Source organism: Bos indicus x Bos taurus, chromosome 4, assembly GCF_003369695.1.
Source record: "Bos indicus x Bos taurus breed Angus x Brahman F1 hybrid chromosome 4, Bos_hybrid_MaternalHap_v2.0, whole genome shotgun sequence".
Lineage (NCBI taxonomy): Eukaryota > Metazoa > Chordata > Mammalia > Artiodactyla > Bovidae > Bos > Bos indicus x Bos taurus.
The window spans coordinates 6461196-6602925 of record NC_040079.1 but is presented as its reverse complement, the minus strand read 5'-3'; the positions used below and the strand labels follow the sequence as shown (position 1 = coordinate 6602925).

The 141730-nt window shown below is 44.0% G+C and overlaps 7 protein-coding genes and 1 non-coding gene across 25 annotated transcripts; 6 read left to right on the top strand and 2 right to left on the bottom strand.

Moving 5' to 3' along the window:
- The first annotated feature begins 1994 nt into the window (after positions 1 to 1994).
- LOC113891017 (GTPase IMAP family member 7-like) lies at positions 1995 to 12792 on the top strand. 10 transcript variants are annotated; one of them, XM_027538627.1, is made up of 5 exons: positions 2006 to 2094; positions 4732 to 5011; positions 5740 to 6168; positions 6370 to 6547; positions 11065 to 12792. In XM_027538627.1, the coding sequence occupies exon 5, from the start codon at positions 11294 to 11296 to the stop codon at positions 12185 to 12187; it is 894 nt and encodes a 297-aa protein (XP_027394428.1). In that variant the 5' UTR covers positions 2006 to 2094; positions 4732 to 5011; positions 5740 to 6168; positions 6370 to 6547; positions 11065 to 11293; the 3' UTR covers positions 12188 to 12792. The 10 variants fall into 10 exon arrangements, with proteins under 10 accessions (XP_027394427.1, XP_027394430.1, XP_027394432.1 ...); XM_027538636.1 differs by lacking the exon at positions 6370 to 6547 and having other exon boundaries at positions 11280 to 12792; XM_027538632.1 differs by lacking the exon at positions 6370 to 6547.
- Positions 12793 to 34891: 22099 nt separating this feature from the next.
- LOC113891022 (GTPase IMAP family member 2-like) lies at positions 34892 to 36040 on the top strand. Its single transcript, XM_027538642.1, has one exon. The coding sequence runs from the start codon at positions 35178 to 35180 to the stop codon at positions 35934 to 35936; it is 759 nt and encodes a 252-aa protein (XP_027394443.1). The 5' UTR covers positions 34892 to 35177; the 3' UTR covers positions 35937 to 36040.
- Positions 36041 to 37997: 1957 nt separating this feature from the next.
- LOC113891010 (GTPase IMAP family member 1-like) lies at positions 37998 to 43085 on the top strand. 2 transcript variants are annotated; one of them, XM_027538617.1, is made up of 3 exons: positions 37998 to 38693; positions 41091 to 41139; positions 42084 to 43085. In XM_027538617.1, exons 2-3 carry the CDS (start codon positions 41097 to 41099, stop codon positions 42935 to 42937), a joined length of 897 nt encoding a protein of 298 aa, XP_027394418.1. In that variant the 5' UTR covers positions 37998 to 38693; positions 41091 to 41096; the 3' UTR covers positions 42938 to 43085. The 2 variants fall into 2 exon arrangements, with proteins under 2 accessions (XP_027394418.1, XP_027394417.1); XM_027538616.1 differs by lacking the exon at positions 37998 to 38693 and adding an exon at positions 38703 to 39926.
- Positions 43086 to 53714: 10629 nt separating this feature from the next.
- LOC113891015 (GTPase IMAP family member 5-like) lies at positions 53715 to 63973 on the top strand. Its single transcript, XM_027538622.1, has 3 exons — positions 53715 to 53913; positions 59194 to 59242; positions 63076 to 63973. Exons 2-3 carry the CDS (start codon positions 59200 to 59202, stop codon positions 63957 to 63959), a joined length of 927 nt encoding a protein of 308 aa, XP_027394423.1. The 5' UTR covers positions 53715 to 53913; positions 59194 to 59199; the 3' UTR covers positions 63960 to 63973.
- A 10763-nt stretch (positions 63974 to 74736) lies between these two features.
- On the bottom strand, positions 74737 to 82148 carry LOC113891007 (GTPase IMAP family member 5-like). Of its 2 annotated transcripts, XM_027538614.1 has the most exons (4): positions 81841 to 82148; positions 79194 to 79277; positions 77026 to 77074; positions 74737 to 75743 (listed from the first exon to the last, which is right to left on the bottom strand). In XM_027538614.1, exons 2-4 carry the CDS (start codon positions 79227 to 79229, stop codon positions 74863 to 74865), a joined length of 966 nt encoding a protein of 321 aa, XP_027394415.1. In that variant the 5' UTR covers positions 79230 to 79277; positions 81841 to 82148; the 3' UTR covers positions 74737 to 74862. The 2 variants fall into 2 exon arrangements, with proteins under 2 accessions (XP_027394415.1, XP_027394416.1); XM_027538615.1 differs by lacking the exon at positions 79194 to 79277 and having other exon boundaries at positions 81841 to 82147.
- Positions 82149 to 111907: 29759 nt separating this feature from the next.
- Positions 111908 to 111979, top strand: TRNAC-ACA. Its single transcript has one exon. It is a non-coding gene; the product is annotated as a tRNA-Cys (tRNA).
- Positions 111980 to 125994: 14015 nt separating this feature from the next.
- On the bottom strand, positions 125995 to 134334 carry TMEM176B (transmembrane protein 176B). Of its 6 annotated transcripts, none has more exons than XM_027538606.1 (8): positions 134310 to 134334; positions 133017 to 133083; positions 131374 to 131605; positions 129023 to 129133; positions 128340 to 128396; positions 127881 to 128102; positions 126873 to 126992; positions 125995 to 126354 (listed from the first exon to the last, which is right to left on the bottom strand). In XM_027538606.1, the coding sequence occupies exons 3-8, from the start codon at positions 131563 to 131565 to the stop codon at positions 126262 to 126264; spliced, it is 795 nt and encodes a 264-aa protein (XP_027394407.1). In that variant the 5' UTR covers positions 131566 to 131605; positions 133017 to 133083; positions 134310 to 134334; the 3' UTR covers positions 125995 to 126261. The 6 variants fall into 6 exon arrangements, with proteins under 6 accessions (XP_027394407.1, XP_027394406.1, XP_027394409.1 ...); XM_027538605.1 differs by having other exon boundaries at positions 125995 to 126357; positions 134310 to 134333; XM_027538608.1 differs by lacking the exon at positions 134310 to 134334 and adding an exon at positions 133934 to 134060 and having other exon boundaries at positions 125995 to 126357.
- Positions 134335 to 134421: 87 nt separating this feature from the next.
- On the top strand, positions 134422 to 138906 carry TMEM176A (transmembrane protein 176A). 2 transcript variants are annotated; one of them, XM_027538613.1, is made up of 7 exons: positions 134422 to 134507; positions 135278 to 135488; positions 135955 to 136065; positions 137175 to 137231; positions 137407 to 137616; positions 138166 to 138276; positions 138631 to 138906. In XM_027538613.1, exons 2-7 carry the CDS (start codon positions 135294 to 135296, stop codon positions 138670 to 138672), a joined length of 726 nt encoding a protein of 241 aa, XP_027394414.1. In that variant the 5' UTR covers positions 134422 to 134507; positions 135278 to 135293; the 3' UTR covers positions 138673 to 138906. The 2 variants fall into 2 exon arrangements, with proteins under 2 accessions (XP_027394414.1, XP_027394413.1); XM_027538612.1 differs by having other exon boundaries at positions 134428 to 134512.
- Positions 138907 to 141730: the final 2824 nt, after the last annotated feature.

Sequence of the window (141730 nt, the reverse complement as noted above, 5' to 3'; positions counted from 1 at the left end):
TGCTCAACTCGGGGAGGAAGATCACACCGTGTGCTTGGACGGGTGTCACTGGCTGAGTTCACCAGGAGCAAATTCTGAGATTAAAATGCTGCAGGCGTGAACTTTCTTTAGGAGAGCTCTTGGGATGGAAACCTGTGCGACCCTGAAGGACGTAGCATGGAGCGGAAGGAGACGCTGGGCTGTGATGAGTCACAACGAGGCCGCAGCCACATCACCTGGCACTGGAGCTCGGAGGGCGGGGGGGCAGACTTGTCCCAAACTGGGGTGCTTGTGCCTCTGCAGGGACCAGTCCTAAAATGTGAGTGCCCTGGGAGTAGGGGGGGACCATCTCGGAAGAGAGGAATCTCTTCAGCTGAGAATAACCCTGAGGGAATGCCATAAGGCTGTGGGAGGGCGTCACCCCGGCCCATAAGAAAAAGACCCAGATTGTCCCACAGTCAGTCTCCCCCATCAGGGAGCTTCCACAAGCCTCCTATCCTCATCCATGAGAGGACAGACAGAATGAAAAGCACAATCACAGAAAACTAACCAAACTCATCACATGAATCACAGCCTTGTCTAACTCAATGAAACTATGAGCCACACCATGCAGGGCCACCCATGAAGGACTGGTCATGGTGGAGAGTTGTAACAAAACATGGTCCACTGGAGAAGAGAATGGCAAACCACTTCAGTATTCTTGCCTTGAGAATCCCATGAACAGTATGAAAAGGCAAAGAGCGACTGAATTGAACACTCCTGTCAGCAGGGAGACTGGGGGCTTCAGTCCTGAAACTGTGGTGGAGGTGGATCTCAGTGGCAGATCATAGCAGATACTATACTGAGCAAAATTTAGGCCATTTCACCATCTCCAAAAATGCAAATACCAGAGAGGGTGTGGAACAAAGGAACCCCTTCTACACTGTTGGTGGGAATGTAAATTGGTACAGCCACAATGGGAAACACTATGGAGGTTCTTTAAAAAACTAGAAATGGGGTTGCCATATAATCCTGTAATCCCACTCCTGGACATATAACTGGAAAAGACAAAAACCCAAATTTGAAAACATTCATGCATCCAGTGTTTGTTGCAGCACTAGCTACAATAGCAAAGACGTGTAAGCAACCTAAATGTTCATTATATACATGGACTGCTGGCCATAGAAAAGAATAACATAACGTCATTTGCAGGAACGTGGATGGAGCTAGAGGTTATCATAGTAAGTGAAGTAAGTCATAGAAAGAAAAATATTTTATAATATCACTTACATGTGGACTCTAAAATACAAATGAACTTATTTGCAAAACAGAAATAGACTCACAGACATAGAAAACAGAGTTACCAGAGGGGATGGTGGGGAGGGATAAATTAGGGGTTTGAGATTAGCAGATACAAACTACTGTATATAAAATAGATAAACAAGGACCTACTGTATTGCACAGGGAACTGTATACAATAGCTCAACCTATAATGGTTATTATATATAATCTTAGCCTATATATAACCATATATATATAAAGTGAAAGTGTTCGTGACTCAGTCGTGTCTGACTCTTTGCAACTCCATGGACTGTAGCCCACCAGTCTCTGCTGTTCATAGGATTTTCCAGGCAAAAATACTGGAGTGGGTTGCCATGCCTTACTCCAGGGGATCTTCCTGATCCAGGGATCAAACCTGGGTATCCTGCATTGCAGGCAGACTCTTTACTGTCTGAGCCACCAGGGAAGCCCTATATATATCGATTTATTGTACACCTGAAACAAAACATTATAAAGCAAGTTTAGTTGTCTTTTTGAAAATCAGGCGAACTTCAATGGGTTTTCTGAAGCCAACACTATAATCCAAAGCAATGATTCAGATTTTGGAATCTTGGTAGTTCCGCAGGTACATGGACGGAAAGGTCCCTGCATGGCAACACCGAAGCACCAATCCCATTACCAGGAAATGCTTTCTCTTTCTATTTGACTACATCTTCATCACCCCACCCAACCTCAGCTTCCTGTGGTCAGAGACTGCAGAGGGAATGAACACACTTTTCTTCAAATGAAAGCAAAAACCAGTTTGGGTAGCTTTCCTGGAGAGGAGCTGAGATCTCACCAGTTCTGCAAGAGAAGGTGAGACTGGCCAAGATGAGGGCAATGGAGATTGTGAGAGGGCTATGGGAGGGGGCTACAGGAGGGGGCAGAGGGAAGAGAAATAGATGGGGGCCCACATGGGAGTGGAATAGGAGGGGAAGCTGAGGGGTTTATTCATATGATGTCCACACATCTCATATTTAACCAGACAGGTGTTTGTTTTTTTGTTTTTTTGCTTACAAAAGTTTTAGTTGTTCTCAAAAGTCTTTATGATATAATGTTAGGTATAAGTATCATGATATAAAATCATTAATATGTTAGCGTTGGAAAACAAGACATACAAAAAGAAGGAAAGATGTTTATATGAAATAGCCTCTAATTTGGGAGTAGAACTATATATAATTTTTATTTATTCTCTTTGCAAACTGCTCTCTATTTCACTGAGTTTTCAAAAATGTGCCCATAGTTTAGTGATGAACATTTATCACAAAATGCACACAAAAGGTTAGTGTTTTTAGAACATTTAACACTTAAAACTTTTTTTTTTCCTGCATGATGTACACAAATTTCTGACTCTGGAGCAAGAGTACACAAACTACCCTCCATAGGCCATATACGGCCTGCCACCTCTTTGTAAATAAAGTTACAGTGTAACAGAGCAACCTAATCCATTTACTAGTTTACTGTGATCTGGGGCCACTTTTGTGTTCCAACTAGAGTTGACTGGCTGTAACTACAAAGTCTAAAATATTGTATTTACTGCTGGTCCTCTTCAAATTTGCCAACCCCTGTAGAAGAGTAATAAATGCAATCCTAATAAATGAATTTATACCGTGATGTCATTTTCTTTCTCTTGAAAATATGTCCAATTTCACATGTGTATTCCGGGAGCAAATGCAACTCAAAGGCAACAGGACAAGATAGAGGTCATCCTTAGTTTGTAACATGCATGCCTTCATATTCAGACCCTGACCTTGGTCCTTGATAAACTGATGATTTATTTATTCCAGAAAGATCTTTCAAGACTAAAAACTTATGCAAAATACCTAGTAGTTTCCTTTTAGACATTAGACAGTTTAAAAACTGCAAACATTTTTAAATCTCCTTTCTCCAACCTCCTGCTATTTGTTAAGTATTATTATTATGTATTATGTATTATTTTTACATTTTCCAGGAATCTTAACATTCTGTTATGAAACCACTGTTTCTACTGTGTTGCTTGTAAAAAATTGTGATGCCAACTCAACCCCCCTATTATTTACTTTTTTCCTTGAGTAACTTAAGAATTCCTTCTTTGTGCTTGGAATGTGGTATGTCACATCAAATGAGAATTCAGTGTTAAATATCCTACATCAAGTTTCCAGGGAATGAAATGTAGTCTTCTTTTTCCTAAAGAGTTAGATTTTTGAGGGGGTTATTTCTCCCATTTCAAGGAAACTACTGGATTATGCTTCCTGGGTTTTATTTATTGATTTTTAACTTCAGCAACATCAATCCTTTTAAAGTAGGATTTGTTGTTGCTCCTACTCACATTTTAGTTGTTCTCTAACTGTTGAACCTTCTGGTATTTCAGATTTTCATTTGCTGTGTTTCTTACTAAGGCTTTCCTATTAATAAGACATTTACTTTTGAGTTATATCTTTTCTGATCTCTTTGCTTCTAAGTCATTTATGGGTCCTAAAATGATTACACTTTTGATCTTCACTTTGTTTCTTTGAGTCTGCATTTTCTTCTCATTCTTCATTCTAACATCTCCTCATAGGAACTTTGTTTTTGAGTTTGTATTCTAATTATAGTGTTTCATAGTTTAAAGCACATAAGGGAATATTCTTTACATTGGGTTATGTTCTCCTGTGATTTGATTCCATTTTTATGTATCATATTCATTTATGTGTAGAGAAATAGTGTGCAAACATTTTTGTTTAACTTCTTCCTTTCTCATTTTTTGATGTTTGCCCAGCTGATGCACTGGGGTTTTTTTTATTTATTTTGATAACTTTCTGTTTTCTAATTATATAGTGTTGTGATCTGTTCCCCCTCTCAGTCCTATGGTCCTATAGTCATTGCTATAACTACCACATTATTCATAGTTTTAATTTTTTAAACTTTATTTTATTATGGTAAGAACACTTAAGATGAGCTCTAACCATAAAACAGTCTGGAGGAGTCTCAAAAAATTAAAAATAGAGTTATTAAATGATCCTGCAATTTCACTTCTGGGCATTGATTCAAAGAATTGAAATCAGAATCTTGAAGAAACACTAGCATTTCCACATTTATTAGAGCACTATTCCCAACATTCAAGAAGTGGAAACAGCCTGAATATCCATCAACAGATGAGTGGATTAAAAAATGCATACAGTGGAATATTATTCGACCTTAAAAAAGGAAAATCATGCCATATGAGACAATACAAATGAAATGTGAGAACAGTATGCTAACTGAAATGAGCCAGTCACAGAAAGACAGATACTGTGTGATTCCATTTATGTACAAAATAGTCAAAGTCATAGAATCGGTGAGTGGAAAGTGGCTGCCAGAGGCTGGAACATAGGTAATGTATTGTGCACTTACTCTTTCGTCAGGTGGGGCTGAGCTTGTCTTCATAGTGTACTTTTTAGCCAGTGTATGTTGCAATAATGTTACCTGGAAACCTGTTGTTTTCCTTCAATACAGGTTAGTGACCCCAAGGCAGACTTTCAGAACTGGAAAGCCATTTGGACAGCATTCCATTAAACCTACTCTAATTCTCTTTATTCACTGAAAAAAGAACCAAATACCAGAGAACTGGTGACTCTGCAAGGCTCAAAGAGGTTGACAAGAGAAGATGAGAACCTTGCCCACTGACTTATCATCTAGATTCCCACAACACTTCACTAGAAGGTGGCTGCAAATATTTTAGGATGCATAGAAATAGAAAGATTATTTTCTAAAAAATATAACCACAATATCAAAGGTAGTATACATTTTTAATTTTATCAAATATCCTTTCATTAGATTTCATGGATTATCTCATAATTTATTTATAGTTTACTTTGTTTGCAGCAGGATGCAAAAAAAAAAAAAAAGTCCAATAAAATGATCCAAGGTCATTTTATGCATTTCCTGCCTCAGATTTTAAATCAGTCATTTCTCCAAGAGATCCTGGTTTATTTGAGCAGAAATTGATCCTGAAGACTATAATCTGGGCTGGTCTAATTAGCTCATCCAAGGCATTCTTCTTTTCTGTTACACTATTTTTGATTGCAAACATTTATTTTTGGTTCTTAAGGTTTCATGTCTGTGCTTACATGGCCCATCTATTCTTACATTAGAGCCCTAGAATATTCATCTTAGTAGTTTTGAATTCCTGGTCTAATCATTCCAAGATCCCTGGGTGGACAAATAAATCTTGCCTGCCCTTTCAATAAGTAATGAATATTGCCCACTATCAAGTCATCAGCGTTGCAGCCCCAGACAGTGTGCCCTGAGGGGAATTCAGATTGGAGAAAAACAGGATACTGGCCCTAAACAGCTAAGATGCATATCCAAGGAATGGTTTCAATGAGCCCAGACTCTTGCATCTTCCCATATGTAGAAAAGCACTATAATCATTAATTTGAGTGTCTGGCTTTTTGTGATTAGAAGTAATCTTTTGATGCTTGACCTTACATTTTGTTTTCTTTTGTTTTGTTTTCAATGAAGGTTCCTATATATCCTGTCTCCTCCACTACCTCTTTGGAACAGTTCCTCAGAGCCAACTGAGAGAGTGTCTCCCAAGCTATAGTCTTCAGTACTTCCTCAAATACAACATCATTCTCAACCTTTAGGTTGTGCATTTTAGTTCGGTTGACACCTGCCGTGTCTAGTACTGGTGCTTGCTCTGTATTTTCAAATTATGTTTTTTTCTCTTTAGTATGTCTGGTAATCTTTCTCATCAGCTGGACACATCCTGGGTAAACAGAACTGCTGCTGTAAAGAAGCCTTTAGTACTGCAGTGCTGGGGTAGGGGAGGGAACATAGTCTATTGTCTATGAGCACATCTCAGTTCTAATGAGCCTTTGCCTCTGGACTGTGAGCCTCACAAGTGTTTTTCTTCCCCACCATGGGTTCGAGCGTTTGAGTGGACTGGAGGTGGGTATTTCCCTTTTCCTATGTGAACGGCTTAGAACTGACTGTACTAGTATATTTTTCTTTCTCTAAGTGAGTTAGGCTCTGATAAAACCCAAGCAGGTCAGGCTCTGGTTAACTGCTTTCCTCTGAGGGCAGGCCTTGTTGAAAAGAACAAGATGCTTTGCCCTGTTTCAAAATGATTTCTTTTCCCCTCCCCTGCAGGAAGCACTAGGGGATTTTTTTGGATATTTACTATCAGAACCTAGTGGGGCTCCCAGAAGTAAAACTCACAAAAGTGTGGGGTCGCTCTACGACAGGACCCTCTTGGAACTTTAACTCCATGCTGACCATCGAGCAACTGGTCAATCCCAGTTTTGCTGCCCCAGCACTGGTGCCCACGGTGAGTCTCTGCTCTCCTGAGCCATGGCTCCCTGTATTTCCCTGTCTGTTCTCCAGTCTTGGGGGCAGCACCTTGCCCAGTCTCCTCAAAGCAACCTCTGAAGTATTCGAGAAAAGTTGATTTTTCAGTTCATTCAACTTTCACTTATTCTTAGGATGGAGTAGTGACTTCCAAGCTTCTGACATGTAACCAGAAACTGAAAGTCCAATTTATCAATTGGATTCCATATTGTATCTGTATTTTGGGCTCAGTTTAGAAATGTTTTCCTCACTCTCATGTTTTGAAAAAATGTGTTTGCTTTCTTCCAATAGAATATAGTTTTTAACAAATACTTGATGAATTTGGGATACTTCTTGCATTGGTATGAGGAATGAATCCAATTTTATGCTTTTTCAAATGGTTAATCAGTTATTTCAGTACTTCTTATTACAATGTCCATCTTCTCTCCACTGATATGAAATGTTGCCTTTATTATATACTGAATTTCCCTATGCAAATGAACATTTGTAGAGATTTTCTGTTGTTCTGCACCACCCACCTACACTGGCCTATTTGTGCACCAATACCCTAAGAGGCTCAATGATGTTATTTACTATCTGGCCTCTCCTTTTTTCTTTTTCTAATTCTCATTCCTATAGTCACTTTCTCTTCTATTTGCATTGATGGATATCACAGAAACCATTGAAAAGTGAGGTGGGATGATTATAGTTTTAGTGAGAAAGTATTTCTTCATTAAGTAAGTTGCTGGCTTTCAGGATGAGTAGAGAAACAGATAAGAAAGTATGTGTCAATTCATATTTTATGAAATGTTTTTACTATGAAAGGCTATACTAATATAGTAATTTTCCTCTTATCAAACCTCCCCCCTCATGCTAGTGTCCCAGAGTAAATCCCACATAGTTATGATATAACATTTTTAAAATGTAGTCAGATTCTGAGGATGTCCCTGGTGGTTCACCCTCCCAATGTACGGACCCCAGATTCATTTTGGTGAGGGAAATACATCTCACATATCACAATTAAGAGTTCAACTGCAATAACTAAAGATCCTACATGCTACATTTAAAAAATATGTCACAATGAAGATTGAAGATCCATGTGCTGGTGTGGCCAAATAGGTAAATAAATATTTAAAATAATTTTTTAAAATGTCAGATGCTGTTTTCATTAATACTTGATTAGGATTTTGTATTGATATTCATACATGAGATTCACCTGTAGCTTTCTGTTTGATAAAATCTTTGTCAACTTTGTGGCTCAAAGTTACATTTACTTCTTAGAATTTTAAGGTTTACCTTATTTTCCTATATTCTGGAGTAATGTAAGTAAAATTGGGATTCTCAGAAATAAAGTCCCCATGATTCTTGAGGGTTTCATGGAATTATCCTGTGAAACCATGTGAGAGCTGATGCTATCTTCCGAGGAGCTTTTCCACTACTTTCTCTATTCTTCCTTCCATGAATCCCGTTCTACTTCAGTGTTATATCTCTGTTGCATTTTTCAGTTGCTAAGTTGTGTCCAACTGCAGCCTTCCAGTCTTCCTTGTCCTTCACTATCTCCCAGAGTTTGTTCAAACTCATGTCCACTGAGCTGGTGATGCCTCCAACCATCTCATCCTCTGTCACCACCTTCTTGCCCTCAATCTTTCCCAGCATCATGGTCTTTTCCAATGAGTTGGCACTTCACATCAGGATGTCCAAAGTACTAGAGCTTCAGCTTCAGCATCAGTGGTCAAAGTATTGGAGCTTCAGCTTCAGTATTAGTCCTTCCAGTGAATATTCAGAGTTGATTTCTTTTAGGATTGACTGGTTAGATATCCGTGCTGGCCAAGGGACTCTCAAGAGTCTTCTCCATCACCACAGTTCGAAAGCGTCAATTCTTCAGTGCTCAGCCTTATTTATGGTCCAACTCTCACATCCATACATGACTACTGAAAAAACCATAGCTTTGACTATATAGACTTTTGTCGGCAAGGTGATGTCTCTGCTTTTTAATATGCTGTCTAGGTGTGTCATAGCTTTTCTTTCAAGGAGCAAGTGTCTTTTAATTTTGTGGCTTCAGTCAATATCCACAGTGATTTTGGAGCCCACCAAAATAAAATCTGGCACTGTTTCCACTTTTTCCCCATCTATTTGCCATGAAGTGGTGGGACTTCGATGCCATGATCTTTGTTTTTAGAATACTGAGTTTTAAACCAGTTTTTCCACTCTCCTCTTTCACCCTCATCAAGAGGCTCTTTAGTTTATCTTTACTTTCTGCCACTAAAGTGGCATCATCTGCATATCTGAGATTGTTGATGTTTCTCTCAGCAATCTTGATTCCAGCTTGTGATTCATTCACCCCAGCATTTCACATAATGTACTCTACACAGAAGTCAAATAAATAGAGTGGCAATATACAGCCTTGAGATACTCATTTCCCAGTTTTGAACCAGTCCATTTTTCCATGTCTGATCCTAATTGTTGCCTCTTGACCAGTTAAAACCAGAGACATGTAAAGTGGCCTTGTATTCCTATCTCTTTAAGAGTTTTCCAGTTTGTTGTGATCCACATTCAAAGGCTTTACTCTAGTCAATGGAGCAGCAGTAGATGTTTTTCTGGAATTCTCTTGCTTTTTCTATGATCCAGCATTGTTGGCAATTTGATCCCTGGTTTCTCTGCCTTTTCTAAATCCAGCTTGTATATCTGGAAGTTCTTGTTTCATGTACTGTTGAAGTCTAGCTTGAAGGATTTTGAGCATTATCTTGCTAACATGTGAAATGAGCACAATCGTACAGTAGTTTGAACATTCTTTGGTGTTGCCTTTCTTTGGGACTGGGATGAAAACTTTTTCCACTCCTGTGGCTACTGCTGAGTTTCCAAAATTTGCTGGCATATTGAGAGCAGGACTTTAACAGCATCATCTTTTAGAATTTTAAATAGCTCAGCTGAAATCCCATCACCTCCACTAGTTTTGTTCACAGTAATTCTTCCTAAGGCCCACTTGAGTTCACACTCCAGGATGTCTGGCTCTAGGTGACTGACCCCATGTGATTATCTGGGTCATTAAGACCTTTTTTGTATAGTTCTTTTGTGTATTCTTGTCACCTTTTCTTAATCTCTTCTGTTCTGTTAAATCCTTGCCATTTCTTCCCTTTATTTTTCCCTTCTTTGCATGAAAAATTCCCTTGTGAGTCATTCAGTCATGTCCAACTCTTTGCAACCCCAGGACTGTAGTCCACTGTAGCCCACCAGGCTCCTCTGCTTATAGAATTCTCCAGGCAAGAATACTGGAGTGGGTAGCCATTTCCTTTTCCAGAGAATCTTCCTGACTCAGGGATCAAATCCTGGTCTCCTGAATTGCAGGCAGGTTCTTTACTGTTTGAGCCACCAGGATAGCCCAGTTATCTTGAAGATACCTCTAGTCTTTCCCATTCTATTGTTTTCCTCTATTTCTTTGCATTGTTCACTTAAGAAGGCTTTCTTCTCGCTCCTTGTTATTCTCTGGAACTCTGCATTCAGTTGGGTATATATTTCCCTTTCTCCTTTGCCTTTTGGCTCTCTACTTTTCTTATCTATTTGTAAGGCCTCCTCAGACAACCACTTTGCCTTCTTACATTTCTTTTTCCTGGGGATGGTTTTGGTTACACCTCATGTACAGTGTTACAAATGTCTGTCATAGTTCTTCAGGCACTCTGTGTAAGAAATCTAATCCCTTTAATCTATTCATCACCTCCACTGTATACTCATAAGGGATTTAATTTATGTCAAACCTGAATGGTCTAGTGGTTTTCCCTACTTTTTTCAATTTAAGCCTGAATTTTGCAATAAGGAGCTCATGATCTGAGCCACAGAGAGCTTCAGGTCTTATTTTTCCTGACTGTATAGAGCTTCTCCATCTTCAGCTGTAAAGAATATAATCAATCTGATTTCAGTATTGACCATCTGGTGGGGGTCAATATTGATAAGCTCTATTTGCCCACAATAGATGTATGTAATTTAAAATTTCAACATTAGCAGATCTGTTTTCTCAGTCACTGCAGGATTATTGTCTCAACTATGTAGCCCAATGACCATCAAACCCACTTCAAACATTTTATGTTATGATAAATCATACGGCACCCATTATTGCTTCTAAATATTAGAGTACTTTTACAATAAGAACATCAAATTTATCTTCCTTCATGCAACTTGAAAAATAAGACTAGGTTAGTTCTATGTGGCACGTGCAAATTTCAGGACAGGTTTCACACGTCTCACCATGTGGTTGTTTTCCTTCCATATTGAGAGTCTCCATGTGGGACTATTGTGCTGTCTCCTCCATCCATGTTTTCTTTCTGTTTGAGTCTAGATTATTAGTGCTTTTCAATGGGCACTCTTTCATAGGATAGGATGCTAACTACTGCCCCCAGGATTCCTCAAATTCAATTTTTAAATCTGGAATTTTTCGAAAACAAAATGTATATATTATTTTGTTAAATGGAAAAAAAATTACAGTTAAAAAAATTTTTTAACATGCAAATGCTACTTTCATTACAGCAACACAAGAGAGGCATTTAGTGGGAATTCAAATAATAAATAGAAGATATCAAAGAACGAATCCTCCGTGAAAATACTTCACCTGGCTTAGAAGACTTGGAATGATTTATATATTCAGTAGAGTAAGAAATCAGGGTTGAGAGTGGTTTCAAATTAATCTAAACACTTTTTTTCTTTTCTTTGTAAACTATAACTGACTTGCCTACACTCCACAGCCTCTGATGTGGACATGGCTGTCACTCAGGACATTAGTCTGAGGATCTTGCTGGTCGGGAAGATCGGAAATGGGAAAAGTGCGACTGCAAACACCATCCTCGGGGGAAAAGTATTCGAGTCTAAGATTGCTGCGGAAGCTGTTACCAAAACTTGTCAGAAAGCATCCCGGAAATGGAAGGGGAGAGAGCTTCTTGTTGTTGACACCCCAGGGCTCTTTGACACCAAGGACAGCCTGAACACCACCTGCAGGGAAATCAGCCAATGTGTCCTCGCCTCCTCTCCCGGGCCTCACGCCATCATCTTGGTCCTGAGGTTGCGCCGTTACACACAGGAAGAGCAGCAAACCGTGGCGTTGGTCAAGAATCTGTTTGGGGAAGCAGCCATGAAGTATATGATCATCTTATTCACTCACAAGGACGAGCTGGAGGACCAGAGCCTGAGCGACTTTTTGAAGAATCAAGATGTAAACCTACGAAGCCTCGTCAAGGAGTGTGGAGAGCGCTGTTGTGCCATCAGTAACAGCGGAAACACAGAGCAGGCTGAGAAGGAAGCTCAGGTGCAGGAGCTGGTGGAGCTGATAGACAAGATGGTGCAGAACAACCAAGGGACTTACTTTTCTGACCCCATTTACAAAGACACATTGGAAAGGCTGAGAAAGCTGGAGGAAGTCTTGAGTAAAAGATATATTGATCAATTAGAAATGGAAATCCAAAAAGTGGAAAAGGAGTGTGCTCAAGCATGCGAGAAGATTATGCAGGAAAAAGAGGGGGAAATTGAATTACTAAAGATGGAATATGAAAAAAAACTAAGAAACATTAGGAAGGAGGCTCAAGACAATGTATTTAGCCATGTATTTGATGACATTATGAAGGTGCTCTCAAGAATATTTCCTTTTTTCAGGAAGTAACTATTTTTTCACAGTTTACTATGGTTAGCAAAGCATCTCTCCAGCTCACTCCCTATTGCTGTCCATGCCTGCCTCCCCTCCAACAAATACCAACTACAAAATTGATTAGTTTGAGCTCTGGTTCATTGGACATGGTTCAAAGACTCAAATGAAAGGAATTACAAGGCTGAAATGCATCTTGCATTGAGCATTAGCACTACCTGTGAAACACATTACACAGGCCCCTTGTGAATATTGAGTAAATATCAGCAAAGCTTCCAGTCCCCCCAGCAGCATTTTCTCTGGTTTGTGAGAGATGAGATAATAAATTTTTGTTGTTTTAAGCCACTAAACTTTGGGGTAATTTGTTACACAGCAGTAGATAACTAGTACAAGGTGTAATGTATGTTTATGCATATATACAAAATATTTCTTTAAATATTGGCCACTCTGCTTGCCACTGGGGAAAGGAATTTCAGATTCTGGGAATCAGGGGTGGGAGGAAACCTATTTTGTACTGTAGATCCTTTAATCTATTTCAGTATAGTTTTTATCCAACAAATGAACAAAGAGACAATAACATTTGTAATAGCCTCAAATAAACAATAATTCCAAAGGCCCATTTCAAAAACAGTTGTCTTATTTGTCTCTGCTTTCCTTTTCTAGGTGTTGGCTTAAAGTTCTTCTGCCTATAAATTTAGATCGCTCTGTGCCAGAATGTTCCATTTCCCCCTGCAGATCCACTCTCTTCCCTTTTATGTCCTTTGGCCCTGCCAGGGACCACATCCTGGGGTGCAATGTTCTCTGACTGTCTCTCAGACACCACCAGTGAGGAGGCCAACAGAGGATCCATGCGAGCCCGAGAATTAGATGAGGATGTTTGTCTCCTGGATCCCTCTCTGCCCAGTCCTATCTGACCAGCTGTCACCTCCAACCAAAGGTCCAGCCACAGGCATTGGGGACTCTCAGATCTGACCAGTAAAATACGCCTGTGTAGGAGTCCTGTCCTGCCACACCTGTGGTGTGTCTGCAGCAACACTCCTGTTTCCAGGGATCACAGCTTGACCTGAGAATGAATTTTAATTTTCAAAAATGCCCAATCTGGTGATTAAGGTAAATGGTAAAGCTGTAAGTGGTCGCCATAAAATAAAAAGACTAATCCTCTTTTAATATCCCTAACTCCAAAGTCAATGTTTCTGGAACAGTTTCAAATGTGTTGTGGGAAGTGGAAAGAGGATTAGAACACAGGCTATAGCTCAAAGGGGACAAGTTTGAAGGATGGTAATAATTTGACAAAAACAAAAGAAAGCTTTGTTTTAAAAAAGTAATTCTTGCAAATGCATGCATAATCTCTAGTATGTTTCTTAACACATTGGTCTTGTTTACCACTAGTTTGTCTAGATTTCTAGAAAAATTTAAAAGAATCAGATATTTAAAGGATACAATTTGGCAAATATCAAGAAAGTATTTCTTCCCAGGCAATTAATAATGCCATTGCTTTCTTTGCTACCTGAAATTCTATAGCTTGTTTATTTATCTTTTTGATTTATCATCTATTCATTTATATTTGCAAATTTATTGCCATAAAAATTTATGGCAGAGAATTCTCTAAAAAAATGTTTTAATCTCCTTGAATATATAGTTGCAATCCTTTTTATAATGCTTAGTATTTTTATTATGTTCACTGTCTTTTTTATTTCAATCAGTATTAGCAGAACTTTGTCAGTCATTCCAAAGAATTAAGTTTAGTTTTCAAATTTTGATATGCTTATTTGTGCTGTCTTATATTTCATTAATTGCTGTTCCTTTATTATATATCCTTTCTCTGAGCTCATTGGTTTTACTCTGCTCTTCTTTTTTATTGCTTTCTTATATTTGAGTATACATATTGAAGATTATGAATTATCATCTAAATACTGCTGTTGTTGTTCCGTCACCAGCTCACGTCCAACTCTTCAAGACCCATGGATAGCAGCACCTCAGCTTCCCTGTCGCTCACCATCACTCAGAGTTTGCCCAAGTTCACATCCGTGGTGTCAGGGATGCCGTCCAACCATCTCATCCTCTGTTGCCCTCTTCTGCTTCTGCCTCAGTCTTTCCTAGCATCAGGGTCTTTTCCAATGAGTTGGCTCTTCACACCAGGTGGACAAAGTATTGAGCTTCAGCTTCAGCATCAGTCCTTCCAACGAGTATTCATAATTGATTTCCTTTGGGATTGACTGGTTTGATTTTCTTGCTTTACAAAAGACACTCGAGAGTCTTCTCCAACACCACAGTTCGAATGTATCAATTATTCGGCACTCTGCCTTCTTTATGGTCCAACTCTCACAGCTGTATGTGACTACTGGAAAGACCATAGCCTTAACTATACAGATCCTTGTCAGCAAAGAGATAGCTTTGCTTTTTAACACACTGTAGCTTAGTCCAAAAGTTTTATTTAGTTGTTATTCAGTTCTCCATGTAGTTTCGTTCATTAAGGGAATTACAAACTGCTCTGATTTCTAATAAAACATGAATTCCCTCTACTCCATTTTCACTTATATCTTTGAAATTTCAGTGAGAAGTGTATCAGTGAGCAGAAGATATAAAGGTAGTTTAAGGACATACACAGGGGATGAAGGGGGGGCAGGCACAGAATGGGGTGGGAGCCCTGGTTTATCCACACATGGCACTGACTTGAACTGCACACCTGTTCTAACTGGGTGGTCTTCCTTCAGCCTTCCCTACAGGGCCAGGACAGGATGATGTGCAGAGAAGCAGAAAAGGGGGGTGGGGTGGGATTCAAGTCTGAGATTCTCAGAACCCCTAGTAGCAGGGCCCTACTCCCTAAAGGACTATCAGCTGCCTTTTCACCTCGCAGGTCCCTGTAACACAGGCCGGCTTCCTCCTGCTCTTTTCCCCTAGCCCCTGACTTCTGTTTCATGCATTTTGGGTCCCACACAAATCACTGTTTTATTTTACCCTCTATGTCCTGTGCTGAGACTCTCCCCCTGACCAGGCTGAGATCTCCTCTTATAAACACCACTGCCCAGAGCTGAACACATAGAAGGTGTGCAGTGAATACTGGTGTGAAGGAATGAGATAAAATGGAACAAAATGGAAAGAGGAGGAAAGGGTGGGATGGACAGAGTCTGTCCAGTCCATGAGCAGAGGCGGGACTTTCCACCGACTCTTGCAGGGAGCCCCTTGCTCATGAGGACTCTGGGGTTGACACCATGCCCTCCATGTACCTTATGAGATATAAACTTGCTGACAAAGAGTAGTCATGGGCAAAAAAAAACCGTGAGAAATATGGGTCTTGAGCATGGATCCTGTTCTCTGGGCTGCCCCCACTGCACCCAAACCCCATCCCATCCCTCCTTACAGTCTAATAAGGACCCCTTCCCTGACAGACATCCCCCAGGCCTCCTCTCCTCTCACCCCTTCAGGTCCCCAGGGCTTCTTGAGCTGAGGTTTGAGTGATGCATTAAGGTCCCTTCTTGTCCTCAGCATCCAGGTTTTTCTGACCAAAGCCTCAGGACCTCCTGACCAGGCTCCCTCTGTCTTCCAGAGCCAGATCATCTAGAAGGGCTACACGAGGTGTGCCAAGAAGACACCAACAGTGGTTTCCACACCTTCTCTCTTTAGGAACCAAGACACCAAAAGGGAGCTTGTGAGCTCTGGTTTTCCAGGGATGAAGACTGGGAGATGAGGCATTGCCCTCCAGAATAGAATCTCACACAGGAGGATGAGAAGATAAGCCAGATGTTCTAGAGAGTTCTCCCATGGAGCTTTCTGGTCACAGGCCAAGATATGGGAGTTCTCATCGTAGAGCCATACAATGCATTTTACAGTGTCCTGTTCCATGGTCAATGGTATTCTGTTTCTTAAATTTCATCAAACTTGGATTACTTTCTCTGGACTTAGGGATCCACAAAGCACCGTGTTGCAGAAGATGATCATAATGGCAATGACTATTATCATCTTTATCACTTTCTTACTTATCCTTCTCCATGAAGCAGTTTATATTTTTGAAAATGGTCTTATTTTCATTATTTTAAGTTTACTTCTACAATCCCTGTGATATGGTCCAATTAGATATTAGAATTCCTGCTAACATATTAGGAACATGAATTCAAATGATGTATTAAGGTAACACAGTTAGTTATGGAGATGACATCTAATCCAGGCTTCTATTTTCCATATATTCTCCTTCAATCAGTCAGTTCAGTCGCTCATGACCGATTCTTTACTACTCCATGGACTGCAGCACACCAGGCTTCCCTGTCCATCACCAACTCCTGGAGCTTGATCAAACTCATGTCCATCGAGTCGGTGATGCCATCCCACCATCTCATCCTCTGTCTCCCCTTCTCCTGCCTTCAATCTTTCGCAGCATCAGGGTCTTTTCTAAGGAGTCAGTTCTTCACATCAGGTGGCCAAAGTATTGGAGTTTCAGCTTAAACATCAGTCCTTCCAATGTATATTTAGCACTGATTTCCTTTAGGTTGGACTGGTTTGATCTCCTTACATTCCAAGGGACTCTCAAGAGTCTTCTCCAACACCACAGTTCAAAAGCATCAATTCGTCAGACCTCAGCTTTCTTTACAGTCCAACTCTCACATCCATACATTACCACTGGAAAAACCATAGACGAGACGGACCTTTGTTGGCAAAGTAATATCTCTGCTTTTGAATATGCTATCTAGGTTGGTCATAACTTTCCTTCCAAGGAGTAAGCGTCTTCTAATTTCATGGCTGCAGTCACCATCTGCAGTGATTTTGGAGCCCAGAAAAATAAAGTCTGACACTGTTTCCACTGTTTCCCCATCTATTTGCCATGAAGTGATGGGACCAGATGCCATGATCTTAGTTTTCTGAATGTTGAGCTTTAAGCCAATCTTTTCACTCTCCACTTTCACTTTCATTAAGAGGCTTTTTAGTTCCTCTTCATTTTCTGCCATAAGGGTGGTATCATCTGCATATCTGAGGTTATTGATATTTCTCCCGGCAATCTTGATTCCAGCTTGTGCTTCTTCCAGCCCAGCATTTCTCATGATGTACTCTGCATATAAGTTGAATAAGCAGGGTGACAATACACAGCCTTGACATACTCCTTTTCCTATTTGCAACCAGTCTGTTGTTCCATGTCTAGTTCTAACTGTTGCTTCCTGACCTGCATGCAGGTTTCTCAAGAGGCAGGTCAGGTGGTCTGGTATCCCCATCTCTTGAAGAATTTTCCACAGTTTATTGTGATCCACACAGTCAAAGGCTTTGGCATAGTCAATAAAACAGAAATAGATGTTTTCCTAGAACTCTCTTGCTTTTTCCATGATCCAGCGGATGTTGGCAATTTGATCTCTGGTTCCTCTGCCTTTTCTAAAACCAGCTTGAACATCTGGAAGTTCACGGTTCACGTATTGCTGAAGTCTGGCTTGGAGAATTTTAAGCATTATTTTACTAGCGTGTGAGATGAGTGCAATTGTGTGGTAGTTTGAGCATTCTTTGGCACTGCCTTTCTTTGGGATTGGAATGAAAACTGACCTTTTCCAGTCCTGTGGCCACTGCTGAGTTTTCCAAATTCGCTGGCATATTGAATGCAGCACTTACACAGCATCATCTTTCAGGATTTGGAATAGCTCAACTGGAATTCCATCACCTCCACTAGCTTTGTTCATAGTGATGCTTTCTAAGGCCCACTTGACTTCATATTCCAGGATGTCTGGCTCTAGGTGAGTGATCACACCATTGTGATTATCTTGGTCATGAAGATCTTTTTTGTACTCTTTATTTTAAGGTCTATTTTGTCTGATATGAGGATTGCTACTCCAACTTCTTTTGTTTCCCATTTGCATGGAATATATTTTTCCATCCTCTCAGTCTATATGTGTCTTTAGGTCTGAAGTGGGTTTCTTGTAGACAGCGTATATATGAGTCTTGTTTTTGTATCCATTCAGCCAGTCAGTCTTTTGGTTGGAGCATTTAATCCATTTACGTTTAAAGTAATTATAGATAAATATGTTCCTATTTCCATTTTCTTAATTGTTTGGGATTGATTTTGTATATCTTTTTCTTCTTTTGTATTTATTGACTATATAAGTCCCTTTAACATTTGTTGTCAAGTTGGTTTGGTGGTACTGAATTCTCTTAACTTTTGTTTGTCTGAAAAACTTTTATTTCTCCATCAATTTTGAGATCCTTTCTGGGTACAGTAATCTTGGTTGTAGATTTTTTTTCCCCTTTCAGTACTTTAAATATATCCTGCCATTCCCTTCTGGCCTGCAGAGTTTCTGCTGAAAGATCAGCTGTTAAACATATGGGGTTTCCCTTGTATATTACTTGTTGTTTTTCCCTTGCTACTTTTAATATTCTTTATTTGTGCTTAGTATTTGTTAGTTTGGTTAGTGTATGTCTTGGCATGCTTCTTCTTGGGTTTATCCTGTATGGGACTCTTTGCACCTCTTGAACTTGATTGACTATTTCCTTTTCCATCTTGGGGAAATTTTCAATTATAATCTCTTCAAAAATTTCTCATACCCTTTCTTTTTCTCTTCTTCTGGGACCCCTATAATTTGAATGTTTGTTCTCCCACTCCAAAGGCTCAGGGCTTGAATTCAAACACAGGAATGTCAACTATGGCAATGATGTTGCTTTTTTTCTTTTAAATAATTTGTGTCAGTATCTCCTCTCTCCTTGGTGCAGGTTCCACAGCTATGACTGGGGAGTTTGGACAGCTTCTACCCTCCTTGTATTCTTTTTCTTGTGGGGTACTGGGGAGGGACACTGGACTGCAACCATCTCCAATTATCCCCTCAAATGGGTGTCACAGTCACTGAAAGAACTTCCTTCTCCTCCCTAACCCAGACTTTATTAACAGTAGTCCAAATCTAATAGGACATAGTACTTCCAACTCTCTGAGTTGACCAAGCAACACATAGAAACACAAAGCCAATTCCAAGGACTAGATCTTGGATGGTATTGACAATTTGGAGTATACAGTGGAAATTTGCACCCTATAGCCCCACTTTACTATTAGAGATCCTGTTTTCTGTTCTTCCAGTGATTTTTGCCCAGTTTTGTCCATATTCTCAGTATTTGCCCATTTTTGCAGTGTTATTTCATGAACAAACACATACCAAGGGAACAGTTATATTCCAAACTACCAGTAAGTAATAATTACCCAGAAACTTGGCTGACAGATTCCATCACTAACTCCTGACATGAACAGTTGATGGTATACATTTACTAAACTGTGCCCCAGAGAAGGCAATGGCACCCCACTCCAGTACTCTTGCCTGGAAAATCCCATGGATGGAGGAGCCTGGTGGGCTGCAGTCCATGGGGTCGCTGAGGGTCGGACACGACTGAGCGACTTCACTTTCACTTTTCACTTTCATGCATTGGAGAAGGAAATGGCAACCCACTCCAGTGTTCTTTCCTGGAGAATCCCAGTGACGGGGGAGCCTGGTGGGCTGCTGTCTGTGTGGTCACACAGAGTCAGACACGACTGAAGTGACTTAGCAGCAGCAGCAAACTGTGCCCACCTGTTCTACATGTTTGCCCACAGGCTAAGCTCAGGTCCTTCTAGTGACAACTTTGGCTCAGGCTAATAGGCAGAATGAAGGCAGAAGAACTCATTCCAACTAAGTGGCCATCTGCTTGCCCACAAGAGTCTAAAATGTCCATTGTTGTGCCTGCTCTGAATGAAGCCCTGGTGGTATTTGAAGACTCAGAAGAAAACAATCCTGTTTCACCATTGGGCTACCACCAACCTGAGGGAGTCTCCAGATAGTTATACCACCTGCAAGTAGTAGCAGATTTGTTTTTTTCTTTTCCAATTGTTGTGACTCATTTTTCCTGTCTTATTGCATTGGCTAAGACTTCCAATGTAGTAATGGATAAAGGAAGTGGTAGAGGACATCCTCGCCTTGTTGCTAACTTTAAAGGGAAAACTACAGGTGTTTCAGCATTTAATTATAAATAAATATGGACTTTGATTTCTTTCTTGTTTTCTGCTTTCTGCCTTACAGATTACTTAACTTATTTAACTCTCCTTTATGCTGTAAATTATAGATTATAATTTTATTCTTTTAAAATCTACTCTTAAATTTTAAATATATAAATTATTGAGAATTGAAGTTAATCAGTAGCTCTATGCTGCTCCTAATCAGTGACAGTCTTAGTCACTTTGAGATCTTGGGTTTCAGTCTTTTTTTGTTGTTTTTGTTTCTCTTCGCCTTATTTCTTTACTTATTCTTCTTTTTTAAAGTATAGTTTTGAAGTCTAGTTGATTTATAATATTTTTAGTTTCATGTCTACAGCAAAGTGATTTAAATACATACATAATTTTTTCAGATTCTCTTACATTATAGGTTATTACAAGATATTGAATATAGTTTCCTGTGCTATACAATAAACCCTTGTTATCTGTTTTACCTAGAGTGGTTTGCATCTGTTACCTCCATACTCCTAATATAGCACATTCCCTACATTTCCTCTGTGGTAATCATAAGTTTGTTTTCTATGTCTGTGGGTCTGTTTCTGTTTTGCATATAGATTCATTTGTATTATTTTTGAGATTCCACATATAAGTGATGTCCTATAATTTTATCTTTCTCTGTCTGACTTACTTCACTTAGTATCATAATTTCTAGCTTTATCCATGTTGTTGCAAATGGCAATACTACATTCATTTCTATGGCTGAGTAATATTTCTGCTGCCACAAAATTAAAAGAAATTTGCTCCTTGGAAAACAAGTATGTCAAACATAGACAGTATTTTAAAAACCAGAGACACCACTTTGCCAACAAAGGTCCATGTAGTCAAAGCTATGGTTTTTCTAGTCATCATGTATGGCTGTGAGAAGTCGGATCATAAATAAGACTGAGCACCAAAGAACTGACACTTTCAAACTGTGGTGCTGGAGAAGACTCTTGACATCCCTTGGACAACAAGGAGATCAAACCAGTCAATCCTAAAGGAAATCAACCCTAATATTCATTGGAAGGACTGATGCTGAAGCTGAAGCTCCAATACTTTGGCCACCTGTTGAGAAGAGCTGACTCGTTGGAAAAGACCCTGATGCTGGGAAAAACTGAGGGCAAGAAGAGAAGGGGGTGACAGAGATGAGATAGTTGGATGGCATCACTGCCTCAGTGGACATGAGTTTAAACAAATAGTGATGGACAGAGAAGCCTCTGCTGCAGTTCATGCAGTCACAGAGTTGGACATGACTTAGCAACTGAACAGTAACAACAAATATTTCACCGAGAATATTTATATTCTATTTAAACCAATTGTCTGTTGATGTGCTTTTAGATTGTTTCAGTGCCTTGACTATTGTAAATAGTGCTGCTATGAACACTGTGGTGTGTGTATTTTTTCAAATTAGTTTTCATCTTTTCTGCATACCTGCCCAGAAGTGAGGTTGCAGGATCAAAAGGTAGCTAATTGTTCCACATGTAGATGTATTTTTAATGTGTTTGTTGCAGGAGGGAGGTGAGCTCCATGTCCTCTTACTCCACCATCTTGATCCCTCTCCTTAGGTGTCATTCTTGATTTGGGGTGGGGCGGGGGGGGGAACAGCTCAGTGAGATCTCTGTGGTGAGATCAGTTGTCCTCTCCGTGGTAAGATCTCTCCTCTCCCCCCAGCTTTCCCACTCTCTCTCATTCTAAGTACCATCTCACATAAAGAGTAAAAGGCACATGGCCCAATACTTTAACTCTCTCCTGTGAAGTGGCCATAACATTTTGTGATAGGGAAGGAAAATGGTGGAGGAGTTGAGGTAGAAAACAGCTGTGGCAAAGACAGGAGGTAATGTAGCTGCACACAGATAGAGTGACAAGTCTGGTTCCTACCATGTGAGACAGTTCTGGGAAATGGCCTAACCTCACTTGTACACACAGACTTCCTGGGGACATGCTGAGATGCACAAACAAACCCCTCAGCATACTGTTAAAGTCAAAAACAAATATAGACCAGCCTTAGAAATTCCCTGGCAGACAAAACCAGTGTTGTCATACAAAGTTTAATTTATCTTATCTTGAAAGACTAACTTGGACTGGGTCATTTCTTGCTTATGTCTCTGGAACTCACAAGCAAACCTTAAACTGTGCCCCAAAACTGATATGAGGCAATCACTCACCAATTCCCCATCATTTAAGAAAATCCTAATATTGTTACCATCACTTTGAAAAATAGTCATTGCTTTGTCACTATCCTAAGCTGTCTTGTAACAACGTACCCCTGAGCCCCTTGCATGTTCTCCTTTGAGTGCTCCCAGCTTTCAAATTGTCTTTTTGGTATGGGCAAAATAAACCTCTACAATGACTGTTTCAGCGATTCATTGGTTTTACTTCTGTAGTTTCTGAACTTTCGACAGTATCCATAGTAGTAAAGAGGTACAAACTTCGGTGAGTGATAGAGAATCTGCATCAAGCAAAGATAGTAATTTGCAGAGGGGAGAACTGCAGACAGTAGAAGACATTGTCCAGACCTAGTGTGGAACCTTACTGGTGGCACATCACTAGGCTGTTGATTCTTCCATGCCTGTCCAGGATCTCCTGGATGGAGTCTGCTCCCACCACCGACATTAAGGAATTGGTAAGAATTCAGGGGCTATTAAAGTGAATAGTGTGCTTTTTGGGGAAGTGAGAAACTTGGGGCTACCTGGAAGGGGGCACATACACCCTTGCCTCCTTGTTTGAAAAAGTGAAAGTGTTAGTTGTTCGGTCTTAGCCAACTCTCACGACCCCATGGACTGTGGTCCAACAGGCTCCTCTGTCCATGGAATTCTCCAGGCAAGAATACTGGATTGGGGTGCCATTCCCTTCTCTCAGGGATCTTCCTGACCCAGGGATCAAACCCAGGGATCTCCTGCATCGCAGGCAGATTCTTTACCATCTGATCTATCAGGGAGGCTTGCACCAAAAGGTGGGTATAAATGACTTAATTTACCCTTGAATGTCTCCAACTAAACATTTCTGAGATGAATCTAGGAATCAAAACCCCAGGACCCAGAAGGCTGGCTTTTATTGCAATTGCCCTGGTAGGACTCTTTATTGTAAGTTTCCCAGATTTGTCACTGTCCCTCCCCTGGACTGGTCACCATCTAGGATCTCTCATCAGGGAGCACTGATCCTCTGAGCCAGCCCTGCAAAAAGAAAAGTGCATTCTGACCAGCTTTCTTCGGACTTATTGGGTTTGTGAGGAAGAGATCATGCTCTTGGGTGAGCTGGACTCTCATGCTCACTGGGTATGCTAAGAAATATTGGGGAACTTAAATGTCACCATAGGAAGAGACCTCAGACCATTGGCCACAACCTTCATTTTAACCATAAACAAATGCTGCTCAGAAACTTTATGAGCCTTGCCCATAAAATACAGTGGCAGCCTGATGCCCACAACTTTCATCTTTTGATCTCAACACATATTTTTTTCACTCTATTTGTGTGTTAACAAGAGGCACAAGTGCTGAGACGACAGTGGGAAAGTCCAATGCTGAGGGAGCTCACAGGAGCAAACCAGCAACTCTGAGCTGACGCAAAAGTCTTAAAGTCACCCACAGGCATAGTGAATACTGAAGGACACTCAGAGAGGGAAGATCTAATGTATTAATAGGAAGAGGCAGAGATGATTTTAGGGGAAGACTGGGGGAAAGCCCCTATATATTTTAATGCAGCAGAACAAGGGCTTTTTGAGTTAATACAGCCCCCTTTGGTAACCACAATACAGTTTTTTCTAGGTAGGAATTCAAGTTCCTGCCATTGTGTCAATGTGTCTCACTGCCAGTAGGCCATGCTTCTAAGAAAGGGGATTTTGCAACCATCTCTGACCACCCTAGCCTAACAGTCAGCCTGCTCCCTGAAATGTCCTTCGTCTCTTAAAAAAGAAAATCTTTGCCAGTATCCAGATTAAATTAACCTTTGAAAAACATTCTTCCATAAGGATGCTAATTGCTAAGTCGCTTCAGTCGTGTCCGACTCTGTGTGACCCCATGGACGGCAGCCCACCAGGCTCCCCCGTCCCTGGGATTCTCCAGGCAAGAACACTGGAGTGGGTTGCCATTCCCTTCTCCAATGCATGAAAGTGAAAAGTGAAAGTGTAGTCATTCAGTCATGTCCGACTCTTAGCCACCCCATGGACTGCAGCCCACCAGGCTCCTCCATCCATGGGATTTTCCAGGCAAGAGTACTGGAGTGGGGTGCCATTGCCTCAGAAAGAATAAGACCTGAAAGCAGGACAGGCTGGGAACAGGCTGGGGGCTGAGCACCAGAGTTTGTGTGGTGTGTTGTGTGTATGTGTGTGTGTGTATGTGTGTGTGTGTACTTTGGTTGGAGCAGTCTCTGAGGAGCAGCTTGGGCAGAGTCTGGAGCAGCCTTTCCAGAAAATCTAGTGCCTCTGTACTCTTTGTGACCCTCAGACTCATCAGTTCTCAAATCTGCCAGGACCCCAAACCAGGACTGAAGGGAAGGGTGTTCTCATGAGGTTGGATATCTCAGACTCCCTGGTGTGGTGGGATCAAGAACTGGGGTCAAAAGTTAAAAAGACGTGTGTGAACCTAAAAGTCCATCGACAGACGAATGGATAAAGAAGATGGGGCACATACATACACTGGAATACTACTCACCCATAAACAAGAATGAAATCTTGCCATTTGCAGCAACATGGATGAACCTAGAGATTATCAAACTAAGTGAAGTAAGTCAGACAAAGACACATGATATCACTTATATGTCAAATCTAAAAAAAAAAAACAAGTGAGCTCATTTATAAAACAGAAATGGATTCACAGACATTGAAAACAAACATGGTTATCAAAGGGGAAAGAGGGGAAAGATAAACTGGGAGTTTGGGATAAACAGATATACACTGCTATATATAGAATAGATAACTAACAAGGGCCTACTTGTAGTTTTTTGTGCTACAACAAAAATCTTGTAGCACAGGAAACTATATTCCATATCTTGTGATAATCTATAATGGAAAAGAATCTGAAAAAGAATACGTATGTATGTATAACTGAATCACTTTGCTGTTCATCTGAAACTAAGCATGTACATGCTCAGTCACTCAGTCCTGTCCAACTCTTTGCAACCCCATGGACTGTAGCCTGCCAGGCTTCTCTGTTCGTGGGATTCTGCCATCAAGAATACTGGAGTGGGGTGCCATTCCTCCTCCAGGGGATGTTCCTGACCCAAGGATCGATTGAACCCGTGTCTTCTGCAAGAGATTCATCAGCAGGCAGATTCACTGAGCCACCTGAGAAGCCCCACAAAACTAAGACAACATTGTAAATCGACTATACTTCAGTTTTGTTTGTTTAAAAAAGACCTTGTGCAAGAAAGATAGGAGAGGAAGTGGAAGAGATACCTAGACTGATACTGGGTAACACAAGATTGGTGGAGTCAGAAAAAAAGGGAGAAGAGAAAGAAAAATAGGAATTTCAGTGGATAGATGGTAACTTACTCTTGTCTTAGTTTCTCTTCTTTAATCTCCTCTTACCAAATCAAGATTATGCAACTCAGCTTTATCCTGTGTCTGTTGCTCAAGAGACCACCATTGTAGATCTCAGGTCATACTTCTTGGCCTGGAATTGACAGATTTACCTCAGGCTGCAAACTTTTCTTCATGGCCCCATCTCCTTACATTTTGCTACACATGGTAGCCCTGGGGACACAGCAATAGGCCTGGGGTCCTCCAAGTCCCCTTCCTGGCTCTAACCCCACACTTATTCTCTGAGTTGTTCAAGTTATTCACTTTTCTGAACCTTGTTTTTACTTATGTAGCTATGGATATAATAATCTGTACTTCCCAGTGTGGCTGTAAGTATTAAGTAAGAAGAAGATATAAAACATAGTGTTTCAGTTCAGTTCAGTTCAGTTCAGTTGCTCAGTCATGTCTGACTCTTTGCAACCCCATGAATCGCAGCACGCCAGGCCTCCCTGTCCGTCACCAACTCCCAGAGTTCACCCAAACTCGTGTGCACAGTGTTTAGTCCAAAGTAATTAAATGGTAGTGGTGTCTGTTTCATAGTTCACTTGTGCTCTTCTTCCCACCCATATGCTTCTACCTCCAAACCATCATTCATGCCACTTCCTCCCACCTGTCTGCTTATCCCCAAAGCACTCCATGTATCCCATCCTCCCATCCTTTAGAGAAAATCTCCTCCATGACCTCCTACGTGACAACTTTAGATCACTGATCAGCCCTCCTCCCATCAATCAGACACTGCCTCCTGGACGCCACTATTCCACCACTGTCAGTTCTTGTCTCCTATCGATATATGAAGACATGTGTAGAAAGGAAGTCATATAGGTTTCTTCTTTTTTCCCTGACCTTATCTTCTGACACACGACAAGCATATCAGAGACATCTGAATCTACCTATAGTTTATCTAAATGGCCACTTACTCTGACCATCTCCCAAGTCATGCAAAATGCTACTATCAACTACTTTGCAGACTTACTGCATAATAGACCAGGGCTTCTCAAAATGTGGGCCATGGACCTGCAGCATCAGCTTGAACTGGAGACTTGTTAGAAATGCAAAGTCTTGAGCTCCATCCCAAACTTACTGAACCAGAATCTCTGGGATTAGAGTGTAGTCATCTGTGTTTTTACAAACCCTCCAAGTGTGTCTGATGCAAGGTAAAAATCTGAGCACCACGGGGCTAAGGCATTTTCTGTAAAAGGTCTTTCACTTCAGATTAAATCAGCTACCAGGAGATCTTAAAGGGGATAGACAAAGCACATGTGAAATGTAAAGGCTTTGGGTGAGAAAGTCAGACCTGGACCCTCTCATCTAGAATGAACCTCAAAGAAAGAAAATGTAGGAGTGCTTTGGACAACCAGGAAATGTCCCAGGAAATCTCCATGTACGGAGAAACCAGAAACTAAAAGTGTCTCAAAGACACAACTCCTACTTCTGTTTACAGTTGGTTCCGGGCACACGATGGTAACCCAGCTTCAATGCAAATGATGCCAATGACCTAGGGCAGTCATCCTCAAAGTGAGGCCCTGGGACCAGCAGTACTCATATCACCTGGGAATTTGTTAGAACTCCCACATTTCAGGCTTCACCAAATCCTGCTCATTCAGAAACTAGGAATGTTGCCTAGCCCTCTGTGTTTTCACAAGTTCTTCAGGCACTCTGGTGCAAGTTAAGGCTTCGAAATCACAGTGGTAGGCACTGGGGCAACGTGTTTTCCATACATTTTTCCACTTAATTCTGATAATTCTGTCAATAGTTGAAGTTTTTTATCATTTGAAGATGAAACAAATTAAGGTCAGATTTGCCTTAAGGTCACGTAGCAGGTCAGCGACCAAACAGGGATGAAAATGGCCCATTTCCAAAACCCCACTGAGTATACGGAGGATATGTTTTGGCCATCCGTGGTCACTGATGGGCCCTGGGGAACTAAAACCGACAGAAGGTAGGGGTGGGCAGGTGAGGACAGCAAGTTAGAACTAGAGCAAATAGAGCCATCCCTACAGTTTCAATGGAGTTAAATACAGTTGAATGGAGTTGAATACAGTTTCAATGGAGTTGAATGCTTCAATATAGTTTCAATATTCAAACCCAGGATCTGGCAGCAAGTTAGATCTGAGATATTCACCTCTTTTAAAATACCCTGTACATCTGAGAGTAAAGGGCCATAGGCTACAATAGCCGAAACTTTCAGACTATATAATGGTGTTTAGAGGACTTGAAGCTTTAACTCTTTGCTTGAACTCCTTCAATCTGTATTCGGCCCCATTTGAATTCCGTCTCAGTCTCTCTCCCTGTACGCTGTTTTCTTTGCCTAAGCACCTCCTGGAAGAGCTTTACTTGAAAGAGAGGAGAGGCAGGTGGTGTTTGGTAGAGGGGGTTTCAGCCCCTTTGGATCACACCTGATAAATCGGTTTTCCTCTCAGAGGAAGGAGCTTGCCTCAGGAAGAGCTCTGGGTCTCGTGGTTTCCTTTTGCAGACAGAATCACAAACAGTTATTTTTCTCTCTTGGTTCAAAAGAAATGCCCCCAAACCAAGCTCTTCTCAAGACATAGATGAACTTAGAACAAGAGGTGAAACACGAAAGCGTTTTATGCAGGAAGTGGTTGGAAAAAACTGAAGTGTTGACAGGGTCCTGAGCATGGGGAAGGGTATCAGGAAATAGTCGCGGTAGAGGGCTCACCTCAGAAGTCACACCCACTGTACTTCTCCATCTCACCTGAACCACATAGAGGTCTGTTTCCACGCCCTGAAGGAGTGGAGTGGGTGGGGAAGCAGAGGAAGTGAAAGAGAATATCGAGGAGGACCCCAGGAAAGATCCCCAAATACAGATCATATAAAGAAGGACAAGGGACAGGACTTTCCTATCCATTCTTCACACAACTCATATTCAGGGCCAGGACACTACAGCCCCAAGTCAGTCCCAGAGGGAGTTTCCATTGTTTTGCAAGAAAACATTTAGGACCAAAACTTGACAAATCCCTGCCTTGATCTCCAGCCTCATTTCTACATAATCTGACTTTCTGCCTCTGGGTTCTAGCCATCCTTGGCTTCCTTTAAATACCTGAGGACTCCATGTGGTCACTTGCCTTGGAATGTGGTGTTACTTATTCCTGGAAATACCTCCAATCCCCACCTCCCTCACTTTTCAAGTTCAGCTCAAGCAATGTTGGGCTTCCATAACAGCTCAGTTGGTAAAGAATCCGCCTGCAATGCAGGAGATCTGGTTCAATTCCTCATCTGGGAAAATCTGCTGGAGAAGGGATAAGCTACCCACTCCAGTATTCTTGCCTGGAAAATTCCACAGACTGGTATAGTCCATGGGGTCACAAAGAGTCAGATGCAACTGACTGACTTTCACTTTCAAGCAATATTACTTTTTCTCAGAAGTCTTTCCCAACAACCCCTCTCCAATCAGTTAAATTCATCTGTTATACATTCCTGATGCACACTGACATTTTCCTTAAAAACATTCAGTATGCTATATAATCTTCATTCAATGTCAAACTTGCCTAAGAAAAGAAGAGATGATGGAGAAAGGTGGTGATGGTAAAAAAATCTTATTTTCTTAAAAGACAGAACCAGGATTCTTCTGCAGTGCAAGTATCTATTCAAGGAAAACACCATAGTTGATAGTTCAGAAGGAAAAGGAGACCCCAAAACCAGGGTAATCAAAGGAAAAGAATCTCTTTGTTTTAGAAAAGAATAAAATCACTCACAAAGGAATGCAGAACCTCAAAATTGGCTATTATCAAATAGAATCCAGCAATAACTTAGATGATAAAGATTTGTCCTAGGTGTGCAAAGAAGTTTCAATATGAGGAAATATTTTCATATAATTTAATGTATTATGAAGCTATGGAGCAACATAATTCAATCATGGCCTTAGCTGTTGGAAAGTAATTTGGTAAAAATTTAGCATCTAATAATTGGCCAACAAAGGTCCTAATAATTGCCAACAAAGGCCTGTCTAGTCAAAGCTCTGGTTTTTCCAGTAGTCCTATATGGATGTGAGCTGCTGCTGCTGCTAAATTGCTTCAGTCATGTCCGACCCTGTGCGAATCCATAGACGGCAGCCCACCAGGCTCCCCCGTCCCTGGGATTCTCCAGGCAAGAATGCTGGAGTGGGTTTCCATTTCCTTCTCCAATGCATGAAGGTGAAAAGTGAAAGCAAAGTTGCTCAGTCGTGTTCGACTCTTCAGGACCCCATGGACTGCAGCCTACCAGGCTCCTCCGTCCATGGGATTTTCCAGGCAAGAGTACTGGAGTAGGTTGCTATTGCCTTCTCCAATGGATGTGAGAGTTGGACTATAAAGAAAGCTGAGCACCCAAGAATTGATGCTTTTGAACTGTGGTGTTGGAGAAGACTTTTGAGAGTCCCTTGGACTGCAAGGAGATCCAACCAGTCCATCCTAAAGGAAATCAGTCCTGAATATTCATTGGAAGGACTGATGCTGAAGCTGATGCTCCAAAGCTTTGGCCACCTGATGAGAAGAACTGACTCATTGGAAAAGACCCTGATGCTGGGAAAGATTGAGTGCAGGAGAAGAAGGGGACAATAGAGGATAAGATGGTTTGATGGCATCACCAACTCAATGGACATGAGCTTAAGTAAGCTCCGGGAGGTGGTGATGGACAGGAAAGCCTGGCGTGCTGCAGTCCATGGGGTTGCAAAGACTCGGTCATGACTGAGAGACTGAACTAAATAATTGGTTACATTTTTACAATAATAATTTCCATCTCAACCTCAAAGCTTGTACTTTATTTAACTGGAAGCATTGAGCTATTGCCACAAAAGTCAGAAACAAGTTAAGGAGGCCTACTATATGGTGATTATTGAACATTCTTCTAGATTTTGTTGTTGTTGTTCAGTCACTAAGTTGTGTCTGACTATTTGCCACCCCATGAACTGCAGCACACCAGACTTCCCTGTCCTTCACCATCTCCCTGAGTTTGCTCAAAGTCATGTCCATTGAGTCAGTGATGCCATTCAACCACCTCATCCTCTGTCATCTCTGTGGATCACAACAAACTGTGGGTTCTTCTAGATACTAGCTACAATAAACTAACAGTGAATGAAATCAGATTTTTTTTTAATCCAAGAAGAGGAGGTAAAAATGATCATTTTGACTGCATAAAGAACTTCTCCAAATCAATATCAAAAGAATTAACAAAATTTAACCATGAGCAACAAATATATTCTGAGCTTCTCATGTGGCTCAGTCATAAAGAATTCACGTGCCAATGCAGGAGATGTAGGAGATGAGGGTGTGATCCCTGGGTCAGGAAGAACCCCTGGAGGAGGAAATGGCAACCCACTCCAGTATCCTTGCCTGGAAAATCCCATGGACAGAGAAGCCTGGTGGGCTACAGTCCATGGAGTCACAAAGAGCCGGACATGACTGAGCTACCAAGCATGCACAGCACAAAAAACAAATATATGAGAAGATATTAATTAAAAAGACATAGTTCTTTAACAGTGGAAAAATAATTTGACCACATGCATATTGAGTGATACATGTTACCAACACATGAATTTGCCACATCCTGACCAACACTTCTCTCCTGTCTTTGTAATAATAGCCATCCTAACGGGTGTGAGATGCAATCTCATGATGGTTTTGATTTACATTCCCCTGATAAAGTACCTGTTGGCCATTTGTATGTCTTCTTTGAAACAATATCTATTCAGGTCCTTTGCCCATTTTTAATTGAGTTATTTGTCAGGGTACTTACATTATCCAATACCTTTCTTTCATAAACCAAAAACATTTGAGGTATTCAAAACAGCAATATTTTAAGCTTTTTTATCCTATGGAAAGTTTTTATAGAGGTGCTTTACTGAATTTTACATACAATTTAGAAAATCAGTGGGCTTTGAATTCGATGTTGCATTATATTTGCTTTCATATAAAACAATTGGAAATAGGTCCCTGTTAGCGTTTTGACACAGAATGTTTTGTTTTTAGGAAGAGATTACTGTTATTAAGTAGAAGACTACAAAGTAAAGGATGTGGAAGAATTCAAAACAGTGATAATAGTGTGTGACAAAGACAGTGGTGTCCCCCTGGGTCCCAGGGATGCACTGTGTTTTCCAGCCTCTCATATGATGAGGTCCAGGCCTGGGAATCGTTTCTCATCAACAGTTGGTAGGGAAAGCGAAGTGCATCACTACTGATCTAGGATATTTAAAGGCTGTCTAAGAAGTCCCACATTTCCTCTGTCCTTACTGTGCTGAATATCACAGAAATAAAGATAAAAACATTTGAGTGATTTCAAATTTAATGCTTTGGGTCGTTCCCCCTGACTGTAGACACTCAGATCATTACTGTAGACATTGCCTAGATCATTGTAGACACTGCCCGGGTCACTGGTCCCCCAGGGAGGCTGCCCTGAACTGCATAGCTGAGCAAAGGGAAAGCAAAGAAACCATGAATGAGTCGTTTCCAAATGCATTCAGACAGACATCTCCCTCTTTCAGTTCGCCTTTCTGTACTCTCCCCCTGCACAGTGCCCTGTCTTGTGCCCCCACACCCATATTTTCTCCCCCTGCAGTGGCATTTGCCTTTAGAACAGTCACCGCTAAGTGTGGATAAGGTTATTCCTCCTGGGAGGCCTTGGAGGGTTGCATTCAGGCAAACTTGTAAATGTAGGGACACAGACTCAGGATGGGGGAAGGAATCAAATCTACCAGCATCATCAGCCTCCCCTTTATTCCAGCTTAAACGATTCAAACGTTGTTTGTTTTTTCAATTGAGGCAAGTCCACAAGACAACAAATGACTCATTAAATTTTGCCATTTTAACTGTTTATTTTTGAAAAGAGAATTTCAGATAGTCATGGTGTAGGGGCTCTGTTGCAGCATGGAAGCTCACTGGAGATTCAAGAGAGGAAGAAGCAGACTAGATTTTCAGCTTTTTTTTTTCCCTCTCTCTCTCTTGAAGCTGAACTGTCAAGTCACAGATCTGAACAAGGAGGCATCTATTTCTTTCAACAATAACTCAGGTAAGCCCACACTCGTGAAAGTTCTGTGCTGTTCATTCCTAGTTTTCAGGCTATGGTTGAAAAAGAAAAAAAAAAAAAATTAAACAAATTTGCCCTGTTTTCAGGGAAACAGAGTGATGGCATTTGGCTTAAGTGAGGCCAGTTTACAGGACCTGTAATCTTGGAATTTAGTTTACCCAATAGTGGCAAAGAGAACATTACACAAAAGGGCTAACTGGGAAGAACTTTCTCATTAACACAAGAGTTTTCTGTGCCATGTCACTTAGTACAGGTTGCCAGTTTTTAAGATACTTCCCTCTGCATAGGAAAGGGAACTAAATGGCAAGGCTTCTTGTGGAAAGAGGAAAATTCAAGTAAGTAACAGATCAAATGAAGCACGTTTCTGGTTTGAAGAAGAGTGCACTTTGCCGAGTTGGGTTTTTAATTCACCGAGTCTCTCAGCAAGGACTCGTGTGAGGGCAGGCATTTGGCGGCAAGGTGGAGAACTAAGGAAGGGAGCAGATGGGGAGGAGGGAAGGAAAGAGGACTCAGCCTCGGACAACCACGGCAGACCTAGAAAGGAAACAAAGGAAGGCCACGGAAAGCAAGAGAGGGGGTGGGGTGGGTGGTCCCCCACGGAGGAGGGACCCTAGGGGAGAGGTGGGCGTGGGGGTGAGAAGCAGCAAGTGGGGCCACAAACAAACCCAATCTTCTGACTCACTGAGTGAACTCTGAGCAAGTGACTATATTTCTCTGTAAACCAGCGATCGTAATTCTTCCCACCCACCTCCTCAGCTTTGTGCAGACAACTGAGGCATGGTTGTGAACATGCTCAAGAAATGTAAGGTTCTTTCATGCGTTGTAACTCAAAAATGATCGTTTTTTTAATTGACCTCTGGTCTCTCCGTCCCTCAGGAATAGCCATGGGCCAAAATGAAGGCAGTCCCTCTGGTAAGTGACCTCCTGCGTGTGCCATTTCTGTCCTACTCTGTGCCTGAAGTGAAAGGGGAAGTCGCTCATGGACTGCACAGTCCATAGAATTCTCCAGGCCAGAACACTGGAGTGGGTAGCCTTTCCCTTCTCCAGGGGATCTTCCCAACCCAGGGATAGAACCCAGGTCTCCTGCATTGCAGGCGGATTCTTTATCAACTGAGCTCTCAAGGAAGCCCTATTCTGTGCCTAGTTTGTATAAAAATCATGCTATCCTCTAGAATCACAATATGAGCCAGCAACTGTTTCTTCATCAGAGAGAATAACTTTGCACTGTTCATTTCAATTTCCCTGGCCCAATCATTTCACTGGTGATCATGACTACACCTCTGCCCAGCCAAGGTCAGAGGAACCATCTCTGGCTCTGGAACAAGCAGGTTACTTACCCACCTGGAGATGGAACCACCATCTTGGCTACACATTTCTGATCTTCAGAAAATTTGCCTTTTAGGGGGCCAGAACAGAGTGATATAGACAAACTTTGAATGACAAGATACATTTCTAATTCTATCTCATCCCCCAATTTTCTTGGATCCAATATGACAATGCCCTGCAGACCTAGAGAAAGCTAGATGCTTTAAAATCATTATCTTATTTGATAATAGAGTCAGCTTCTACTTTATAAATACAATATATTATGAGAGTATCTTCTCCCAGATATTTCCTTATCATTAAAAATATTCCATTGGCATGACAGTATGGTGATAACAAAGTAAGCTTGCTCTTTTTTCACCTTTTTTTTTTTAATTGAAATACAGTTGATTTACAATCCTTTGTTAGTTTCAGGTATGCAACGAAGTGATTTAGGTATACATACAAACACAAATATATTCTCTTTAGATTCTTTTACATTACAGGTTATTACAAGATATTGAGTACAGCTCCCTGTGCTCTACAGTAGTCTTTGTTTGTTATTTTATATACAGTATTGTGCATATTTTAATCCCAAACTCATAATTTACCCTTCCCATGCCCCTTTCCCTTTCAGTAGCCAGAAGCTTGTTTCCACGTCTGTGACTCCATGTCTGGTTTTCATGATTCATTCGTGCTGCATTGGGTTCGTTGCAGCACACGGGGCTCTTGGATGCATTGTGCGGGCTTCGCTGGGTACAGCACACAGTCTTCTCTTCTTGCAGCACGTGGGCTTAGTTGCCCTGCAGCATGTGGGATCTTAGTTCCCCGACCAGGGACTGAACCTGTGTCCTCTACATTGGGTCATCAGGGAAGCCCCTATATCTGTTTTGTAAGTGAGTTCATCTGTATCCTTTTTTTTTTTTTTGGATTCCACATATAAGAGATATCATGTGGTATTTGTCTTTCTCTTCTAAGTAAACTTGCTCTTAGCAGGACCTTCTACAAAGAGTCACCCAGCTCACTGTGCCAGAGGATCAGAGCTGAGAATCATTCTGGTGGGCAAAACGAGAACTGGCAAAAGTGCGACAGAGAACAGCATCCTCTAGAAGCCAGCATTTGAGTCCAGGCTGAGTGCCTGGTCCTTGACGCAGACTTGCAGTAAGAGTCGGGGCAGCTGGGGAGACAGAGAGGTGGTGGTTATTGACACACCAGATATGTTTTGCAGGAAGGACCCCTCTGACTCCCTGTTCCAAGAGATGCAGAGGTGCTCCCTGCTCTCTGCCCCAGGACCCCACGTGCTGCTCCTGGTGATGCAACTGGGCCAATTCACCACGGAGGACCAGCAGGCTGTTCAGGGGGTGAAGGAGATCTTTGGAGAGGGTGCCACGAAGCACACAGTTGTCGTCTTCACCCGCAAGGAAGACCTCAAGGGAGGCTTCCTGAGGGATTTTATCCAAGGCGCAGACAACAGAGCCCTAAGCGAGCTGGTGGCAGCGTGTGGGGGGCGAGTGTGTGCCTTTGACAACTATGCTACAGGGAGCACCTGGGATGACCACGTGAAGGAGCTCATGGACTTGATTGAGGGCCTGGGGACAGTGGAAAGGGGTGTCCGCTACACTAACAGGTTGTACAGCCTTCTAACAGTCAGAATGTGGGCCTGTACAGTCAGAGGAAAGATTGCAGGATTTCAAAGGGACCTTTATAAAATACATGGAAATTCAGAGACGTGGTACAATCGTGGCCAAAGCGAATTGCCTGAGAAAGCCCTAATCCAAACAGCGCTGTGTGCTCAGGTGTCTGCCGCATTGCTCAGTCAGTTATTTTGTGTATTCCACAAGACATGCGATTTCTTTTGCTGCTTACCCTTTAGTATGTGCCGTTTATTCTGTAGTTTACTATTAGTCATACCCAAAAAACTATTGATGATTTTTAGAAAGACCGGTAGACTGGAATGCAAGACTCCTGTGTCATAGTTACTGACCACTGCCTCTTCATTCATTGTCATATCCTGAGTAAGTTACAAGGCAATGGCACCCCACTCCAGTACTCTTGCCTGGAAAATCCCATGGACGGAGGAGCTTGGTAGGCTGCAGTCCATGGGGTCGCTACGAGTTGGACATGACTGAGAGACTTCACTTTCACTTTTCACTTTCATGCATTGGAGAAGGAAATGGCAACCCACTCCAGTGTTCTTGCTTGGAGAATCCCAGGGACGGGGGAGCCTGGTGGGCTGCCATCTATGGGGTCACACAGAGTCGGACACGACTGAAGTGACTTAGCAGCAGCAGCCTGCCCCGGACAGTCAGTGTCCGCTAAATGTTTGAGATTCTGTGAACTGTTTAGATCTCAACCTCATCCTATTTGTTAATGAATCAAATGATTTTAAAATTTCCTGTTTGTTTTGAAATATAATACCAAAACCTTCTGAAAGTTATAAACATAAAATTCTTCTCATTTGCAAGTCTCTATCTAAAGTCAGTTTTATGCTCCTGAAAACGCCTTTTCTTCTTTATACTATCACTATTTCTTCTGAATATAATAAAAATGGCAATAAAATTTCTACAAGGTATAGTAAATTAACAAGTGAGCTGTAAAGTTCCTGAGATCACATGTCTTTAACTCCATGCTATGGTTTTATCTTCTGAAGATGGTAAATGGACATATGGCTTATTTCTCTGATGCAACCAACTCACGCTCAACAATCATACACAGACACACACATCAATAGTCTGTTTTATGTGCATCAAAAGGGGCTCAGCTAGATTTTACCCCTTGTGTCCAATCCCAGTCAGGATTGAAACATACTAGAGGCTTATGTTTCAGACAAGAGTGGACCTAGTATTTTGCATTTTGCACTTGCAATATTTTACATTTAACATCTTCCTGTTAAATGCAAACTAGAATTTATTAAAATAAACACAGTCTTTATGACTGATGAGCTCACTAGATAATTAGGAAAACTCCAAGGATGCAGCAAACAATACACATAAAAGAGGTGGGAAAATGTAAGAAGGATTAGAGCTAAAAGCACCCTGTTGTAAGCAGGTAAACCCTCAGGCAAAGTCACAGGTGGTGAAGGAAGATTCCACATGCGTGCATGAGAACACTGAAAGGCAAGGAGTTATCAAAGAAACACTGGAAGCATCTTCATGAAAGGTATACGTTGGGTAGCAAAGACTTAGTCAAGACTGGTCTATGTGGTTCGGACTTGGGTAAAGCCAGTGAGGAGCCATATTCACCTCAGTCTTAAGGAAATACTCACTCCCGGGGTCATTCACCTGTAGGACTGGCACTTGAGAAACCTTGGCAGTGTGTCTCCTTCAACTCTGTGCCCTGGACACCAAACTTTCCTCACACTTGTCCTGGCCCCACTACTCTAGTGGGAGAATGAGAGACTCCAGTCTTCAATAATGCTGGAAAAAAAATAATAATAATAATGCTGAATGGGAAAAAAATGGGGGTGTCAGTCATTCAAGAGACATTGTACCTGGAAAAAAAAGAACGGAAAACAGTTGACCTTGGGTCTCTTTCCTACCTGAAAAAATGGGCTGGAAAGAAAGATGAAATAGCAGGTCCCAGCCAGTAGATTAGGGCTCAGGACAGTCATCCTTCCCACATCCAGCGATAGTCAACTCTAAAAAGCTTGAGTTGGATTGGTGACCTGACCAGTTCTAGAGCCAGTCCTTTGGTACCTGTTCACCACACCACTGGGTCTTTTACTGACCTCACTCTCATGACCCTCATGAGAGGAGGCAGAATAACTAGAATCAGTGATAACAACACAGATGACCAGAGTAAGCCTCTACATAATGCTAACTTAGGAATGGTGTAAACGCATGGTGGCTCAGCAGTAAAGACTCTCCCTGCCAATGCAGAAGACACAGGCTCCATCCCTGGGTTGGGAAGATCCCCTGGAGGAGGAAATGGCATCCCACTCCAATATTCTTTCCTAGAGAATCCCATGGACAGAAGAGCCAGGCGGGCTAAGTCCATGGGGTCACAAAGAGTCTGACATGACTGAGTGACTAAACAGCAACAGCAATTCACCCTCATCCTCAGTACATCAGCTAGCTTCAAGTCCTCCCACAGCTGAGAAGACATCCTTTCTCAGATAAAACTCTGCTTCTGGACTTTTCTGACAGGCTGGACCCTAGAGGGGCACTGGCCATAGGGCTGTCCAGTCAATGGACGGCTGTTGAGAAAAGCTATCATGTTCTTTGTTCTGGAGCAGGAAGCGCTCTGGACTTTTTTCATATGGGGGAAACGCTTACACAGTAAAAAGTAATTGAAGATTAGATCACTAAGCAGTTCTAGAAGGAGACTCAGGCCTTGGGGGTCCTACAACAAGATATTTGGTATGGGGGGAGGGGAGGGCCCTGCTAGAGAACACAGAAGATTAGTCGCAACAGGAGAGAGGTTTTGTAAGATAAATGCTTTAAGCCTACAATCAATGTTCCTGTCTCTTTAAATCATCACCACCTAACCCTCCCTCGAGGCTTACAGGAGCTGTGAGTCTCAAAGACTTCCTTTATGCAGAGTGGAAGGAAACAGCCTGCCACACTCAAAACTGAAGGGAAAGCAGAGATCAGGGCCTTCTTGGATCACTGGTGAGAGCCTGTCACCAGGAAAGGTGAGCCCCGCAGGGAGCAAGAGCTACAACTAACCAGAAGGAACATGGTTCTGAGAGCATTTACTGTCTGAGCACCCAGGCTCCACCAGGCACCTTTCGGGTGAGTAACAGCTGGACTCATTAAGATGGGGCATCTGGATTTGTAAAGATGTTCAAAGTTTCCAATACAGGAAGTTCAAAAAAGGTTTATGAGCATGGTCCCCAGTCTGGAGGGCACACATGTCTGTCTCCTTCCACACCTCCCCCATACAGTAAAAAAAGTCTGTACTGGAACCATGTCCAGGAGTAAAATGCATTTTAAAAGGCATTCAACGTTGCTCAAACTGCACGTTCAGCACAGGCAAAAGATCTTTCCTGTGGCCCCAAAGCAATCTAACTTAGAGCAAGTTACAGTGTGTTGAGTCAGGAAACCATCAGAATTCAACCCCGCCCCAGATGCCCCCTCTCCCCTCTGTCCACAGAAAGGGACCCTCAAGAGACTAAAGAGGTTAGGAACCAGGTCTTCAACCCCTCGTCCTCATGAGCCCTGACACGTTGGCTCCCTAATTCAAGTCTCTCCCACCCCTGCTGTAGGAACACCTCAGTTTCCTCATCTGTACAATGAAGGGGTCTGAATAAACGGCTCATTTCTTAATTCTGATGTGTGGACTGATGATATCAGATACACTGGATTCATAAATCAGAATTTCTGAGCATGGTCCCCCCAGAATTGACATTTTTAAAGAACATTCAAGTAGTTCTGAAAAACAACATATTTGAGAGGCACTGAGATACATGAACTTTGAATTTTCAGAGTATTCAAAATACAGGAATTCAAATGCTTTACAATAAAAAAGAGCTATTTATCACCCCAAATTTCAGGAAGAGCTTATCACCTTCTTAAAATTTATTTTAAATGATTTTAACCCACATTTCAAACTATCTGGAAATCCCAATGACCTACTCGAGAGTTTTGTGGATTCCCTGTAGCACACTTCCTCATTTCCACCTTTGGTGAGGACCTCTTGCTTTAGCTACTCTTCTTCTAGGGTTTGAATCTTATGGCTCTTTCTTCATTTCTGCTCTGATGTCAATTATGGGACTTTGTTGATGCCTAGACACAAAATAACTAATCATATCATGTGATTTGCCCCGGGGTAAACTTTACTGAAAGCTTTGCATGGGGCAGCAGGAGAGTGACTGCAGAAACACAAACAGCTTCGGCTTGAGTTCTGGACAAATTTGCCCTCTGAGTCCTCTGGCCAGAGAGAGGTTATTCACCCAGCCTCTCCCTTTGCTTTTCCTTCCCTGTTGGTGCCAAATGGGATTGAATACAGTTACCTGCAGGAAACAGGTGGGTGACATGAGGAGGTAGAATTTGAAATGGATGTTGAAGTACAGACAGGACTCAGGCAGAAATGTAGGGTGGGATGAAGAGTCCTGGGAGGGAAAGCCCGAGGTGGGTTGGGAAAGGGTGCTGAAATCTGTGTCTGGAGTGGCAGACTGAGGGCAGGGGTGAAGAGGGGGCAGGCGAGGTGGGATTCATTGGAAATGAGGCTAGAGAAGTAGACTGAGCAGAGACTGTGGGCTCATGTTCAGAAGCTTGCATGATCAGGCAAACGACCACAAAATGTTTAATTGTATTAAATGATGTTTGAGTGGGTGTAATCATTGTACTTTGAGAAGCCTCAGACTCAAGGGCCAGAACATAAAGAGCTGGAGGAGAGCATCCCAGTCTCCCCATATTTAGATACATAAGGAGAAGTCAAACTATGTTGTTATCTAAGAGTAGAAACTCTCCAGATGAGTTTGGGAAATACGTCTGTTTTCCAATTTTCTTCTTGCTTGTTTCACAGGCCAGCGACCCTAAGGTAGATCCTCAGTCAGTGAGCAAACTCTTGTTCTCGGGGTTTTCTCAAGCCCACCCTCCATCACCACCCTCGCTGCTGAAACTCCTGGGAAATCTTGTTTCCAACAGCTTACGTCACTGACATAGGTGCTCAGTCTCTTAGTCGTGTCCAACTTTTGCTGACCCTTTGGACTGCAAACTAACAGCCTCCTCTGTCCAGGAATTTTACAGGCAAGAATACTGTAGTGGGTTGCCATTTCCTTCTCCAGGGGATCTTCTTGACCTAGGAATCGAACCCGCATCTCTTGCATCTCCTGCATTGGCAGGCGGATTCTTTACCATTAGCACCACCTGACATGGAATCACCTGGAGAAATTAACATCTTAAGTTTACTCATTGGCATGGATGGGATTAAGTGTTATCTCCCCTTTGCTCTTTGCATTTGGGGGCCCTGAGAAGACAAAGCCAAGCTCACCAGGTGTTCTCAGAGCATCATCCCAACCCAGACCAGGCTCCTCCTTCCCTAAACTCCGATGCTCAGAGGAGGGCAGGAACTATGACCTTCTCACAGTGGGGTCACCAGCATTTTGGACTTGACCTGACATTGTAGGCAGTTACACCTATTTGATGAATGAGTGAATGAACAAATTGTGTCTGGGATTCTTTCAGGTAATCATGGGAGGACGGAAGATGCCAAGAGATGAAGAAAATGCCTATGGTAAGAACACGTCTCACAATGAGTGTTTGTCCCCAGGAGTGAGCTCTAGGTAGTAGGGGAATGGGCTAATTCAAGACTGAACAGAGAGAAGCCGAGAGGCATCTCAATGCTGGGGTGAAGCAGCAAGAGGCCTGGAGCTGGCACTTCACCTGGATCTGTACCCCCACCCTGCTGTGAGATACTAAGTTCTTTGACTAACCTGCAGCTCTGTTCCCAAAGTAAAATGAATGAACAGAAGGGGACATAGAGGGCATCAGATCGTGTATTAGAGAGAACATGATTCACCAGGTAGAAGGTGTTAGTGAACATGGATGGAGGTATTAGACAGCAGTTTAAAGAGAGAGAAGAAGAGAGGAGGAGGAGGGAGGGAAGAGAGATGGCCTGGTCTTATCCTCCCAACAGCCTTTGAGTACAGCGCTACAATATTGATTCCCTTTGTGCAGAAGAGGTTTAACACTTAGATTAAGCAGCTCTCCAGGGTTACCAGGCTGGTAGAGGACAGGTCTATGATTCAATCTCCGGCTTTGGGACTCCAGATAGCCCTCCCGGCTGGGCCCACTGCCCCACCCCTTTCTCCAGTGGGACAGTATCAGGGAAAATAAGACAGAAATTGTCACTGGGGACCAGCTCTGCACAGCCTGGATGACAGATCATATCAGACGAAGTAATGGCCTGTATTACAAAGGCGCATCCTCTAGAGAGACATTCAGCAGCTGCTGGAGCACCTACAGCTGCACGTGTGACGCCAAAGACGGGAGAAATAGACGGGTAGAGACCCCCTTGGAGTGCCCAAATCTCACACCAGGTCACTCAGTAAAGGTCTGGCCCCAAACACAACCGTGGAAGCGTTCTGTTCTCCTTTGCTCGCAAGGCGTCCAGGTGACCCGGGAACCGGGACATGTTGCTTTCAGGTTCCGAAACTTACAGACCACCGTTGCCCACAGGTTTCCAGGAGTTCAGGTCCGCCCTGCAGGAGCGCCGGCTGCGCCTCCTCCTGGCCGGGAGGTCGGGGACCGGGAAGAGCGCCACGGGCAACAGCATCCTCCAGCGGAAGCACTTCCTCTCCAGGCTCGCGACCACAGCGGTGACCAGGGCCTGCGCCACGGGGAGCTGCTGCTGGGCCTCGTGGGACGTGGAAGTCCTCGACACCCCGGACCTCTTCAGCCCCGAGGTCGCCCAGGCAGACCCGGGTTTCAAGGAGAGAGGCCGCTGCTACCTGCTGTCGGCCCCGGGGCCCCACGCCGTGCTCCTGGTGACCCAGCTCGGCCGCTTCACCGCCCAGGACCTGCAGGCCTGGCGCGGGGTGAAGGCGCTCTTCGGGGCGGGCATCGCGGCGCACGCCGTCGTGGTCTTCACCCGCAGGGAGGACCTGGACGGGGGCTCGCTGCAGCAGTACGTGCGCGACACCGACAACCGCGCGCTCCGGGAGCTGGTGGCCGAGTGCGGGGGCCGCTGCTGCGCCTTCGACAACCGAGCGGCTGACGGGGAGCGGGAGGCGCAGGTCAGGGAGCTGATGGGGCTGGTGGAGGAGCTGGTGAGGGACCACGGCGGTGCCCCCTACACCAACGACGTGTACCGCCTGGCGCAGACCCTGGGCGGGCTGAGTCCCGAGGAGAGGCTGCGCAGGGTGGCGGAGCGACTGGCCGCCCGCGCGCGGACGTGGCCGCTGGCCGGGCTGTGGTGGTGGCCCAAGGCGGGGCTGGGGACCCGGTGTAAGCTGGGCCTAGCCGCCCTGCTGGGCGCCCTGTTCCTGCTGTACCTGCTCTGCAGGCGTCGGCCCGAGGCGGTGACGGTGTGACCTCAGTCTTGCAGGTCACCTGGCAAGAAAGGACCTGGACACTTGGATGTGAAGGGGGATTTCAAAGGAATCAGTTTTCAGAAATTTCATGCTTACTCCAGCACATAGTTTTAAAATAAAGTTTACCACTTTAAAACATCCTTAAAAATGTGTTTAGTTATTTTGAGGTATTGATCATCTGTGAGAAATTGTAAAATGGCAGTTTTTGGTAGAAAATGGATTCCTAGCAAAGGAATCCCACTCTTTATTTTGAGCTTGTGTGTGTCTGTTTGCTGGTTTGTTTGTTTAGACATTGCCTTCCTCTCTTTGGACCGCTATTTTAAACACACACACACACACACACACACACACACACACACACACACACAGTCTGGGTGGCTTAAAAACTACAGACATTTATTCCTCACAGTTCTGGAGGCTGGAAGTCCATGATCATGATCGGGTTTGGGGGAGAGTCCTGAGATTGCGAATGCCAACTTCTGACTGTGCCCTCACACTCAATTAGAACAAGGCACTAATTCCAATCATGAGGAATCTACCCTCCTGACCTAAGACCTTCCCAATGACACCACCTCCTAATACCCTCCTCTCCAGACTAGGTTTTCAACCTGTGAATGTTGAGGGGGGAGGGGGCGGACACAAGCATTCAGACCATAGCCTATACAGACTCTTCTTGCTATTTTGTAGTTCTTATAGGTAGTGATCTCCCTTCAGTGACCTTGCAGATTTTTATTATCATCAAGGAAAGAGAAATCACAGTCAAACATGTTAATGTTTAATTCCAGGTGACATTGCAAGTCCTGTCCAATTCTTTGCAACCCCAGAGACTAGACAGTCCATGGAATTCTCCAGGCCAGATTACTGGAGTGGGCAGCCTTTCCCTTCTCTAGGGGATCTTCCCAACCCAAAGATCAAACCCAGGTCTCTTTCTTTACCAGCTGAGCCACCAAAATAATCCACCTAGCAATGCAGGAGACCCATGAGCTGCGTATTTGATCCCTGGGTCAGGAAGATACCCTGGAGCAGGGAATGGCAACCCGCTCCAGTATTGTTGCCTGGAAAATCCCATGGACAGAGGAGCCTGGTGGGCTACAGTCCATGGGGTTGCAAAGAGTTGGACACGACTGAGCGCACACACACATACATCAGTTTATTTACCAGTACAATGACTTAGAACCAAGAAGTTAAATGTGACTGTACTGAAAATAACACAATTTCAAATTTTCTAGCATGTGTTATGGTTCATGTCTGTCCCAAATGAAGTAAGATTTGGGGAAAATAACATGCAATGTCTTCAATGTAGTTATCTATCTGGATTTTTATGCAAATAATAATAAAGTTCCTGTTTCAGAGAAGACAGGAAGCCGCAGGTGCATCAGCAGAGAGCCACAGAGAACTCGAGGTTAGGTGTGGCTGCACCGTTATGGGTTTTTACAGAGGGTGGGTCAACCCACCTAAGTCCTTGAACCACATCCTTACGTTGTGTAAACAGTCGTTATCGTTATCGTTTCCTTATTTCTGAAACAACACTTTAAAGGGAAGCCTTTCTATCAGCCACACCCTAGTTAGGTGGTGTGGATGCAGAAGGATGCAGATACCCCAAGACTATCAGGGCTCAAGTGTGCTAAGGGGGAGGGTGATGTGCGGGGGGCATGGAGCAGGCCAGAGGGATAATGGAGGGCGGGGGGGGGGGGGGGGGGGGCGGGGCGCGTAGTGAGGTTGTGCGCAGGCATCCTAAGGCCATCCCAGTTTCCGTGGAGCAGGAATCTATGCGCATGCGCTTCAATGCCACCTCAGAGTAAAGTTCTAGGGAGACTTGGGATGGACTCTGGCCTTAAGGCTGCCTGCAGTTGGAGGGGGGCCTGAGGGCAGTGATTTAGACTCAGTGAAGTTTAGCTGGAAAAAAATTTATTATCAATTCCTTCTTTAGCTGCCTGCTGGGCCCATGCAGGGACTCTCAGCCAGAGAGAAAATCTTTCTACAAACTGAGGCGCCCAGGAAAGGGCCGTTGTGGCGGGGACCGCCAGGTCTGCAGCTTGCCCTTCCAGGACCACGTGTGCACGAGCACGCGCTGTGGGCCAAGACTGCTTACCACAGGACTGAATTTAACCTGCTGTTCTTTCATTTTTTCATTTTCTCACATCCAAATGTACATCTATACCCTCCAATTTCTATCATTACTTATTGTCTTGTTTGTAAATGTAAATACGATTTTTAAGACAAATATGAGTGTTAGTTGCTCAGTTGTGTGCGATTCTTTGTGACCTGACGGACTGCAACCTGCCAGCCTCCTCTGTCCACGGAATTCTCCTGGCAAGAATACTGGAGTAGGTTGTATTCCCTTCTCTAGGGGATCTTCCTGACCCAGGGATTGAACCCAAGTATCCTGCATTGCAGGCAGATATTTTACCATCTAAGCTACCAGGGAAGCCCCAAATATGAGTGTTAGGATTGTCAAATTCTCGTGCAAACTGTAGCATCTAGAAATGTATAGGATCAGAAGAAGGCTTGACATTGTGGGTAAAATGCCCTGTTTGTGTATCAGTGGGACCGCTGTGGGGTACAGTAGAAAGAGCAGGAGATGTGCAGAGGGCTTGTGTTCTAAAACCCACCCCTATGAACTTGCTCAGAGACTTTGTGGCCAAGGGGCTTCATCTTTTCTTGAGATGTGTATATTAAAATTAATCTTAATATGTATGATGAACTAATGCAAAAGAAAGCACTTTGTAGGTTAAATTCCATAAGAATATGATACAGAAATGAAAAGTGTAGAGGAAACATCATAATAATAATCTTCATAAATAAATTTCATACTCATACTCAGAAATACATAAATTTCATACTCGTGAATACTCCACACTTAGTATTTATAATAATAACTATTCCATATTATTCTATTCCACAGAGTTGGGTGCTAGTGGTAATAAAAAGTCCGTATGATTAGTCATCAAATATATTTACAAAGTACAATCAAAGTTGTACTTATTCTCTAAAATATTGCTAGTTTCTAATTCTTAGATTTAGAGCTATATAGACTCATAAGTAGGACTTCCCTGGTGGCTCAGACAGTAAAAAATCCACCTGCAATGCAGGAGACCTGGGTTCGATCCTTGGGTTGGGAAGATCCCCTGGAGCAGGGCTTGGCAACCCACTCCAGTATTCTTGCCTGGAGAATCCTCATGGACAGAGGAGCCTGACAGGCTATATTCCATGGGGTTGCAGAGTCAGACACGACTGAGTGACTAAGCACAGCATAGCACAGACTCATAAGTAAACGGAAGACACAATTTTTAGTTTTTTAAGTGTAATGATGTCAGAACTTCCCTGGAACCTGCATGTTTCCACTGCAGGGGGCATGGGTTCAATCCCTTGTCTGGGAACTAAGATCCCACATGCTACACAGCACAGCCAAAAAAAGTTTAAATATATATAATTTAATAATACACATGTAATACAGTGGTCATGTATGGATGCAAAAGTTGGACTGTGAAGAAAGCTGAGCACTGAAGAATTGATGCTTTTGAACTGTGGTGTTGGAGAAGACTCTTGAGAGTCCCTTGGACTGCAAGGAGATCCAACCAGTCCATTCTGAAGGAGATCAGCCCTGGGTGTTCTTTGGAAGGAATGATGCTGAAGCTGAAACTCCAGTACTTTGGCCACCTCATGCGAAGAGTTGACTCACTGGAAAAGACTCTGATGCTGAGAGGGATTGGGGGCAGGAGGAGAAGGGGACGACAGAGGATGAGATGGCTGGATGGCATCACTGACTCGATGGACGTGAGTCTGAGTGAACTCCGGGAGTTGGTGATGGACAGGGAAGCCTGGCGTGCTGTGATTCATGAAGTCACAAAGAGTCAGACATGACTGAGCAACTGAACTGAACTGAATTGAATACAAAATAGATAATAAAGGAAAATAATGCAAGATTGATCATAAAATAGAAAACATAATTTTAGAGAGAATACTATAATAATTTATTGATTAATATTTTATGATAAAAACTACCTCATGAAGTATGAAGGATAATTATCATTAAGAACCTTTTATTTGCAGAGGAAAGTAATCTACTGAGAATCAAGTGATTTTCTAAAGGCAAAAAGTGGCAAATCAGAACCTGAAACTATTTTTCCTGTCATATAAAAAGAGCTTCCTTAACCAGACACAGGATCAAAACACTATAACTTCTCAAAAATGCTCTAAGTGAATATATATTCATATCATTTACATAGGTCTCCTCTCACCTTTTATTCCTTGTTAATGTGTTGGTAAGCTTCTTTCATATTTCCATGCCCTACTGCCTGAATCAGCTTCATTTTACACAGAGAGGTTCATCTTTGGCTTACTTCTGAGAGTTGTTTTTGGCCATGATGAGGTTTTCAAGCAGATTTCAAACACTGCATACCCTCTTACCTAGTCTTGTACCATTTTCAGTGTTGTACAAGATTCAATAATTATGCACAATATTCAGTATTCATCAGCCTGGCTGGACAGATGCCACTACTCCTTCCAAAGAATACCATGTGGACTGAATGCCCTAGAAGAGGAATTCCTATAAGTCCTTGAGGAAGCCAGAGCTAGACTATGACCCAGAACTTTTTTTTTCCTGCCCTGGAGCCTTCATGTAATAGTGGTAATATATGCCTTTTCTTATAGAACTGGATTTGTGCTTGCTTATTTCAGCAATAAATATTTTAAGGTTTTTTTTTCTAAATTTGTCTTTTACTTTTTCTTTTAAAGTAGTTATCTTCCAAAATAATGTAGTATTTTGTTTTATTTTATATCTTATGAAAGTGAAAGTCGCTCGGTCGTGTCCTACTCTTTGCGATCCCATGGACTATACAGTCCATGGAATCCTCCAGGCCAGAATACTAGAGTGGGTAGCTTTTCCTCTTTCCAGGGGATCTTCCCAACCCAGGGATCTGTCAAGGGAGTGTATAATTTCCTCCGTTCTGTCTCGTCGCAACAAAAATTTAAGGCAACAGACGTTAAAGCCCTTTGACAGACCATGTCTCAGCTCTCAGAGAGACTGTGTTACAGCTCTCGGACAGATCAGTGTCACAGCTCTGTGTTACAGCTCAGTTTTATTTAGAAAATAAAGGAAAATACATCCTCCAGTCGTGAGGGCATGTTCACCCAAAAGACTTCAAAGAGGGGAGAGAGAGAGAGCAAGGGAGGGATGGAAGGAGGGAGAAAGTGCGAGACAGAGATAGAGAGAAAGGGGAGAGAGAGAAAGAGGGAGGGAGAGAAAGAGAGAGAGAGGAAGGGAGAGACCTCCCCCCGCCACCCCGCCCTTTGGCTCCTCTTTTTATGTTTTTTTCCCTCCCCTGGGCCTGACCTATGTAAATTGGGCTAGCCAGGAGTGCTGTTTGTTCTACCTGAGGTCCTCACTCCAGTCCTCAGACCTTCCTTTGTTCTTTTTTATCAGGCTTTTCCCTTCCTAGTCTTTTAGCCACCACCATTCTGGGCTCCAGTCCCCTATATTTTTGCATTCCAGTCCCCTATAATGAAAAGGACATCTTTTTTGGGTGTTAGTTCTAAAAGGTCTTGTAGGTCTTCATAGAACTGTTCAACCTCAGCTTCTTCAGCGTTACTGGTTGGGGCATAGACTTGGATTACTATGATATTGAATGGTTTGCCTTGGAAACGAACAGAGATCATTCTGGCGATTTTGAGATTGCACTGAAACACCCCAAAAAGATGTCTTTTCATTAAAGGTGACTGGAATGCAAAAGTAGGAAGTCAAGAAACACCTGGAGTAACAGGCAAATTTGGCCTTGGAATATGGAATGAAGCAGGGCAAAGACTAATAGAGTTTTGCCAAGAAAATGCACTGGTCATAACAAACACCCTCTTCCAACAACACAAGAGAAGACTCTACACATGGACATCACCAGATGGTCAACACCAAAATCAGACTGATTATATTCTTTGCAGCCAAAGATGGAGAAGCTCTAGACAGTCAGCAAAAACAAGACCAGGAGCTGACTGTGGCTCAGACCATGAACTCCTTATTGCCAAATTCAGACTTAAATTGAAGAAAGTAGGGAAAACCACGAGACCATTCAGGTATGACCTAAATCAAATCCCTTATGATTATACAGTGGAAGTGAAAAATAGATTTAAGGGCCTAGATCTGATAGATAGAGTGCCAGATGAACTATGGAATGAAGTTCCTGACATTGTACAGGAGACAGGGATCAAGACCATCCCCATAGAAAAGAAATGCAAAAAAGCAAAATGGCTGTCTGGGGAGGCCTTACAAATAGCTGTGAAAAGAAGAGAAGAAAAAAGCAAAGGAGAAAAGGAAAGATATAAACATCTGAATGCAGAGTTCCAAAGAATACCAAGAAGACATAAGAAAGCCTTCTTCAGCGATCAATGCAAAGAAATAGAGGAAAACAACAGAATGGGAAAGACTAGGGATCTCTTCAAGAAAATCAGAGATACCAAGGGAACATTTCATGCAAAGATGGGCTCGATAAAGGACAGAAATGGTATGGACCTAACAGAAGCAGAAGATATTAAGAAGAGATGGCAAGAATACACAGAAGAACTGTACAAAAAAGATCTTCACGACCCAGATAATCACGATGGTGTGATCACTGACCTAGAGCCAGACATCCTGGAATGTGAAGTCAAGTGGGCCTTAGAAAGCATCACTACGAACAAAGCTAGTGGAGGTGATGGAATTCCAGTTGAGCTATTCCAAATCCTAAAAGATGATGCTGTGAAAGTGCTGCACTCAATATGCCAGCAAATTTGGAAAACTCAGCAGTGGCCACAGGACTGGAAAAGGGCAGTTTTCATTCCAATCCCAAAGAAAGGCAATGCCAAAGAATGCTCAAACTACTGCACAATTGCACTCATCTCACATGCCAGTAAAGCAATGCTCAAAATTCTCCAAGCCAGGCTTCAGCAATATGTGAACCATGAACTTCCTGATGTTCAAGCTGGTTTTAGAAAAGGCAGAGGAACCAGAGATCAAATTGCCAACATCCGCTGGATCATGGAAAAAGCAAGAGAGTTCCAGAAAAACATCTATTTCTGCTTTTTTGACTATGCCAAAGCCTTTGACTGTGTGGATCACAATAAACTGTGGAAAATTCTGAAAGAGATGGGAATACCAGACCACCTGATCTGCCTCTTGAGAAATTTGTATGCAGATCAGGAAGCAACAGTTAGAACTGGACATGGAACAACAGACTGGTTCCAAATAGGAAAAGGAGTCCGTCAAGGCTGTATATTGTCACCCTGCTTATTTAACTTCTATGCAGAGTACATCATGAGAAACGCTGGACTGGAAGAAACACAAGCTGGAATCAAGATTGCCAGGAGAAATATCAATAACCTCAAATATGCAGATGACACCACCCTTATGGCAGAAAGTGAAGAGGAACGCAAAAGCCTCTTGATGAAAGTGAAAGTGGAGAGTGAAAAAGTTGGCTTAAAGCTCAACATTCAGAAAACGAAGATCATGGCATCCGGTCCCACCACTTCATGGGAAACAGATGGGGAAACAGTGGAAACAGTGTCAGACTTTATTTTTCTGGGCTCCAAAATCACTGCAGATGGTGACTGCAGCCATGAAATTAAAAGATGCTTACTCCTTGGAAGGAAAGTTATGACCAACCTAGACAGCATATTGAAAAGCAGAGACATTACTTTGCCAACAAAGGTTCGTCTAGTCAAGGCTATGGTTTTTCCTGTGGTCATGTATGGATGCAAGAGTTGGACTGTGAAGAAAGCTGAGCACTGAAGAATTGATGGTTTTGAACTGTGGTGTTGGAGAAGACTCTTGAGAGTCCCTTGGACTGCAAGGAGATCCAACCAGTCCATTCTGAAGGAGATCAGCCCTGGGTGTTCTTTGGAAGGAATGATGCTAAAGCTGAAACTCCAGTACTTTGGCCACTTCATGTGAAGAGTTGACTCATTGGAAAAGACTCTGATGCTGGGAAGAATTGCGGGCAGGAGGAGAAGGGGACGACAGAGGATGAGATGGCTGGATGGCATCACTGACTCAATGGACGTGTGTCTGAGTGAACTCCGGGAGTTGGTGATGGACAGGGAGGCCTGGCGTGCTGCGATTCATGGGGTCGCAAAGAGTCGGACATGACTGAGCAACTGATCTGATCTGATCTGATCTGATGCTGGACCTCTTTTTCCTATTCCAACTACCTAACAGATCAAACCTAGGTCTCCCACATTGCAGGCGGATTCTTTACCAGCTGAGCCACAAGAGAAACCCCAGTATAGTCCATGTGGTACCCATTCAAGTGGGTAACTTATCCCTTCTCCAGCAGATCTTCCCAACCCAAGAATCAAACCAGGGGTCTCCTGCATTGCAGGCGGATTCTTTACCAACTGAGCTATGAGGGAATATCTTATATTCAACCTCATTCTTGGCCCAATTCTTATTTTGTATTTCCTTTCACTCTTTACTCCCATTAAGTTTCAGTTCAATTCAGTTCAGTCACTCAGTCGTGTCCGATTCTTTGTGACCCCATGGACTGCAGCATGCCAGGCCTCCCTGTCCATCACCAACTCCCCGAGCTTGCTCAGACTCATGTCCATTGAGTCGGTGATGCCCATCCAACCATCTCATCCTCTGTTGTCCCCTTCTTCTCCCACCTTCAATCTTTCCCAACATCAGGGTCTTTTCCAATGACCCAGCTCTTAACTGAAGAAGGCAATGGCACCCCACTCCAGTACTCTTACCTGGAAAATCCCATGGGCGGAGGAGCCTGGTAGGCTGCAGTCCATGGGGTCACAAAGAGTTGGACACAACTGAGCGACTTCACTTTAACTTTTTACTTTCATGCATCAGAGAAGGAAATGTCAACCCACTCCAGTGTTCTTGCCTGGAGAATCCCAGGGACATGGAAGCCTGGTGGGCTGCTGTCTATGGGGTCACACAGAGTCGGACACGACTGAAGCGACTTAGCAGCAGCAGCTCTTAACATCAAATGGCCAAAATATAGGAGCTTCAGCTTTAGCATCAGTCCTTCCAATGAATATTCAGGGCTGATTTCCTTTAGGGTTAACTGGTTTGATCTCCTTGGTGTCCAGGAGACTCTCAAGAGTCTTCTGCAGCACCACAATTTAAAAGCATCAGTTCTTCAGTGCTCAGCCTTCTTTATGGTCCAACTCTCACATCTGTATATGACTACTGGAAAAACCATGGCTTTGACTATATGAACCTTTAATGACAAAGTGATGTCTCTGTTTTTTAATATGCTGTCTGGGTTTGTCATAGCTCTCCTTCCAAGGAGCAAACATCCTTTAATTTTGTGGCTGCAGTGATTTTGGAGCCCAAGAAAATAATATCTGTCACTGCTTCTACTTTTTTCCCTTCTATTTGCCATGAAGTGATGGGACTGGATGCCATGATCTTAGTTTTTTGAATGCTGAGTTTTAAGCCAACTTTTTCACTCTCCTCTTTCACCCTCATCAAGAGGCTCTTTAGTTCCTCTTGGCTTTGTGCCATTAGAGTGGTATCATCTGCATATCTAAGGCTGTTGATATTCCTCTTGGCAATCTGGATTCCAGCTTGTGATTCATCCAACCCAGCATTTCACATGATGTATTCTGCTTATAGGGCTTCCCAGGTATCTCAGCTAGTAAAGAATCTGCCAGCAATGCAGGAGAAAGTGAAAGTGAAGTTGTTCAGTCATGTCTGACTTTTTGCGATGCTGTGGACTGTAGTCCGCCAGGCTCCTCTATCCATGAGATTTTCCAGGCAAGAATACTGGAGTGTGTTGCTATTCCCTTCTCCAGGGGATCTTCCCAACCCAAGGATCACACACGGGTCTCCCACATTGCAGGCAGACTCTACCGTGGCAACATAGGAGACACCAGTTCAATTCCTGGCTGAGGAAGTTCCCCTGGAGAAGGGATAGGTTACCTACGCCAGTATCCTTGGGCTTCCCTGGTGACTCAGATGGTAAAGAATCCACCTACAATGAGGGAGAGCTGGGCTCAGTCCCTGGATTGGGAAGATCTCCTGGAGGAGGGCATGGCAACGCACTCCAGTATTCCTGCCTGGAAATCCCCATGGACAGAGGAGCCTGGTGGGCTTCAGTTCATGGGGTTGCAAAAAGTCAGACAGGACAGAGCAACTAAGCAAAGCACAGCACATTCTGCACATAAGTTAAATAAGCAGGTGACAATATACAGCCTTGACATATTCCTTTCCCAATTTTGAACCAGTCAGTTGTTTCATGTCCAGTTTTAACTGTTGCTTCTTGACCCACATACCAGCACCACAATTCAAAAACATCAGTTTTCAGGAGACAAATAAGATGGTCTGGTATTCTCATCTCTTGAAGAATTTTTCAGAGTTTGTTGTGACCCACACAGTCAAAAAGAACTGCCTACCACTCCTCAAAAATCACACACACACACGCACACTCCCTAAGAACAGAAACTTCTACCCCAAAAACAAAAGACAAGGACAGTGGCTCTCTGACCCCCAGTTCTGCGGAGTTTCTGGAAAGGAAGAGGGTTCCGTTCTATCCTGTTCTGCACCTTGCTCCAGCTTTGCACTGAGGGTAAAGAAGTTCTCCGCATAACCAAACACTCCTACGGAGGCAACCAGTGGGCTTTAGCAACGAGGGGGTGAGGGACGGGGAGTTGGCGGGGGTCCATATTTTGTTCTCTCACAATCCAAGCATCAGTTCTTTTCTTCTCTCACGTCTTAAAGAGGAAATGAGAGGGGGCGAGGCGCTCGCGGTCTCTGACAGGAAGCATCCCTGAGTGCAGTCGGGGTTGGGGAGTAGAGGCTGAGGGGCGGGGGGTGGCGCACGCTCTGAACCCAGTGCTCTCGAGTTTCGGCGGGCAGCAGTTTCTCCCCGCCCAGAGGGGACAGGGGGCGCCCTCCGTTAGCCCCACTTTCTTTCTTATCCTACAGTCGTGCCCTGCAACCTTCTGCCGCGCGCTCTCGCCGACCCGCCCGCACCCAGCCCGCTGCACCGCGCCTGGTAAGGGGACACTGGCGGGGGTCCCGGGGTTCTGGGGAGACCGGGGGGTGAGCGGCGAGGAGCAAAGCAGGAGGGGAGCTGGGGCTGGGGAGGGCGTCTGGAGCCAGCAGTTCAATCAGGGCTACTGACTTCTGGTGCGACCTCACACCGGATCCATGCCTCTGGGCTCGCCTGTCAGTGAAACCCGGCGCCCATAGAGAGCGTTATGTACAACAGCGGGTTCCCAGTGCGACTGAAGCGGGTTTGGGAACGGCTCACTCCGCGTTCATAGCCTATCGCTTTCCACAGGGCTGCGATCTTTTCCGTGTCGTGGCCTACTTCTTAGCTCCTTTGATTTTCACAAGCTTCACAGGGTTTCACAGAGCTTCACTAATAGTCTCTTTCATTTGACAGATGAGAAAAACTCAAATTTACAAGGTGCCCTAAGTAGGTAGAGCGAACATCTTAAGTTTTACCTTCTTAACTTCTCCAATACCACCCCCGGCCCATCCGTAACAAGCACCACCTCTCAGAGATGGCAGGGTGCAGGAATCCATTCCTAGGGCTCCACAGGAAGAGTACTCTCGCTGAGTCACGTGTTCCCAATGAAACCTCTCAGTGGACATTGTTCCAAGACCTTGATCTTCTGAAAGCCACCCCATTCTCCCCCAGAGACACCACACGTTTCCTGCGACACGATGTAGAACTCGATTCTATGGCAGAGAGACTCCAGAGTGTACAGGAACCATCCTTGGTCTGCTGTCAACCCCCTGTGAGAGCTGTGTTATGAAATTATGATGCTAAACTGTGAAACCAGCGATGCCAGGAAACAGAGGGACTGGGGCACACCGGGAAGGAGAGACTCATGAATGAGGAAAAATGAAAAATATTTTTACCTTTCCAGAAACAGCATACATGAGACAGCCCGCTTTCCTATGGTTTGATAGAATAATGTATTGTCAAGATTATATCAGTTTAGTCCAATTTAAAGATCAGAAGGTATATGATATTCATTTGCTTCAGCCTCCTCCCTAAGTTAGCTCCTCCTGCTGTTCCTGTCAGATACCCTTATAATCTCTGCTTGCACATCGTCTCTATCATGATTCCTGATCCCGTTTGGGGAGGATTAAGATCTTCTTTGTGGAGAAGAAATCTGCCTCCATTCTTCATTTTTCCGCTTTTGTCTACTCTGCAATTGACACGTGTCACATTGCTTCAGGTTTACACTACTTCCAGATGTCTTCCTAGGCTTGATTCAGTCCTTTTAATATCCTGTCATTTCAGCATCTCCATTAATATCCTTTCTGACCTGTCTCTGGACACTTTGGTATTTATTAATATCCACCCAAAAAAAAAAAAAATCCATTCTTCAGTGGGATGTGTCTCCTCGGCAGCCTGACCCACTAAGAAGATGGTTCAGGAGGACGGTGTTGCACCTCTGCTCACCAACCGGAAATTTGATGGCATTTTGTGGCAGCCCCAGAGCTCCATCTGGGTCACACTGATCATCAAGCCACAGAAAAACACAAGATCATTTAAAACTGAAATCCTTCCTTTCTGAGCAACTTCTGTCCCCTGCAATTTTATGTTTGAATTTTTTAAAAAATGCACCTCAAATTTTGCAATACACTTCTCTTTGTTGGCTTTAGGGCAAGCTTCCAGCCTGTTGCTTCAGTTTTGTCCTGACCAGGGATGGCAACATGGTATGTGATGTTTCAAGAGGCTGGTTGACTTTATAATCACTTTTCTGCCCTGATAAATCTAAGAGAATATGCAGGCAAAATGTGTCATTTTTTGCTCTTAGCCCCATGGCAGTTGTGTGATCATGGGCAGAGCAGTTAAGGTTCAGTTTCCCAATATTTTAATAGAAAAGTTAATACCTATCTTGGTCACATCATAGGGAATTTTGAAGAACAATTAAAATAATGGACATAAAAGAAACTTTAAAATTAAAATAAATGCACAGAGATTTATTATGATGGTAAAGTTCATCAACATTGTCACCACTATCTTCATCATTTTTACCACATTGATATACTCATTCCATTATATAGAAAATCTCATCTGAGGTAGAAACGATGTCAGAGAATTTGTTCAGTTTTAGCAAAAGCCACCTGACCTGCCTCTTGAGTAACCTGTATGCAGGTCAGGAAGCAACAGTTAGAACTGGACATGGAACAACAGACTGGTTCCAAATAGGAAAAGGAGTACATCAAGGCTGTATATTGTCACCCTGCTTATTTAACTTCTATGCAGAATACATCATGAGAAATGCTGGGCTGGAAGAAACACATTCTGGAATCAGATTGCCGGGAGAAATATCAATAACCTCAGATATGCAGATGACACCACCCTTATGGCAGAAAGTGAAGAGGAACTAAAAAGCCTCTTGATGAAAGTGAAAGTGGAGAGTGAAAAAGTTGGCTTAAAGCTCAACATTCAGAAAACGAAGATCATGTCATCTGGACCCATCACTTCATGGCAAATAGACAGGGAAACAGTGGAAACAGTGTCAGACTTTATTTTTTGGGGCTCCAAAATCACTGCAGATGGTGACTGCAGCCATGAAATTAAAAGATGCTCACTCCTTGGAAAGAAAGTTATGACCAATCTAGATAGCATATTCAAAAGCAGAGACATTATTTTGCCAACAAAGGTCCATCTAGTTAAGGCTATGGTTTTTCCTGTGGTCATGTATGGATGTGAGAGTTGGACTGTGAAGAAAGCTGAGCACCGAAGAATTGATGCTTTTGAACTGTGGTGTTGGAGAAGACTCTTGAGAGTCCCTTGGACTGCAAGGAGATCCAACCAGTCCATTCTGAAGGAGATCAGCCCTGGGTGTTCTTTGGAAGGAATGATGCTGAAGCTGAAACTCCAGTACTTTGGCCACCTCATGCGAAGAGTTGACTCATTGGAAAAGACTCTGATGCTGGGAGGGATTGGGGGCAGGAGGAGAAGGGGACGACAGAGGATAAGATGGCTGGATGGCATCACCGACTTGATGGACTCAAGTTTGAGTGAACTCCGGGAGTTGGTGATGGACAGGGAGGCCTGGCATGCTGCGATTCATGGGGTCGCAAAGAGTCAGACATGACTGAGCGACTGAACTGAACTGAACTGAGTATAATTTATCAGAGACAAGGACAGCATGTGGGAAAAAGTGGTGAGGAAAATGCTCTTCTGGGGCTGAAGGAAGGGAAACGGGTATGGGAGAAAAAGGAAAGGAAGGAAGTTATCTTAATATATTCTGACAGTGTGACAAGGGATGGTTTCCCTAATGGGGACCATTTCTATGCATCCTGACTGTGTGAATAGAAAAATGTAAAAAAGGTAGTAATACCAGAATCAACCTAAATAAGCAAATCAGTTAAGAAAACCATTCTGAATTCAATGTTAATCAATAAAATGCAAGTTTAAACCAATTAAGACATTAGACATTCTAATGTATGCCCAAAAGGGTAACCAAAAAATTAAAAATCTAGTATTACCAAGTGTAAGTGAAGACTTGAGGGATGCTCACAGCCAGCCTGATAGCACAAGTCTACTGGAGTCGGACTTGGCAACATCTAGTCAGGTGGAAGCAGTCCATCCCAGAGATTGTCACGTGTACAAGATGTGTGCAGGACTCTTCTGCAGCACTCTTGGTAGTAGCAAGGATGTATTTGGAACACCAAATGTTTGTTAAGAAAGAATTAGATAAAATATTACATAAATAATGTCACTTCCATAAAAGATGAAAATACCAAAAAGTACTATATCTTAACTATAGACCGATGTGTATGTACAAGTGTAAATACACAATTGAGAAAGAGACATAAACACTTCGGAATACTGATTACCTCTGAAAGGAAGAGTGAGAATGAGACTGGGAAGTGGAGTAGTCAGAAAATAAAGAAATGGAGCTATATGTGTGATGTTCTTTTAATGTTTTAAGTCCAACAGAATAGCAGCAATAACAATGCCAAAATGCTGAGATTTGTTCATTGCAAATGGTGGGCATTCATTTCATTCCTCTGTGTATTTCTCTCCTTAAAATGTTTGTTTCAAGACTGCATAATCTTTAACATTGACGAAATAAAATACAGGCTCAGAGTTCATTTAATTATACTTGCATATTGCAGGCTTGCCTTTTCTAATGCACAATTATCTTTTCTAGCACCAAGAAGAATGGCACAATAGCATGCCTCAGCTGAATGAAACCTTTATCTCCACGGTTTTGCTAATTTCTGGTGACATCGACTAGGATTTTTTACAGTGGTTATTGATTTAAAGACATTTGATTTAAAACTGAGCAGGCAATGACTTTATCCTGAATTTGTCCCTAATGTTGCTTCTGTCCCTCAGTCAGGGCACCAGTTTCTCTTCCCCCAGCTGCTCAGAGGAAGGGAGGATGGTGACTATGTTCGGGCCTCTTCCCCTTCTCCCTCTCATGTCCATCCTCAAAGGAGCCCTGGACCCCAATTCCACACTCCCACTGGAAGGTGCATTGTACTTTCCTCTTTGCCACTGGGATGTCCGTCTGATACAAAGAGTTTCTGGGACTGGAAATGCCCAGTACTTCAAACAAACCACTATTCATTTACAGTAAGGCAACTTTTATTGTCTAGTCTAACAAGTTTGCCTACCTTGATTCTAATAATAAACTAATAAAAAGTCCGACTTCTCATTCCTAGAAGAAGGCTTTCTTTATTTCATGCCTTTTCAGCTTGAAGGGAGATAATCAACTAATGTGTATTCAAACATTTCTTGCTTTCCTGCAGAAGGAGGAAGAATAGCAAGAGCTCACTATGTTAGCACAACCTAGCATCACCTGTCTTGCTTAAAGTTATATATGGGTATTTGAAAGCAAAATATAAGTTAGAAAGTTAGCAATGGAAATGACTCATGTAAAGATAATTATTTTTGGCTGTCTAAATTGCAGGTGTTCTCAGGCCTTCAGTTCAGTTCAGTTCAGTTCAGTCCATCAGTCCTGTCTGACTTTTTGCAACCCCATGAATCGCAGCACGCCAGGCCTCCATGTCCGTCACCATCTCCCAGAGTGCACTCAAACTCATGTCCATCGAGTCAGTGATGCCATCCAGCCATCTCATCCTCTGTCATCCCCTTCTCCTCCTGCCCTCAATCCCTCCCAGCATCAGAGTCTTTTCCAATGAGTCAACTCTTCGCATGAGGTGGCCAAAGTACTGGCTTCAGCATCATTCCTTCCAAAGAACATCCAGGGCTGATCTCCTTCAGAATGGACTGGTTGGACCAACTCCTATAAGGACACTTGCTTTTATTCCTTTCTTCTTTTTATTCCAGAAACTAATGGAAGGGCTTCAGAGGAGCAGATACGGAACCATGGCTGAAGGTAAGAAACCCTCCAAATTCTCATGCTCTCTGGACACCAGGGGAAAATCACTGTCTTCCCTCCTCCACTCCCTGACCTCAAATACTGAGACAGAAGAGAAACCAATTATTTTAAACTGCAGAAGAAAAAGTTGGCTATCATGTTCTTTGGGCTTCCCTGGTGGCTCAGCTGGTAAAGAATCCACCTGCAATGAGGAAGAGCTTAGTTCAATCCCTGGGTTGGGATGATCCACTGGAGAATGGAATAACTAGCCAGTCCATTATTCCGGCCTGGAGAATTCCATGGACTGTATACTCCTTTCCCTTCTCCAGGGGATCTTCCCAACCTAGGGATCAAACCCAGGTCTCCTGTATTGCAGGCAGATTCTTTACCAGCTGAGCCACAAGGGCAGCCCGAGTATAGTCCATGGGGTTGCAAAGAGTAGGACACAACCGAGTGACTTTCACTTTCATCTTGTTGTTTATCTTCCCTGCCATCAGCATAGCCCACACACCCAAGTGTGAAGCTCTGCCCTGCGTGGTGATGTATGGGAAATGTGAAAACAAAATTTCAAGTCAGAAGTCAGGAGATTTGGAACCAAAATGTCTTTCCCTACCTGTGCTCAGCTGAAAAGAGGGCAGGTTCCCCATGTTTGCGTGCTAAGTCATTTCAATTGTGTCTGACTCTTGGTGACCCTCTGGGACTGTAGCTCACCAGGCTCCTCTGTCCATGGGATTTTCCAGGCAACAATACTGGAATGAGTTCCTATGCCCTCCTCCAGGGGATCTTCCTGGCCCAGGAATCAAACCTGGGTCTCTTGCATCTTCTGTATTGGCAGGCTGCTTCTTTACCACTAGCGCCACCTGGGAAGCCCAAATTTCCCCCACAGAGATTTAGTAATCATGTTTGAAAAAAATCCAGAATCCTTAAGCAAAGGCAAGACCAACATAGAGTAAAAGGAGTAAAATAACAGATTTTAGGAGCCTAAAATGAATTTAATTCATTTGGGCTTATAAGAACTCCAGAAATCCTTGCATTCTCACTCTCTTCATCACTAGAAGACTTAGCTCTTGGTACAGACTGACCCTCACCAACACCACTTTTGTTATAATTTCCTGTAATTCTATCAGCCACATGAATGATCTTTCCAAAATATGTATTGTTAAAGCAAGAGAGTTCCAGAAAAACATCTATTTCTGCTTTATTGACTATGCCAAAGCCTTTGACTATGTGGATCACAATAAACTGTGGAAAATTCTGAAAGAGATGGGAATACCAGACCACCTGACCTGCCTCTTGAGAAACCTGTATGCAGGTCAGGAAACAACAGTTAGAACTGGACATGGAACAACAGACTGGTTCCAAATAGGAAAAGGAGTACGTCAAGGCTGTATATTGTCACCCTGCTTATTTATCTTATATGCAGAGTACATCATGAGAAACACTGGGCTGGAAAAACACACGCTGGAATCAAGATTGCCAGGAGAAATATCAATAACCTCAGATATGCAGATGACACCACCCTTATGGCAGAAAGTGAAGAGGAACTCAAAAGCCTCTTGATGAAAGTGAAAGTGGAGAATGATAAAGTTGGCTTAAAGCTCAACATTCAGAAAACGAAGATCATGATCAAGTCCCATCACTTCATGGGAAATAGATGGGGAAACAGTGGAAACAGTGTCAGACTTTATTTTGGGGGGCTCCAAAATCACTGAAGATGGTGATTGCAGCCATGAAATTAAAAGACACTTACTCCTTGGAAAGAAAGTTATGACCAACCTAGATAGCATATTGAAAAGCAGAGACATTACTTTGCCAACAAAGGTTCATCTAGTCAAGGCTATGGTTTTTCCTGTGGTCATGTATGGATGTGAGAGTTGGACTGTGAAGAAAGATGAGCGCCGAAAAATTGATGCTTTTGAACTGTGGTGTTGGAGAAGACTCTTGAGAGTCCCATGGACTTCAAGGAGATCCAACCAGTGCATTCTGAAGGAGATCAGCCCTGGGATTTCTTTGGAAGGAATGATGCTGAAGCTGAAACTCCAGTACTTTGGCCACCTCATGCAAAGGGTTGACTAATTGGAGAAGACTCTGATGATGGGAGGGATTGGGGACAGGAGGAGAAGGAGACAACAGAGGATGAGATGGCTGGATGGCATCACCGACTCGATGAACGTGAGTTTGGATGAACTCCGGGAGTTGGTGATGGACAGGGAGGCCTGGCGTGCTGCAATTCATGGGGTTGCAAAGAGTCAGACACTACTGAGTGACTGAACTGAACTGAACTGAATGTTCTTATCATCTCTTCTTCAGCCACCCATCCAGGATCATCTGTCAGACTCTGTCCCTGACATTAACCACAAGCTCACTTTCCAATATTCAAATCCCTACCCTAAGAGCAGAAACCCAGGGACATTCAGCTGGTCCTCAGTGGGAAGTCACTGAGACTCTAACATCTGAGACTTCCTTTACTCCCAGGGTTCAGATGACTGTGATGAGCAGTCTGTGTGCCTGGGAACTAGTGGGTGAAAAGCAGATGATAATATTTTCTTGTTTATGATTTATCCTCACCTCCTTGTAATTTCACCTGAGATTAGCATGAAACTGGCCTAAGTAACATCATGGGAAAAGCAAAGGATCATTTTTCTTTCCAAAAATCTGTGTTTCATTGGTCCTGAAGAAGTCCTTGGAGCATCCTTCATAGTGTAGCTGTTCTGGCTTTTGGGTATGGGTCCAAGCTTGGGCTCCCAATGTGGGCTTCCTACCAGTCAAGAGCAACCTAAATTTGTATGCAAACATCTGTACGATTTTCATATCACTGTTTGGCAGAGAGAGGTCCATAGCTTTCATGAGATACCACAAAAAGTCAGTGATAGAAAAATCTTAAGAATCACTAACAAAGACAAATCTACCAACAAAGACCTTCTGTATGGCACAGAGAACTCTGCTCAGTATTCTAAATAATCTAAATAGGAAAAGAATTTGAAAAAAAATAGATAGACACATAGGAATGACTGAATCACTTTGCTGTACACCTGAAACTGAAACAACAATGCTCATCAGCTTGTTGTTGCTCATTCGCTCAGTCATGTCCTCCTCTGAAACCCCATGGACTGCAGAACACCAAGCTTCCCTGTCCTTCACCATCTCCCGGAGTTTACTCAAACTCAAGTCCACTGAGTCCATGATGCCATCCAACCATCTCATCCTTTGTTGTCCTCTTCTCCTCCTGCCTTCAGTCTTTCCCAACATCAGGGTCTTTTCTACTGAGTCAGCTCTTCTTTGCAGCGGGTGGCCAAAGTATTGGAGTTTCAGCTTCAGTATCAGTCCCTCCAATGAATATGCAGAGTTGATCTCCTTTAGGATTGACTGGTTTGATCTCCTTGCAGTCCAAGCAACTCTCAAGAGTCTTCTCCACAGTTCGAAAGCATCAAATCTTTGGTGCTCAGTCTTCTTTATGGTCCAACTCTCACATCTATACAGGACTACTGGGAAAATCATAGTTTTGACTAAACAGACCTTTGTTGGCATAGTGATGTCTCTGCTTTTTAACACACTGTCTAGGTTTGTCATAGCTTTTCTTCCAAGGAGCAAACATCTTTTAATTTCATGGCTGAAGTCACCATCTGCAGTGATTTTGGAGCCCAAGAAAATAAAATTTCTGGCTGTTTCCATTGTTTCCCCATCGATTTGCCATGAAGTGGTGGGACCAGTGCCATGATGTTAGTTTTCTGAATGTTGAGTTTTAAGCCAGCTCGTTATCTACTTCAAGAGTAAATAAAAATTTTAAATTAAAGAAAAAAAAAAAAAAGAATCACTACCATGGTAAAACAAGAAAATTCTTTTTTTAACAGGCGGAATAGAACATCAGGGCTTTGAACCTTCCTCCTCATTAAGGATCATCCTGGTAGGGAAAACAGGCAGTGGGAGAAGTGCCACCGGGAACAGCATCCTCTGCCAGCCGGTGTTTGAGTCCAAGCTGGGGTCCCAGGCAGTGACCAGGAAGTGTCAGAGGGCAACAGGCATGTGGAATGGGAGGAGCATCGTGGTGGTGGACACGCCCCCCATCTTCGAGGCCGAGGCCCAGGATCAAGAGGTGTATGAGAATATCGGAGCCTGTTACCTGCTGTCGGTGCCAGGGCCCCACGTGCTGCTGCTGGTGACCCAGCTGGGGCGCTTCACCGAGCAGGACGTGGTGGCCGTGACCAGGGTGAAGGAGGTCTTTGGGGCAGGAGCTGAGAGATACATGGTCATCCTCTTCACCCACAAGGAAGACTTAGAGGGCGGATCCTTGGATGAGTACGTGGCAAACACAGACAACCTCAGGCTGAGGCGCCTGGTCCGGGAGTGCGGGCGGAGGTACTGTGCCTTCAACAACCGGGCCTTGGGGGATGAGCAGAGAGAGCAGCTGGCCCAGCTGATGGCTGTGATCGAGGGGCTGGAGCGGGAGCACCAGAGTGCCTTCCTCACCAACGAGCTCTTCTTTGATGCACAGATGCTCCTGCAGATGGGGGGTGGCGCCCATGGAGAAGGTCAGAGGCGCTACCTGGACAAGGTACGGCTGCAGGTTGCAAAGCAAAAGCAAGACCTGAAAGAGGCGGAGAGAAACTCTGCCTTCAAGGCGCTCCTCCGACTCAAAGCCTGGATCGTTTCTCATGTCAAAATATTTGTTCTTCTTGTCCTGTGCCTTTTGATTTTTCTTGCCATTGTAATTATTTTGTGTACCCATCAAGGCTGAGCATTTTCAGATGACATCTGCCGTCAGCTTCCAGTTTTTTCAGAGTCAGTATATCACTAACTCAATGGACATGGGTTTGGGTAGACTCTGGGAATTGGTGATGGACAGGGAGGCCTGGTGTGCTGTGGTTCAGGGGGTCACAAAGAGTTAGACACGACTGAGCGACTGAACTGAACTGATATCTATGTTGATCAGGAACTTTATTTTCTTTTTACATAATTTCACTTATAATTTCGCTTCCTTGCATCAGACATGCCATCCCTTTTCTTCAGTTGCTTTTTAGGTGAATAAAATCCAAAGCGGGAAAAAAATTCCCTTTCTGTTGTCTTAAAAATGGTGAAGGCAAATAATAAACTAAATGCACATCATCAAGAAACATCGAGGAGTTTGCATAAAGGAAAGTGAGTGGACTGACATGCTGTGTGAGCAAGCATCTTACCGGGGACCTACTTTTTACAGTTGAAATTGCTTATTTTATATGAAAGATACTCTGACTTCCTTGTAGGTTGTAAAAAAAAAAATTATACACTCCACAAGAGAGAAAAACTAGGATGTTCTGGGACATCTCTGGGGTGTGAAGAGGCTAGGGGAGAAAGGAAGAAGGCCCTGAAGACGGGGTGAGGAGGAAGATCTCCGATACTCAGCCACTGGGAAATTAAAGAACCGGAAATCCTTAGAGCAGGGCTGGATGACAGCCAGATAATAAGTGTAGGAATTCAGGCTTAGCCGGCAATCTGGTCTCCTTCAACACTCAACCATCCTCTTGAGCATGAAAGCCACCCTGGACAAGAAGGAAGTGATCTGCAAGGCTGCATTCCCTACAAGTTTAGAAATTTGAATTGCATGAACTTTTCATATGTGGCAATGAAACATTCTGCTTCTTTTGATTTATTCACCCTTTAAAAAATGTAAAAGCCCTCCTCAGCTCACAGGTTATATACAGAACTGGCCTCAGCCTTGATTTGCTCTGCAGGCTGTGGTTTGCCCACTCCCATTTTAGAGGAGATTTTCCATCATGGGTTGAGCTGGGATGTAGTGGAACATCTTGAATCCCAAGGTCAGCACAATCGTGTGTGATATCTGTAGAAATTTGGGGGAAAGGTGGCATTGCACATTTCAGTGGTAGAAAAGAGAAGCAGGCATACACTGGGGTGAAGTCTGAGCGGAGGTCACCAAATCAGTGGAAAGAGGAAATCAGATGAGGAAGGGTCTGGGTGACCCCTTGCCAACTTCTTCTATGGGATAGCTGCCCATGCCTTCATACCCTGTAGGGAAGACCCACGGTTGCACAGGCAGCCTGTGACTGGGTGGGTAAATGATGAACTCTCTGTGATGCCCAACTCATTGTCCATGTCCCTGCTGGTGATAAAGGTGTGGTTTATCTCAACAGTGCTATTCCATAACCAATTCCAACCTGTGCAAGGAGTGTTATGTGTGAGCTCCTCAAACCCTTGAAACACCAAGCATCTCAGAGTTCTCAGACCAAGGACCTCCTCCTCCGTGCGGTCTTCCCACACTGTCTGACCCAAGCTGGCCTCTCCCTTCCTTGACTTCATCCAGTTCTGCTCCACCCACACATAGCTGATTTGCCCAATGTCGGGGTCTCTGCTGGGCGCCAGGGATCTGAGAGAAGTAAGGCCAAAGGCACCTGTGTGGTAGAGGGAGGAAGGCATATAAAAATGAGGGTGAGCCGGAAGTGAGAGTCTACACAGGGAAGCAAGAGTAGCCCTCACTGGTCATGACTAAAGAAAGCCCAGGCAGGAACGAAAACCCAGTGGGCCAATGAATAAATTAAACTAAAAATGGGTGTGAGAGAAATTTGTCCGCGGTGGGATGTCAACCAGAAGGAGAGTGTGGGCTCAGGGGCAGAGGCGCCGTGGCCACGGTGAGGCCGGGGCTTCTAGAAATGTGCCGGCCCCTCCCTCCAGGACTGACTTCAGGCAGAGGGAGCAGGCAAGCCATTCAGAATCACAGTAATCCAAGTCTGTGCCCCAACCGGTAATGCTGGGTCAGGCAGGAGATTGAGAATCACTGGAGGAGGCAGGGAGGGACCAGGCTGGGCGGGGCCCTGGGCGGGTTCAAGGGCTTTCTCCCCAAGGTTTTTAAGCAGCTTAGGAATTTCAGAAAGATCACGCTGCAGCAATGTGGCGGTTGGACTAAATAAGTGTGAGCCTAGAAACATGGCATCACACTCAGAATAAAAGAATTCTGTCTCAGCCATCCATCCGGGCCTGAGCCATAATGGGAGGTGTGGGGATGGAGAGGACATGACAGGAATGCAGACAATGAGGGGGTGAATTGACACAGAGTGGCACTGACAGCACGGTCAGGAGGGAGCCAGCTTTCTGTCGGCCTCCTGAGGACTCTGACTCCCCCCACTGCCCGGGCCCTCAGAGGACACTGGGCTGAGCAGAGGAGGGCGGAGACTTCAGATCCGGTGGAGTCGACCTTGAAGCCCTCTGGGCTGGGCAGTCTCCTCCTCCCTCCTGGGAAGTCACTGGACCAGGGAAACTCACTAAAGAAAGTATTCGGGAGCAGGGCTGCAGGAGGATGGCCTCCCTCCAGGAATGCAGATGGTTGGTTCCCAGGCCTCCCCACCTGAGAAAGCATTTCTCACCCCAGGAGCAGCGTTTCTCAGTCAGCCAGATGGCATTCCACCTTTGTTGACTTTCTAGGGGAGTAAAGCTGGAGGGTGAACCCAGGAATATTTTGCAGTAGAGGAGGAGACAGGGTCGTGCTCCACCTTGACTCACACATGGATGTTCCCCAAAGTGATCTCTTGGAAACTGTTCAAATATGAGTGCTGATTCTCCCTCAAAAGATGAAGGAAGCACAGAAAAACCCGCCTGGGGGCCATCCCATTTCCTCTGCCTCTCCTTTTGTCATTTTCAGAATAATTCATTCCAGGGGTTTTTCACATTCTTGGGATGCAGTGAACTTCCATTTCTTGAAGTGGGACCATTAGATATAGGCAGAGGTCCTCCCTGTCACCTGATAAAAGAGAAATTCATTTATTTATTCTCGATTGACTTTTTTGGCAGGAAGCATGAAAACACGGGTGTTCTGATAAATTTCAGGATTTCTTTTAAAGAGATATGAAGAATTCTTTATTAGTTCAAATGTTTTCAAATGCAGGTAAAGGAGACCCCAAACTCCAATGGCTTAAGTAATAAAGGAATTTATTGGCTGACATAATCAGAAATCAGAGATGGGGTGGGCTTCAGGGCTGGTTGATTCAGGGGCTAGGGTTGATTCAATTACTCTGCTCAGCTTTGCAGTGTTGGGTAAGGTGACCATGGAGAAAAAGAGAGTAAGCCAGGCATTCAGGCAGAAAAAGATTCATTATAGGAAGAAAGAAAGTAAGTAAGTAACTGGCTTTAGAGAAAAACCAATGCCCTCCCTTTACAGACAACCCTTCTTATACCTTATTTATGGATAATTGTGCCCCAAAGGGAAGGGGCCTTAGTTTATCTTTAGCCCGCAGCTGGAGTCTTGTGGTCGTGTAGTTGAAGGGGTCTCACAGTTGGGTGGTCACATAGTCTTGAGAAACTGGCACCAGCAGGGAGAAACAGGATATTGCCTTCAGGAAAAACAGGATTCCCCCAGGGCAATGTGGCCACTGTAACTTCATCTCTTGTTTGTCAGGGCACCACAATGGGCCATATTTTAACTATATGCTATGAGCCCCTTGTGAACCCTAACGTTGCAGCCTTTTTGATATAGGGTAAGGGCTGAAGGTCAGGCTTCTGTATCTGCTTTGCACTGGTTTTGTTAGGGGAAGCGCACTGATTGAAACTGCCCACCTTGGCCAAGCACCATTTTCATGAGTTGTTTTACAATAGGAAGTCCTGGTAAGGAACACAGAACTAATAAGCCTCCACCAACTGGAAGAGTTCAGGAAAGGTCAAAAGGAGATACCACATTTCCAACCTCCTCCCAGAATCCTTCTCCCTGGCATCCATCTTGGCTGAACAAGGCGTGCACCACCAGGAAGAACTCTGAGTCCGAATGATTGGCTAAAGACAACCAGGAAACTAATCCCATCACCATAAAACCCGAGACTGCAAGCCATATGGCAGAGCTGTTCTCCTGGGTTCCCTTACCCTACTGCTCTCTGCCCAGGCGCCCTTTCCCAATAAAATCTCTTGCTTTGTCAGCACATGTGTCTCCTCGGACAATTCATTTTCAAGTGTTAGACAAGAGCCCAGTTTCAGGCCCTGGAAGGGGTCCCCCTTCCTGCAACAGTTTGGGGGTGTTGTCATGGGGTAAGATAAGAATAGGCTGGAATGTGGGTTAAGGGAAGTCTGAGTGAGCTCAAAGTGTGTGATAATTGGAGCAAGTTAGAAGTAGCTCATGAACAGTCTGGCTGGTGAAGACTCATAGGCAGTCCTGGAGAAAAAAGACACATTTTGAAAAAAGACACATTAGACAGGGACCGAAAGTCAGAATAAGGGTTAATATGAGAAGGGGACCCAGTAAAGGTAGGAGCCATGGCATCCAATCCCAATTGCTTAACCAGTTTTCCCATGATTTACTAAGATGTTGATGTATTCTTGAGGCCCTATTTGTCAGATTCTTTGCTGCCTGCTTTGCAACACCCTACTTATTGAACTGTGGTATTGGAGAAGACTCTTGAGAGTCTCTTGGACAGCAAGGAGATCCAATAAAGGAGATCATTCCTGGGTGTTCACTGGAAGGACTGATACTGAAGCTGAAACTCCAATACTTTAGCCACCTCATTCGAAGAGTTGACTCATTGGAAAAGACCCTGATGCTGGAAGGGATTGGGGGCAGGAGGAGAAGGAGACAACAGAGGATGAGATGGCTGGATGGCATCACTGACTCGATGGACATGAGTTTGGGAAAACTCCAGGAGTTGGTGATGGACAGGGAAGCCTGGCATGCTGCGATTCATGGGATCGCAAAGAGTCAGACATGACTGAGCAACTGAACTGACTTATTGGCATAGAAGCAACAGGTTTCATCTATGAAAAGACAAAGGCCTCCTTTTTCTGCTGTGAGAAGGTCTAATCCTCTTCTGGTTTGAAGGACCACAGCTGTCAGGGAGTCTAGTTGGCCCTGGAGAGTGATAAGGCCAGCAGCTACTTCTGGCTCTCAATAAGATCCTTAGAGAGACTGTGATAGTAGTTTACAGAGGTTGTGAGCCCTGCTGTCCCTGTTCCAATCCCCGCTGCTCTTCCTAAGCTTATCAATAAGAGAATGAATTGAATTGCTTGTTTGGGTTGGTTGTGGATTAGTGTGATAGAGAAGGTTTGGTTGTTAGGAGGAATAGAGATGTATCAAGTAAGATCAGGGTTATTGAAAGGGGCTGAAGAGATATGAGAGGAATGAGGTATCAAGTCTTCTAATGTCTCATTGCAAGTGTGAATTGGAGGCTCAGAAAAATTAGGGATGAGGATGGCGGGGTTGAGAGTAGGGCAGCATTCAAAAGAGAACTCAGGAGATTCTAGGAGGGTGACATGAATTAGTTGGATACGAGAAGGTGATAGAAGAGCCATGGTCTTGTGTGAGAGTTAAGTCCTTAAGGTCATGTTGTGAGCAAATGACCATGGGTGTCCCAAAAGTAAGTTTTTTGCTTTCTTGAGTGAGAAGTGTAGCTATGGCCAGAGCACACAGGCAGGCTGGCCATCCCTGTATGGTGGTATCCAGTTGTTTTGACAGGTGAGCAGTGGGGGGAAAGGAAGGGCCCTGCATCTGTCCTAAGACTCCTAGGGCAATTTTATGTCTCTCAGTAGTGTAGAGTATAAAAGGGCGAGAAAGATCAGGCAGTGTTAAAGCTGGGGCTGACAGAATAGCTTGTTTTAGAGCATTAAAGGCTGAACAGGCATTTGACTTAGGCTCAAGAGGCTCCAAAAGATCCCCCTGGGTAGCTTGATATAAGGGTTGTTCTAAGAGGGCAAAATTGGAGATCCAGAGGTGTAGATACCCAGCCAAGCCCCAAAAGGAGAGAATTTCCATTTTTGATGTAGGGCAGATATAAGGGGCTTGCTATCAGTAGTTATATGTCTCTTTGTTGGTGACAGGAGAACTCCAAGATAGGTGACCTCAGGGAGGGGAGGTGGAGGGGATACTCGATAGCCCCAATCAGCTAGGAAGTTGAGGAGTTGTATGTCGCTGAGAATGTATGAGTGAGGGGCTACAAAGGAGAAGATCATTTACATATTGGAGGATAGAACTTGGGGCAAGATTGAGAGAGGTTAAGTGTGAGGCCAAGCTTGGCCAAAGAAATGAAGACTATCATGAAATGCTTGGGGAAGGACAGTCCACGTTAATTGTTGGGAGCGATGACTGTCTGGATCAGTCCAGGTAAAAGCGAAAAGATCTTGAGGGTCTGGGTGTAAAAGGATGGTGAAAAATCCATCCTTAAGGTCCAGGATGGTGAAATAGTTGGTAGAAGGAGAAATAAGGGAAAGAAGAGTATAGGGATTTGGGACTACTGGGTCAATGGAGACAACAGCAGCACTAATAAGTCTCAAGTCTTGAACCAGGTGGTAGGAGCCATTTGTCTTTTTAACAGAAGGATAGGCATGTTATAAGGAGAGTGAGTAGGGCGCAACAGACTGACACAGCAGCTTAGAGATGATGGACTTAATCCCTGTTGATGTATTTGGGAAATAGGGTATTGAGGTTGATTGGGAAACTTTGTTGAATCTTTTAGATGAATATAAATGGGAGTATGGTGGGAGGCAATGGAGGGGTTATCAGTATCCCAGTCTATAGGGTTTATGGAGAAGGAGGGTAATGGGGGAGGTGAGGAAATAGTAGGTTTGAGAAGCAGTAGCCAGGCCAGGTCTGGGAGAAAGATTTGGAATAGTGAGGAAAGCCTTGAATTTGGAGAGTAGATCCCTTCCAAGGATTGGAGTGGGGCATTTTGGGATAATGAGGACAAAATGAGAGAATGGGGTATTTTGAAGTGTGCAAGGCAGAGGTTTGGTAATCTGTGGTGTAGACACTAAACTATCAACCCCCACAATAGAGATCTGAGAGACTTCAGTTTTTCTGGAATAAGCAGGCATGGCAGAATAGGTGGCCCCTGTGTTGGTAAGTACTCTTGCCTGGAAAATCCCATGGACGGAGGAGCCTGGTAGGCTGCAGTCCATGGGGTCACTGGGAGCTTTCATGCATTGGAGAAGGAAATGGCAACCCACTCCAGTGTTCTTGCCTGGAGAATCCCAGGGACGGGGGAGCCTCATGGGCTGCCGTCCATGGGGTCGCACAGAGTCAGACGTGACTGAAGCGACTTAGCAGCAGCAGTGTTGATAAGAAAAGAGATCGGCTTACCTGCCACTGTGAAAGTCACCCTGGGCTCCGTAGAGGTGATGAGAGTTGGGGCCTGGGGCCCTGGGCACCTTTGGTCTTCAGTGGTGAGTCCGAGGAGTCTGGGCAGAGCTGGGTCCAAACTCCTCCTTGGGACTGGGAGGCCATGTCTGGATCCCTAGAGGGGGATTAGGGCAGTCTACCTTCCAATGTCCCTTTATGCCATAATTAGGACTTGGACCCAGAGGGGCCCTGGGCTAGGGGCATGAGCGGGCCCAGTGCCCTTCTTTACCACACTTGTAACAGGGCCTAGATGATTTCTTTTCTCTGTCAGAGGATTGAGGTATGGAGCCATGTAGGGCAGTGGCTGAGGGATGATATTTAGCTTGATCGCTTTGAGCCTGTTCTGTTATTGAAAATTTTAAAAGCCAAATTTAAAAGATCTCATTGAGAGGTTCAAGGGCCTTCCTCTGCCTTTTTTAGCTCTCTTTGAATGTCTGGGTATGATTAGGAAGTAAAATGGGTCAGTTCAGTCAGTCAGTTCAGTCGCTCAGTCATGTCCGACTCTGCCACCCCATGGACTGCAGCACGCCAGGCCTCACTGTCCATCACCAAATTCCAGAGTTTACTCAGATTCATATCCATCGAGTTAGTGATGCCATCAATGGCTATTAAGGACAATAGTACCTTCTGTTGAAGTTGGATCTAATTTTGTATATTTTTGCAGGGCTTCTGTTAATCTAGCTAGAAATTATGCTGGATTTTCACCTGGTCTTTGAGTTATTTCTCTGAATTTATTAAAGTTAACAGCTTTATGTCCTGCTTTTTGGAGGCCTGCAATAAGGCAAGTCACCATATGATTATGGGCTGTTCACCCCAGACGCCCTGCCTGGTAGTCCCAGTTAGGGTCATCCCTGGGAATGGCAGCTGAGCCTACAGGATTAGTATCATCAGTTTGATGCACTTCATGGGCATGAGCTCAAGAAGCTTGCCAGACTCATTCTTTTTCTTCTGGGAGGAGGATAGAGGAGAGTAAAATGTAAATATCATGCCAGGTCAAGTCATAAGAGTGGGTGAGGTATTTAAATTCTTTTAAATAAGTGTCAGGGTCAGAGGAAAAAGAGCCAAGACGTTTTTTGATTTGAGATAAATCGGAGAGGGAGAATGGGATGTGTACCCAAACAATGCCTTCTGTACCAGCCACCTCTTGCAAGGGAAGAAAGGGAGCAGGAAGGAATTCAGAGTCCTGTTTCTTTAAGGCCGAGCAGCCAGGATTGAGGAGGGGATTTAGGGAGGTCGGGATGGGGACTTGAGACTCTGGTCATAGGAGGTGGAGGTGGAGCTGAAGTCCCGGAGCACTTTTCAGAAATAGGAATGGGGGAGGTTCGGAAGGCAAGAGAAGGGCAACATGGAACTGGGTCTGCCATGATAGGATTAGAGGGGATAGGAGATGCACTGTGGTCAGAAGGGTCAAAAGAAGAGGAGGAAAACTCCCAACAGGGATCAGGAAATATAGTATTAGGGGGATGTGGCCCAGAATGGGCTAAAAGTATCAGAGAAGTAGAACAGGAAGTACAGAGAGAGGGCCAAGGGCAGAAAGTGAAGAAAGCCTGAACAGAAGGGATCTCTGACCACTTGCATTGTGGCGGCAGAAGTTACCGAGGTCCCATAAAGTACTGTAATTGAGAGTTCCTTTTTCTGACCACTGGAACCTATTTTCCAGTCAACATTGTGGCCATACAGTGTGAGGGTAATAAGTGAGTCACTTTGGCTTTGTTTCTCCTTGAAAACCCAAGGTTTTTAGATTTTGGAGAAGGCAGCCTAAAGGGGTAGATTTTGTAGATTCAGTTCAGTTCAGCTCAGTTCAGTTGCTCAGTCGTGTCTGACTCTTTGTGACCCCATGGACTGCAGCACACCAGGCCTCCCTGTCCATTACCAACTCCTGGAGTTTACTCAAACTCATGTCCACTGAGTCGGTGATGCCATCCAACCATCTCATCCTCTGTCGTCCCCTTTTCCTCCTGCCTTCAATCTTTCCCAGCATCAGGGTCTTTTCCAATGAATCAGTTCTTCGAATCAGGCGGCCAAAGTACTGGGGTTTCAGCTACAACATCAGTCCTTCCAATGAATATTCAGGACTGATTTCCTTTAGGATGGACTGGTTGGATCTCCTTGCAGTCCAAGGGATTCTCAGGAGTCTTCTCCAACACCACAGTTCAAAAGCATCAATTCTTTGGCGCTCAGCTTTCTTTATAGTCCAACTCTCACATCCATACATGACTACTGGAAAAGCCATAGCTTTGTAGTTTGGGACTGAGAATTTCCTGTTACAATCAAAAGGGAAGGAGGGCAAACCAGGGTGAGGTAAAACAAGAAGAAAGTTCAGAGAGGAAAGCCATCCCCATTCTCACAGCCTTCTCAGACAGCGACAGGGTCTACCTGGAAATGGACGTCCCCTATTTCAAACTGAGACGAGTCCAAGGGCCATGGGGATCCTCCACCTAGTGCTAGGGCTTCAAAAACCAGACCAGAGAAAGAGGATCCAAGAGAGCCAAATTCACCCACCCCTGCAGCCTATGAAATTTGAACCAGGGTGTGGATGTCAGTCCAACAAGGCAAGAGGAGAATCCCGTCCCCGGGGCTCATCCCAGTTTCTTGGTGAGGTGCAAGGGAGGGAACCACCGAAGGTGGGCTCAGAAGAGGAGCCCACCTAGCCACGGTGGGTCTTCCCTCCTGGGTTTCGTCATCAGGAATGCAAGACAAATGCAAAGAAAAAGAGATAGAGCAAGGCATTCAGGCAGAGAAAGATTCATTATAGGAAGAAAGAAAGAAAGAAACTGGCTTTAGAGAAAAACCAGTGCCCTCCCTTTACAGCCAACCCTTCTTATACTTATCGATGGGTAATCACACCCCAAAGGGAGGGGGCCTTAGTTTATCTTTAGCCCGCAGCTGGGGTCTTGTGGTCACACAGTTGAAGGGGTCTCATTGAGTGGTCACATAGTCTTGAGAAACTGGCACCAGCAGGGAGAAACAGGATATTGCCTTCAGGAAAAACAGGATGCCCCCAGGGCAATGTGGCCACTGTGACTTCATCTCTTGTTTGTCAGGTTACCACAATGGGCCATATTTTAACTATATGCTATGAGCCCCTTGTGAACCCTAACATTTTGCCTTCAACCTCACATGACTGCTGTCTTTCCATGCCTTGCACTCAGAGGCTATAGTGTCCTGAGGAAGAAGAGACTGTCTCTCTATGGGGGTCTCTCCTGGGCAAGGAGATACCTCCTGGCCCCACCTCTGCAGACTTTTACTCAGTTCCCATTGGCCCGACTTTGGTCTCAGGCCCATGACTGAGTTGGTCACTGCAAAGAAAATGGGATGGTGCACACACCAGCCAGGCATCCCTGAAACTCAGTTGTTGTCTTACTCTGAAGCACGTGACTTCACCAAGGAAGCAGTGGAGGCATGAACCAAGCCAGAAATCTACAAGGAAGGAGGGTCATGGGAGCTGCAGAAATGACAAACCATGTCCTCTGCAGACCAGGAGACTTTATTTCTGAATTAAACAATGAATCCATGAGGTGATATTTGAGAAAAGGCTCTGCCACACAGATGTCACACAGAATTAAAGATGGTACAGGATGATCAGTAGAATAAGAAGGAAAAGTAAACTGCACCAAACAAGACAAACACAAAGCTCATAATTCACAACAATCCAGGCTCTGAGTCGGAAGACTGTCTTGAAGGCACAGTTGCTCTCAGCCTCTTTCAGGCCTTGCCTTTGCTTTGCAACCTGCAGCCGTACCTTGTCCAGGTAGCGCCTCTGACCTTCTCCATGGGCGCCACCCCCCATCTGCAGGAGCATCTGTGCATCAGAGAAGAGCTCGTTGGTAAGGAAGACGCCCTGGTGCTCCTGCTCCAGCCCCTCGATCACAGCCATCAGCTGGGCCAGCTGCTCTCTCTGCTCATCCCCCAAGGCCCGGTTGTTGAAGGCACAGTACCTCCGCCCGCACTCCCGGACCAGGCGCCTCAGCCTGAGGTTGTCTGTGTTTGCCACGTACTCATCCAAGGATCCGCCCTCTAAGTCTTCCTTGTGGGTGAAGAGGATGACCATGTATCTCTCAGCTCCTGCCCCAAAGACCTCCTTCACCCTGGTCACGGCCACCACGTCCTGCTCGGTGAAGCGCCCCAGCTGGGTCACCAGCAGCAGCACATGGGGCCCTGGCACCGACAGCAGGTAACAGGCTCCGATATTCTCATACACCTCTTGATCCTGGGCCTCAGCCTCGAAGATGGGGGGCGTGTCCACCACCACGATGCTCCTCCCATTCCACATGCCTGTTGCCCTCTGACACTTCCTGGTCACTGCCTGGGCCCCCAGCTTGGACTCAAACACGGGCTGGCAGAGGATGCTGTTCCCGGTGGCACTTCTCCCGCTGCCTGTTTTCCCTACCAGGATGATCCTCAATGAAGATGATTCTGGATTTAAGCTCTCTCCTCCTCCACCTGTCAGAGCACATAAAAAGTTAATGTGCAATCCCTATGGACTGAATGTGTCCCCCTCAAAAAAAAAATTCATATGTGAAACACTGATCCTCAACGTGATGGTCACTGGTGGTCAGGTCTTTGGGAGGTGATGAGGTCTAGATGAGGGCATGAGGATGAAATTCCATGATGGAATTAGTGTCCTTCTAAGAAAAAAAGGACTACATTCATTAGAAGGACTGATGCTGACACTGAGGCTCCAATATTTTGGCCACTTGATGCAAAGAGCCAGCTCTTTGGAAAAGACCCAACTCATTGGAAAAGGCCCTGATGCTGGGAAACACTGAGGGCAGGAGGAGAAGGGGGTGACAGAGGATGAGATGGTTGAATGGCATCACTGACTCAATGGATGTGAGTTTGAGCAAACTCTGGAGATGGTGAAGAACAGGGACACCTGTCCAGGTCAGGCATGCTTCAGTCCTTGGGGTCCCAAAGAATCGGACACCACTTAGCGACTGAACAACAACAAAAAAGAAAAGAAAGAGATGACTCTCTCTCCATCAGATGTGGACACAGCAACCAGGAAGTGGCTTCTCCCCAGACACCAAATCCCCCACACCTTGATCTTGAACCTCCCAGGCTCCAGAACAGTCAGAAATAAATATTTCTTGATTACCACCCAATCTCTGCTATTTGTTTTAGCAGTTTTAACTGACAAAAAGAGTAATACATGCCTCTTGAGGAGGAAGAGAACAAAAGAAAAAAGGAAAAGATCTCAAAGGACTAGCACATCTGGATCAGTTTGGCTGTCACACCCTCAATTCTCACCACGGGCCTGGGCTCAGAGTAAATTTTCTTATATAGAGAAAAAGGGAGCTCACACAGGCTGGTAGAATAAATCACCCAGGATGGCCAAAGTCTTTAGGATTTATCCTTCCAGGATCCTGGACTTTTCCAACCTTTCCAAAACCTTCTCCCTATTCAGTTCCCACCCAGAAGTCTTTTTGATGATCTGAGCTTCCTACAGCCACTGAATTAAATATTTGTCCCATACTTTCAACTCCTCCCATCCCTGCCTGGTCTCCATTTTATCACATGGCTGGGTTTTCTATGAAAAAAACGTATACTCAGTAAGAAGGGTATGACAGCAAATAGCCTAGTAAGTTCTATTTCCTGGGGAAATGTGTTTCCTTTGTCTTCAGGTGACTCTAGTCTTGTACCTTGCACTGCAGGTGGGAAGTTGCCTGCCCCAGTGCTGAGCTCATGGCCCCCCAGTGTCATGAAGGGCTCCTCCAGACCTTACCTGTGGTGCAACTGTCTCCTCCACCCTGCCGAAGCCCTTCCATTTTGTTCTAGGGAAAGAACAGGCAAGGATTGTTCAGACAAGTTGGATGTGACATCCAGCACAGAACACCACATTTTATAGACAAGGAGACTGAAGAGGGGAAAAAAACAACTACTGAAGGTCAACATAATCTAATGGATGAGCTGAGACTAAAACCAAAGTCTGCTGACCCTCAACCATTCTTGACACTAGACTGAGGCTCCTAGTGAAGAGTATACAGACAGTCCCAACACGAGGGCACTGACATGTGGTTTCCCACCACCGGTATTTAGTTACTGACAAGATGCACTGAAAAACATGCTGCCCACCCAGAAGACCAAACATGGAAGCTGGTCATTTCCTGGCATCCTGGCTCTCTGCCTTGAGAGTCTCAGTCCTGTCCTGAGTTCCAAACTCAAGATTGCCTGGCAAAGTTTCTCCCTTTGGTAAATTCACAAAAGAAGCTCTTCCCTAAGTTCTTCCATGGTGAGGGTGGTGTAGAGGGTCACCAATCATCCCAGTTTGCCCTGGACAGAGAGGATCCCCTGATCAAAGGAGCTTCAGTGTTGAAACTGAGAGAGTCCCAGGCAAACTGGGACGAGTTGGTCATGGCAGAAATAGAAGATGGTCATGAGTCCAGGTGGGCAGGAGGGTGGACCATACATCCGGTAAACAGAGGAAACACCTGATCTGTTAGGTTCAGGCCCGCTGTTATGTTACCAAAGATCTACACATCTATGTTCTCAGCTCAAACAGTCCCAGACCAGTAACTACCTCAGGGCCATCTCTCTCCTGCCCACTCTCCTTCTTTCGCCTTCCCCCATATGCCTTTTTCTTGATCTTTCTCTTTCTTCCCACCTCCTACTTCTTCTGCTCAGTGAGGGGGTCCACTGAGGCCCCACCTAAGGATGACTACTCAAGCTTCATTACTAGGAAAGTTCTTCACAACCCTTTCCAAAACTACATCAGGACCTTGCTGTGTGCAAACTTATAGAGTATTTTCTAAAGCTCAAGAAGTTAATGCTAAAGAATGAATCTCTAATTGTGGAATTTCAGCATCTAGGACAAATGAACCAAAAAAAAAAAAAAAAAATGTTTTGGAATAAGTGAATTTCCTCCACCGTCTGTGGGATCACACCATATAGAATATTATCTAACCATCTGTGAAATTGGCTGCAATGATTACCTTTGAAGGAAAAATAATTTAATAAATAAATTATTTTCATTTGAAAGTCAACATTCAGCTTCTGTCAGTTTCCTAATAATATTTTGTAATTCATTCTAATGGTATTGTATTTTTCAAGCCAAAAGACAATTCTGCTTCAAGACTTCATTGTCACCTCCTGCCTGAGTTTCCAGCCTGCCAGTCTGCCCTACAAATTTCAGACCTACCATCCCCCATAATCGTGTGAGCCAATTCCTTCAAATAAATTTCTTCATACATATATCCTGTTGGTTCTTTTTTTCTAGAGAAAACTGATACATCAATTCAGCTAATTCTCTCTGTTGAAACTTGGAAAAGGAACAAATCTGAAAATAATTCTAATCTTTGGCTGGATCTTTTCAAGGAGGATTTTTAAACATATTGCATAGGGGTGACAAATGGGAGAACTATGTTTTGGTTTTTTTTTTAGATATCAGCTTGTTTTCTGTGCTGATGATCTTGAAACCATTTTCTCACATATTGCCCTTGGGTCATATTGAATGGTGGTCTCCAGAGAGGACCACTGAGGAGGGGCTCCCGAGCATCTGAGGGTACCACGCAGGTACCAAGTAAGTGACTAGAGTGATGAGGGGCAGAGAAGGTGATGCTGAAAGAGCTGCAGAAAGGGGAACTGGAGGGGGGAGGCTGGAGATGATATGCCTGGACTCAGAGAGAAATCAAATGACACTGTCCACATCTTTTAAATATGAGGAAACTGAGGCTTCAGGGGGTAGGTAATACAGCAATGACATGAAGCTGCCTTCACCCAGGACTGGTGTTGAAGGGATATCAGAGAGAGATGGCAACTCCTTCACTGTGTCTCCTGGCCAATTTAGAATGCAGGCAGGACCAGAGCATGCCGCCTGCCCTGCGTGCTGGAAGAGACTGGTCCCCTTGGGCTGCCCCTAAGTCCCTTGGGAACAGGTCAAGCAGAGCTACTCACATGATATATGTGACCAAGCAACTGGTAGCCAGACATGTCTTCCAAGAATGAGAGGCTTAAATTGCTGCTCTCTTTGAGCCTAGCCTGAGCAGAAAGAGAAGTTAAAAAAAAAAAAAAAAAGTGGGGGGGGGGGCCTTCACAAAAACCATCTTTCTCAACTATTTTTTGAAGATTTATTTCTTCTCTCTAGTTTAGTGCAAATGGCCATACCTCTGGTGAGAAGGCTGCCACCACGTCCCAGCTGCACCTCTCCTCTGCTCTGTCCCCTGAAGACCCCTGTGCCCATCAGTCCCCTCCCAACATAACCATCACCATGCTTCCTCCTGCCAACAACCCAGCTCCCTCGTTTTAAAGCCATCATCCCTTCATTCATTCATTTAAGTGCTACACAACTGAGCGACTTCACTTTCACTTTTCACTTTCATACATTGGTGAAGGAAATGGCAACCCACTCCAGTGTTCTTGCCTGGAGAATCCCAAGGACAGGGGAGCCTGGTGGGCTGCCATCTATGGGGTCACACAGAGTCGGACACGACTGAAGTGACCTAGCAGCAGTAGCAGCAGCAAACACTTTTCTTCCTACACTTGGAAGACAGTTGGACCAGTTTAGAGAACAGCTCCTTCCAGAGACTGGGAAAGAAGGTGATTCCTTCTACCACACTTGGAGAGCCCTACTTGCCACCACGTCTCCCCTGGGCAGAGCTGAAAGGAGCACGTGGGGCAAACATAGAGGCACCCTTGTGAAAATTGTGAAACTGATTCACTTTCGGGAAAATACTGAAACTGGCCGGAAATGGAGCAAAACCTGGGCAGATTATTTTACTCTTTGCCAAAAGCATTCAGAATCTCCCGCTAGTGGCCCCATAGGAGAGTGTTGGAGAGGGTGACACGCTGATTTGGAATCACAGACAAGGTAGCATGGTGAGACACTGTTACTGTCACAGGGAGCCAAGCACGATAATCCTCCAGAATAACGCCCTCATGACCCCATTCTGGTTAATGAGGAAGATAAATCATTTTTTAAACAGAAAATTGTATTTCTTTCTCAGAAACAAACCACATGCTTTACCTGAGCAGATCATCTTGAATCCTGTCTCTAAAAATTCCTCCCCTCTTGAAAATAGAAATTTTCCTTCCAGTTAAGCAGTGCATGCAACAGAAAGAAGCAACAGATAGTTGGGGAGTTTGTGATGGACAGGTACCCACTGCTAGGTTTTAAATGGATAGCCGACAAGGATCTACAGTAGAGTCCATGGAACTCTGTTCAATGTTGTGTGGTAGCCTGGATGGGAGGGGAGTTTGGGGGAGAATGGATACATGTGATTGTATGACTGGGTCCCTACACTGTTCACCTGAAACTGTCACATAGTTTGTTAATTGGCTATACCCCAATACAAAGTAAAAAAGTTAAAAAAGTAAATATATAAAAGTTAGCCACCAACATTTTAAAGATAAGGGATTTCACCTTTAAAAATCTGAATTTATGTGGTTACCAGTGGGAAAACTCTGGAGATGGATGGTGGTGTGGGGGGAGGAACAAATTGGGAGATTGGTTGAAATATATACACTAATACATATACATATATATGTGTGTATATATATATATATATATATATAATAGATAGCAAATGAGGACCTAATGTATATAGCACAGGGAACTCAACTCAATACTCTGTAATAAACTATATGGGAAAAGAATCTTAAAAAGTGGATATATGTATATGTATAACTGATTCATTTTGCTGTACAGCAGAAACTAGCACAATATTGTAAATCAACTATACTCCAATAAAAAAAATTTTTACATCCAAAAAAAGAGAGAGAGAGAGAAGCAACAGACATCAAGTCAGATTAAAATCACAAGGCAATTTTTCAGCCCATTTTTCAAAGGACATCCTATGACTTCAGGGAGCAGGTCAGACCCTCCTCCCAGCAATGTGCAGAAAATTCTATAGGTCCTGGTGGCTCAGACAGTAAAGAGTCTGACTCCAGTGCAGGAGACCAAGGTTCGATCCTTGGTCTTGATTGGAGAAGGGAATCACCACCCACTCCAGTATCCTTGCCTGGAGAATCCCATGGACAGAGGAGCCTGGTGGGCTACAGTCCATGGGGTCACAAAAAGCCAGACATGACTGAGCAACTAACACAGATGTGCATGAAGCAGCCACTAGGTGCATATGTGAAAATTCTTTTGCACAAACACAAGAAATAAGCAAGCTAGTATCACCAGAGGGCTACTGTCTGAGCTCATTATGTTCCATATTTTAGGTTCTGAAAAGTATGGACTTCCCTATGGCTCAGTGGGTAAAGAATCTGCCTGCAACATAAGAAATACAGGAGACGAAAGTTTGATCCCTGGGTTGGGAAGATCCCCTAGAGGAGGAAATGGCAACCCACTCCAGCATTCTTGCCACTATTACACTAGTCTGATGGATTGATACAATCATTTCTGAAAAGTAATATTTTCTCTTGCAGTAAATTTGGGGATTTAGGCTACGTAATTCCTGACCCTAATAATTTTGAAATAATGAAACTGAGGCTTTGAAAGATCAAGTGTGCAGGCTGACCCAGACTGTTACTAGGGGAATCACGTAGAGAGGGAGGGAGGGGGGAAAAGAGAGAGAGAGAGACGAACAAACCCTGTTACCTGCTAGATGCTGCAAAGTTTTGCAAGTTCTCAGACAATCTTGCTGCACTCTTCCTTCCTTTCCAGGCAGCCTCTTTCTTTGGCTTCTAGTCTCGTCACAAAAACACAAGATCAGTGGATGATGAAAAAACCTGGCCACCAATCCTATCTGCCAGAGACAGGGAAGGACCAGTGCCCCAGGGTAGGCAAAGAACAACGTGTGGGTTTCCTCACCAAGCCATCCTTGGAGAATGACTCAAATGACCTCAGAGGCAGAGACACCAGAGGAAGAGGGTTTTTTTTGCTTTGGTTTTGTTTTCTTTTTAATAACATGCCATTTCCTTCTCCCTACCACATCTCTATAAGGCTTTTGTGCAGAACAAGGTCTCTACCTCAGTTAGTCTGGAGACCCAGGGGAGCCAATGAACATCTGGGGCACAGCTACACCCCAAACCAAGCATTTGCCACCTTTCACTGGCATAAAGTGGACCAACAGGCATCTCCTCACATCCACCATTTACCTCTTCTGCATAGATAGCTTCTTATATGTAACTCCAGATGGCAGCGAAGGCTGAACTCAAACAGGCATCTTACTTGAGATCTTCTGTGGATCTGGTCCTCTTGTCTCTCGTCAAATGCCCTGCCCTCAAGTTAGTCATGTTTTGACTTGCATGTGTGCTCCGTGTCTCAGTCATATCCTAGTCTTTGCGACTCTATGGACTGTAGCCCATCAGGCTCCTCTGTCCATGGGATTCTCCAGGCAAGACTACTGATCTGGGTTGCCATGCCCTCCTCCAGGGGATCTTCCCCACCCAGGGACTGAACCCATGTCTTTTATGTCTCCTGCATTTTCAGGCAGTCTCTTTCCCACTAGCACCACCTGGAAAGCAGGCGCGTGTTCATGCCAATTACCATGAGAGTTGGAGTTCGATAATCTTCTGTGTAGGTTTTTTTACTACTCGCATATGAAAACTATCTGAGATCGAACCCATGTCTCCTGAAACTCCTGAATTGGTGGGAGGATTCAGGGGGAAACAAAGTTTGGTAGATTTCTTCATCTGGGTGGACTTGCATTTCCATGGAAGCCAGGGACACATCTGTCCCCACTCACAGTATGATTTAGGCAAAGTGACAAGTACTTAAGAGAATGCCCTGGCAGCCTCTCGCTTCCACTGCTTCCAGGCAAAGGCCCTGCTGGGCTGAAGCACCTCTCTGGAGACATTCTTAGGGTGAAGGGGGCATTACTAGCCCATTTGGGTTCAAATTAACTCTGGGAAAGCAACACTAAATGGGACATAGAAATACAGGTAACTCTTGGTTCTTTTGCTTAGCTTGGAGAAATGTGCTAAGTCATTTCAGTCGTGTCCCACTCTTTGTGACCCCATGGACTGTAGCCAGTCAGGCTCCTCCAGTCATGGAATTTTCCAAGCAAGAATACTGGAGTGTGTTGCCATTTTCTCCTCTAGGAGATCTTTCTGACCCAGGGATCAAACCTGCATCTCCTGTGTCTCCTGCACTGCAGGCAGATTCTTTATTTGCTCAGCCATAATGCAGATTAACACCCACATTTCACATTTACAGTGAAAGCCACACTTAACTTACAAACTATTCATCCATATTAATACTGTAATTTTAACTTTCCAAATAATACTATTACACTGAATATTGTGGATACATGCCCTCCTACTGTAGAGGACAGAAAAGCTTGCTTTTAACATACAGAAGACATTATTTTCTCTTTGCTAGCTAGAAAAGCCTCTGATATCTCATTTTTGCCCAGGGTGGGGGTGGCATGAGGAGAAGAGGGTTAAAGATCAACTCTTCTAAAACAAAATTCTTTTGCTACACATCTAACTCTTAACTGGTTTATCATGAATATTTTTATGTCTGAAGTCAACTTGTTCAGTTGTCTCAGCACATATTTTGCAAATACTTGGGACATTGCTCAAAGGAATCAAATCTACATCTGCCTTGTGAGTTTTAATGGTTAAGGTAGCCCAGTCTTTTCACCTGTCTTAGGCTACTGGTGCCCCCATACCATAGAGACTATGGGTCCTGACTAGCTACTTTCTGTGCATTAGAGAAAATGCAAATTAATCATTGAAAAAAAAATCATCTTGGTTCTGTCTTCAGGCATTTTCTCAACTACATCAAAGGGTGAGATGGGATGGCCTTCTGTTGGGGACAATTGTACACTTTTTCCTCTAGACACTCTCTTTATACTCTTAGCTGATATTTTCTATTAAATTGTATGTGTTTTTCTCATTGATTCAAGAAAAGCCTTTATTTATGACTCAAGAAAGCAAAAGATTATCTATCCTATATAACAACCATTAACACTCCTCCTCTGCCCCTTTCTTTTCTTTCTTTAGAGTTTTATGGCTATTCAGGACTCCTCTTTTTCCTCCTGCATTAGCACTTGGAATTCTAGTGATGGCTCTTCAAACCATGTATTAGTCCTTCCATCGTCATGTCCAGCTCTTTGTGACCCCATGGACTGTAACCCACCACGCTCCTCTGTCCATGGAATTCTCCAGGCAAGAATTCTGGAGTGGGTTGCCATTCTTTTCTCTAGGGGATCTTCCCAACCCAGGGATTGAACCTGGGTCTCCTGCACTGCAGGCAGATTCTTTACCCACTGCACCACCAGGGAAGCTCTTTAAACCACAGGTGCTTCTAATTGCTGGTGAAAGAAATATCACCTATGAAGGAGGAAGGGAGTTGCTCCTTCCTGCCTCTACAGGTGCAGGGTAAAGCAACAAGTATTATTCCTACAAAAAAGTTTGTGACATATTCAGTCCTTGAAAACTGTAGTTCTGCCCTGTGAAAATAACTGTTCATCTCTCTAAGTCTGTGGAATTATGGTTGTCTTATTTAATAAAATGTTTCCCTACTGTGAGATGTAAACTGAAATCTAGTCATTCCTAACAGGTCTTAATACTCAAAAGGTTTCTTGGACAGATCCACAGGAGATCACTGACAGTCCTTTCCTCTGCCATAGGCATGCAGGCAATAAAACAAAATAGAGAAGTTTGAGGTTTGTGTCTCATATTTAAATTCACAACATGCTCAGTAAAATAGAACTGTCAAGTGGTGTCAAATGTCTTGCAATACTACCCCCTGCTGTTTACTCTTAAACTCACTATGTTAACTTTTTTGCTGTGTTTGGAAATTTTAACAATTGTTTTCTTTATGGCTTCTATCATTCCTAGAAAGCCTTCCTTTCTCATCCATTTATTTAAAAATATATTATTTAGATCCACACAAAAATCTGCTCATGAATATTTAAAATAGCTTTATTCATGATCAGCAAAATTTGATAGCAGCCAAGATGACCTTTAGTTCACTTCAGTTCAGTTCAGTTGCTCAGTAGTGTCCGACTCTTTGAAACCCCACGAACCACAGCACTCCAGGCCTCCCTGTGAATCACCAACTCCAGGAGTCCACCCAAACCCATGTCCATTGAGTTAGTGATGCCATCCAACCATCTCATCCTCTGTCATCCCCTTCTCCTCCTGCCCTCAATCGTTCCCAGCACAAGGGTCTTTTCAAATGAGTCAGCTCTTCATATCAGGTGGCCAAAGTATCAGAGTTTCAGCTTCAACATCAGTCCTTCCAATGAATATTCAGGACTGATTTCCTTTAAGATGGACTGGTTGGATCTCCTTGCAGTCCAAGGGACTCTCAAGAGTCTTCTCCAACACCACAGTTCAAAAGCATCAATTCTTCGGCTCTCAGCTTTCTTTATAGTCCAACTCTCACATCCATACAATACCACTGGAAAAACCATAGCCTTGACTAGACAGACTTTTGTTGACAAAGTAATGTCTCTGCTTTTCAATATGCTATCTAGGTTGGTCATAACTTTCCTTCCAAGGAGTAAGCATCTTTTAATTTCATGGCTGCAATCACCATCTGCAGTGATTTTGGAGCCCAGAAAAATAAAGTCAGCCACTGTTTCCACTGTTGATGAATGGGTAAATAGGCTGTGGTACATCCAGTCAATGGAATGTTATTCACCAATGAAAAGAAATGTGCTATCAAGCTATGAAAAGACATGGAGAAACTTTAAACACATATTACTGAGAGAGTCAATTTCTAGGTAGGTTGGTAAGAAGTCTGGGGTCCCCGAGGAGGAGAAAAGGGTCTGGGGCTGTCAAGGAGGAGACAGGGTTCTGGAATTCTCAAGGAGGAGGGAAGGACAAACTTTTTTTTTTCTACATTCCTTAGTAAGGATTATATAACAACAATGTATTCTGCTTGAGGACAGTTTCTTCTTCTTGAAAATCTTCTGACTAATCCTTTATAACTCAGATGACCACTATATCTACTACTGCGGGCAGGAATCCCTCAGAAGAAATGGAGTAGCCATCATGGCCAACAAAAGAGTCCAAAATGCAGTACTTGGATGCAATCTCAAAAACAACAGAATGATCTCTGTTCGTTTCCAAGGCAAACCATTCAATATCACAGTAATCCAAGTCTATGCCCCAACCAGTAATGCTGAAGAAGCTGAAGTTGAATGGTTCTATGAAGACATACAAGACCTTTTAGAACTAACACGCAAAAAAGATGTCCTTTTCATTACAGGGGACTGGAATGCAAAAGTAGGAAGTCAAGAAACACCTGGAGTAACAGGCAAATTTGGCCTTGGAATATGGAATGAAGCAGGGCAAAGACTAATAGAGTTTTGCCAAGAAAATGCACTGGTCATAACAAACACCCTCTTCCAACAACACAAGAGAAGACTCTATACATGGACATCACCAGATGGTCAACACCAAAATCAGATTGATTATATTCTTTGCAGCCAAAGATGGAGAAGCTCTAGACAGTCAGCAAAAACAAGACCAGGAGCTGACTGTGCTCAGACCATGAAATCCTTATTGCCAAATTCAGACTGAAATTGAAGAAAGTAGGGAAACCACTAGACCATTCAGATATGACCTAAATCAAATCCCTTATGATTATACAGTGGAAGTGAGAAATAGATTTAAGGGACTAGACCTGATAGATAGAGTGCCTGATGAACTACAGAATGAGGTTCATGACATTATACAGGAGACAGGGATCAAGACCATCCCCATGGAAAAGAAATGCAAAAAAGCAAAATGGCTGTCTGGGGAGGCCTTACAAATAGCTGTGAAAAGAAGAGAAGTGAAAAGCAAAGGAGAAAAGGAAAGATATAAACATCTGAATGCAGAGTTCCAAAGAATAGCAAGAAGAGATAAGAAAGCCTTCCTCAGCGATCAATGCAAAGAAATAGAGGAAAACAACAGAATGAGAAAGACTAGAGATCTCTTCAAGAAAATCAGAGATACCAAAGGAACATTTCATGCAAAGATGGGCTCGATAAAGGACAGAAATGGTATGGACGTAACAGAAGCAGAAGATATTAAGAAGAGATGGCAAGAATACACAGAAGAACTGTACAAAAAAGATCTTCACGACCCATATAATCATGATGGTGTGATCACTGACCTAGAGCCAGACATTCTGGAATGTGGAGCCAAGTGGGCCTTAGAAAGCATCACTACAAACAAAGCTAGTGGAGGTGATGGAATTCCAGTTGAGCTATTCCAAATCCTGAAAGATGATGCTGTGAAAGTGCTGCACTCAATATGCCAGCAAATTTGGAAAACTCAGCAGTGGCCACAGGACTGGAAAAGGTCAGTTTTCATTCCAATCCCAAAGAAAGGCAATGCCAAAGAATGCTCCAACTACCCCACAATTGCACTCATCTCACATGCTAGTTAAGTAATGCTCAAAATTCTCCAAGCCAGGCTTCAGCAATATGTGAACTGTGAACTTCCTGATGTTCAAGCTGGTTTTAGAAAAGACAGAGGAACCAGAGATCAAATTGCCAACATCCGCTGGATCATGGAAAAAGCAAGAGAGTTCCAGAAAAGCATCTATTTCTGCTTTATTGACTATGCCAAAGCATTTGACTGTGTGGATCACAATAAACTGTGGAAAATTCTGAAAGAGATGGGAATACCAGACCATCTGATCTGCCTCTTGAGAAATCTGTATGCAGGTCAGGAAGCAACAGTTAGAACTGGACATGGAACAACAGACTGGTTCCAATAGGAAAAGGAGTATGTCAAGGCTATATATTGTCACCCTGTTTATTTAACTTCTATACAATGTACATCATGAGAAATGCTGGACTGGAAGAAACACAAGCTGGAATCAAGATTGCTTGAGAAATATCAATAACCTCAGATATGCAGATGACACCACCCTTATGGCAGAAAGTGAAGAGGAACTAAAAAGCTTCTTGATGAAAGTGAAAGTGGAGAGTGAAAAAGTTGGCTTAAAGCTTAACATTCAGAAAATGAAGATCATGGCATCCGGTCCCATCACTTCATGGGAAATAGATGGGGAAACAGTGGAAACAGTGTCAGACTTTATTTTTCTGGGTTCCATAATCACTGCAGATGGTGACTGCAGCCATGAAATTAAAAGATGCTTACTCCTTGGAAGGAAAGTTATGACCAACCTAGATAGCATATTCAAAAGCAGAGACATTACTTTGTCAACAAAGGTTCATCTAGTCAAGGCTATGGTTTTTCCTGTGGTCATGTATGGATGTGAGAGTTGGACTGTGAAGAAGGCTGAGCACCGAAGAATGGATGCTTTTGAACTGTGGTGTTGGAGAAGACTCTTGAGAGTCCCTTGGACTGCAAGGAGATCCAACCAGTGCATTCTGAAGGAGATCAGCCCTGGGATTTCTTTGGAAGGAATGATGCTAAAGCTGAAACTCCAGTACTTTGGCCACTTCATGCGAAGAGTTGACTCATTGGAGAAGACTGTGATGCTGGGAGGGATTGGGGGCAAGAGGAGAAGGGGACGACAGAGGATGAGATGGCTGAATGGCATCACTGACTCGATGGACGTGAGTCTCAGTGAACTCCCGGAGTTGGTGATGGACAGGGAGGCCTGGCATGCTGCGATTCATGGGGTCGCAAAGAGTCAGACACGACTGAGCGACTGATCTGATCTGATCTGATTATCTTAAAATGTATATTATGGGAGTGGGTATGGTAAGATCTTTACAACCTTGAGACATTCTTGGGGAGAGGGGAGCAGAGGGTAAGACGTATAGAAAGAGTCACATGGAAACTTACATTAATGTATGTAAAATAAATAGCCAACAGGAATTTGCCATATGGCTCAGGAAACTCAAAGAGGGGCTCTGTATCAATCTAAAGGGGTGGGATGGGGCAGGAGATGGGAGGGAGGTTCAAAGGGAGGGGATATATTTCCACCTATGACTGATTCATGTTGAGGTTTAACAAAAAGCAACAAAATTCTGTAAAGCAATTATCCTTCAGTTTAAAAAATTAATTAATTAAAAATTCTTTTGATTTATTGTAATAATCAATTGCAAAAGTATATAATTCCCTTTTCTAAGACTAGTGAGGGGACACTTTCCATCCCCCTTCTGTTACCTATTCAGAAGCTTTCTTTGTCCCTTTTCACTTTAATAAAACTCTGCTACACAAAATCTCTTGAGCGATCAAGCCTTGTCCCTTATCCCAAAGCTAAATCTTCTTTGGAGATCAGGAATCTGACACTGTTCACTGTAAGCTATTATCTTGGGGACTCATCCTTGATCTTCAGGACAAGATAAGAACACTCAGAGCTCTAGCCTCTCTGTTTTCTCACTAAACACATTTTCTGCTTTACTTTACTAACTCTATGGTGTGCTTGCATGAATGAATGACACGCCCTGCATGAAGTAAGTGATGAGCCCTGCTTTGCAGTTTTGCGATGCCTCGTAATGACTGAAGGCAAGGCCCCAAAAAAGGGAGCCTTGTTGGGGATTTATACCGACCTGCCAGTGCCAAGAGACACCCAACCTCCCTGCAAGGGGAGAGGCCAGAAATGGACGAAGCGTGTGGACCGAACTTTACTTTCCTTGATCACCTTTTCCTGGTCTCTTTGACCATTTCATAATTGCCTGAGGAATCGGAGAAGGCAATGGCACCCCACTCTAGTACTCTTGCCTGGAAAATCCCATGGATGGAGGAGCCTGGTGGGCTGCAGTCCATGGGGTCGCTAAGAGTCGGACACAACTGAGCAACTTCACTTTCACTTTTCACTTTCATGCATTGGAGAGGGAAATGGCAACCCACTCCAGTGTTCTTGCCTGGAGAATCCCAGGGACGGGGGAGCCTGGTGGGCTGCCGTCTATGGGGTCGCACGGAGTTGGACACGACTGAAGCGACTTAGCAGCAGCAGCAGCAGCAACCTAATCAGTCAGATCACAGAGTTTCAAGGGACTTATGATCCATGCCATTACTGTGTACTTTTACTTAGACCCCCTGTATGGAAACGCCTAGCCTTGCTGCTTCATGATGGTGTGGAACTAAGTCAATTTGGGATGCCATCAGGTCTACCCCTGGTGCACCTCCACCCCGCCTCAGTGGCAGAGGCAGGAGGGATGATTAAGGTGCCTGCATCAGTAAGGGGCAGACTAAGTCTGACCAGGGAAGGAAAGCTGCAGTGGAAAATCTGTTTACACCCCCATCTAGAGCAGAGACAGACACCTTCTATGGGAAGAAGCCAAGGCTGTGGATGCCGCTTTTTTCTCTCTTACAGATGGGAGCTATCAGCTCCAGAACCACTCCTTTAAAATGTATTTTTAAAAAGCTGGGACAAGTTTGATCCCCAGAATTTAAAAAGACATGCCTGATCTTCTTCTGTGATACTGAATGGCCACAGTATCCTTTGGAAGATGGGGAACCCTGGCCTGTTGAAGTGTCTCAATTATACTGTTTTACAATTAGATCAGTTCTGTAGAATACAAGAGAAATGGTAAAAATGCCATATATGTTGCTCTTTATCTCTCTTCAAGACATGACAGACTTGTGCCCTAAGGGTACAGATTTGGGTGTGAAATCTTCAGCTCCCTCCTGTTCTCTTACTTTGCCCCTGTATCTGGGGTCCCAAGTGAACAGGCTGAGAATCAGGGCACCCTTCCAGGAGGGGTTGCCTCAGTCTAGGTAGACATTCAAACAGTCCCAGTTGCAGTCGAGACTATCTAGAGGATCCAAAAGGTACATAGAAGGCTTTACAGGACTAACTTTACTTTATGACCTTACTTGGAGAGATGTAATGCATGTCTTGGGGCAGACCACTCCTGACTCAAAAACTTGAGTTTGGGAAGAAGCTACTACTTTTGGAAATGAATGGCTTGAACGTGAGACAAGGGTAAAGAGGGAACATAAAAATAGCCCTCCTTCTTACTGGGAGCCAAGCAGTTCCCATAACAGAGCCACTTTGTCAGATGTATTCTTGAAGGACACAAGCAAGTGCATGCTAAGACACTAAACTATGCTAAGCTGACTGACATAGAATGGGGAAAGAAGGAAACTCCTGGTGAATTCTTAGATAGACTATGGGAGGCTCTCCACAAGTTTACAGACGTTGATCCTGAAAGTACAGAGGAAGAATGACCTTAAAGGATAGATTTCTTACTCAGTCAGCTCCAGATATCTGCCATAAGTTACAAAAACAGGCCTTTGGACCAAAGCAGTCTTTTAAAAAACTGTTACAGCTGGCTCAGACGTATATTATGGTAGAGAATATGAGGAGGAAAAAAGAACCGGGCAAAAGACTGAAGCCCGAACAATGGCTGTTAGGTCTGCTCTGAAACAGCCTGAGGAAAAATGCTCAGAGGGACCCAGGTAAAAGGGGGTGGACTTATTATTACTGTGGAAAGAAAGGGCATCTCAAGTAGGATTGCCCTCAGGCATCTAAGCCGCCCCTGGATCCATGTCCAGTCTGCAAAGGATCACACTGGAGAAGAGACTGCCCTCCAAGGTGTAGGCCCCAGTGGTTGGACTCTCAAGGCAGTCAGGACTGAAGGTGCCTGGGGGTCCCCACACAAGCTCCCTTCCTAATTACACCTGAGGAACCCCAGGTATTAATAACTGTGGGGGCCAATCAGTTGATTTTCTTTTGGACACTCAGGCAACTTTCTCTGTGCTCACTGAGGCCCTTGGTCCACTTTCCTCCCAATCCACTACCATAATGGGGCTATCAGGACAAGCCAAAGGCTATTATTTCAGTCATCTTTTAAGCTACAACTAGGACTTTGTGATATTTTCTCACAAGTTTCTGATCATGCCAGAGTCTTTCTCACCCTTTCTGGGGAGGGATATACTGAAAAAGGTCCAGGCCTCTGTTTTCACAAATATGGAACCTGCTCTTTTACAAAATGTAAATTTACAAAATGTAAGTCCTAGAGTTTGGGCTGATTAAAAAAACTGTGTGTCTAATACAAAATGCTGTTCCTGTCTTTATCAAGCTCAAAGACCCTCACCTATTTTCACATCAAAAGCAGTATCCACTAAAGTCCAAGGTTAAGGAATGGGCAAAATCTTACAGTACTGACTTCTCATGATCTAAGTGGATCTTAAACTCTAAAGTTCAGAGGAACAATGGCTCCACCTTTAAAGCTGCTGTAACTCAAGGGGTGTCGAAAGCTCTTGGAATAGAGTGTCACTTACACTGTTCCTGGAGATCCCAATCTTCAGAAAAGGTTGAAAAGACTAATGATGTTATTAAAAGATATCCATGTAAGCTAACTCAAGAAACACAAGGCACTTGGTTTAAAGTTTTACCCATAGCTTTACTGAGGGCTCAAATTGCACCCCACCCCCCACCCCCCACCACAGAAGGGAATGTCTCTGTGGCAGGCTGTTTTTGTGCACAGATATTATCAAAAGTCCTAAAACCTTAAAACTAATTAACTATGTGACTCAGCTTTCAGCTTTTCAACAGACATTACTGAGAGGTTAACTCCTGACCCAGACTTTGAGTCAAACAAGCTGCTGTTTGAGCCAGGAACTGAGATGGGCCGAAGAATCTATGTGGGCTTGCTTCTGTTGACTCCAAAAGTCCTGAGTCTGCTGTTTGACCTTCAAGACAACACCTTCGTGTCCTGGACTCACTTCTAGGCTGCATTCCATAATCAGTCTAATTGCTTGATCTGTGGAGCACGCCCCTCCTCATCAATTAAAGGCTTAACATGGTGGCTTTCCCCACTTCAAGGAAAGGACTTTCTTAGCTCTGTGAATACTTCTTCTTGATCTAATGACATCTAACAATCCTAAGATGGGCTGGTGTAACATATTGTACCTTAACTATGGACATAATGTGACTTTCAACTTTGATCATACATTATCTTGGTTTAATGACTATTTTGCTGCACATAAGATGGTAAATTTATCGAGCCCATCTTTGCATGAAATGTTCCCTTTGTATCTCTAATTTTCTTGAAGAGATCTCTAGTCTTTCTCATTCTGTTGTTTTCCTCTATTTCTTTGCATTGATCGCTGAAGAAGGCTTTCTTATCTCTTCTTGCTATTCTTTGGAACTCTGCATTCAGATGCTTATATCTTTCCTTTTCTCCTTTGCTTTTCACTTCTCTTCTTTTCACAGCTATTTGTAAGGCCTCCCCAGACAGCCATTTTGCTTTTTTGCATTTCTTTTCCATGGGGATGGTCTTGATCCCTGTCTCCTGTACAATGTCAGGAACTTCATTCCATAGTTCATCAGGCACTCTATCTATCAGATCTAGTCCCTTAAATCTATTTCTCACTTCCACTGTATAATCATAAGGGATTTGATTTAGGTCATACCTGAATGGTCTAGGGGTTTCCCCTACTTTCTTCAATTTAAGTTTGAATTTGACGATAAGGAATTCATGATATGAGCCACAGTCAGCTCCCAGTCTTGTTTTTGCTGACTGTCTAGAGCTTCCCCATCTTTGGATGCAAAGAATATAATCAATCTGATTTCGGTCTTGACCATCTGGTGATGTCCATGTGTAGAGTCTTCTCTTGTGTTGTTGGAAGAGGGTGTTTGCTATGACCAGTGCGTTCTCTTCGCAAAACTCTATTAGCTTTGCCCTGCTTCATTCGGTATTCCAAGGCCAAATTTGCCTGTTCCTCCAGGTGTTTCTTGACTTCCTACTTTTGCATTCCAGTCCCCAGGAGATTCAACCAGTCCATTCTGAAGGAGATCAGCCCTGGGTGTTCTTTGGAAGGACTGATGCTAAAGCTGAAACTCCAGTACTTTGGCCACCTCATGCGAAGAGTTGACTCATTGGAAAAGACTCTGATGCTGGGAGGGATTGGGGGTAAGAGATGAAGGGGACAACAGAGGATGAGATGGCTGGATGGCATCACTGACTAGATGGACGTGAGTTTGAGTGAATGGAGTTGGTGACAGACAGGGAGGCCTGGTGTGCTGCAATTCATGGGGTCAGACACGACTGAGCGACTGAACTGAACTAATCTGAAGAAGATAAATGGGTCTAGATCTGGTGGTTTCTTACCTGATGTTTATCAGATATGGGATGACGTCATACGGTTAACTCCTGAAAAAGGGAAGCCTACTATCTAATGCTCCCATATGCTGGGAACAAATAGAGCCATCCCCAGAAGTGAGCCAAGAACTTAATGATAATGATTGGAAACAATTGGGAATTTTTTGCCTCAAGAAATATGCAATGTAATCATTCCTGTGCTTTCCAATCCCAGTTCAGGTCCTCCTTTTGGCCTGGCCAGAAACTGTTTGGGACTGGTTGGATCCCTTGGTCATGCTGGTTTGCTCCAAACGGGACTTACTGGATATGTGGCTCTTACCTATGGGTGTGGCTTCCCCCTGGCTGGATAGGAAGATGCACCCTAGGTCTCATTTTTACTCTTGGCTTCATATTTTCAGAGCTTCCAGAGAAGCCTGGTAATATTCACACCTTAGAACTTGTTGGGCAAGATATGTATTTCACTGGTATGATTATCCTACTACAATATTCATTCCCTCTCTGGGACCTATAGATGTTATGCTACAAGATGATGCTCTGACTAACTTTCAGCCCTTAATGCTGAACAAATACAAATCAGAAAGGTGTTTTACAAAACCGATTGGCCTTAGATATTCTAACGGTTGCACAAGAGGAACTTGTGCCATAATTCATACCCAATGTTGTAAATATATACCAGATATGAGTACTAATGTTACTTTATTAAACACATGAACAAGATGATTCAGGCTATGGATACTCCTAAAGCCTCAGTCACCACACTTTCAAAAACATTAACTAGCTCCCCATGGTAGAGAACTACCTTAATCATAATAATTCTAATTGATGCCTCAATATGCCAAATTGTTCTGTTTTTCCTGTTTGCTCCCTGCATCTGTAACTGTGTAATTGGATTTATTTCTAACCATCTGAAAGCTTTTAAGTTATAAATGGCAGTCCAGGCTCCTATGAGTGTCATAACCTCCTCCAACTATTACTTGGGGCCACTGGCTCAGAGACCCTCAATATGAGGGTTAGGAGAGTATGCTGCCTCAGCTATTTAGGGCCTGTGCCCCTGGCCAGCAGGAAGTAGTTACAGAATGAGAGTGACGCCCCTTTTCCGTTGGCAGCCATATTCTCCTAAAAGAAAAGGAAAGAATAAGAGATTCAATTTCTAGGTAGGTTGATAATAGGTAGGTTGATAACCCTCCTCCTCCAGGGTCCCTGAGGAGGAGAAAGGGGTCTGGGGCTCTCAAGGAGGAGATAGGGGTCTGGAATTCTCAAGGAGTAGGAAAGGACAAACTTTTTTTTTCTACATTCCTTAGGAAGGATTATATAGTGACAATGTATCCTGCTTGAGGACAGTTTCTCCTTCTTGAAAATCTTCTGACTAATCCTATTATCTTAAAATGTATAATATGAGAGTAGGTCTGATAAGATCTTTACAACCTTGAGACATTCTTTTGATTTATTGTAATAACCAATTGAAAAAGTATATAACTCCCTTTTGGAAGACTAGCGAGGGGGACACTCTCCAACCCTCTTCTGATGTCTAGGTCAGAAGTTTTCTCTGTTCTTTTTCACTTTGATAAAACTCTGCTACACAAAAGCTCTTGAGTGATCAAGCCTAGTCCCTTGTCCCAAAGATAAATCTTCTTCAGAGATCATGAATCCGACACCGTTCACCACAAGCTATCATTACTAATTAAAGGACATCATCTGAAAAGGCTATGTACTGTATGACTCCAATTCTGACATTCCAGAAAAGGCAAAACCATGGGGACAGTGAAAGATCAGTGGTTCCAGGGTTTGGAGATGTGGATAAATAGGTGGAGCACAGAGTATTTTTAGGACAATGACACCATTCTGTCTGATGTTATAATGGTGGAAACACATCATAACACATTTGTAGACATTTATAGGCCAATATGCTACTGGAGAAGAGTGGAGAAATAACTTCAGGATGAAGAGACAGACTCAAAGCAAACCCAGTGCCTAGTTGTGGATGTGACTGGTGATGGAAGTAAAGCCCAATGCTGTAAAGGACAACATTGTTTAGGAACCTGGATGTTAGGTCCATGAATCAAGGCAAATTGGAAGCAGTCAAACAGGAGATGTCAAGAGTGAACATTGACATAGGAGTCAGTGAACTAAAATGGACTGGAATGGGTAAATTTAATTCAGATGACCATTATATCTACTACTGTGAGCAACAATCCCTTAGAAGAAATTGAGTAGCCTTCATAGTCAACAAAAGAGTCCCAAATGCAGTACTTGGGTGCAATCTCAAAAACAACACAATGATCTCGGTTCATTTTCAAAGCGAACCATTCAATATCATAGTAACCTAAGTCTATGCCCAAACCAGTAATGCTGAATAAGCTGAAGTTGAATAGTCCTATGAAGACCTACAAGACCTTCTAGAACTAACACCCAAAAAAGATGTCCTTTTCATCATATGGGACTAGAATGAAAAACTAGGAAGTCAAGAAACACCTGGAGTAACAGGAAATTTGGCCTTGGAGTACAAAATGAAGCAGGCCAAAGGCTAACAGAGTTTTACTAAGAGAAGGCAAACACCCTCTTCCAACAACACAAGAGAAGACTCTACACATGACATCACCAGATAGTCAATACTGAAATCAGATTGATTATATTCTCTGCAGACAAAGATGAAGAAGCTGTACTCAGTCAGCACAAATAAGACTGGGAGCTGACTGTGGCTCAGATCATGATCTCCTTATTGCAAAATTCAGGCTTAAATTGAAGAAAGTAGGGAAAACCACTAGACCATTCAGGTATGACCTAAATCAAATCCTTTACAATTATACAGTGGAAGTAACAAATAAATCCAAGGATTAGATCTGATAGACAGAGTGCCTGAAGAACTATGGATGGAGGTTCATAACTTTGTACAGGAGGCAGTGATCCAGACCATCCCCAAGAAAAAGAAAGGCAAAATATTTGTCTAAGGAGGCCTTACAAATAGCTGAGAAAAGAAGACAAGGTAAAGGCAAAGGAGATAAGGAAAAATATACCCATTTGAATGCAGAGTTCCAAAGAATAGCAAAGAGAGATAAGAAAGCCTTCCTCAGCGATTGATGCAAAAAAATGGAGGAAAACAATACAATGGGAAAGACTAGAGAAAAAGGAAAATTAGAGATACCAAGGGAATGTTTCATGCAAAGATGGGACGGAATAAATAAAGGACGGAAATGGTAAGGACCTAACAGAAGCAGAAGATATTAAGAAGAGATGGCAAGAATACACAGAAGAACTGTACAAAAGTGATCTTCATAACCCAGATAACTATGATGGTGTCATCACTCACCTAGAGCCAGACATCCTGAAATGCGAAGTCAAGTGGGCCTTAGGAAGCATCACTACGAACAAAGCTAGTAGAGGTGATTGAATTCAAGTTGAGCTTTTTCAATCCTGAAAGATGATGCTGTGAAAGTTCTACGTTCAATATGCCAGAAAATTTGGAAAGCTCAGAAGTGGCCACAGGACTGGAAAAGTTCAGTTTTCATTCTAATCCCAAAGAAAGGCAATGCCAAAGAATGCTCAAACTACCGCACAATTGCATTCATCTCACATGCTAGTAAAGTAATGCTCAAAACTCTCCAAGCCAGGCTTCAACAATACGTGAAACATGAACTTCCAGATGTTCAAGCCAGATTTAATAAAAGCAGAGGAACAAGAGATCAAACTACCAACATCTGCTGGATCATGGAAAAAGCAAGGGAGTTCCAGAAAAACATCTACTTCTGCTTAATTGACTATGCCAAAGCCTTTGAGTGTGTGGATCACAACAAACTGTGGAAAATTCTGAAACAGATGGGAATACCAGACCACCTGGCCTGACTCCTGAGAAATATGTATGCAGGCCAAGAAGCAACAGTTAGAACTGGACATGGAACAACAGACTGATTCCAAATTGGGAAAGGAGTACGACAAGGCTGTATATTGTCACCCTGCTTATTTAACTTATATGCAGAGTACATCATGTGAAATGCTAGGCTGGATGAAGCATGAGCTGGAATCAAGATTGCCAGGACAAATATTAATAACCTCAAATATGCAGATGACACCACCCTTATGGCAGAAATTGAAGAATTAAAGAGCCTCTTGATGAATGTGAAAGAGGAGAGTGAAAAAGTTAACTTTAACTCAGCTTTCAAAAAACTCAACTTAACTTTCAAAAAACTAAGATCATGGCATCCAGTCCTATCAGTTCAGTTCAGTTCAGTCGCTCACTCATGTCCGACTCTTTGAGACCCCATGAATTGCAGCATGCCAGGCTTCCCTGTCCATATCCAACTCCTGAAGTCCACTCAAACTCACGTCCATCAAATCATTGATGCCATCCAGCTATCTCATCCTCTGTTGTCTCCTTCTCCTCCTGTCCCCAATCCCTCCCAGCATCAGGGTCTTTTCCAATGAGTCAACTCTTTGCATGAGGTGGCCAAAGTATTGGAGTTTCAGCTTCAACATCAGTCCTTCCAAAGAACACCCAGGACTGATCTCCTTTAGAATGGACTGGTTGGATCTTCTTGCAGTCCAAGGGACTCTCAAGAGTCTTCTCCAACACCACAATTCAAAAGCATCAATTCTTTGGCACTCAGCTTTCTTCACAGTTCAACTCTCACATCCATACATGACTACTGGAAAAATCATAGCCTTGACTAGACGGACCTTTGTAGGCAAAGTAATGTCTCTGCTTTTTAATATGCTGTCTAAGTTGGTCACAACTTTTCTTCCAAGGAGAAAGCATCTTTTAATTTCATGGCTGCAGTCACCATCTGCAGTGATTTTGGAGCCCAGAAAAATAAAGTCTCTTACTGTTTCCATTGTTTCCCCATCTATTTACCATGAAGTGATGGGACCGGGGGCATCACTTCATGGGAAATAGATGTTGAAACAGTGGAAACAGTGTCAGACTTTATTTTGGCGGGCTCCAAAATCACTGCAGATGGTGACTGCAGCCATGAAATTAAAAGACGCTTACTCCTTGGAAGGAAAGTTATGGCCAACCTAGATAGCATATTCAAAAGCAGAGACATTATTTTACCAAAAAAGGTCCATCTAGTCAAGGCTATGGTTTTTCCAGTAGTCATGTATGGATGCGAGAGTTGAACTATAAAGAAAGGTGAGCACCCAAGAATGGATGCTTTTGAACTGTGGTATTGGAGAAGACTCTTGAGAGTCCCTTGGACTGCAAGGAGATCCAACCAGTCCATCCTAAAGGAGATCAGTCCTGAGTGTTCATTGGAAGGACTGATGTTGAAGCTGAAACTCCAATACTTTGGCCACCTGATGCGAAGAGCTGACTCATTTGAAAAGACCCTCATGCTGGGAAAGATTGAGGGCAGGAGGAGAAGGAGACGACAGAGGATGAGATGGTTGGATGGCATCACTGACTCGATGGACGTGAGTTTGGGTGAACTCTGGGAGTTGGTGATAGACAAGGAGGCCTGGCATGCTGCAGTCCATGGAGTCACAAAGAGTCAGACACGACTGAGCAACTGAACTGAACTGAACTGAACTGAATGGAAAACAGTATGAAGATGCCTCAAAAAATTAAAAATAGAACTACCACTTGATCCAACAATTCCACTCCTAAGTATATATCTGAAAAAAACAAAAACACTAATTAGAAAAGATATGTACACCCCTATGTACACCACAGCCTTATTTACAATAGCCAAGATATGGAAGCAATCTTAATCCGTTCATCCATTGATAGGCACTTAGAGGTAGATAGATAGGCAGATAGATATAAAATGAATATTACTCAGCCATAAAAAGAATGAAATCTTGCCATTTGCAACAGCACACAGGGACCGGAGGATATTTGCATAGTGAAATAAGTTAAACAGAGAAAGACAAATACTGTATGAATTCACTTTTATGTGAAATCTTTAAAAACAAGACAAATGAACAAACATAACAAAATAGAAACTGAGTTATAGATACAGAAAACAGGTAGTTGCCGGAGGGGAAGAGGGTGAGAGGAGGAAAAGAAATAGGTGAAAGAAATTAAGAGTGACAAATTTCCAGGTGCAAAATAAATGAGTCACGGGTAGAAAATGTACAATGTGGGGGAAATGGTCAATAATTATATAATCTATTTGTATGGTGATAAGTAATAGTAAGTAATAGCTAGACTTACAATGGTGATCATTTTGGAATGTATCAAAATATTAAATCACTATGTTGTACAACAGGAACTTACCAAGTTTAGTAGGTCAATTATACTTCAAAAACAAACCAAAAAACTTATGGAGAAAGAGATCAGATTTGTGGTTACCAGATACAGGGGATGGAGCAGGCAAAATTGGATGAAGGCCATTAAAAGGCACAAACTTCCAGTTATAAGATAAATTAGTACTGGGAATGTCTGGTATAACATGGTAAATATAATTAACATGGCTGTATATTATACATGAAAGTTGTTTAGAGAGTAAATCCTAAGAGGAAAAAAATTTTTTCCTATTTCTTTAATTTTTTATTTATGTGAGATAATGGATATTTACTAAGCTTACTGTAATAATCATTTCATGATGTATATAAGTGAAATCATTATGCTTTCTCTACACCTAAAACTTACATAGTGCTGTATGTTAATTATATCTCAGTGAAACTGGAAGATAAAAACTATGCACATTGATAAAGATTTATCAAACCTTATAATATTTCAATTCTTTGAAAATGTTTAAGATATATCCAGTTAAATATAACCTCAAGAGTAAGAGATATAATATAGTCATTTGATAAGTCTTGGTAAAGCTTTTTTAATTCATTTCCCTGATGTTGCAAAATCTAATGTCTCAAATGACTAACTAATAACTCTTTTTGCAAGTCAAGCAGTTTACACTATTTTATTTTCAACAAAAACCAAAGGCTGATATATCCATTAATACACAATTAAAAATTAATGGTAGATCACTATGTGGGGTTTTTTGGCATTTTTCTTAAAAGGAGTTCAGAGAATTGAATGGTATTGCCATTAAAAATTGCTTTGATTCCTTATTATTTATGTATGTGAACAAGATTTCTCAGTGCCTGCATTGATTAAAACAAAAAATAGGAGTTGAATTGATCTGAACATTGTCTTATTCTACCAGAGAATAATAGTCACACGTGTGTTTATGAAATAAGTGGGGGAAAGTCTCACTGATTCTGAGAGATAAGATGCATCTTTAAAATTTAAAAGTTTACTTTTTCAGTTATTATTTTACAAATGTTGTGATACGTTTCTATTGTTTTAATCAACTGTGTACTAATAATACTTAAATACAGAAGAGATGTTTTACAGTCACACAATTTTTTCAATTTTCACATATATTTTGTGGCAGAAATATACACAAGATTGATGGAGATCTTCCAGCAGAAAAATCCATTACAACAAGATACAAGTCTGTGGAGGATGACAGTCAAGGAGAAAAAGGAACAAGTATAAATTTCTATTGTAAAAGAGCTTGTTCATGTATTTTTTAAACAGTTTACTGTTGGTAGCTAACTTTTATGTTATTTATATTATTTTTTAAGAAAAGTAGCAATTTATTTTTAAATGTTAATATCTATAATGTGTTAGAATTGCATTCTTTGCAAACATTCACATGAAAAAAAATTTTAAGTTCAGTTTAAAAGGGAATCTTCAGTTCTCAAGGGAACACAGAGATTCAAAAAATTCTTTTACTGAATACACGAACAAAAAAGTTTAAAGGCAGTAGCCCTAGAGAAACTCATACATGAATAAATACTTGAGCATATTTTTATAAGGAAGCTCAGAACAGTAAAAAGCTAGAAACAACCCAAATATCCATAAACAGTAGATTAAAAAACAAACTATAGAATACTTATATAATAGAATAATACACAGCAGTAAAATACAGCTACTAGCACCAACATGAGTAAACAAAAGTAGAAATTCCTAACAGAATAGACAGCCTGAATCCATTTTTGTCAAGCTTGTATGTGTGCATGCTAAGTACTGTCTGACTGTGCCTTGCTAAGGACTGTAGCCCACCAGGCTCCTCTGTCCATGGAATTCTCCAGGCAAGAATACTGGAGTGGGTGGCCGTACTTCCTCCAGGGGATCTTCCAGACCCAGGGATCAAACCTGCATCTCTTATGTCTCATGCATTGGCAGGCGGGTTCTTTACCTCTAGAGCCACCTGGGAAGTACCTTGTCAAGCTTAATAATGGATGAAATTAAAACATACACACACACACACACACACACACATATATATATATATATATATATATATATTACTTAGAGCAACAGACGTAAGTGTTAAAACTATGAGGAAAAGCAAGAAAATGTTTGTCATAAGGACAGGCTAGTGAAGATACTTGCTAAGAGGGAGGCCACGTGATCAAGAAGGAGCTCACTGGAGGGGAGAGGAGAACTTTGAAGAGCAATAAAACAAGATCTGAACTAGTAGAAAAACTCACTATTGTAACCTTGCAGGACACGATAAGACCTTGCCAAAGTAAATCATCATTCACCACTTATGTCCTTCACCTGCTTTTTGTCTATAGATAAAAACTTTAGTCAAAGGCTAAACTTAGAGAGGTGGGAAAATGCAGAAAGGGAAACAGTCAAGCAAGACAAAATATTAATACTTTAGCCATTAAACAAAGTCAAGGATGGAGAAGGAAATGGCAACCCACTCCAGTATTCTTGCCTGGGAAATTCCAGGGACAGAGGGGCCTGGTGAGCTACAGTCCATGGAGTCGCAAAGGATCAGACACGACTAAGTAACTTTCTCAAAGTCAAGGATCTTTAGTTCTTCCTCAGGGACTAAAGTTAGGATTCTGAGCCATATCCTTTGAGCAGTTTCATAGATACTGAAACATCCCCCGGGTGGAAGAAGTGAACTAACTGTATGAGGCCCACAGGTATGAAGACCCCAGACAGGTTGGAACCAGAAGGTTGATGATGCTGACTCCCAATGACCTCACCACCAACCAATCAAAAGAACACCCATGAGCTGATCACACACCCCACAAACCTCCTCCCTCACCTTGTCTTTTTTTTTTTTAATAAATTTATTTATTTTAATTGGAGGCTAATTACTTTACAATATTATAGTGGTTTTGCCATACATTGACATGAATCCACCACGGGTATACATGTGTTCCCCATCCTGAACCCCCCTCCCACCTCCCTCCCCATACCATCCCTCAGAATCATCTCAGTGCACCAGCCCTGAGCACCCTGTCTCATGCATCAAACCTGGACTGGCGATCCATTTCACATATGGTAATACACATGTTTCAATGCCATTCTCCCACATCATCCCACCCTCACCCTCTCCCACAGAGTCCAAAACACTGTTCTATACATCTGTGTCTCTTTTGGTGTCTCACATATAGGGTTATCATTACCATCTTTCTAAATTCCATATATATGCTTTAGTATACTGTATTGGTGTTTTTCTTTCTGGCTTACTTCACACTGTATAATAGGCTCCAGTTTCATCCACCTCATTAGAACTGATTCAAATGTATTCTTTTTAATGGCTGAGTAATATTCCATGTGTATATGTACCACTGCTTTCTTATCCATTCATCTGCCAATGAACATCTAGGTTGCTTCCATGTCCTTGCTATTATAAACAGTGCTGCAATGAACATTGTGGTACACGTGTCTCTTTCAATTCTGGTTTCCTCAGTATGTATGCCCGGCACTGGGATTGCTGGGTCATATGGCAGTTCTATTTCCAGTTTTTTAAGGAATCTCCACACTGTTCTCCATAGTGACTGTACTAGTTTACATTCCCACCAACAGTGTCAGAGGGTTCCCTTTTCTCCACACCCTCTCCAGCATTTATTGCTTGTCGACTTTTGGATAGCAGCCATTCTGACTGGCGTGAAATGGTACCTCATTGTGGTTTTGATTTGCATTTCTCTGATAATAAGTGATGTTGAGCCTCTTTTCCTGTGTTTGTTAGCCATCTGTACATCTTCTATGGAGAAAGGTCTGTTTAATTCTTTGGCCCATTTTTTGATTGGGGTCGTTTATTTTTCTGAAACTGAACTGCAGGAGTTGCTTGTATATTTTTGAGATTAATTCTTTGTCAGTTGCTTCATTTGCTATTATTTTCTCCAATTCTGAAGGCTGTCTTTTCACCTTGCTTAGAGTTTCCTTTGTTGTGCAAAAGCTTTTAAGTTTATTTAGGTCCCACTTGTTTATTTTTGCTTTTATTTCCAATACTCTGGGAGGTGGGTCAAAGAGGATTCCGCTGTGATTTATGTTGGAGGGTGTTTTGCCTATGTTTTCCTCTAGGAGTTTTATAGTTTCTGATCTTACATTTAGATCTTTAATCCATTTTGAGTTTATTTTTGTGTACGGTGTTAGAAAGTGTTCTAGTTTCATTCTTTTACAAGTGGTTGACCAGATTTCCCAGCACCACTTGTTAAAGAGATTGTCTTTAACCCATTGTATATTCTTGCCTCCTTTGTCAAAGATAAGGTGTCCATATGTGCATGGATTTATCTCTGGGCTTTCTATTTTGTTCCAATGATCTATATTTCTGTCTTTGTGCCAGTACCATACTGTCTTGATGACTGTGGCTTTGTAGTAGAGCCTGAAGTCAAGCAGGTTGATTCCTCCAGTTCCATTCTTCTTTCTCAAGATTGCTTTAGCTATTCGAGGTTTTTTGTATTTCCATACAAATTGTGAAATTATTGGTCCTAGTTCTGTGAAAAATACCATTGGTAGCTTGATTGGGATTGCATTGAATCTATAGATTGCTTTGGGTAGTATACTCATTTTCACTATGTTGATTCTTCTGATCCATGAACATGGTGTATTTCTCCATTTTTAGTGTCCTCTTTGATTTTTTTCACCAGTGTTTTATAGTTTTCTGTATATAGGTCTTTTGTCTCTTTAGGTATATATAATCCTAAGTATTTTATTCTTTTCATTGAAATGGTGAATGGGATTGTTTCCTTGATTTCTCTTTCTGTTTTCTCATTGTTAGTGTATAGGAATGCAAGGGATTTCTGTGTGTTAATTTTACATCCTGCAACTTTACTATATTCATTGATTAGCTCTAGTAATTTTCTGGTGGAGTCTTTAGGGTTTTCTATGTAGAGGATCATGTCATCTGCTAACAGTGAGAGTTTTACTTCTTCTTTTCCAATCTGGATTCCTTTTATTTCTTTTTCTGCTCTGATTGCTGTAGCCAAAACTTCCAAAACTATGTTGAATAGTAGTGGTGAAAGTGGGCACCCTTGTCATGTTCCTGACTTTAGAGGAAATGCTTTCAATTTTTCACCATTGAGGATAATGTTTGCTGTGGGTTTGTCATATATAGCTTTTATTATATTGAGGTATGTTCCTTCTATTCCTGCTTTCTGGAGGATTTTTATCATAAATGGATGTTAAATTTTATCAAAGGCTTTCTCTGCATCTATTTAGATAATCATATGGTTTTTACCTTTCAATTTGTTAATGTGGTGTATTATGTTGATTGATTTGTGGATATTAAAGAATCCTTGCATCCCTAGGATAAAGCCCACTTGGTCATGACGTACAATCTTTTTAATGTGTTGTTGGATTCTGATTGCTAGAATTTTGTTAAGGGTTTTTGCATCTGTGTTCATCAGTGATATTGGCCTGTAGTTTTCTCTTGTTGTGGCATCTTTGTCTGGTTTTGGTATTAGGGTGATGGTGGCCTCATAGAATGGGTTTGGAAGTTTACCTTCCTCTGCAATTTTCTGGAAGAGTTTGAATAGAATAGGTGTTAGCTCATCTCTAAATTTTTGGTAGAATTCAGCTGTGAAGCTGTCTGGTCCTGGGCTTTTGTTTGCTGGAAGATTTCTGATTACAGTTTCAATTTCCATGCTTGTGATGGGTCTGTTAAGATTTTCTATTTCTTCCTGGTTCAGTTTTGGAAAGTTGTACTTTTCCAAGAATTTGTCCATTTCTTCCACGTTGTCCATTTTATCGGCACATAGTTACTGATAGTAGTCTCTTATGATCCTTTGTATTTCTGTGTTGTCTGTTGTGATCTCTCCATTTTAATTTCTAATTTTGTTGATTTGATTCTTCTCCCTTTGTTTCTTGACGAGTCTGGCTAATAGTTTGACAGCTTTATTGACATGCCTTATCTTCTCAAACATATCTTCTCAAAGAACCAGCTTTTGGCTTTGTTGATTGTTGCTATGGTCTCTTTTGTTTCTTTTGCATTTGTTTCCACCCTAATTTTTAAGATGTCTTTCCTTCTACTAACCCTGGGGTTCTTCATTTCTTCCTTTTCTAGTTGCTTTAGGTGTAGAGTTAGGTTACTTATTTGACTTTTTTCTTGTTTCTTGAGGTAAGCCTGTATTGCTATGAACCTTCCCCTTAGCACTGCTTTTATAGTGTCCCATAGGTTTTGGGTCGTTGTGTTTTCATTTCATTCATTTCTATACATATTTTGATTTCTTTTTTTATTTCTTCTGTGATTTGTTGGTTATTCAGCAGCGTGTTGTTCAGCCTCCATATGTGGGAATTTAATACTTTTTCTCCTGTAATTGAAATCGAATCTAACTGCATTGTGGTCAGAAAAGATGCTTGGAATGATTTCTATTTTTTTGAATTTACCAAGGCTAGATTTATGGCCCAGGATGTGATCTATCTTGGAGAAGATTCCATGTGCACTTGAGAAAAAGGTGAAATTCATTCTTTGGGGGTGAAATGTCCTATAGATACCAATTAGGTCTAACTGGTCTATTGTATTATTTAAAGTTTGTGTTTCCTTGTTAATTTTTTCTTTAGTTGATCTATCCATAGGTGTGAGTGGGATATTAAAGTCTCCCACTATTATTGTGTTATTGTTAGTTTCCCCTTTCATACTTGTTAGCATTTGCCTTATATATTGCAGTGCTCCTATGTTGGGTGCATATATATTTATAATTGTTATATCTTCTTGGATTGATCCTTTGATCATAATGTAGTGTCCTTCTTTGTCTCTTTTCACAGCCTTTATTTTAAAGTCTATTTTATCTGATATAAGTATTGCTATTTCTGCTTTCTTTTGGTCTGTATTTGCATGGAATATCTTCTTCCAGCACTTCACTTTCAGTCTGTATGTGTCCCTTGTTTTGAGGTGAGTCTCTTGTAGACAACATATATAGGGGTCTTGTTTCTGTATCCATTCAGCCAGTTTTTGTCTTTTGGTTGGGACAGTCAATGCATTTACATTTAAGGTAATTATTGATAAGTATGATCCCATTGCCATTTACTTTGTTGTTTTGGGTTCGAGTTTATACACCCTTTCTGTGTTTCCTGTCTAGAGAAGGTCCTTTAGCATTTGTTGGAGACCTGGTTTGGTGGTGCTGAATTCTCTAAGCTTTTGCTTGTCTGTAAAGCTTTTGATTTCTCTTTCATATTTGAATGAGATCCTTGCTGGGTACAGTAATCTGGGCTGTACGTTTTCTTCTTTCATCACTTTAAGTATGTCCTGCCATTCCCTTCTTGTCTGAAGAGTTTCTATTGAAAGATCAGCTGTTATCTATATGGGAATCCACTTGTGTGTTATTTGTTGTTTTTCCCTTGCTGCTTTTAGTATTTGTTCTTTGTGTTTGATCTTTGTTAATTTGATTAATATGTGTCTTGGGGTGTTTTGCCTTGGGTTTATCCTGTTTGAGACCCTCTGGGTTTCATGGGCTTGGGTGACTATTTCCTTCCGCATTTTAGGGAAGCTTTCAACTATTATCTCCTCAAGTATTCTCTCATGGTCTTTCTTTTTGTCTTCTTCTTCTGGGACTCCTATGATTCGAATGTTGGGGTGTTTAACATTGTCCCAGAGATCTCTGAGGTTGTCCTCATTTCTTTTATGTTTTTTTCTTTTTTCCTCTCTGCTTCATTTATTTCTACCATTCTATGTTCTACCTCACTTATCCTATCTTCTGCCTCTGTTATTCTACTGTTGGTTCCCTCCAGAATGTTTTTTATCTCATTTATTGCATTATTCATTATATATTGACTCTTTTTTATTTCTTCTAGGTCCTTGTTAAACATTTCTTGCATCTTCTCAGTCCTTGTCTCCAGGCTATTTATCTGTAACTCCACTTTGTTTTCAAGATTTTGGATCATTTTCACTATCATTATTCAGAATTCTTTATCAGGTAGATTCCCTATCTCTTCCTCTTTGGTTTGGTGGGCATTTATCCTGTCCTTTACCTGCTGAGTATTTCTCTGCCTTTTCATCTTGTTTATATTGCTGTGTTTGGGGTGGCCTTTCCGTATTCTGGCAGTTGATGGTTCCTCTTTACTGTGGAGGTTCCTCGCTGTGGGTGGGGTTGGACGGGTGGCTTGTCAAGGTTTCCTGGTTAGGGAAGCTTGTGTCGGTGTTCTGGTGGGTGGAGCTGGATTTCGTCTTTCTGGAGTGCAGTGAAGTGTCCAGTAGTGAGTTTTGAGATGTCAATGGGTTTTGGTGTGACTTTGGGCAGCCTGTATATTGAAGCTCAGAGCTATGTTCCTGTGTTGCTGGAGAATTTGTGTGGTATGTCTTGCTCTGGAACTTGTTGGCTCTTGGGTGATGCTTGGTTTCAGTGTAGGTATGGAGGCTTTTGATTAGCCCTTATTTATTAATGTTCCCTGGAGTCAGGAGTTCTCTGGTGTTCTCAGATTTTGGACTTAAGCCTCCAGCCTCTGGATTTCAGTCTTATTTTTACAGTAGACTCAAGATTTCTCCATCTATACAGCACTGATGATAAAACATCTAGGTTAATGATGAAAAGTTCCTCCACAGTGAGGGACACCTGGAGAGGTACACAGAGTTACATGGAGAAGAGAAGAGGGAGGAGGGAGATACAGGTGACCAGGAGGAATAGAGCGGGGATCAAAACGGGAGTGAGCAAGCTAGCCATTAATCACTTCCCTATGTGCTCTCCAAAGTCTGGACCCCCTCGGAGATGTTCATGGAGTTATACAGAGAAGAGAAGAGGGAGAAAGGAGACAGAGTTGGCCAGGAGGATAAAAGGGGGAATCAAAAGGAGAGAGACAGATCCAGCCAGTAATTAGTTCCCTAAGTGTTACACAATAAACTGTGGAAAATTCTGAAAGAGATGGGAATACCAGACCACCTGATCTGCCTCTTGAGAAATCTGTACACAGGTGAGGAAGCAACAGTTAGAACTGGACATGGAACAACAGACTGGTTCCAAATAGGAAAAGGAGTTCGTCAAGGCTGTATATTGTCATCCTGCTTATTTAACTTATATGCAGAGTACATCATGAGAAACGCTGGACTGGAAGAAGCACAAGCTGGAATCAAGATTGCCGGGAGAAATATCAATAACCTCAGATATGCAGATGACACCACCCTTATGGCAGAAAGTGAAGAGGAACTAAAAAGCCTCTTGATGAAAGTGAAGGAGGAGAGTGAAAAAGTTGGCTTAAAGCTCAACATTCAGAACACAAAGATCATGGCATCCAGTCCCATCACTTCATGGGAAATAGTTGGGGAAACAGTGGAAACAGTGTCAGACTATTTTGGGGGGCTCCAAAATCACTGCAGATGGTGACTGCAGCCATGAAATTAAAAGATGCTTACTCCTTGGAAGGAAAGTTATGACCAACCTAGATAGCATATTCAAAAACAGAGACATTACTTTGCCAACAAAGGTCCGTCTAGTCAAGGCTATGGTTTTTCCAGTAGTCATGTATGGATGTGAGAGTTGGACTGTGAAGAAAGCTGAGCACCGAAGAATTGATGCTTTTGAACTGTGGTGTTGGAGAAGACTCTTGAGAGTCTCTTGGACTGCAAGGAGATCCAACCAGTCCATTCTGAAGGAGATCAGTCCTGGGTGTTCATTGGAAGGACTGATGCTAAAGCTGAAACTCCAATACTTTGGCCACCTTATGCGAAGAGTTGACTCATTGGAAAAGACCCTGATGCTGGGAGGGATTGGGGGCAGGAGGAGAAGGGGACGACAGAGGATGAGATGGCTGGATGGCATCACCAACACGATGGCTATGAGTTTGAGTGGACTCCAGGAGTTGGCAATGTACAGGGAGGCCTGGCGTGCTGTGATTCATGGGGTTGCAAAGAGTTGGACACAACTGAGTGACTGAACTGAACTGAACTGAACTGAGAGGACTTAGAAAAAAAATTTAAAAAGGCTTTTAATTTAAAAATGATAATAGTAAAAATATATCTAGGACTTTCTCTGGAGCTGTTGCAGACAGTGTGGGGTCAGTTCATTTTCAGATAGTTCCTTGATCCAGCTTCTACTTCTCAAGATCTTTAGGCCCCTTCCTATGTAGTCAGTGCTAATTACAGGACTTTAATCTATTGCACCTGTCACTTCCAAAGCAGTTCCCTCTGTTAATTTAGCTTCTTCTGTTTGTTGGTCTCTTCAGTGCCTAATTTCCACCCTGACACAAGGGGGCAGTGGTGGTCACTTTTTTAGGCTCACTTGTTTAGTCGTGCTGTGAGAAGGGAGGAACACTGCAAACAAATATCACTGGCGTGTGTGGGGAGTGCTCGCAGTGTTTCAGCCCCACCGGGTTTGCCCCACTCATGGCGTGTGTTCTTTCCCAGTCTACACTGTTCAGGCTCCAGGTTGCTCTGCAGGGGAACTGTCTGAGGCAGGCCCTGGGTTGTGTGCACTTCCCAGGTCTAAGGCACCCAGGTTCAGGTTCTCGGGTACTCCACAAAGGCGCAGATTCGGTTGGGCCTGCGTTTTGTGCCCTTCCCAGGTCAGAGCAGCTCAGGTGACCAGGTGCTTGGGGAGCACAGTCACCCCCAGTTGGGGGGTGCATCTTATTGCCTCCCCTGTCCCAGGCGCTCGGTTTTCTCGGTGTACAATGGGCACGCCTTCTCAGGTGTGCTCTGTGTCTCTTCTGGGGAGCTGATCTCTGGCTGCAACCCTCCCGACGGATGTCAACCATCCAGAATCCCAAGAAGTCTTGGTTAGCAACGAAGCCTCTTTGCAGTTTGGTAGGGGATGCCTCTCTGGGGCCACGATTGCCCCCTTCCAGCTCTGGCTGCCCTCGCCTGCCTGTCTCCAGCAGGGGATGGGCCAGTCCACAGCCAGCTAGCTCTGCTCAGTCCTTTGTCCTGTGACCAGGCCTGTCAGTGTCTTAGGTTAGGGGTTTTCACAGGATGCTATACCACAGTCTGGGTTGCTATCTCAAGGGCATTCAGGCCTGGTCCTTACCCTACGCAATGCAGCCCGCGCCTCCCTGTCCAGCCCCCGCTTGCTAGCGGCAGATGCGAGCATCTGGGCTGCTTCTCCGCTGGGAGTTGCCGTTAGGCACGTTATCTGTGGGGTTTATTTATTTATTTATTTTTCCTCCCTGTTATGTTGCCCTCTGAGATTCCAAGACTCGCCACAGACCCTCTGGTGAAAGTGTTTCCTGGTGTTTGGAAACTTCTCTCTTTGTTTAAGACTCCCTTCCCAGGATGGATCTCCATCCCTACCTCTTTTGTCTCTCTTTTTATCTTTTATATTTTGTCCTACCTCCTTTTGAAGACAATGGGCTGCCTTTTTGGGTGCCTGATGTCCTCTGCCAGCATTCAGAAGTTGTTTTGTGGAATTTGCTCAGCATTCAAATGTTCTTTTGATGAATTTGTGGAGGAGAAAGTGGTCTCCCTGTCCTATTCCTCCACCATCTTAGGACCATCTCACCTTGTCTTTATAAACCTTTCCTTGAGAGCTGCAGGGAGTTTGGGTCTTTTAAGGACAATCTGCCCCAGTTTCCTTGCTTGGCATCTTTCAGTAAAACTATTCTTTTCTTTTCTTTTCTATTCTTGGACTTCCCTGGTGGCTCAGATGGTAAAGCATCTGCCTACAATGCAGGAGACCCAGGTTCGATCCCTGGGTTGGGAAGATCCTGTGGAGAAGGAAATGGCAACCCACTCCAGTATTCTTGCCTGGATAATCCCATGGACAGAGGAGCGTTGTAGGCTACAGTCCATGGCATCGCAAAGAGTCAGACACAACTGAGCAACTTCGCTTATTCTTTCCTGCTTCACCCAAAACCCTGTCTAGAGGTTCAGCTCAGTACCCATGTACAGAGACCCAGTTTCAACAACACTATGTTCTTGTATGAAAATATTACACTAGTATAAAAACACACATTCTTCCAAAATTGCTATATATGTAATTTAATTCAATTGAAATCCCAACATTTTGTATGAAGAATTAACTAATACTTTCTCAACATTAATATTTATTAAGTATTTTCTTTGGATGAAAAATGCCTGGCATAATCAAATCCATCTGGTATTGACATAAAGGACAAATCAGGGGCTTCCCTGGTGGTCCAGTGGCTAAGATACACATTTCCAATGCAGGGGTCTAGATTCGATCTCTGGCCAGGGAACTAGATCCCACGGGCCAAAACAAAGAGTTCACATGCCACACTAAAAGATCCTGCATGCTGCAACTAAAACCCAGCACAACCAGATAAATAAATACTTTCCTTAAAAAAAGAAAAGACAAACCAGTAAGCAGAATCCCAGTTAATAATGGGATTATTAAGACAAAGGCAGAGAAACAATGATTTATGTAGTAAGTGGTGCTTACCCAAATGGGTTTCTAACTTGAAGCTGATAAAACTGAGCTCCTACCCCACACCACATAAAAGTCCAAGGAAGATTAAATTCTTATCTGTAAAAAATAAAATGACAAGAGTTGGGTATACTTTCTTAACCAACACATGAAGCCAGAGTTATCCGAAAAAAGATACCATTAATATATTATTATGATATCAAAGTTAAAGACAAAAAAGACAAGATCTGAAAAAAAAATAAAATCTTAAAATCCATATTATAAAAAAAGCTCACAGAAATCAAGGAAAATGTGCAATATATGTGGAGATTGTTCAATAAGAACAACAAATAGCCAATACTTATATGAAAAGATACTCAACTTCACAAATAGTCAAGAAGATAAACATCAAAACAATTTGCACAAATTAAAGTGTGTTCTGTATCTACTACTGTGAAGAGTTAGTAGTGAGGTTAAGGAGAAAGACAAAGGCCATTTTAATGCACTGCGGGTAAAATGTAAGCAATTCCAACCTTTTTTGGAAAGCACTCTGATAATATTTATTGCATTTTTAAATATTTATACTGTTCAGTGAGCAATTCTATTCCAAAGACTCCATCTCACAGAAATAAGAGCTCCAGTTACACAACCCAGGATCGCAGCTTTGTTTCTAAAGACAAAAACACAGGAAGCGAGGTAAAAGTTCATCAGTAGGCGCTTCCCTGGTGGCTCAGAGGTTAAGAATCCAACTGCCAATGCAGGAGATTCAGGTTTGATCCCTGGGTCAGGAAGATCCCCTGGAGAAGGAAATGGCAACCTACTCCAGTATTCTTGCCTGGAGAATTCCACAGACAGAAGATCCCACAGTCCATGGGGTCACAGAGTTGGACAGAACTGAGTGACTGAGCATAGAGCACAGCGATTTCGTGGAAACACTGTGCAGCCATTAAAGAGGACTCCTAGAATGCTTAGGACTAAATACACTGACCACACCAAGTGCTGGTGAGCATGTGGAGGACATGGCTGGGATGTAAAGTGGCACCATGGCTTTGGAAAGCACTTGGTTGCTTCTTAAAAAGTAACCATACACCGTGATCTTTCAGCCATCTCATTCCTAGGTATTTCCCAAGAGAAAAGAAAGCATGTGTCCATAGAGACCTGTACCTCCTGACTGTTTACAGACTCTTTACCTGTGATGGTCCAAAACCAGGAACAACCCAAACATCCATCAACAGGTGATCAGATGAAGAAACTCTGGCATATCCACACAATGAATGTAACCTCTAAATAAAAAGAAATGAGCTACTGATACACAACAACATGGATGAATCTCAAAATCATTAGACTTAGTAAGTCAACTAAACTCCAATATAAATTTTAAAATTTAAATAAAATAAAATTAATTTTTTTGTAAGTCAAGTTTACTGAAAATACAGCAAAAAACCCTGAATCTAATACATTATAGATCAACTATATTTCAGTGTAAAATAAAAAGTAAAAATTTTTAAAATCAAGTTTACTGAAAACAAAACATAAAAAAGCACCTGAAGCTAATACAGCATTGTAAATCAACTATACTCCAATATAAGATAAAACTTAAATTTAAAAAGCAAAATCAGATTCATTGAAAAAAAAAATCATTAGTCTGAGTGAAAGAAGTCAAACAGACAAGATGAATATACATTGCATGATTCCACTTATACAAAACTCTAGAAAATGTATACTAATCTACATTGACAAAAAGCAAGTCAGGGGTTGCCTGGTGATGCAGGGAGAGAAGACCCAGGAGGGAGAGATTGCCAAGGAGCACAGGGACCCTTCCAGGAGGGGATGGATATTTTCACTACTTGAATCATGGTGTGGGGCTTCCCTGTTGGCTTAGCAGTACAGAATCTGCCTGCAATTCAGGAGACCTGGGTTCAATCCCTTGGTTGGGAAGCTTCCCTGGAGGAGGAAATGGCAACCAGTGTTCTTGCCTGGAGAATCCCATGGACAGACAAGAATGGCAGGCTACAGTCTCTAGAGTCCATGGGGTCACAAAAAGAGTCAGACATGATTTAGCAACTAAATAACAATCGTGGTGTATATATGCCAAAACTCATTGCATCCTGTAAATATGTACAGTTCATTATACATCAGTTATACCTCAATAAAGATAAACAAGTACCAAGAAAAATACAAGTGAACTTCAGTTGTTGAGACACCTGCGAATGGAGAGGTAAGTGAAGATCAATGCTGGCCAAAGAAATAACCAAGAGTTTTAGAAAGAAAAAGAAGAACAATTCTGCACTAAAAATAAAAACAAGTATGAACAGTTCACAATTGAAAATCCCCCAAACTCCCCTCACAAGAAACTTTTTAAAAGCCCCCAACATACCACAAGATGTTCAGGTTTAATATAGTATCATACTGAGGTGATATCTGTTCATTTCTCTGTTGCTAAAGCCTCAATTTGAACCTGGTTAATTACACAGTCCAATAATCCTTCTAGTTGGGTACCAGTGATTTCCTCTGACTCTCGGCACCTTCCATAACCGGCCACTGGTCCATGAATGGTGAAAAATTCAATATCAAAAATAGTCACTAAAGGTTTGCAGATTCTACTTGAACATTCTCCCTGCATTATTTTCTGAAACCAGGTCCTCTGACTGATCAGTTTGGGAAGCTGAGACAACGTGAGTCTCATCTGGTATTAAACACAGCTCTTCACTACAGAAACCAGCACACACCTTCAGAACAAAACAAATTCTCCAAAGGGAGGGACTATAAGGGGGATATAGATGAAACTAGATCTGATCAAGGTAAATGCTTGCTGAAAGTAGAAAAGTATTCTGAGGGGTATGGGTGAGGTGTGTTCCTCTTGCTCAAGTTTTGTGTCCTTGAAAATGTCCTTTGTTGTTGTTTCTCAGTTGCTAAGTCCTGTCTGACTCTGCAACCCCATGGACTGCAGCTTTCCAGGCTTCCCTGTCCTCCACTATCTTCCAGAGTTTGTACAAGTTCATGTCCATTGAGTTGGTGATGCCATCCAACCACCTCATTCTTTATTGCTCTCTTCTCCTTTTTTCTTCAATCTTTCCCAGCATCAGGGTTTTTTCCAATGAGTCAGGTCTTCTCATCAGGTGGCCACAGTACTGGAGCTTCAACTTCAGCATCAGTCCTTCCAATGAATATTTAGGGTTGATTTCCTTTAGGATTGACTGGTTGGATCTCCTTGAAGTCCAAGGGACTCTCAAGAGTCTTATCCAGCACCACAATTAGAAAGAATCAGTTCTTCAGCACTCAGCCTTCTTTCCGGTCCAGTTCTTGTATCCATACATAACTACTGAAAAAAACCATAGTTTTGACTATACAGATCTTTGTCAGCAAAGTAATGTCCTTGCTTTTTAATACAATGTCTAAGGTTTGGCATAGCTTTCCTTCCAAGGAGCTATGTCTTTAAATTTCATGGCTGTGGTCACCGTCTGTAGTGATTTGAGACCCCAAGAAAATAAAATCTGTCACTCCTTCTACTTTTCACATTCAATTTGCCATGAAGTGATGGGACCAGATACCATGATCTTAGTTTTTTAATGTATTTTTAGGGTGTGAGCCTTAAGTTAATGCTCTTTGAAATTATAAATATTTAAAATAAAACAAAATATGTAGATAATAAAGATTAGTCAAAATTGAATGCTTCGTTGATGTATTGATAATGTTGGTGCACACTAGGGTGATGTGTTTTGAGGACTTATTTATGCATAACTTAAGTACATTCTCTCCAAAGCATGAATATAAACCAATTCACTCTTAAGGGTGTTGTAAATGAGGGGAATGGTGGCAGTAGAATGTAAAAATCACATTGGTGCACATGTGATTTCCCCCCTCCCCCCACTACAATATTTATCCCCCCTCCCAAATAACAGCAATGGAGTAAGTACACCTGGGTTCACCCTCTGAAACAACACCCATCCAGGAGGCTTCAATTCTAGCCCTCTAGGGTCTGGGACTTGGAGACTCCTGGACATCCATTTAAATGTCAGTTACCTTATCCCAGGCTCTCAGCCTATTAATTAGAATTCTCTCAAACTCCAAGAGGCTTAAGCAAAAGCTTACTTACTGGGCACATACTCAAATGGTCAAGGAGCAATCTGGCTTCAGACACTGCTGAATTCAGACCTTGAGCAACACCATCAGCAGTGTTTTTTTTCCCTCCTCTCAGCTCTGCCTTCCACAGGTTGTCATCATTCTCAAGTCCATGGAGGAGGGGAGTCTTTGGCAGCTCCAGGAAAACCCTCATGGGCGCAAGGTGCTGCTACAGCTCCAACTCTACATCCTTGTAGGTTCAAGTTCAGCAACAAGTGCAAGAGCCTTTTCTGGTAGCCCCCAAGATTTATTCTGATGGGATGGACTTTGGCCATGTCCCCACTCCTGAAACAATACCCATGGTCTGAGGGAAATGACCTGCTTCTTAATCTAAGTTTGGGTCACAGGTCATATGCCTAGAACTGAGGATAAAGCCCCACCACAAGCACACAGCCAATGAGAAAAAAAAGTGGATCCCCGAATGGAAATTTAGGGTTGCTCCTAGAAAAGGGGGACTGATGAATGTGGGGAGCATCTACTCATGGGACTGCATGCTAACAGTAGCCCATCGGTTCCAAAAATGGAACGAATGTATTTCAACCAAGAATGGTAGGATAACTCAGAAAGCCTCCAGATGGTTCTCATGCATATCCTAGTGGAAATGTTCTTCTAATCCCACATTGAGAAACGTTGTCTTACTCAGTTCCCCGCAGATATGTCCTGTTGGTCCCAATGCACACAAAACTCTAATCACAGCTGGAAAAAAATAATTCATGCCACTTATTGATTCATCCAACAAATATTTAGAAGTTATCCCCCTACCTCTCTCCAATATCACTCTTTTATACAAAAACAAGAGGGTTTGTTTACCATTGCAATTCATTGTTGTTGTTATTGTTGCTCAGTCGCTAAGTCACTTTCAACTCTTTGTGACCCCATGGACTGCAACATATCAGACTTCCCGGTCCTTCACTATGTCCCGGAGTTTGCTCAAACTCAAGTCCATTGAGTAAGTGATGCCATCCAACCATCCCTGCAATTCATTGTAATACAGACCAAATCGCCCATCAATAGAAGAATGGATGAACAAAATGTGCTGTATTCAGTGGAACACTGTTCATCCTCAAAAAGGAAGAACATTCTGATATAGGCTACAATATAGGTGAACCTTAAAGACATTATACTAAGTGAAATATGCCAGACATGAAATAATAAATATTACATAATTCCACTTATATAAGGTGCCTCAGTTCAGGTCAGTTCAGTTCAGTCGCTCAGTTGTGTCCAACTGTTTGCGACCCCATGAACTGCAGCATGCCAGGCCTCCCTGTCCATCACCAACTCCTGGAGTCCACCCATGTCCATTGAGTTGGACAATCTTTCCCTCAATCTTTCCCAGCATCAGGGTCTTTTCAAATGAGTCAGTTCTTCACATCAGGTGGCCAAAGTATTGGAGTTTCAGCTTCAACATCAGTCCTTCCAATGAACATCCAGGACTGATCTCTTTTAGGATGGACTGGTTGGATCTCCTTGCAGTCCAAGGGACTCTCAAGAGTCTTCTCCAACACCACAGTTCAAAAGCATCAATTCTTTGGCACTCAGCTTTCTTTATAGTCCAACTCTCACATCCATGCATGACCACTGAAAAACCATCGCTTTGACTAGACGGACCTTTGTTGGCAAAGTAATGTCTCTGCTTTTTAATATGCTCTCTAGATTAGTCATAACTTTCCTTCCAAGGAGTAAGTGTCTTTTAATTTCATGGCTGCAGTCACCATCTGCAGTGATTTGGAGCCCAGAAAAATAAAGTCAGCCACTGTTTCCACTGTTTCCCCATCTATTTCCCATGAAGTGGTGGGACCGGATGCCATGATCTTCGTTTTCTGAATGTTGAGCTTTAAGCCAACTTTTTCCACTCTCCTCCTTCACTTTCATCAAGAGGCTCTTTAGTTCTTCTTCACTTTCTGGCATAAGGGTGGTGTCATCTGCATATCTGAGGTTATTGATATTTCTCCCGGCAATCTTGATTCCAGCTTGTGCTTCTTCCAGTCCAGCGTTTCTCATGATGTACTCTGCATAGAAGTTAAATAAGCAGGGTGACAATACACAGCCTTGACGTACTCCTTTTCCTATTTGGAACCAGTCTGTTGTTCCATGTCCAGTTCTAACTGTTGCTTCCTGATCTGCATACAGGTTTCTCAAGAGGCAGGTCAGATGGTCTGGTGTTCCCATATCTTGAAGAATTTTCCACAGTTTGTTGTGATCCATATAGTCAAAGGCTTTGGCATAGTCAATAAAGCAGAAATAGATGTTTTTCTGGAACTCTCTTGCTTTTTCCATGATCCAGCGGATGTCGGCAATTTGATCTCTGGTTCCTCTGCCTTTTCTAAAACCAGCTTGAACATCTGGAAGTTCACGGTTCACATATTGCTGAAGCCTGGCATGGAGAATTGTAAGCATTACTTTACTGGCATGTGAGATAAGTGCAATTGTGCAGTAGTTTGAGCATTCTTTGGCATTGCCTTTCTTTGGGATTGGAATGAAAACTGACTTTTTCCAGTCCTGTGGCCACTGCTGAGTTTTCCAAATTTGCTGGCATATTGAGTGCAGCACTTTCACAGAGTCATCTTTCAGGATTTGATATAATGTGCCTGCTGCTGCTGCTAAGTTGCTTCAGTCATGTCTGACTCTGTGCGACTCCATAGACGTCAGCCCACCAGGCTCCACCGTCCTTGGGATTCTCCAGGCAAGAACACCGGAGTAGGTTTCCATTTCCTTCTCCAATGCATGAAAGTGAAAAGTGAAAGTGAAGACGCTCAGTCTGTCCACTCTTAGCGACCCCATGGACTGCAGCCTACCAGGCTCCTCCATCCATGGGATTTTCCAGGCAAGAGTACTAAGGTGCCTAGAGTAGTCAAATTCATAGAGACTGAAAACAGAATGGTGGTTACTAAGGGCTGGAGAGAGGGGAACATGGGGAGTTAGTATTTAATGGGTACAGAGCTTCCATTTAGGATAACAAAAATCTCTGGAGATGGATGGTGGTGACGGATGCACAACAATGTGAATGTACTAATGTCACTGAACTTTACACTTTAAAATAGCCAAAATGGTAAAAAAATAATAATAATAATAATAATAAATAGATGTTAAAAAAACAAGACATTATTAGTGAAAGCTGGGAGAGTGGGGAGGAAAAAACAGCAAAGAGTTCAAATTTGGTGTTTTTCTTACAGAAATAAAATAAATAATGTAGCTAGCTTCAAGAAATAATATAGATCATCAGTGTCATGACTTAGGAACAAAAGAGCATCAAAAAGGAATAGAAAGATTTGAAAAAGAAGGAAACACCATACCTAGAAACTTTTTATTGAAACTTCAAATTTAATAGAATAGGGAAAGCAGATTGTACACAACTGAGACAGAAACTGGGTAACCAGTTGGATAATTATGTTGGATAATTATGAAGAATTTAACAAGCATGCAGTGGGGAGAAAATAAAGAGATGAACACTGAAAGATACAAACCAGGTTAGGAGATAAGGAAGTTACAGTGAGAGGGTTGAACATGCGGTTAATCAAATTTCAGAAGGAAATATTAGGGAAAACGTGGGAAAGGAGCTATTCAAAGGCATAATTCAGAGAGTTTCCCAGGTTTTACAAACAAGAGTGTGACAACATTATAGGCAGCCTGGATGGGAGGGGAGTCTGGGGGAGAGTGGATACATGTGTATGTATGGCTGAGTCGCTTTGCTGTGCAAAGCAAAGTGTGCTGAAACTATCACAACATTGTTAACTGGCTATGGTGGTGGTTTCGTCGCTAAGTCATGTCTGACTCCTGGGATCCCATGGACTGTAACCTGTCAGGCTCCTCTGTCTGTGGGATTCTCCAGGCAAGAATACTGGAGTGGGTTGCCATTTCCTTCTCCAGGGGATCTTCCCGACCCAGGAACTGAACCCAGGTCTCCTGCATTGCAGGCAGATGATTTACCAACTGAGTTATGAGGGAAGCCCGAAATGTGTGTATTACCATATGTAAAATAGATGACCAATGAAAGTTCCATGCATTAAGCAGGGCACTCAAAGCCGGTGCTCTGGGACAACCCAGAGGGATGGGTAGGGAGGGAGGTGGGGGGGGTACGGTTCATGACACATGTACACTCGTGGCTGATTCATGTAGATGTATGGCAAAAACCACCACAATATTGTAAAATAATTAGCCTCCAATTAAAATAAATAATTTTTTTAAAAGAAACATTTAAAGAATGTACCTCAAAAAAGAAGATAAAGGATATCAAAAGGAAAGCATTAACTACAAGAAGAAAATGAGGGTTCTTTTTTTCCCTAATAAAAAATCACGTAAATTTAAAAAAAACACTTGAGTATATAAATATATATATATATTTTTTTAATCTAACTTGGGGGGGGGGGGTTAAAGTAAATCAAGATAAAACTAGAATTCAGGATGAATATCACCTAACAAAGAGCATTCTAAAGGCACAGTATTCTTCATGTAGAAGATAAGGATATTGATTACCTTTAGAATTTGCTTAGTTAAGTGCACATGCTTTTAAAAAATGAAAGATTTCAAAGGAAACCACTAGCAAAGCAAAAATCCTCTTGAATGAGGAGTTGGTGGGGAGCTTAAGATGGAAGCAAACTAACCAGTAAGTGCTGAAGAAGTTCAGAGAAGCATCTACTGGGGGAAAGGAACACTGGTTCATAATGTCTGCTTCCTACTTCAGAAAGGAATCTTTTTTCTTTTTTAACGGAGTTGGTAGTTTTCCATAAAACTTAATTGCAACCATTTTTGTTAGCTTTTCTTTGAATCTGAGGCTCCAGGACCTTCTTTGTGGAGTTTGAGGCAATGCAGCTTTATCCCATCCACTTAAATAGCTCTGAAGGGGCAAGAAATAGTAAATTAACCCTCCTACTACAGGAAAGCCCTCCCCTCCCTGGCACCTCACAACTGTCCGCTTGGACGTACTTTTCCAGGAAGTCTTCCTCATTGAGCCAGGCAGCTAGCGGAGCAGAGGGTGAGGAAACTCCCAGGTGTTTCCCAGGTTGAGCAAGAATGGACATCACCCACATCACACTGGCAAACAGCCACTGGTCCTTCCCACAGACGAGAAAGCCCCCATCCCCTCCCCTGCCTCCTGCTGAAATCACTTGAAGAAATCACAGTGAGAGAGAGGAGCCGCACACTAGGACAGACGTTCCTAACCCTAACCTTCCTGGTGCAAATGCTTGTCTCCTCTGGGAGGGGACCCTAGCTCTGATGATTGCAGTTTTAAACATGGGGAAAAAACATGGGTCTTTTATTTAAGTGCCATCAGTGGCTTAGTCGTGTCCAACTCTCCGTGACCCCCACGGACTATAGCCCACCAGGCTCCTTTGTCCATGGAATTCTCCAGGCAAGAATACTGGAGAGGGTTGCCATTTCCTATTCCAGGGGATCTTCCCGACTCAGGGATCGAACCAGTGTCTCCTGCGTTGGCAGGTGGATTCTTTACCACTGAGCTGCCTGGGAAGCAAGCCCCGCATATATGTATGTGGGTGGGTGTGTGCGCACGCGCTAAATTGTTTCAGTCTTGTCCGACTCTGCAACCCTGTGGACTGCAGCCCGCCAGGCTCCTCTGTGCATGGGATTCTTCAGACAAGAATGCTGGAGTGGGCTGCCATGCCCTCCCCCAGGTGATCTTCCCCACCTAGGGATTGAACCCATGTCTCTTACATCTCCTGCATTGGCAGGCAGGTTTTTTACCACTAACAACACCAGGGAAGCATATATACTTATATGTACATACACACACATATATACAGTTGATTATTTAAAGAGCTTTTAAAATACAGAACTCTTTCCGCAAGTAATGGAACACTTTGTATTCTAACAAGTGATGTTCAGCTCCAGCTGAAGGGGGTTGGAGGCATCAGAGCCCTCCAGCCCTCACACCAACACTTATATCCTGACAGCCCTGAAGCAGGCTTTGGGGTGGCTCTAACACTGCATGAAGCAGCTTGGAAACTACTGCCCCTAAACCATCATGAAATGCAGAACTGGGTCTCAAACACCAAGCTGTGGAATCTGGATGCTGGTGCCAAGGTTCAAGGACCAATAGCCAGTGGGGAATCAGGGAGTTGACAAAACACAGTGAAAAGTAGTGATGAGAAAAGAAAAATAGAACTATTTTTTTTCTGTTTACACTCAGAATAGTTTAAACCCTTCAGTAAGTACACATAGGCTTGGGATTAATTGCCAGATCGTGGGTCAGGCTTGTGAAGTCAGTTGAGAATATACAGTTTGGTCCCCAAGACTGAGTTGTGCAAAGAGACAGATGGCTGCTGGGTTTTTCCAAGTAAACAAAAGCAAGGAGAGGGAGGGATGTAATTTGATTTCCTATGGGAAAGGCAAACAAAGATTATGAAACTTCTAAGGCTATTCACAGGGAGAGGAGAGGGAAGGCGGGGAATGGGGGGAGGGGAGGGGAGGGATATGGAAGAGAAGAAATGGGGGAGGGGAGGGGGGTCAGACGGAGGAGCAAGGTCCTCCCTCAGAAACTTAGAAACATCAGGGGAAGAAAAAGGAAGCTGCCAGATTCTGACAGTAAGAGATCGCTTTATGCTAGAAAAAACAACAAAAGAAACAAACTATAAAGTTGAGGTTTATTTGCCAGAATGAAACATGAAAACAATTTCTATCAGATCTAGCCATAAAAGGGCTGGCTTAGAAATACTAAAGCACAGAAATTAACAGCTTCTTAAGCACCTTCCCATGGATGGAGGAGCCTGGTGGGCTGCAGTCCATGGGGTCACTAAGAGTTGGACATGAGTGAGCGACTTCACTTTCACTTTTCCCTTTCCTGCATTGGAGAAGGAAATGGCAACCCACTCCAGTGTTCTTGTCTGGAGAATCCCAGGGACAGGGGAGCCTGGTGGGCTGCCGTCTGTGGGGTCGCACAGAGTCAGACACGACTGAAGTGACTTAGCAGTAGCAGTAAGCACCTTAACAGCATCTTAAATCAAGTAAGAGAAGAAAGATGCCTCCTCTCATGGGCATCCTTGGTTCTGTCCTGAAGCTCCCATGGTGAGGCCACGCCTCACTCATCCCAGCAGCTCTGCCCCTGTCAGCACCACGTTGTGGGGCAGGATTGTGCAGTGGGTAGAGGTGGAGGTGCCCAGCCAGTTCTTCTGCTATGAGTCTGCTAAGAGGTATGAATAAAACCTACCTGTCAGAGATGTCATCAAGTCACAATGGAAATGCAAGCCCCCTCATTATGTTGGAATCAGAAAAATGTGAGAATCCCTATGACATCTTAATTCTCAGACCATGGCATGCCTTTTACCCCTCAGAAACGAAACCATGCCCCATAAGGCTGACAGAACTGTTACTCGCTCAGTCGTGTCTGACTCTTTGTGACTCCATGGACTGTAGCCCGCCAGGCTCCTGTGTCCATGGAATTCTCCAGGCAAGAATACTGGAGTGGCTTGCCATTTCCTTCTCCAGGGGATCTTCCTGACCCAGGGATCGAACCCATATTGCCTGCGTTGGCAGGTGGCTTCTTTCACCACTGAGCCACCAGGGAAGCCCAGGCTGACAGAAACCAGTGATCCACAGAAATCTGGGGCTCATCCTACAGGACAGCAGGTAAGGAAACAGCTTATTAAAACCCCCTTCTCTTGTAAGCCGCCTTCACTGACCAAGCTCATCCTAATTGTTTTTGGACTCCTTAATGGTCCCCTACAGATAACACCTCTGATGAATGGGTCACTGTAGTAACAATGCTGGTCGCTCAGTCGTGTCCGACTCTTTGTGACCCCATGGACTGTAGCCCACCAGGCTCCTTTGTCCATGGAATTCTTCAGGCAAGAATACTCGAGTGGGTGGCCATTTCCTTCTCCAGGGGATCTTCCCAACCCAGGGATTGAACCCAGGTCTCCCACACAGCAGGCAGATTCTTTACTGTCTGAGCCACAAGGGAAGCTTGTAGTAAAAATGGGGTAAGTTGTTTTCCAGGACTTGGAGTCAGCCCCTGTCCAGTTCAAGCTGGCTAAGACAGATTGGGACCACCAACCCTAAAACTCAGCCTGCACGGGGGTCCAGTGAACGACCTTTTGACATCAGAAAACTCCACCCTCTGGTCATGCTAGTGCCTCCATTTTTGAACATGTATCCCGTGACGAAGCCCATAAATCAGACACGCTGGTACAGAGTGCCAGCTACCTCACCTTCCCCACTTCGAGTCACCTTTCTCCACACCTAAGACCACCCTGCTTCTCTACCCCACAAAGACTTCAAGCCCCTTGTCTTCGAGAGGCACATTTGAGATTCATTCTCCCGTCTCCTCACTTGGCTGTCTCATAAATAAATGCCTTCTCTGATGCAAACCTCAGCATCTTGGCATTTGGTGATGCTTGCTGCGCATTGGACAAATGAATCCGGTTCCGTAACAGAAATGCTTATATCTATATATTTATATTGTACATAAAAAACTTAAAAACTAAAAAGCTTATCGGTCATATCATTTACCATGAGAAGTGAATAACAGGTATATGTGTGTGGTGTGTGTGTGTAGCGAGAGAACCAACAGTAATTACCGCAAAAAAGAAGAGAATGAGAAAGAGATGGAGGAGACAGAGAAAAAGAAAAGAAGGCAGGGATGGAGGGAGGAAGGAAAGAAAGTAAAAAGACAGAGGGGGAGGAAGAGGAAGGGAAGGAAGAAAGGGAGGGAGGGAGGCAATGATCTCGGTCCATGTCTCGCATGGCTCCATAAAGCCCACAGATCCATTATAGATGCTTAAAGACAATAGGTAAAAAGATCCTAAGTCTATGATAGCTATTTTCACTTTACATTGAACAGAAGGAAATTGTCAAAAGGAGTTTTTGCACTCGGGATATAGAGCAGAACAAAAATTTAGTCTTATTTGGACCCGGTTTCCATATGATACGTCAGTCAGTCAGTTCAGTCATTCAGTCTTGTCTGACTCTTTGCGACCCCATGGACTGCATCACACCAGGCCTCCCCGTCCATCACCAACTCTTGGAGCTTATTCAAACTCATGTCCATTGAGTCAGTGATGCCATCCAACCATCTCATCCTCTGTCGTCCCTTTCTCCTCCCGCCTTCAATCGTTCCCAGCATCAGGGTCTTTCCAAATGAGTCAGTTCTATTCATCAGGTGGCCAAAGTATTGGAGTTTTAGCTGCAGCATCAGTCCCTCCAATGAATATTCAGGACTGATTTCCTTTAGGATGGACTGGTTGGATCTCATGCATAATTCTCATTCAATTTCATGAGTATCAATGTACCAGGTATATTAACAAACAAAGACTACGTCTTTTCCGCACAAAATCATTCTTTGGGGTTGCTTCTGTTTAGTCAGCACTGGGGGAAACGTGACAATACCTGTTCACTGAATGGAAGACCCTGGAGTGGCCACAATAGGTGAGGGTGGGGAGAAGAAAAGTGGGCACAGGAAGCAAGTCTGTGGGACAGGGCAGTGAGGGGCCCTGGGCAACTTGGGAGGGGCATGCAGGGTCCAGGCAAGGGTCTCTGGCTGCTCACAGGACAATGACAGCCGTGGTCTTCTCCTTGGAGGGGGAAGGGGGCACTGAATTCTCCCCCAGCAGATTCCTCTCTGACCCTTCCTCATCCTGCTGGAAAAAGAAAAACAGGAAGAAAATCAATTCTTGGGAGGAAAAGGATGGGACAGAGTCAGCTCCATTTGGCAATCAGGCAAAGGAAAGAAGGAGGGAAGGAAAAGCTGATGGAAGAAGGGGAGCTAGACAAGATCTAGGCCAGAAAAGAGAGAAAGTGGGGAACTGAGAGCAAAGAAGCGGAGGAGGCAGATGTTAACCCAGGACAAAATGATGGGGTCACCTTCCCCAGACAGCGAAGGGCAGAGCCCAGCACAGAGAAAGGCTGAGTGAGGGGAGCATGACCACAGCTCAGCCGTGTTCCTGCCCCGCTGTCTTTCCCTAGAGCTGCACCAGCCAGACCCGCCCTTTCCCTGCGTGATGTGCATGCTCAGTCACTTCAGTCGTGTCTGACTCTTTGTGACCCAGTGGACAGTAGCCCGCCAGGGTCCTCTGTCTCTGGGATTCTCCAGAAAAGAATACTGGAGTGGGTTGCCATTTCCTCCTCCAGGGGATCTTTCTCCCTAACAGCTCACCAGGGCCCGGGAGCTCTGGCCACAGAAGCTTTGAAGACCCACGCCCAGGGAAGCCAAGGACACAGTGACCTGCAGAGCACAGATAGCCAGGAGCAGAGCACGGATTCCTAGGAACAAATCCTGAAGATAAAGGGGGAAAAAAAGTTACAGTCAGGAGTCAGCTCCTGTGATTCCTCTGTTATTCTCATCTTGCTAGGAGGTATCAGAGTCTGTTCAACTAACTCCTTCTCACTGAAGCAGATTGCATTTTCCAACCACAAGGGCAGCCAGTCTCCATCCCATTTGCTTGTCTGCAGGGTGACTTTACCACAGCCTGTGAAGAGGTGGAGACTAATGCTCAACCCCCTGAACTCTGGAATCAAAGCCTGGGAATGCTTTGATCAACAAAATACAGTGGAAGTGACACTAGGGCCTGGCAGCTTCCATTGCCTACATCTTAAAATGCTCACAGTGGGATGCTGTCTATTGTAACCCGGTTGCCTAAGACACACGGAGAAGCCATTGTAGCCTCCCTGGCTGGTACTCCCCAGCTGAGCCCCCTGACATGTGAGTGCGCCATCTTGGCAGTCCAGCCAATCAAGCTCCTGGATGACTTCACACCCAACTGACCCATGACTGCAACTGCCTGAGAAAACCCAAGTGAGGACTGCCCGTGTGAGCCTAGTCAACCCACAGAATGTGAGACATACTAACCAACTGCAGTGTTAAGTCACTGCATTTGGGGGCCGTGTGTTACCTGGCAGGGGATGAGTGATACCAGTCACACACCAGGAAAGACAGAAGGGTGGCTCATGATATCCTGTCTCCTCTTTGCTCCTCATCCCCTTTGATTCAGGGAATGATCATGCCCAGAGATCTGAATGGTGTCTTCAATTTAAGATACCTCCTGAACCAACAGCCTCAGATGAGGTCCACGCTCAGAGGGCCTCCATCTCTGCCCTCTGGTGCCCCAGTCCCCCCAATTTACAGCTGTGATGTGTTCTTGGGAGATTGACTCTCCTTTCTCACCATCAGCATTTGCATGTATCTTCTGCAGTTCTCCTCCTCCCACGATGAATAGGAACTTCTTCGTTGGTACCAAGAAGTGGGGGTGACAGGGACTAAGGAATCACACACAGAGCTGATGTCATAGAAGCCATCATATTGCCAGATGAAGCTATTCACACAGAAGACGACAGCGGCCACGGCCGTGGCAATGCCAGCCAGGGTGAGCAGACCTGATACGCAGCCCTAGAAGAGAGAGATTCAAGAGGCGGTCCCCCTCCATGGATGGCAGAGCCATGGGGTCCCAGCCTCAAACCAATCTCCTCTTCCCCAGCTTCCTGGTCCGGGATAAACCCTCCCTACCCCTCCAGGAAAGATCTTAGGATATTTGAAACCAAAGGAGAGAAGACAGAAAAGTAGAGCAGGAAAATAGACGTAGTAGGGGGACAGAGGACAAGGCGGGGCAGAGGATGCCTCACTCACGGAGAGTTTGCCCCGGCGCTTCTCGTGGACAATGGCCCCAACTCCTGCTGCAATGGCCTAGGAAGAGAAGACACCAGAAAAGCCCTCCAGTTGACCGTCTCCCATCACACTTCTCCCAACAGGCCCCAGAACAGCCAGTTTGAAGCAGGATCCAAGAGCCAGACAAAGAAACCTAGCAGACAGACAGGACTCTGCTTACAACAGCCTGACTCTTCCCAGCCATGCCTTTAAGAGGAAAACGGAGGGTGGAAAGAAAGGTTTTGCCCACCCCCTAAGGCAGCCTCCTCATCACTGTTGTTCAGTCACTAAGAGGTGTCCGACTCTTTGCGACCCCATGGACTGCTGCACGCCAGACTTCCCTGTCCTTCACCATCTCCCGAGCTTCCCCAAACTCTTGTCCCGTTGAGTCGGTGGTGCCATCCAACCATCTCATCCCACCAGCCTCCTCATAACATAAGGCATTTGGTCGCTGGGTCTGTGGTCTCTTCCCCCGATCCCTGACCCAGATCCAAAGGAACTTTCTTTCTCCTTGTCCATGACCACTTGCCTCCCAAGGAGATGACAACACTTCCCTCCCATCCAAGTACTAGCCCGGCCCGACCCTGCTTAGCGTCCGAGGTCAGATGAGATCGGGCACCTTCTGGATGGTATGGCCACAGACTCATAACCCCTTTCTTACTCACCACAAACCCTGCCCACAAGGCACAGCCCGAGGCACGCAGCTGAATCCAGGGTCCCAAGTAGAGAAGCCCACCAAGAGCACAGCTGATAGCCCCGAGCAACAGCTGGGTCACCTGCAAGAGATGGGGAAAGCCACGCCCCTTCCCATGAGCCCTCACGCTCCAGGCTCAGACACCCAGCTCCCAGCTCCTGGGCATGGCTCCCCTCTCTTGCCCTGTCTTGACTTCTCTGCTTGGATTCTGGAAGTTCTATCCATGAAGCAATGCATCCTGCTTCTCCCTCACCCCTCTGACTTGACAGTATTTTATCCTTCATTCTTTCCTAAATCCCAGTTTTCCTAAATTCCACACCTTGTCATACCCATTTGATGCTTCCTGCTTCTTTTCTCCTCTTTTTCCCATGGGAAGCCCACCATCCTGTCCAGGATGGGCCACAAAGACCTCCTTCCAGAAAGGAGGTGTGGTTGGCTGACAACCTGGGCTTCCCTGGTGGCTTAGACGGTAAAGAATCCTCTGGCAATGCAGGAGACCCGGGTTTAATCCCTGGGTCAGGAAAATCCCTTGGAGAAGGGAATGGCCACCCACTCCAGTATTCTGGCCTGGAGAATCCCATGGACAGAGGAGCCTGGTGAGCCCCAGTCCATGGGGTCGCAAAGAGTCAGACACGACTGAGCGACTTGCACACTTCACTAGCTGACAGCCTGCAGTGGTCACCATCTTCGGGGTCCCCACATCTTTCAAGCCGAAGGCACATTCTTTAGGGATAGCTGCCCAGCAATGACTAAGCAAGGCGGTGGTTCGAGGGCCATTTCCACCTAGAACGGGACTTCTGTGACGGGCAGTCTTTGCTCCCAAGCTCCCTACTGGGCTACTACAGACCTCATCAGGCCTCCATCAAGACCTCCTCTCTCCCCCTGCCCACTCCTGCCCTTTGCACTGCATGATGTTACACCCCAGTAAACCTTTTGCATACCTCAAAAGGTGTGCAAACAACACCCAACTCAGTGTCTGTTTCCTGGAGGATCTGACTATCACAGCTTCTTGGACATCACCACCTACATGGACATCGTCATCTACATGTCCTGCCAGCCTCTCAGATTCATCGCATCCAAATGCCAGACCCCACCCCCCACACCACCAGGGTCTGCCTCACTGACTTCCAGGGCTCCAGTCTTCTGGTCACTCTCACTCCAAACCTCAGCATCCTCTCGGACTCCTCTCCTCCCTGGTACCCCAAGTCCACCCACTCCCAAGTGACCCCACCCACCGAAGACTTGGACTCCTCTCTCTCCTCCTCATTTTTGCTGTGACCTTGCAGGTGCCGACCCTCCATACTTCTTACCTGGACACCACCTGGCTGGGAGGCTGCCTGAAGCTCGGGTGCCTGCCCCAGAATCCCTCCATGTCCAATCCTTCCCACTATAGAAGCTGATCCAGGACAAACTCCTCAGCTAGTCACTCAAGGCTCTCAGCAATAATGGTGTATATTTCCAGTCTAATCAGCCAGGAGTCCCATTCTCTTTACTCTGACAGAACCTGCCCTATGCTTTTTGGCTTCTTTGCCTTTGTTCTAGGCATTCTCAAAACCTGAAATTCCTTTCCTCCCATCCTCCACCTCTATCTGTTAAACACATTGCTTCTCCATTCAAGGTCTGGCTCAGATGCCATCCCCTGCAGGAGGCCCTCTGCAGGAGGCCATCCTGTCTTCCAAGCACGTCACCTATTGTTGTTCAGCCGCTCAGTCGTGTCCAATTCTTTGCAGCCCCATGGACTGCAGCACGCCAGGCTTCCCTGTCCATCACCAACTCCCAGAGCTTGCTCACAAGCTCATGTCCACTGAATCAGTGATACCAAACAACCATCTCATCTTCTGCCACCCTCTTCTCTGTTTGCCTTTGATCTTTCCCAACATCAGGGTCTTTACCAATGAGTTGGCTCTTCGCATCAGGTGCCCACCTGATCTACCTTTACCTCTAGGCGTTTGTGTAGTTGCCTGACCCTTCTGAGGGATGCTGAGCACCTTGAGGTGATCACCAAGGGCCTTCCCCCCAACGTGCCTGTCATATCGCCTGGCATCTGATATGGGTTCAACATGGGTTCAACAGCCTCCAGCGATCCTTCCACCCGCCCACCCCTACCTCTGGCTGGGACTGCTCATATTGCACCAGAGAAGCGATCCCTTACTTCTTTCCATCTCAATCTCTGTGTCAAAACTTCCAAACAAGCGGGAATACAAGTTGTGAGTTTTCATGGGGATTTTACCCACTTTCTTTCCTCACATCATATTGGAGAAGGAGTGTTACCTGCCTCTGTGTCACCTTGCTAACCCACCTCTCCAGCCAGCCTACTCTTACCCCTAGTGCCAGCTGTCCATAGCCTATCCTGGCCTTGGCAGGACGGTGAGACAGGCGCTCCACTAGGGAACTCCCAGCTTTTAGCAGTTGTGCCAAAGCAGATTCCTGGTGAATGTGGATGTCAATGTGGGTGGGCTGGGAGAGCACAGAGCCCACATCAACTCCATTCACAGTCAGCGTGTTCTGGGCCATTCTTCCTGCTGGGGAGATGTACAGGACTGAGGTCTGAGAGCTGAGGAAGAAGAAGAGGAATACACAGCATGAGTGCAGGGTAAGAAAATAGTCTCCATGTCAAGTCCCGGCATGTGGGATCTCAGTTCTCTGACCAGGGATCGAACCCATGCCCCAGCCTAGAAAGTTCAGAGTCTTAACCACTGAACCACCAGGGAAGTCCCTGATCTTAATTTGGAATATAGATCTGAATCACCTGTAGAGTTTTCACCATATGTATCCTGGGATCTCTTCCCCAAATGGTCAGATACAGTTTGTCTGGGGTTTGGGATTAACAAAGAAAGGAATCTGAATTATTTTAGCAGCATGGTGTGTATATTTACACATAATACTTTTATATGGTAAAAAAAAATCAAAAGATAAGTAAGTGTATACTGCTAAAATCCTCTCCTATCTTTCTCTCGTAGCCAGCTAGTTGCCTTCCAGGCGGAAAAATATTACCATTTTCTAATATGCTTCCTGTGACTGTTCCAATCCTCTTCTATGACTATTCCAGTATTGTTAATTCTCCCATTATGACTGAGGTTGACTTTCTTTTCATGTTTAAGAGCCTTTCTCCTCTTCTTTTGTGAGCTTCCCTTTCATATCCTATGACTACCTTGTTTTATTGTTTTGTTTTGGTCTTTACAGGAGTCCTTTGTGTGTTTGAAAAATTACTATCTGTGACATGACTTGCAGATAGGGCTTTAATATTTGCAATTTATTTTTGACTTAGCTTGTATTTTTATATAATCAAAATTTTCATTTTTCATGATTTCTGAGTTTTATATCATACTTAAAAAGGACTTTGCCATGTCAAGATCATAAAAGAATAATTCTTCCCTGTTTTCTTCTAAGTGCTTTTATGTTTTCAGTTTTCACATTTAAATGTTGATCTGTCTGGAACTTACCTTGTAAGCTGGGAAAAAATGGATCCAAATTGTTTTTTGTTTTTTTTTTTAAGATTCTAAACTTCTGAAAATATATCCTGTTTATGGAATGCATCATCTTTCTCCCACTGATTTAAAATGCTCCCTGGAGCAAAAATGAAATTCCCATAGGAAACCAAGCCTGTTTGAGTCTTTAACTGGCCCATTGGTGGATCTGATGAGTCATGCACCATGACCATAAATTTTAACTATAAATACAGAGTTTAATATTCAGTTGAGCTATTTCATTGACCCCCTCACCATGTTACTTTTCTCTTTGATGGCCACTTTTGCTGGATTACTTCACCTTGCATATTTTGGAATCAACTTGCCTCATTCCAAAAGAAATCCCCTACAAGCAATTCTCATGGTCATCCTAATGATCACTGTTTAAATCATAGCATTATTAATAATGATTCTAATAACATCAGCGAGGACGATAAACTTAAAGTCTTCCCATCTGTATTGTATGAGCTTCTCAGAGCAGCTTCACGCTTCACCTACCTGGCCTCCTGTGAAGGATACAAGTCAGGTGTCCAGCGATTCTGCAGATGCACAAGGAGGTTCAGACCTGTTCACAGACCCACCCCAGGAAGCGCAGTCAGAATTCCAGCCAGATCATCCTTGGACTCCAGGAATCAGCATCATATTAAGGCCCAGAATGTGCCTTAGGCTCCAGCTGCCTCCAAGTCTTCTGGGTACCACCTCTTTCCCCCCGCCCCACCCCACCCCCAAGTCCTCTGGGTACTGCTACCTCCCCCCTCCACCCTCCTCCAAGCCTCTGGGTACCAGCACTTCCCCCCTACTCCCTCCAAGTCCTCTGGGTACCACCACTTCCCCCCTCTACCCCACCTCCCAACTCCAGTCCCCAGATCAGCCTAGATTCCTGCTCTTCCTCTGAGCCAGGCCATCCCCATGAAGGTTCCCTTTCACGCCACCCTGACTCCAGGTTATGGAGCTCTTCCTCGCAGCCCTGGATCCTCCTGTCTGCCCGGCTCCTCCCAGTACCGCCTCAAGCTGGAGAGAAAGGGCCAGGGCCCATGCTATACCCTGGGCCCTCCACCTTCCACCTTTCCTACCAAAAGACCTCTCACTGCAAACCCTCTTTAGCCTCAGCCGCCTTACCCCTGGAATAGAGGCAGGAGGCACTAGGGAGGAACAGCCGCCCAGTTGATGTGGCCAGACGTGGGCTCCCGGCCCTCCCCAGGCATTTTTCTAGGGTCCCTTCCTCTCGCTAATGTATCCCTGCCTTCCAAGCAGGTCCAGGGGAACCAGGAACTGGGGAGAATGGCATCCTGTGAGACAGGATGGGGGCTTTGGGGACTGGTCTTGGAGCCTCCTAGAGAGAGTTGGGGGTTGGGGTCTGGCAGTGAGTGTCTCCTGGAAGGGGGGATCACCTAGGCTGTGAAGGCTCTTCTCACCTGCTGTCCTCTGGGAGCCAGTGGCCAAGCCGGGCAGAGCTGGGAGGAGCTGCCCAGAGCTGAGACCCACCGGGGGGTGGGAGAAAGCAGAAGGAAGGGATGGAGTTATAAGGACCTGACCTTCAGCATCTTGACTTCCCAGAAAGAAGCTGGGCCAAAGGGGCCCCTCTAGGGGGGTTTGGTCTTGAGTAGACAGTCAGGCTGGCCGGAGAAGGCACACACACATACACTCCAGCACGCCCATACCTACTCAGACAGTACACACACTGGGGGAATTCTTGATCAGAAAGCCCCTGCCCTGGTGGGGACAGGAGACAGAATGGCCTCTTAGGGTTTCCCAGGGCTGGTCAGCTCTTCAGTCTCCCAGGCCACCCACCTGGCCCTTGCGCTCTCCCGGATGCCAGAGCCCAGCTTTCCCCAGCAGCTGGAAAACCTTGGAGGGGCCCTGTGCTCCAGCTGGGAAGTTGCCTCATCCTTCCCTGCTGGCACTCCACCAAGTACCTCCCGCTTCTGCCTGCTCGGGTCTCCCCAGCCCTGCCCACCACTCTCCACTGCCGGTCCCTGAGGAGAGCAGGTAAGGTAGGTCCATAGCCTGGGGGGGCCCTTTCCCCCAAGACCCTTCTCAGAGGAGGCCCCACCCTGCCGCCACAGGCCCTCCAGAACTTGCTGGGCAGGGAGGGAGGGGCAGGGACCAACCTCCCCTGCAGAGGAGGGGCCTCCAGAAAGGTACAGGAGTGGGGGGCCAGGTGCATTGATGCCAAGTTGTTCCCACCTTTGGTCTCCGTCTCCACCCATGGCTTCATCCTTCACACTGGGTTTGTGGGGTTGAGGGGAGGGGCACAGTTAGAACAGGAGGACTGAGGAGCCATTGGTGGGGAGAGGAATATTCAGGGGTTGCTGGAGGGTCCCCAGACTCAGCTAGGGAACAGCTGCTTCCAGAGAAATTCAGGAGGCAGCCAGGACTCGGTTCTGCCCAGCAGCCTGGGGGCTCCAAAGGGGAAGAGGCAGAGAGAGGAGCCGGTGGCAGGGGGGCTGGGGTGGCACAAGCCTGCTGGGGGCAAAGGGGAGAAGTGAGAACTCTGGGACACGGCCTGGTCCAGCCCCCAAGGCAGTGGGAGGAGGATGAAGGGAAGGTCTGGGGGGAAGGGGAGGCCCCATAGACCGAGCAGTGGTCCCAGCCTCAGGAGACTCAAGCATCCTTCACGAGATGCCCCCTCAAGACAGGTCCTGGGTGCTGCTCTGTGACCCGAAGTGGTGTAGGGGGTCTCCACCAGCTCCTGTGAAATCCACACCAACCTCCTCCTGCCCACTCTTCGCCCCTGACGCTCCCTTCCTCCCCGCCAGGTGGGTGTCCAGAGGCATGGAGACAGTGGACTGCGGGGAGGCAGCCCCCAGGGCTCCCCAGCCCGCCAGCATCCAGGTGCACTTCCACCACGAGTCAGGTCTGGCCAAGCTCCTGCTAGGCGGGTGCTCCCTGCTGCAGCCCCTCCTCCTGCCCAGGCCCCGCGCCACCTCCCGGGCCCTGGGCCGCCACCGGCTGCTGGCGACCTCCTGGGTGAGTAAGGCTGCTGGCCACAAGGGGCACAGACTGATGCCCAGGCTCCCCAGACCTGGAAGGGGAAGCCCCTCTCCTGTCGCTATGCACCCTCCCTGGCAGCCTCTCTCTAAACAGGAGGCTAAGCCAGTCTTATCTTCCAACCGGAGATCAAGTTCCTGCTTTTCCCCCCACTTACCTCTCAATGAGAGCTGTGGGTAGGGTAGGCTATGGGCTGAAAGGCCAAAGGAGCCCCTGACCATTTAAAGTCCCAGCTGGGGGAGCCCTGAGTTCATCCTCTCCCTCCCCTCCCCTTGTCTCCCTTCCTCTCCTCTGCCTTCCCTTCCCCCCTCTTTTTCTCTCTCTTTCTTGAGGTTCTAACTGTTAATAGCTGGAGTGGCAGGTCTCCAAAGCTACCCTGAGACTTAGGCGCAGAGGGTTGCTCCTGGGATCCAGGATCCGTGTGCTTAGGTTTCTCATCTTTCAGGTGATGCAGATCGTGTTGGGGCTGCTGAGCGGGGTCCTGGGAGGATTCCTCTACATCTTCTCCTCTACCACCCTGCGGAACTCGGGAGCTCCCATCTGGACAGGGGCTGTGGTGAGTGGGACAGGAGGACGGTAGGCAGAATGGATGCGAGGAGAGAGAGGCCACTGCCATCGCCCCCAGCAAAACAGGGACTGTTGGCACCCGAACACACCCCCGGCTCCTCCAGGCCAATGCCCTGCTTCTACCGACAGGCAACCAGCAAGCCAAGGGCTGCGATGGCCACGGCCACCGGTCAGCCCTCCCAGGTCGCTGCCCGGGGCCTCTCCCACCGCTTCTCCCACCTTCAACAGATCAGCTGAGGATCTTGGGCGGGCTCATCTCTAGACTCCGGCGCTGCTTTGAGATGGGGAGGCAGGACGTGCAGGACGGTGTATGAGCCAGGGGCACCTCCTGCTGGCTTCGCATGATCCTCTGCGGGTCCTGCACACCGGGCTCTCAGGGGAGGGGGGACCCCTGGACCACAGTGGTGATGTCAGCAGAAGGGGGTATGCCACCTGCAGCAGGAGATGGGGGGGCGGGTCATGGCAGGACCCAGGCACCCCGTGTCCTGCCCACACTCACAGAACAACAACAAAGCACACGTATGAAGAGAGGAGCCAAAAGTAACCATCCTCATGGTTACCATGGCAAAAACACTGAGGTGAGCTACAGCCAAACAGGATCCTGATCCATCTTTCCTCCGGGATTGACCAGGCTTCCTGTCCTGGAAGGCTCACTGGGTGGGAGCCTGAGTGCTGTTGGAATGGGCGCCCACACCCACCCAGAGGCGGCTGACCCTCATCCTGTACCGAGAGCTCCTCCAACAACCTGGACGTTCCACCCCACCACCCTGGAGCTTTCGTAAAGCCCCTGGTGCTGCCTCGAAAGAGAGGGTTTGGAGAAGGGAAGGAGGGCTCACTCCTGGCTTGACCATGAGCATTTGTCTGATGTCCCCCAAGTAGAGGGTCCTACAGCCTCAGGAGTTTTAATTCAGGCCTCAATACTCTCCCCGTGACCTTACAGACCACAGACCTTGGGCCTGTGTGGAGTGCTGTGGGGAAGGGCCAGCTAGACGACTGCGGGAGTCATGGAGGAAAAAGGAAGCGGGCAGCTGGGGAGGAGGCAGGGGATGCGGGAGTTGGGGGTTCTGCACAAACCCTGCAGCTTCAACCTCTCCCCAGGCTGTGCTGGCTGGAGCTGTCGCCTTCATTTACGAGAAACGAGGTGGCATCTACTGGGTGAGTTGGGGAAGGGCAAGGGTGAACACCAGGCCCACAAGCTGGAGGCCTTCCCAAGCCTCCGGCTCCATCACACGCCCCTCCCCTGGGCTCCCCACCTCCCACCCCTGGCCCCAGGGTGGGCACCAGAGAGACTGAGTCTCCAAGGTCTCTCTCTGCATCTGCTCCTCACCAGGCCCTGCTGAGGACCCTGCTCGCCCTGGCAGCCTTCTCCACGGCCACTGCTGCCACCATAATCGGGGCTGGAAGATTCTATGAGTACCACTTTATTTTCTATAAGGGCATCTGTAATGTCTCCCCCTCCTGGAGGCCCACCGGGGCCCCCACCCTGAGTCCAGACCTCGAGAGGCTGCAACAGTGCACCGCCTACGTGAACATGCTGAAGGTAGCCAGGCGGGGACACAGGGCAGCAGGCGGGGGAAGGGGTGGGGGGAGTCCGACCCTGGATGGGAGGGAGGCCGTCCATCGAAGAGGGTGTGCCCTGTTCTGCCCCAACAGACAGACGTGGCAGTGAACAAAACACAAGCAGTCCCTGCAGTTTGTGAGCAGTTACAGATCTGTGGGAAATACAAACTTCGAAATCAGAATAAATGAGCCGATAGAGCTAATATTGCACATACGGGATGAGGTGTGAAGGGATTCGATGCCTGTTCAGGTCTCGGGGTTGTCAGGGAAACGGGTCACAGCCCAAGCCTGTCCCTGTTCTGATGAGGACACCAACGGGGCTTCTGGCTGCTCTCTCCATGCTACACTCACAGACCCCCCAACACAGGGCTCCTTCTTCATCCCACCACCCCCCAACCCTGGAAGCTACAGACATGGGGAACAGGACAAATGGGGTGGAGAGTGACCCTGTGCCATGTGGAAGGGGGACACAGACTCCACGTGGCAACAGTCACTCTGGGGGCTCACAGCTTTGGTCCTCTGTCCCCAGGCCCTGTTCATAAGCATCAATGCCATGTTGTTAGGGGTCTGGGTTCTACTGCTTCTGGCATCTCTGCTGCCCCTGTGTCTGTGCTGCTGGAGAAGATACAGACGTAAGGAGGTGAGTCCCTAAAGCTTGCATGGTGGGGGCAGCAAGACTGTCCGGCAGGAACAGGAATGGAGAGTGGGTGGTTTGGGGAGGAGAAAAGGGTCCTTACAGAGAGTCTCAACAGGCATGATTCCTGTTTTGCTACCCCCGTGGTGGCCCAGCCCAGGGAGTTCCTATCCCTGACTAAGTGGTACCCAGTCCAAAGACCCCATGGAGCCAGGGATGCGCAGGTCCATGGTGGGACCTAGGGCTCTTTGCACGAGGCTGATGTCAGATCCAATTGACTCCAGAACTGAGCTGCCCTGGAGGAGAGCATTTACACTGTCTCTCCCCTGTGGGCCATCTCACCCTCTCCTTTTCCCTTAGAAAAGAGACCTTCCCTTGGAAGAAACTGTCAGGAGTGAGTGAGATCCAGCCCTGCCTCTCCAGAGGACTTGTGCCTGGAGCGTCTGCCTCATGAGAGAAAAGCCAGGCCAGGAAGAGAGGCTCTGTCTGACCCAGTGATCCTCCCTCATGGCCACAGCCGCCGCCTGCTCCACCGTCTCAGCTGTTCTTGCCTATTTCCGGTTCACCTTCACCACCTGCCTGCCTCATGCCCCTCTTGAGCACTGATGATAATAAACTCCCCTGTTGTTGCTCCCAGCTTCTTGCCTAGGGTATTTCTCTTGGCTGGAGGGAGACAGAGGAGAATGAGCCAACAGCAAAGCTAGGAAGATCCTCCCGCTCACAACCCCTCTCTGGGGCTAGAGTAGCCATCCCTGAAAACAGAGTCTCTTTAAGGCTGGTACCGGGAACTGTGGGTCCAAATACCCAGGGATGGATGAAAGGAATGGAGACTCTGAGCCCAGCTACTTACAATTCAGAGTTAAGAGGGTAAATCCTTGACTATTTGAGAGTTGTACTTTTTTTTTATTTTGACTGTTTGGAAATATTAAGAATTAGATAAGATAACACTGAGATGCAATCATTTCAGAAATCTTTTTTATAAAGCTAGAACATCCAACAGTGTGATGAAATACAAACCTTGGATACTTGTCCCACAAAAAAAAAGTGGGGGGCTTCCCTCACAGCTCAGTCGGTAAAGAATCTGCCTGCAATGCAGGAGACCAGGTTCGATTTCTGGGTCAGGGAGATCCCCTGGAGAAGGAAATGGCAATCCACTCCAGTATTCTTGCCTGGAGAATCCCATGGACAGAGGAGCCTGGCAGGCTACAGTCCATGGGGTTGCAAGAGTTGGACATGACTTAGTGACTAAATCACTACCACCCACAAAAAAAGATACCTATAACTTCTGGATAAAATAGGAGTCATGTGTTTTTAAATTCATGGCCAACCTGAATAAGCCATAATAGAAGCAGGAGCATGAATTCAGAGAACTGAGTCTTGAAACCAGCATCTGCCCACTTGGACCCCCACAGCCACCCACACGCTCAGTGCTCCGCTTGTAGGAACGAACTCCACATCTAGTCGTACTCACGGCTGAGTTTTATTAGAGCAAAAGGATACACAACAATGTCAACAAGGGGAAAGAATTCTCAGAGAAAGGAAGCACGACAAATACAAAGCAGAGTAAATAGAAAGAAATTATCATCTAAACACATCAAAGTAAATTAAAAAGAAAGACAAAGAGAATGTCTTAAATCTGTCAAATGGCATTAACTAAAAAGAAATTGCAACATTACATGACTCCCTTTTGTCTGCTGCTGCTGCTGCTAAGTCGCTTTAGTCATGTCCGACTCTGTGCGACCCCATAGACGGCAGCCCACCAGGCTCCTCAGTGCCTAGGATCCTCCAGGCAAGAACACTGGAGTGGGTTGCCATTTCCTTCTCCAATGCATGCGTGCATGCTAAGTCGCTTCAGTCATGTCCGACTCTGTGCAACCCTATGGACAGCAGCCCACCAAACTCCTCTGTCCACGGGATTCTCTAGGCAAACAATCCTGGAGTCTAGTTGAGAAAAGAACTAAAGATATTGATTACATTTAACCTTTGTCACACATGATGTTCAACATCGCAAATTATTAGAGAAATGTAAATCAAAACTACAATGAGATATCACCTCACAGTAGTCAGAATGGATATCATCAAAAAGTCTACAAATAATAGGTTTTGGAGAGGGTGAGGGGAAAAGGGAACCCTCCGACACTGTTGGTGGGTATTTAAGTTGGTCCAGCCACTATGGAAAACAGTATGGAGTTTTCTTAAAAAACTAAAAATAGAGCTGCCATATGACCCAGCAATCCCACTGCTGGACATATATCTGAAGAAAATTCTAATTCAAAATCATACATGCCAATAAAAAAGAAAAGCTACACACATGCAAAATGATAAATGCTCCCCAATATTCATAGCACTGTTTATAATAGCCAACACATGGAAGCAACCTAAATGTTCATTGACAGATGAATGGGTAAAGAAGATGTGGTGTGTGTATATATATATATATATATATATATAATATTTATGTTTATATATATGTACATACATATATACATATATATGTATATAACTCAGCCACAAACAGGAATGAAATAATGCCATTTGCAGCAACACGGATGGACCTAGAGATTATCATATTAAGTGAAGTCAGTCAGACAGAGAAAGATAATATCGTATGATATCACTTATATGTGAAATCTAAAAAACTATCCAAATGAACTTATTTACGAAACAGAAACAGATTCACAGGCATAGAAAACAAACTTACAGTTATCAAAGGGGAAAGAGGGTGGAGAGGGATAAATTACAAGTTTGGGATTAGCAGATACAAACTACTGTATATAATATGGATAAGCAGCCAGGTCTTACTATAAAGCACCTGGAACTATATTCAGTATCTTGTAATAAACTATACATGTATATATATATGAGTCAGCTTGCTGTACACCAGAAACTAACACAACATTGTAAATCAACTAGAGTTTGATAAAAATAAAATAGACCAAAAAAAAAAAAAGAACAGAAATAATCTTACAATTTTAACTTTCAGTTTGGAGAAAAAAATCAATCAGTGAAGCAAAAAATAGAAAATGACTATAAATTAAGTTATATGAGGAACTGCAATAAATATGAATGGGCAAAATAGTCCATTTAAAGCACATAGATAGATTGTGGTGTTTTTTTTTAATTCACCCATATACTATTTACAAGGAGCATATCTAAAACAAGGGTATGGAAAGATTGCAAATAAGAGGATGGGGGAAAAGATCTAACAATTAAATTGACACAGTGCCATTAAAATCAGACTTTCAGCCAAGAGCATTCCTAGAGATAAAGAGGCCACTTGTGGCCATTGTACAGTCAGGATCTCCTTCCTTCTCACATTGCTTGCACTCATTCGCTCCTGGAATCAGGACCCCATACCTTGCACTGGAGGAGCTGTCTTGTGGCTAAAAACTAAAGGCAAAGAAAAATCTTGAAAAAAGCCAGGCAAAAATGACCTATTACCTATAGAGAAACCAAATGA

Bases quoted from the DNA above. Each gene is read 5' to 3' on its own strand.
- TMEM176A (XM_027538613.1), top strand. From the start codon at position 135,294: ATGGAGACAGTGGACTGCGGGGAGGCAGCCCCCAGGGCTCCCCAGCCC. The intron at 135,489-135,954 runs GTGAGTAAGGCT...CTCATCTTTCAG, and splicing joins GGCTGCTGGCGACCTCCTGG to GTGATGCAGATCGTGTTGGG. The intron at 137,232-137,406 runs GTGAGTTGGGGA...GCTCCTCACCAG, and splicing joins AACGAGGTGGCATCTACTGG to GCCCTGCTGAGGACCCTGCT.
- LOC113891022 (XM_027538642.1), top strand. From the start codon at position 35,178: ATGTTTTGCAGGAAGGACCCCTCTGACTCCCTGTTCCAAGAGATGCAG.
- LOC113891010 (XM_027538616.1), top strand. From the start codon at position 39,753: ATGGGGCAGCAGGAGAGTGACTGCAGAAACACAAACAGCTTCGGCTTG. The intron at 39,927-41,090 runs GTGGGTGACATG...GGATTCTTTCAG, and splicing joins CAGTTACCTGCAGGAAACAG to GTAATCATGGGAGGACGGAA. The intron at 41,140-42,083 runs GTAAGAACACGT...CGTTGCCCACAG, and splicing joins AGATGAAGAAAATGCCTATG to GTTTCCAGGAGTTCAGGTCC.
- LOC113891007 (XM_027538614.1), bottom strand. From the start codon at position 79,229: ATGTCTGGCTACCAGTTGCTTGGTCACATATATCAT. The intron at 77,075-79,193 runs GTGAGTAGCTCT...TTCTTTCCCTAG, and splicing joins TGCTTGGTCACATATATCAT to AACAAAATGGAAGGGCTTCG. The intron at 75,744-77,025 runs GTAAGGTCTGGA...GTGCTCTGACAG, and splicing joins AGGAGACAGTTGCACCACAG to GTGGAGGAGGAGAGAGCTTA.
- LOC113891015 (XM_027538622.1), top strand. From the start codon at position 59,200: ATGGAAGGGCTTCAGAGGAGCAGATACGGAACCATGGCTGAAG. The intron at 59,243-63,075 runs GTAAGAAACCCT...TTTTTTTAACAG, and splicing joins ATACGGAACCATGGCTGAAG to GCGGAATAGAACATCAGGGC.
- LOC113891017 (XM_027538626.1), top strand. From the start codon at position 11,294: ATGGCTGTCACTCAGGACATTAGTCTGAGGATCTTGCTGGTCGGGAAG.
- TMEM176B (XM_027538605.1), bottom strand. From the start codon at position 131,565: ATGGCCCAGAACACGCTGACTGTGAATGGAGTTGATGTGGGCTCTGTG. The intron at 128,397-129,022 runs GTGAGTAAGAAA...TTCTCTTCCTAG, and splicing joins CCTTGTGGGCAGGGTTTGTG to GCCATTGCAGCAGGAGTTGG. The intron at 128,103-128,339 runs GTGAGTGAGGCA...TCTCTCTTCTAG, and splicing joins AGCGCCGGGGCAAACTCTCC to GGCTGCGTATCAGGTCTGCT.